Genomic DNA, 144,179 nt, shown 5'->3' with positions numbered 1-144,179 from the left:
GGAGGCAATCTCAACTCAAGCCCTTAGAGTCCAGTCCTCTCACTCCCAAAACAGAAGCAGCAAGCAGCAGGCCAACAGAAGCAAGGAAAGCAGCAAAGTGACAGTCCCTCCTGGCAGCACAACAGCTCTTCTTCTTGGTATAATGTCCGCAGTCGAGAGTGGGTGTGAGTCAACGGTGTCAGAGGTCCATTACTTATACTGATTTTAGCCTTTGAAGTCTGCAGACTTCAAAGAAAGGTCTTTTTAGTGCACAAGATCCTGCCTTTCCTGCTTCTGGCTCTAGACACATTACAGGGTGGTAGGCAGCTCTCTGTGAGGGGACAGGCACAGCCCTATTCAGGTGCAAGTATCAGCTCCTCCCACCACTCTGGCTCAGGAAAACCCAACAGCCTGATGATGGGTCATTAGGGTATGCAGGGCACACCTCAGCTCCCTTTGCATGTGACTGTCTAGAGTGAATTCAAAAAAGTCCAGCCGTCATCCAACCCAGACATGTATTCTATAGAAAGGCAAAGACACAAAGGGGCTGATTAGGATGTCAGTCTGAGTTTCCTCTGACCGATATCCCTGCAGGTTTGAGACTGACCGACCTCAGGTCAGAAACTGCCATTACGATGCAACTGCACATGTCTCCAATTCCCCTTTGGGAGCTTGTGCAGTAGTCGAAAACTGGCTGCAGCACAAGCTCCCATAGAGAAATGGGAGTCACTGTAAATCCCTACACCATATAGTAGGCACCGCAGACCTGCAACTTAAAAACCAACTTCACTAATAGATGTGTTTTTAAATTGTAAGTCCAGAGACACCAAACTTCAATTTTCCATCTGTTCCCAATTGGACGATACACTTACAAGGCAGCTCCAATGCTAACCTATGGAAGAGATAGGCCTTGCAGTAGTGAAAAACGAAATTAGCAGTTTTTCACTAACAGGACATGTGAAACTTAAAACCACATGTCCTACCTTTTAAATACACTGCACCCTGTCCATGGGGCTACCTAGGGCCTACCTTAGGGGTGCATTACATGCAATAAAAAGGAAGGTTTGGGCCTGGCAAGTGGGTGTACTTGCCAGGTCTACTTGGCAGTTTAAAGCTGCACACACAGGCTCTGGAGTAGAAGACAGGTTTGAAGGGCCACTCATGTGGGTGCACAATCTGTGCTGCAGGCCCACTAGTAGCATTTGATTTACAGACCCTGGGCACACACAGTACATGGTAGTAGGGAGTTATTAGTAAATCAAGTATGCCAATCATGGAGAAATCAAATGACGTTACATTTTAGACACAGATCAGATTTGCTTTAGCACTGGTCAGCAGTGGTAAAGTGTTGAGAGTCTTAAAACCAGCAACAGTGAAGTTCAGCACAAAGTCAAAAACAGGGTCCCAGAAGTAAAAAGACAGGGAAAACCACATCAGAAAATGCCATGTCTAACAGTCCCTGTAGCCTAGTTTTTTCAGTGAATTTCTAAGGTTTTTTAAATGCTATTTCCTAACTATAACGTTCCTGTAGCCTTTGTGTTATAGTGAATTTATATATATATATATATATATATATATATATATATATATATATATATATATATATATATATATATATATATATATATTCACTTAAAAACCATAGGTTTCCCACACGTTATAGTTAGGAATTATCATTTAAAAAACCTTGCAAATTCACTTAAAAAACCATAGGTTTCACACATGTTATAGTTAGCTGGACATTTCACTCGTAAAAAACCATTGAAATTCCCCTGTTATAGTTAGTTCAGATAACTATAACTCGCACGCCCGCATTCCACTGCTCATGACGTCACATATTACATCACTCATGACATGGTCAGTGGCATCACTCATGACATCACTGATGACATCATCCTTGTGATAGAGTGGCGGTCACGCGAGTTATAGTTATCTGAACTAACTATAATGGGGGAATTTCAATGGTTTTTTACGAGTGAAATGTCCAGCTAACTATAACATGTGTGAAACCTATGGTTTTTTAAGTGAATTTGCAAGGTTTTTTAAATGCTAATTCCTAACTATAACATGTGTGAAACCTATGGTTTTTTATGTGAACTTGTACGGTTTTTTAAATTCTAAGTTATGTATGTTTTATTATATTTTTTATATATTTATTTTACAATAAGCTACCTATGTATATAGTTATAGATTGACTGTATCCTGTAATATGGAATGGCTCGTTTAAAATGTTTTTTTTTTTAAGGTTTTTCACCGTGCGCGCGATTATTTGAAAAAAAAATAAAACGTTTTTTTCACCCTTCGGGGTCCTTCATGGACCCCCTGACAAAGGCTAGGGAGTCAGGAACTCTCTACCCTGCCCCCTTTTCACGTTCTCCACCTTTCTTTTTCACTGTCACACACAAAACACACAAAATGGTGGCCGACACTTCCTGATTTCGACCGATTCGAACGTTGACTGACATGAAACCACCAATCAGAATAACGCTCGCGCACGGCACGGTGCGCGCACGGTGCGCGCCTATAGATATTTATGTACTTTTAACTGCAATTTTCTCATGAACTACTGAACAGATTGACTCCATATATGCAAAAGGCACATCCCTGACCTGTGGACTGCCTCTTTGCCAAATTTCAAGTAATTCTGTTCAGCCGTTCGGGCTGTACCTTCGACTAAAGATCCTATGGGAAAATGCATGGGGAAAACGCGTTTTGGGACCCCCTTTTTTCTCAGCCCCCGCTTGACGAATCACCCCGAGACTTTCAGGGTAGGAGCTGAGCGGAGCGCCCCATTAGTTTTGAAAATGTTGCGAGGATTCGTCAACCGGCGCCAAAGTTATTCAAAATAGAATTTTCAGATTTCCTATGAAAACACGGTCCTAACTATAACTATCTACTGGCGACCGCCAGTAGATAATATATATATATATATATATATATATATATATATATATATATATATATATATATATATATATATATATATTCACAGAAAAAACCATAGGTTTCAGGCACGTTATAGTTAGGAATTAGCATTTAAAAAACCTCAGAAATTCACTGAAAAAACCATAGGTTTCAGGGGTGTTATAGTTAGCTGGACTTTTCACTTGTACAAAACCATTGAAATTCCCCCGTTATAGTTAGTTCAGCTAACTATAACTCGCGCGCCCGCAATGCACTGCTGATGACGTCACATATTACATCACTCATGACATGGTCAGTGACATCACTCATGACATCACTGATGACATCTCAAATGACATCACTGATGACATCACTGATGACATCATCCAGTGAATGTGTGTGTTTCTGAAAATTAAATATGTTTTATATATGTATATCTCAAGGTCGATGGAAGAATAAATGGGTATATAAGTGTCTAAATGGATGATTTGTTTTTGAAAAATTGATTGTGTAACTGACTGATTAAGTGTTTCATAGTGAATACATGGCTTAGTGAGTAATGTTTAAATATGTAAATATCTGTATCAGTCTCTCACTTTGTGTATAAGTGGCTGCATGGGTTGGTGAGTAGCTACATGGGTGTTTATATAGGTTATTAGTTGGTTTTATGAGTATCAGTCTGAGTGTCTGCATGGTTCGGTGGGGGTATTACGTAGTGCATAGGTGCATGAATGAATGACTCACTCTTTGTATGTGTTGAAGACAGCATGTGTGCAGGACTCTATGGGTGGATGAGTGAGTGTATGGGTGTGTTAGTGAGTGAATGACTGTCTCAATAGTGTCTTTATGAGTAACTACATATGTTTTAAACTAGTATATGTGACTATTGGTGTATATAAGTGAGTATATGTGACAGTGAGAGATTGAAAGAGTTCCTATATGAATAAGTATGTGTTTCTATAAGTGATTGTTTAAAAGACTAAGTATGTGTAAGTTTCTGTAGAAGTAAGTGTGGTGGTGTGTGTATAACTGTATATGCAAGTAAATGTATGTTTGATTCTTTATTAGCATGAGTGACTATGTGTGTGAGTACCTCTATGGATGAGTGGCATTGTGTAACAGGATGTATAGGTGTATGAGTACATATGATGAGTGAGTACATGTATGAGTGACTGTATAGGACTGTTGGTGAATGAGTGGATGTGTATGTGGATCTTAGAATTACTGTATAGGTTGTTGTAACTGGTATTGGTATGTCCATTGTTTTTAAAATTTTAATTTCTATTTTTGAATGTGTGTATCAAAGGTTATATTAGGGGAAGAGGAGGTCTGCCACTCTATCACAAGGATGATGTCATCAGTGATGTCATCAGTGATGTCATTTGAGATGTCATCAGTGATGTCATGAGTGATGTCACTGACCATGTCATGAGTGATGTAATATGTGACGTCATCAGCAGTGCATTGCGGGCGCGCGAGTTATAGTTAGCTGAACTAACTATAACGGGGGAATTTCAATGGTTTTGTACAAGTGAAAAGTCCAGCTAACTATAACACCCCTGAAACCTATGGTTTTTTCAGTGAATTTCTGAGGTTTTTTAAATGCTAATTCCTAACTATAACGTGCCTGAAACCTATGGTTTTTTCTGTGAATTTCAAAGGTTTTTTAAATGCTAATTTCTAACTATGCCTACAGAGATAGGACATGTGAAGAAAGAAGAAAAAATGCACAGAAAGAAACAAAAGAAGTGCAGAAAGAAGCAACAGAAGTCCTCAAATACGAAGATAAGTGCAGGAAGAAGGATAACGTGCAGAAAGAACAAAAAGAAGAGCAGAAAGAAGCCTTGTTGCAAAATCATCCTGTACCCTCAACTTTTTCAGACGGATACTGGTGGTAACTGAGTCTGACTAACCAGTCCTAGAGCCAGTGCTATGTTAAAAGACACTTAGAATACAGTGAAAACACCTACATACACTAGGGAACATTATGCGTTGGGGTCCCCCTGTGATTAGCATGACCTCCTCTGTAAGCCCCTAGTGTATAATAGGGCATGGGGATTAAAACTACCTCTTAAAACAGGCCACAGGGCGTTTTTGCACACGTTAACTCAGGCCTCGTCCCCTCCCTTCACCACTGTGTAAACACGCCCTGTGTCCATTTTTAGTTGGGAGATTAAGTTCATTTGAATCCTGAGGGTCCCTAGGGTCCAACTAGCCCACTAGGTACCTCCAGTAAGTGCCACAGAGCTGCGTTGCAGAGAGGTGTAAAAAGTGGCACGGCCTGGACCACCTCTCTGCAATGCAGCTCAGTGGCGCTTACTGGAAGCACTTGGTGGGCTAGTTAGCCCCCAGGGGCCCTCAGTATTGAAGGGAAATTATATCCCCAATTTAAAACGTGCCATGGTGCGTGTTTGCACACGTCACCTCAGGCCCCGTCCCCTCCCTTCACCACTGTGTAAACGCGCCCTGTGGCTGTTCTAAGTTGAGAGATTAAGTCCCCCTGAATCCTAAGGGTCCCTAGGGTCAAACTAGACCACTAGGTACCTCCAGTAAGCGCCACAGAGCTGCGTTGCAGAGAGGTGTAAAAAGGGGCTTGGCCTCAGAACACCTGGCTGCAGCGCAGCTCCCTGGCGCATACTGGAGATGCCTGTTGGGGGCGCGTTTGCAGAGTGCTGCACGGAGGGGGCATGGCCTCCGGCACGATGCCAGTCTTTTATTTATTTTAGTTTTTTAAGAAGGGGGGCTGTTTGGTTCCCCTTCTTATTCTAATTTATTGGCCCTGATGACCCCATCCCCCAGGGCCAGTCTCCTAATTATATTTTTTTGACCCCAATCCCCAGGGCCGGCCACTGTTTTTTATTATTTTAAAAAAATATATATTTATAGACACACCTAGGACATGCTGGACAAACCGTACGTACCTATCACCATGACGATTTGCGTGATATTCATTAAAAGGCGACTATGCATGCAATGAATCCACGTGGAATGTATTTACACCACTAGTGAAGCTCTGACATGTCTGATGCCCTACCGTGCCTAATCCTGGTAGACACCCTTGTCGTTTATTTATACAAACATGGGTAGCTATTGACGGGCACATTTAATACACATGCACACCAAGCCATTCAAAGGGGATTCGACAAAAATTCGACCAAAACTATGCAAGAAACCCCCCTCACGGTTAATAAAACACACATCCACTGCCGGATGTGTAATACTTTTTATTTTACTCTCTGGAAAGGGGACGAACATCACTTGAGAGTCACAGCGTGCTCCTGACAGAGCCCAATGCTGTGTTACACCCACCATTGCCTGCCGAGTGCAACACACCTCTGTGTTGTATTCCACTAGCTAGTGCATATGCTATGACACTCTCTAGCCCATGTGCACTGTAACACCACCCCGTGAATATGTCATGCCACACTTGTCTTCGCACGGGTTATATTGCCCCATCTAACGTGCCTTTCTCGATGCCTATGTTATAACGCACAGTGCTATGCCATACATATTACAATCTGGGATCCATATCTTTGTCACAGTGCATATGCAACGTTACACTCCCCAGCACATATTTTATATTACAACTTTAGAGACTAGTTAGGTTACACAACACTGCCCTGTGCATATTACACTCCAAGGCGCATATCGCATAGCACGCGCTAGTGCCTGTGCTATCTCGCGCTCTCCCATGAATCTGTCATTGCGCACAATGTATTGCATATTATATTTCACGCCCGGTTCATCTTATATCACACTTTTTGGTGCATAGTTTATACCATACACTATATCTAGTTTTCATTTTCAATCGTGCTCTCAGGACTATGTTCTATATAACACTGTGTTCACCTACCCTTTTCACGGGCATTACATTTTGCGATAGGGGGTGGAGGGTCAGGGGGTGTTTCTGCCAAGTGAGCCCGGAGTCACAGTCACAAACGTCCTCTTCTTCCTGAATAAAAGTGAGATTATGCTGCATACTTGTTCATATTTTAAGTAGTTCGCACAGACACAATGTTTTAAAAACAATAAAGTTCCTAATACCCGCCTTCTCTGAACAGTTAGCTTGCTGCCCCATCCCCTTCCTCCCTATCCTCTGTTGTGTGAATCCATGGACTAGCCTCCTCCCTCCTGCCATGCATGGTCTGATGTGCTGCCACTGCCCTCAATTTAGTATGATGTACCAGTCCACTCCTCCTGCCCTCCATTGCCCAATTCTATGCCCCATCATTGACCTCCTGCTTAAACTCTGTGCTTAGCTTGCTGCCCCTATTCTCCTTCCCCCTGCCCTCCGATGTCTTTGTGCATGCCCCTGCTCCATCCTTTTTGCCCACCATGTCCCATGGACCTGCCACTCCTATCTACTCTGAGTGTTCTGTTGAGCTGCCACTCCCCTCCCACCTGCCTAGCATTGTCAGATGACTGTAACCTGTCCCTGCCACCTCCACCCTGCCTGTCCACATGCCATGCCCCTATCCTCTTCCTCCTGTCCTACATGGTCCATTGTACTGCCACACCCTTCTGCCCTCCCTGGTCTGTTGTGCTGCAACTGCTCCTCCTGCCTGCCCCGTGTGGTCTGTTGTGAGGTCCCTTCCCCTGAACTTTCTTGTCTGTGCACAGGTCCTGACCCTCCCTTCTATCCTCCATTGTCCTTTGTGCATGCCCCTCCACCCTCCTTCTTGCCCATCATAGCCATTGTGCTGCCACTAACCCTCCCACTTGCCATGCATGGTCTTCTGTGCTGCCATGGCCCCTCCCACCTTCCCTGTGTGGTCAGTTAGCTGCCCCTGACCCCCTCCCACCTTCCCTCCATGGTCTGTGTGTATGCCATCACAGTCTCACTGTTGCTCTTCATGGTGTGTCTTGCTTCTAGTGCCCATCCTGCCTGACCTCCATGGCTATCTTGCTGCTCCTGCCCTGCCCCCTTGCCCCCAGCCCTACTCCCTCCCTCCTGGCTTGTCTGTTCCATTGTAATGCCCCTGATCCGTCCCTCCTGCCCTTTATGGTCTGTTATGCTGCAGCTTTCTCTCCTGTCTGTCCATTATGGTCAGCTAGCTACCATTGCCTCTTGCCCCTCTGTTCTCTGTTGTCCATGTGCATGGTCCTGTCCCCTCCCTCTTGCTTTCTATGGATTGTTGTGCTGCACTCCCGTCCTGCATGCCCTGTGTGGTGTATTGTGCTGCTGCAAACCCTGATGCCTGCCCTGCAGGGTCAGTTTGGTGCACCTCTCCATGTCCCTCCTGTCCTCTGTTATCCAAGTCCATGTCCCTATCCCATTTCCTTCCATGATCCAATGTACCATACTTGCGAACATTTTGAACTTGGTAAGAGGGAGATTTTGAAAAAAAACTGGGGTATTGATTTTCCCCTTTGAGTTACATTGAAAAAGAGGATATTGTAGACAGGAGACAGATCAAAAAGCCCATTTGAGCTTAAAAACATTGGACGTTTCCTGGCTGAATCGGGTCTGTTGGCATGTATGGTTGTACTACCATTGCCTCTTCCTTCTGCCCACAATGGTCTATTACATTGCCACAGCCTTGAAGGAGGGTAGATTTTGTATCACAGGGGGCCCCTGGCCCGTTCTGTCCACACCTGAAGTATGAGACCCTTGTCCTTGCCCTGCCAGCTGCATTTGTAGGCCGTATTAAATTGACCAGCGGGTCCTGTATTGCTATATAATTATCCTGAGTCATCCTTACCACTCAGCCAGCATAAAACCCCTGTGTAGGCCCTTCTGTTCAATATGTAGGCCTCTTTGTTAAATTGACCATAGCTCTGCAATTTTAGTGTATAGCAGTCTGAAGGCAGGTCTGCGAGGCCTTCTGATCCAAACTAGTAGCCCCCACCCTACCCGAGTGCTCCGTGCTCGGTATCAAAGTTCAACATCCCCCTGAAGCTGTCGACATACAGTAGGCTGCATCCTGGACTGGTACTTGCTTCCTGGGCAGGTTTCCCGCTTTTAAGGAAGTGGCAACCGCAGAGCGTCAAGTTAGGAGAACTGAGGAGATTTTATACATGAATATATTGAATTCCCGTACAATACCCATTATTTTCTGCTTGCTCTATGGAACTTACGATAAGCGATTGGCCTGAGAGACTGACCTTTTCACCCAGTCCATTGTCAGCATTAAGTGGGTAAATGACGAAATGTCTGGTAAAATCTGCAGTCGAAGCTTTTGGGTAGCATACGTAGGTAGATGTAGCGTGCAAAGGAGCCCACAAAATGATATAAAAAGGGAGCACCCACAGATATCGACGGACTACCTCGCCGTCTGTATGTAGGTTAACAGGCAGTGCAGGTTTTCCCCAAGAGCTGGGAGCTCTTGTCTTCCTTTGCTTAAAATGTCTTGCTCTGCTTTGCTTGAAGTATCTTATTCTATTTTACCTATATGAAATGTCATGTTATGTTTAACCATTGTTCTCTTTACTTTTGCATTTAAAAGATTTTGTATTGTAATTGCAGGAATGCTTGCTCTAAGAGTAAACGTGAGTGTTCCTAGGTAACATTTTCCTTGGTGTAACTTGTTTCTCATGATGCATTTATAGATGTGTTTTCTCTCTCTCTCTGTCAGTACATTAATTGAGATACAGAGAATATTATGACAGCTGTATGATTATCTGGATTCTGTTTTTTGTACTATGTCTCTACTCTGCGGTTTCTTTGAAGTTGCATCTTCTCATTAAACTGCCATTGTATTCTGCCTCCAATTCCATGTCTCATATGTCTGTTTTCTTCATTTTTGGAGCAAGCGTTCCTAGGCACCCCGGCTCAAATTAAGGTGCCCCTTTTGTCCCTGACTCACTCTCCTGCTCAGTTCTGTGGTGGCTCCCGGGGATCTGGGGAACGCCCCTAGCTTCCTTGACCCGTAATAGATCTTCCCTCCAACAGCCTCTCTTGCAAGTCCTGTATTGTTGGTTTGTTGCCCCTGCCCCCCTTTCCACTGCCCTCCATAGTCTGTTGTGCTTCCACGGCCCTTCCTGCCTGCTCAGTGTGGTTAAATTGTTGCCTTTGCACCCTCCTACCTGCCTTCAATTTTCAGAGTCCGTGCCCCTGGCCTCTGCCTCTCAACAGTATCCTAATGAACAACTAGATTGCTAACATTCTATATTTATTACAAAAGTGTGGAACGCCTGACATCATCTTGATGTAATCAAAACTGTAATACCTAGAGCATTTCCTTTAGAAATTACATATATGAGAGGGTCTTATTGGCATCAAAATTATGGTTAGTGCTCTAAAAGACTAAAATAAGGACATATTTTCTGAGTTTTCAAATAGCGACAAAGCACTTTTAAATTATTTGTTATCTTTATGTTTTTTTATCCAGTTGACCACTTGATTAAATGTTGCACTTAGGGGAGAGGATGTGGTGTTACTTCCAGAACTGCAGACTTTGCAACTGGGGAACCAGGTTGAAGTTTCTGCTTCAGCTCGACATTCTGTGATTCTGGTCAAATCACTTAGTCTCCCCATGTCTACAACCAAAATGAATTTGTTCTTGTGTGATGTAACCAATGCTCATGTAAAGCACTCCAATACCTGACAAGTCTGCACTATATAACACTGCAAAAACACAAAATAATAAGTGTTTTGCACACTTCTGTCATTGGGCTATATTTGGGCTACATCTGGTTGATTTTGGGCTACATTTGGGCTCTTTTGTCTCCGGTGGCCATCTTGGGAGATTTATTTGTTATGAAGTTTCCTAATTTCCTCATGTACTGCAGTCTCCTCAGTAGGAAATGCTTTCAGTGTTTTACTTTGATTCCATCATGAAGGTATTCAGATATGTCACACATTTGCCATAAATTCTGAATGTTAGCACTCTAGTTGCTCATTAGATCACTGTAGTAAAACTACTCCACCATGGAAGTCTGCTCCTGGTATTAAAAGTGCATGTTTCAGTCTGCATGTCAGAATTTTTTAATGAAATAGAAGAGGATTTGAGAAGTCACTCAAAATGTGCCCTCATTTTCTTTCTTCAGTATTAATCATAATTTCTATGGCAAAATGAACCTCCTCATTGTGTTCCTTTTTAAATTAAATGTTTTAAGTGTTACCAGTTTATTCCAATCAAGATGGCTTCAGGTGTGCCATACTTTTGTCATAATGAAGACAGTAAGCGCTCTAGTTGTTTTTAAGAACATTCTGGGACATTCTGTCATTGGGCTATACTTGGGCTACATCTGGGTGATATTTGGGCTACATTTGGGCTCTTTTGTCTCTGGTGGCCATCTTGGGAGACTTATTTGTTATGAAGTTTCCTAATTTCCTCATTTACTGCAGTCTCCTCAGTAGGAAATACTTTCAGTTTTTTACTTTGATTCCATCAAGAAGGCATTCAGATGTGTCACACATTTGCCATAAATTCAGAATGTTAGCACTCTTTTTGCTCATTAGATCACTGTAGTAAAGCTACTGCTCACCAGGGAAAACTGCTGCTGGTATTGAAAGTGCATGTTTCAGTCTGCATGTCAGAATTTTTTAATGAAATAGAAGAGGATTTGAGAAGTCACTCAAAATGTGCCCTAATTTTTTTTTCTGCAGCACTAATCATACTTTTTATGGAAAAATGAACCCCCTCATTTTGTTCCTTTTTAAATTAAATGTTTTAAGAGTTACCACTTTAATCCAAGCAAGATGGCTTCAGGTGTGCCATACGTTTATCATAAGTAGGACTGTTAGCGCTCTAGTAGTTCTTTGGAACACTCTGGGAAGCTGCAGTAGAACACAAAGGAATCAACTGACAGTCTCTGCCCTTGTTGGATGTACATCTTTTACTGAGAATATCAGACTTCATTCTCACATGACTGAGAAAGATAATGTGAATTTACAGAAAATAAGCTCTCAGTTTAGCCTATAGATCACCTTCCAAACCTCTGTGGTAAAAGCATGAGAAAATATTTTTCTCTCAATCATGATATCCCAGCAGAAGGCTTTTTCACATGGTGAAATCACCTTAGAACATACCACAATTCCTAAAATGAGTATGGTACCATCAACAAATGATTTATAATGTAACTAAAGTCTTAAAACCTTCTATTAACTGCAATGCTTTTTAATGAGGTGCTATCATGTATATTTGTCCCAAGATGGCTGCCAACACTTCTTGGATGAAGTGCTGACAGCCAATCAGATCTCAGGATGAGATGTGTGGTTAGGCTCCGCCCACATATATATATGCTTTTAAATGCTATTTACTCAGGAAATACTGAACAGATTTACACCAGACCTGCAAAAGGCACTTCCTTGACCTTATGGCTACCTCTCTGCCAAATTTCTAGTAATTCTGTTCAGCCGTTCGGGCTGTAGCTCGTTCTAAAGGTCCTATGGAAAAATGCATGGGAAAAACGCGTTTTGGGACCCCCCTTTTATCTTAGCCCCCGCTTGACGAATCCCCCCGAGACTTTCAGGGTAGGAGCGGAGCGTAGCGCCCCACCTATTTTGAGAAATTTGCGAGGATTCATCGACCGGCGCCAAAGTTATTCAAAATAGAATGTTGCGGATTTCCTATGGAAAAGGGGTCCTAACTATAACTACCTACTGGCGACCGCCAGTAGGTAATATATATATATATATATATATTATCTACTGGCGGTCGCCAGTAGATAGTTATAGTTAGGACCGTGTTTCCATAGGAAATCCGCAACATTCTATTTTGAATAACTTTGGCGTCGGTCGATGAATCCTCGCGAATTTTTCAAAATGGGTGGGGCGCTACGCTCCGCTCCTACCCTGAAAGTCTCGGGGGGATTCGTCAAGCGGGGGCTGAGATAAAAGGGGGGTCCCAAAACGCGTTTTTCCCATGCATTTTTCCATAGGACCTTTAGACAGGGCTACAGCCCGAACGGCTGAACAGAATTACTAGAAATTTGGCAGAGAGGTAGTCCTCAGGTCAAGGAAGTGCCTTTTGTAGGTTTGGTGTAAATCTGTTTAGTAGATTCTGAGAAAATAGCCTTTAAATCAATATATATATCTGAGCCAGCTTATGGTGCGCTTACGGTACGCTTACCGTACGCGTACGGTGGCGTGCGCGAGCGCGATTCTGATTGGCTCTTAGATCTTAGTAAACATTCGAATCGGCCGAAACCAGGAAGCGGCGGCCGCCATTTTCTCTCTCGCACTGAGAGCGATTTTTATAATATAAAGCCCAAAAACATGTAAAGGGGCTATTTAGACAGCTCCCACACACATAGCCATGTTGAGGGAGTCCCCAAAGATCCCACAAGGCCAAAAACAGATTTTTTTTTTTTCGGTAATTTTGCCGATTACGCTTACCGTACGCGTACGGTTAAAAATTAATAAAAAAAAAATTATCCACACTCTCTCCACCCCGTGTGCAATTGGTGCCCGAAGGGCACCAATTGTTCATGGCTTATTAGAGATGAGGTAAACTAAAATATTAAAAAAAATAATAATAAAAACAAAAATTATCCACACTCTCTCCACCCCGTGTGCAAATGGTGCCCGAAGGGCACCATTTGTGCCTGGCTTATAAAATATACGAAAAATTAAAATATTACCTTTCAAAACGAAGTGCATCATATGTCCTCCATGTGCGCACGGTGCGCGAAGCGCATCGTGCGTACATGGCCCATCTAGCGTAACGTGGGTACGCGGTGCGCGTAGCGCACTGCGTGCCCACCGTGTGTGCACGGCACTAACTGCGTAAAGTGGGCGCTCACTGTGCTCACTCTGCGCGCACGGTGCGCGAAGCGCACCATGCGCGCACGGAACGAACTGCGTTAAGTGGGCGCGCACGCCACAAATGGCGTAAAGTAACTTAGCATTTAAAAAAACGTACAAATTCACTGAAAAAACCATAGGTTTCACACACGTTATAGTTAGGAATTAGCATTTAAAAAACCTTGCAAATTCACTGAAAAAACCATAGGTTTCACACATGTTATAGTTAGCTGGACATTTTACTGATAAAAAACCAATGAAATTCCCCCGTTATAGTTACTGTAGGCAACTATAACTCACGCGACCGTAATCCTCTGCTGATGACATATGTGTCTTTATGAAAAAAAAATATTTGTAATATATGTATAGCTAAAATTTAATGGAAGAAGACATGGGCAAATAAGTGTCTAAATACAGTATTAGCATCAGCAGAGGATTACGGTCGCGTGAGTTATAGTTGCCTACAGTAACTATAACGGGGGAATTTCATTGGTTTTTTATCAGTAAAATGTCCAGCTAACTATAACATGTGTGAAACCTATGGTTTTTTCAGTGAATATATATATATATGTGTGTGTATATGTATGTGTATGTATATATATATATATATATATATATTCACTGAAAAAACCATAGGTTTCACACACGTTATAGTTAGGAATTAGCATTTAAAAAACCTTGCAAATTCACTGAAAAAACCATAGGTTTCACACATGTTATAGTTAGCGGAAATTTTACTGATAAAAAACCAGTGAAATTCCCCCGTTATAGTTAGTGCAGGCAACTATAACTCACGCGACCGCAATCCTCTGCTGATGCTAATACTGTATTTAGACACTTATTTGCCCATGTCTTCTTCCATACATTTTTAGCTATACATATATTACAAATATTTTTTTTTCATAAAGACACATATGTCATCAGCAGAAGATTGCGGTCGCGTGAGTTATAGTTGCCTGCACTAACTATAACGGGGGAATTTCACTGGTTTTTTATCAGTAAAATTTCCGCTAACTATAACATGTGTGAAACCTATGGTTTTTTCAGTGAATTTGCAAGGTTTTTTAAATGCTAATTCCTAACTATAACGTGTGTGAAACCTATGGTTTTTTCAGTGAATTTGTACGGATTTTTAAATGCTAAGTTACTTTACGCGCACCGTGCGCGCACAGTAAGCACGCTGTGCGCTTTGCGCACCGCGCGCCCACTTTACGCAGTTAGTGCCGTGCACGCACGGTGGGCACGCGGTGCGCTACGCGCACCGCGTGCCCACGTTACGCTAGATGGGCCATGTACGCACGATGCGCTTCGCGCACCGTGCGCACATGGAGGACATATGATGCACTTCGTTTTGAAAGGTAATATTTTAATTTTTCGTAATTTTTATAAGCCATGCACAAATGGTGCCCTTCGGGCACCATTTGCACACGGGGCGGAGAGAGTGTGGATAATTTTTTCTTTTATTATTTTTTTTAAAAATATTATAGTTTATCACATCGCTCATAAGCCATGCACAATTGGTGGACTTCGGCCACCAATTGCACACGGGGTGGGGAGAGTGTGGATAGTTTTTTTTTTTTTATAATTTTTTACCGTACGCGTACGGTAAGCGTAATCGGCGAAATTAGCGAAAAAATAAAAATTCCATTTTTGGCCTTGGGGGATCTTTGGGGACTCCCTCAACATGGCTATGTGTGTTGGAGCTGTCTAAACAGCCCCTTTACATGTTTTTGGGCTTTATTTTAAAACCTAACTCTCAGTGCGAGAGAGAAAATGGCGGCCGCCGCTTCCTGGTTTCGGCCGATTCGAATGTTTACTAAGATCTAAGAGCCAATCAGAATCGCGCTCGCGCACGCCACCGTACGCGTACGGTAAGCGTACCGTAAGCGCACCGTAAGCTGGCTCAGATATATATATTGATTTAAAGGCTATTTTCTCAGAATCTACTAAACAGATTTACACCAAACCTACAAAAGGCACTTCCTTGACCTGAGGACTACCTCTCTGCCAAATTTCTAGTAATTCTGTTCAGCCGTTCGGGCTGTAGCCCTGTCTAAAGGTCCTATGGAAAAATGCATGGGAAAAACGCGTTTTGGGACCCCCCTTTTATCTCAGCCCCCGCTTGACGAATCCCCCCGAGACTTTCAGGGTAGGAGCGGAGCGTAGCGCCCCACCTATTTTGAAAAATTCGCGAGGATTCGTCGACCGACGCCAAAGTTATTCAAAATAGAATGTTGCGGATTTCCTATGGAAACGTGGTCCTAACTATAACTACCTACTGGCGACCGCCAGTAGGTAATATATATATATTATATATATATATATATATACACATTGCTATTAACCCCTTGCATGTGTCGGACAGTCACAGTGGGCGTGTGCGGAGGGCTGCCGGGGGGCGTCCGAACGCCACCCACTCATTATTTTGAGAGCACCCCGGCGGAATTTGCGCCGCGGACAATGGGTTAATATCAGGGCTCATGAGTTAACTATTCCTCCATAATAATTACACATGGATGGAGATCAAAAAGTAATTGAGGACCAGCTGGACCAGGCTTATGTGTGGGACCAGATACTGCTCGCTATGTTGGGTGATGGGGTCGAAGAATGTCTATATAAATTATATACCACCAGAATGCTCTATTACTTACCGGTAATCTTCATTACTCCGGGTCCCGTTGTCCTCGTCCCATTCATTACATATTGGAGATGACCATCTCCACAACAGAAAAAAGACAGAAGAATGCTGTTACACTAACCCCGCCCCTCCCACAGGGAGTATATATACCGGCCTAACCCAGCATTCTCCCTGAACCACCAAGCCCCCAACAGAAAGGCCGGCCGTCCGGGAGGGAGGGCGGGGCGTATGAATGGGACGAGGACAACGGGACCCGGAGTAATGAAGATTACCGGTAAGTAATAGAGTATTACCCCCAGGTCCCTTATGTCCTCGTCCCATTCATTACATATTGGAGAATACCAAAGCAGAAAAGCCGGCCTTCCCCTCCCAAAAAAAAAAACAGAAGCCAACCCAGGAAACCACACCAAGGCAGCCACTGAAGGAAAGCCAAAAAGGAAGAATCGCCGAAAACCCCCAGGCAGAGCACACAAATAAGAGGGAGCCCCACCACGGCAGGAGCGCACCCAACAAAACAACTGGAGACCAGCCAGACAAGGAGGCTGACAACCATAGAGGCCAAACCAGTCCACAGCAGGCCCCACAGCAAACAAGGGAAGCGGAGAGAACGGACACCACAACCCACTGAGGCAGCCAAGAACAAAAACAGCGAGGAGGCCACCCAAAGAAGAAGACCAAAGGACAACATGCCACCAAGCCAAAACCTGGCAACCGGAACCAGACCAAGGCACCGACAACCCACGCCAGCCGAAAACAGGCAGCGGAAAGGGTACCCAGGAAAAAGGCCACAGAAGCCCACCAAGGGCAGGACCAAACCAGAAGAGGAGGGAAGCAAACGACCAGGCCCAAGCAACCCCTCCCCTCCTCGCGAAGCAACCATCATGACCCGGCACCAGAGAGCCCAGAGGACAACAGCCCCCGAAACTCTACAGAAGAGCACAAGGCCCCAGGAAAAAAAGAAACGAGCACCAACCATGACAGCCGACCAGCGACCAGCCCGGAACGCGAAAGAGCCCATGGACACGCCAAGACGGAAAGCCAAGGCACCGGGGAAAGAAGGAAGAAAGGGGAACAGGAGGGAGCGCTGACCCAAAGAACACAGCCCCAGCAGAACACCCCAACAGCAAAGCCTTGGAGACAGGAGGAGGAAGCCACAGCCTGAACAAGCACACACCAACCACCCGAGAAGAGGCGCAACAGGCCCCAAACCGAACAGGTAGCCGACCAAACGATCCAGAGAACCCAAGACCAGAACAAGGGAACCACAAGGGAGCCAAATGCAGCAGCAGCGGACAAACCCAACCAAAGACCACCGAAAGAACAAGCCAGGCAGAGAGGAACCCAAACAGACCAGGCAGAAGGCAGGACCAACAACACACAGGCCAGTAAAGACCCGAGCCTAACAACCGGACTCCCCAGGGGCCCGGAAGGAACCATAGAAGTCCACACACCACAGTCGGGAAACACCAACCCCGTGGAGAAGGACTCCCAAAACCAGCCCGGCCACAGAAGCAACAGAAGCCAGGACAAAAGAAAAACAGGCAAACCAAACCCCAAGGCCCAGCACACATCAGGGGAAGGCAGAAGCAGGGGAGAAACCCCACAGCAGAAACTGCAACAAAACACAAGCAGGCGAGAAGCCAGAGCCGAAGCCAAGCAAACAGCCCGACCATAAGGACCCGAAGGCCCAAAACACACTCGTGGAAAGCCAAAGAGGGGAGGACCCCAACAGAGCACAGGCAAGCAAAGGCTGGATGGGCGCAGAGAACCCCTGCAATGAAAACAGCAGAGCGAGCACAACCACAACCAACAAGGCAACCACACAAAGACCCGGAACAGCAAGGGCCGAAAACACGGAAGACACCAGGCCCCAGCACCCCACAGGGGAACCGAAACTCGAAGAATTCACAGAAGAGAAGAACCACCAGCAGCCACAAGGACAAAACCAAAAGGCAGAGAGCAAGCAGCTCCGGGGACAGCACCACAGGTGAATCCGGAAAGGACAACCACCCAAAGGAAGCCCCCAGCACCCGCAAAACACCCGGGCAGACCCCACAACCAGGTACGAACCAGGACCAACCCGGCCGAACCACAGGGAACAGAGGAGAGAAGGCTCAGGCAAGGAAGCAACGCAACAAGCCACCAGACCCCCTCAAAACAAGCCGCAGACCGCCAGAGGACCAGGGGACCAGCAGCCAGGCACGCCAACCGACCGACACAACCAGAGGCAGCAGGCAATCAGGAAAGACAGAAGTGGGAGACAGCCCAAAACAGCAAAACAGACCCAGCTGGAACCAAGAGGCCACAACGGCAGGAACACCCCACAAACGCAAGGACCAGAACCCGACCACAGAGGAACCAGCACAAGCGAGCAGCCGGTCAACCTTGAGCAGACAGCACCAGCAGATTCAGGAGGACACCCCACCAGGATGCAACCAGGCACCCAAATTGCCAACAAGGAGCGAAGGCAACCGGAGACCACAAGGAGGCACTGCCGGAGACCAAGCAGAGGCAGCCGCAAGCCCGCAACCAGGAGCGACTGGAAAACGGCACCCAGAACAACAGGACCACGGGGAACAAAAAACGAGGCCCAACCCCGGCTGAAGAAACAGGACCAGGCAGGGAAAAGCACACGCCCCCCCCCCCCAGAGAACCAAGGAGGAGAAGAACACCGCAGGCCAGCGGAAGCACAGCCAAGGCCAACAGCACCTGGGAAACCAGCCAGGCACCAAGCATGGCCCACTCAGCCCCAAAGACACAACCACCGCAGGAAGTGCACAGAGCAGGAAGGCCACCCGAAGGGAGCAGGGGCTGAACACCAGAACCAGCCGCGAAGCAGGACACAGGCAACAGACAGTGTATCCAGCAGACAGGGAGCCGTAGCAGGAGTTGCCACAGACCGAGCAGCACCACTGACAGAACCAGGAGCCAGGAAAGGCCAGACCAGAGGCGAAGGGTGCGAGCAGGACCCACTGAACGAAACCAAAGGCAAAAGGCAAGCACAGGAGACAGAACCACAAGGGCAACTCCCGAGAATCCAGCGGAGAGCAGCAGCCTGGGAACACAAGGGCCAAGCCAAGGAAACCACAGAAGCCAGGAACAGTGCAAGGAAAGTGCCAGAGTCCAGAATAACAAAGACAGCCGAACCCAGCACGGAAGCGGCAAGCCGCTGAACAGAGCACCACCCAGCCAGGCCACACGAAGCAGCCCAAAGCCAGGGAAAAGCCACCCACGCCACACAAAGCCAGAACCAACACAAGGAAGGAAGAGAAAGGCTCCATGCACCCAGGAGACCCCATGGTCAAACCCAGCCACCCCAGGCTGTACATGACCCAAACCAGGAGCACACACAGGGGGCAGCAGGGAAAGCACGCAGCAACAGAAGCCGTGGAGTGGAACCGCACAGGACACAGGACCAGGCGCCAGGGCCCGAGCGAAGCACAATAAAACAGCCCATCGCAGGAACAGCGAGGCAAAGAAGGAACAGCCAGGAACCCCAAGAACCAGACCGGCCAAGCCAAGGCACGCCCAGCAAGCACAGCGGAAGACCCCGACAGGGAGCGCTAGCCGGCAACAAACCAGCACCAAAACAACAGGGCAGCGACACCCGAAGACCAGGACAGGTACCAACGCGCGACACCAAAACGCAGCGCAGGACCCCTATTGGAAAACGAGACCATAAGGCAGAATGGACACTACCACTCCTAACAGATCCACACAGAGAGGTTTGCCGCAAAGAGACGCAGAAGCAAAGGTGACAAAGGTGGAAGAAACACGCAGCAGCGTACCAGGGCAGAAAGCACGCAACCCAGGGAACACCAGAAGCCCAGGAAGCGGCAGCGACCCGGAGGGGCAAACAACGCCCCCAACCCCCCGCACCAAGACCATCCAAAGTGCAACAGCAGACCACATGCTGCCCAGAGTGACACATACCCATAGAAACATATATGACAGCAGCTGTAAGCATGAGGGGAAACAAGGCAATCCGTATCCACACCCCACCCCCGGCAGACAGCCAACACAGGCAGGGAAACACAAGAGAGTGAAACCCAGACCAATGAAAAAAAGAGTATATGACCACAACCACCAGGCCACAGTGACTCTGCAAGGCAGGAAGAGGACACCAAAAGTAGAAGAACCCCTGCAAACTGAAAAAAAAATAAAAAATAAAAAATCAGGCAAAAAATGGCCACGAATTCAAGCATGGCACACACAGCATCGGTAGACCCCCATGCGTATAACCAAGGAATCGTTAAAGCTTGGCACTGAACAACATATGGATTTCCGTCACCCAACGCAAGGGCACACATGCGAACAACCCCAGAAGGGTGAAAAGCTGAGAGGACCCACTTCAGGAGTCGAACCTCCGATCATGAGGAACAAACACAGGCCCATGACACGGAAGCAGCAGTCCACCCTGCCACCAGACCCAGCGTCCGAGGGAGAAATGAAAGACAAAATGGGAACATGACCCAGGCTCCCCGTGCGCCGTCGCAAGTAAGTGGTAAAATAAACCACTATGCGGTACTCACCACGGAGGTCGTCAATCACCAACACTCAAGACTGACCCACAACCACCAGCCCAGATGCGAACCAACAGCGAGCACCGAGGCAGCAGAGGAAAAACCAGGAGCAACCGGCACCCCCAGGCGTCCATGCAGCGTCCAGGGAGGAAAGCCGAATCCAACAGCAGCAACCGGCACCCAGGAACACCAGGACCCTCACCAAGACCGGCCCGAGGTGCCCCAAACAGCAACAGCAGCGCATCTTCCTGACCGGCCCAGCCACAGGAAGATGCGGCCTTCAACCCGGAACAGCCCGGGAGGAGCGACGCCCCAGCCACAAAGGACCGGCCGCCCACAACGTGGCTCCCGGCATGCCCGGCAGGCCAGGAGTTCGCAGAACAGGACGTCGAGAAGCCCAGCAGCTCGACAAGACAATGAGGAAGACTTAGGGACGCAGAGGACAGCCAAGCAGCCCGACGAGACGTCCCAGAAGCCAACAGCAGGTAAGAGCAAACTTCACATCCCTTTCTGTCGGAAGACAGAAAAAAAGAACAGGAGAATGCTGGATTAGGCCGGTATATACACTCCCTGTGGGAGGGGCGGGGTTAGTGTAACAGCATTCTTCTGTCTTTTTTCTGTTGTGGAGATGTTCATCTCCAATATGTAAAGAATGGGACGAGGACATAAGGGACCTGGGGGTAATGAGAATCTAGTATTTAAATCCCAGAAAGGGGCAAGGGACATCATGTAACTGCTTTTGTGGTTCATTGGTTCTGGACCTTGTTGCCGATTTTTGACAGTCAGATTGTAAGCACACTCCATTGCTGAGCCTCCAGACTGGGTCGTGTTGTCATCCAAAGAAATATAAATGTAAATGAAATGCAGATATGTAGATATCAAAATGTAGAAATGCACTTGTTTTCAATAACTAAAAATCAATCTCATCTCTCATAGTAGAGTCAAAAGAGGACCAGCAATTTTGCTTTAAAATCCTTGTTTACTTTCATAGCACAGTTCCATCTTCTGTAAAAACAATAATTACGATACAAATCATGTTTGACCTCCTTAGGCATTTCCAGGGCCACCTTCGAAACATCTGAATTACTGTAATGCTGCTGTTGGGGACGGGTTAACAGCTCCGTCACCATGCTTTCTGTCTTTAGCCTTAATGCAGTACTGTTGCCGTATATTGATATCAGATATAGATTCTTGAATGCAGCCTACCTTCCTTAAATATCTGGTTTGCAGCTCCTCGTATTTTTGCAATGTTTTAATCTCCTTTGCAAATGTCTATGATATTTTAAGAGTCCTCTGTTGCCACACATTTGAAGTGCAATTCGAGTAGTTGTGTTGATAGGTTTGTATTGATCGCTGTTATTTAATGGCTGTTATATGTACATTGGATTCAAATGAGACCCAACTCTGAACTTCCAAAACATGTAGCTGTGTTTTCTTTACTGCAGGACACAACAGGTTAACCAACTGCATCGGGCAGAGTAGGACCTGAGGGTTAAAGGAGGCCTGCATCATCATAGGACCTGAGGGTTAAAGGAGGCCGGCATCATCTTTGAGGCGAGCATAGTTCAGTTACAGCTGATAGCTTATCTTTACCATAAAGATAATGTTTTGCGAATAGCCTTCAGAGCCTTAGAAGATAAAACTACCCTTTTATTTCATAGTACAGAGACTATTGTTATTTGGGAATGGAAAAGTGCCATGAACTTGATAAGAGTGCAAATATGTTCTTAGAAATGTAAGGTACTTAAAAGAAAGACCAATAAAACTGTCCTTATAATTTACATGTTTCGAAAGGAAATGTGTACTTCGTCCAGATTTTATGTGAAAGAGAGTTCACCACTTCTTTGCTTGTTGCCTTTTGCAACGGCCTGCTATTCTCCTGAGATTTATGGATGCTGCACCCATTGTCGTCATATCCACATTTTGGTTTCAGGTTCCTTTTTAGTGTGATTGCAGAGGTGGGGCTCCGAATAGATTAAAAGTCAGCAATGGCGAATTTCCATTCTACTGACTGATGACCAATAGTGAGAGCGTGGTTTTGTCCAGCAGTCAGTGATGCTTGAAGGACTATGTTGCCCAATCCACAAAGGCTTGCTCAGAGGCAGATCAAGAAATACCAGACATCGATGTGCTCTACAACAGACACGTTTAATGTACTCACAGTGGTTACACTGCAGCATGTCGGGAGATTTCAGGGCCATCTTTGAGATGACAATGTGCAACTGAAGCCTAAAAAGATGTGGAGACTGATCGAGTAATTTGTGTGATAAGGATATGGGAATATTTAATTACAAAACCCTGAAATGCTGCTAAAAATGAATCTTTTAACATCAGTACAACACCTGGCCTTAACAGAACTGGAAAAATATGTAAGTACCACAGAAAAATGCAATGCATGAGCATACATTTACTGACAATGCCCTGTAACAAAGTATACTGGAAAGTAGGGATGAGTTTGACCTCACAGAATTCCGTGGAGTTACATAAAAACTCTGTGAGATTCAGCAGAGGTCCGGGAGTCGGCAGAATTCAGCACTTGCGCTGCTCAGGCTGATTTTTGGCACGAGAGCTTGTTCTGCACTGTAAAATCAGCACAAATGGCACCACATGCTTCTTTCTACCACTCGAGTAGACTTTCTACTCGAGCGGCAGTTTTCTCAATGTGCATCCTGCTGCAACTGCCCACGATTTGAAAATCTCACTGGGGAATGCAAATTCTGGTTTGCACTCATTGGCGAGTTGTGGGCATGTCAGAATTTTTCGGGAACTCCACGGAACAAGCTTAACAGGGAGTGGGCAAAACTCTGCGAACTCTGCCGGCAGAGCGGATTTTATCTCCCCCCGCCCCTCACTGGAAAGCAACATACATAACATTACCTTGTCTCAGTCACTAAAATCACAAGAAAAACCCTTAGAGCAGACTTGAATGCAGGGCAGTGATTATAATCAGTGGTTAATTTGACGGTGGTTGCTGGTGGGGCCCAGTTTTTGGGGACCGACACTTACATTTCCTCACATCATATATTTAATCATGATCAAGTGAGGTAAAACACACCTATGGGAAAGGAGGAAGAGAAAGACTGGAAAACGGGCACAAAGGGAAAAAGCAGGGTCCGGCAAGAGAGAGACTACAGGGCAGTAGTGTCTCGTAGTGGATTAAAGAGGCATGAGGTGAATTCAATACTGCACAGTGTGGCATTCTAAGATTGTACCACCTGTTGCTAAGGGCATCAGAATGTCCAGCATGAGAATCTTCAGTTGATGTTAGGGTGACTTCATGAAAGGTTTGTTCCTGTGGATGGGATCCTCTTTACTTATGAATAAATCTTCCTACTATCAAATATACAGTGTGACTTCAATCTTACATTTGGCGACAGAGGGTGATGGGATTTCTTCGAATTTTCAAGAAGAAAAAAGAATAAGGATCTCAACAATGAACATTAAGCTGAAGCTGGTATATTACCTTTCTGAAAGCTCTCTTTTTACTGCCTTACGAAAGGAGTAGCAAGGTACTGTGTTTTATCTTTCTTAAATAAAAGGGGATTAGAGACTCAGCGTTAATCTTATTGATTCCCCACTTGAAAGTAAATTTAATTCAGCCAAAAACAAATCTGAAACTAAGAGCGGTGACTTGAAGTTTTTTTTGTTTAACGTTGGTGTCTTTGCTGCAGAAACTGTGAACTTTTCATTGTGTTACACTTCGTGTGAAGTTACCGGAAAATCCGAGTTAAATCTTTGTTGAATTGCCTACCTTCAAACTGCCGGTTTCGCGGGTGTTGTCATTCAAATCCTGCCCGTGCGGTGAAGGAGAACACACTTGTGAGATGGAATCTTCTTACTTTTACGACTGACGACATCCTGGCTGCTCTTCCAACGTGAGACGTCACTCGGCGGCCATCTTCGACGTAGTGATTTACATCACACGCACGTTTTGTGTGGCGGCCATTTTGGATTGGGATATTTTGAATCATTCAAGTTCAACTTTGAATGCAAACTGGATCATTTCATGTTAATAGTAGGCACAGTGTTCTGTGATGCGCACACAATAAAGTTTTTGTCAAGAGGTGCGTTACCCCTGTGATGTGCACACAATTTTTAATTAACATTATTTACTTACTTATTTGTTAGTTTCAAGGTCCGTTAATTAGCAGACTCTCACACGAGTGTCATCTCCGTGATACACACACGTATGGAAACAGTGTAATACGCGTGGTGTTCGGCGCGCTCTTGGGAAAACATGAAGATGCTAGAACTGAGTTAAGCTCTTCAACTTCCTACGCATGCTGTGACAGTGAGTTATGTGTGTCTGAATTTTTTTTAACGCGGGCACACGCAGCAGGACGTCTAAAAAAAACACAAAAAAAAAATTGCAAATAGGTTTCAATTGGTTATTAACAAAGATGTGACTTTTTGGTTGGTAGTGGAAGCAGTCATTTTTATGCACTGCTCTTATGTATGATTCCTTCGTTTATATATGAAATGTTTTGGGTATTTTGACATAGTGCGAATTGACTTCACTTATCGCCATTTTTGTCATACTTGTGAATTAGAGTTAACCTTTTTACATTCTATACCATGCAAAACGTAACTGCTCCTCCATTTTTTCTTTCTAACCCTGGTGATCCACCTATTAAATGGCAGAAATGGCATAAAGTATTCGAAAGATATGCAAGGGTTTGCGGTTCTTCTCTAAGTGCTGAAAGGAAGACTGCCTTGTTGTTACATTGTCTAGGTTCAGAGGGACAAGAAGTATTCGACCATCTCCCTGATATTCATGAACCTGATTTTAATGAATATGAGATTTGCATTGCTAAAGTAGACAGACATTATTTGCCTAAATTTAGTACCATCCTGGAGAGATATCACTCTGGTCGCAGGTGTCAACATGAAGATGAACCCATTGAAAATTACATAACTGCTTTACGGAAACTGGCTTCAACATGCAAATTTGACGCATCAGTAGATGAAAGGATTAGAGACCAGTTTATGTTGGGGGGTAACATTGAACGAATTAGAGAAGAGTTATGGCAAAAAGATGAGCCATCTCTTGAAGATGTTTTAATTATAGCTAAAAGGATCGAACACTCACTTAAGTGTGTTGAAGTTATATAGAAAAATAGTGAAAAAACAGAAATGGATTCAGTCCAAACTGTTAAACATTCTCAAAAAACAACTAAACAAGTTGAAATAAAAAGGGTTGATTCAGACAAAGATAAGAAATTTAGTTCTTTCCAACCTAAATGTTTTCGCTGTAGTAAACTGGGACATTTGGCCAATGATAAGTCATGCCCTGGGTGGAAAGCAACTTGTTCAAATTGTAAAAAGAAAGGATATGTTACAAGTGTATGTAGAATAAAATCCTATAAGGGTAAAGGTAATTAAATTTATGATTGCAGAGATGAATGTGAGGATGATCCTGAACTTGATTGTGGTCAGATTCTCTTACAAGTGTCAAATAGTAAAAGTAAAAATGGGCCTATTGATGAAGTTCTAGTTCAAGGGAAGAGTACTTTCCTTTTGTTTGACTCGAGTGCAAAAATCACCATTGTCTCAAAGGAGTTTTACTCTAAGAAATTGCAACAGGATATAAAGGTTTGCTTACCCGACATAACGCCACGTGCATATGGAGGTGAACCAATTAAACTTTTGGGTTATTTTTGTGGTACTTTACAATACAAGGATAGGATACATCATGCTAAGATTTATATTTCCCAAAAAGGCGACAGCATACTTAGCTGGTTTCACCAAAGAGATCTGGGAATAATGTTGGATCCTAATTCAACTCCTCTGAAGCTTTCTTACAAATGGTCAAACACATGTTTCCGCAGGTTTTTTTGTGAAAAGTTAGGCTGTTTGAGAGATTATGTTGACCACATACGTTTAGTTGAGAATGCCAGACCTGTTTGCAGTAAGGTGCGTGATATTCCTGTTGCTGTACGTGAACAAGTGGCATCAGAATTGGAGCGCCTAAAAAAGGAAGGCATTATTGAAGAAGTTAAGGCAACTCCGTGGGCTGCTCCGGTAGTCGCAGCCAAGACAGCTGATGGATCTTTGCGTCTCTGTGTTGACTTGAGGGAGCTAAACAAACATGTTGTAGTAGATCGCTATCCGTTGCCCAAGATTGCAGATTTATTGATGTTGCTTCAAGGTGCTGAATTTTTCAGTACTATAGACCTAAAATCTGCATACCACCAGATTATGCTGAGTGAAGAATCTAAAGATCTTACGGCGTTTATAACGCCTTTCGGAACTTTTCGTTTTGTTAGACTACCTTTTGGACTTGTTTCAGCTGCCTCGGTGCTTCTGAGGGCCCTGGAAAAAGTTGTAAAGGGTCTGTATGGTGTGCGAGTATATCAGGATGACATATTGATATATGGTCAAGACAATAACGAACATGATGAACGTGTCTTACAAGTTCTGGATAGACTGAGTGATTTCAACCTCACGGTGAAGATTGAGAAGTGTAAATTCAGGAAAAGAGCTATTGATTATTTGGGCCACACTATTTCTGATGGAGGTGTTATGCCCAAGGCTGATTTAGTTAACACGATCCAAAAATTAAACTACCCCACTAATAAGGAAGAGTTGAAGAGTTTTCTTCAGATGGCGGAATATTACAATATATTTATACAAGGTTTTGCGTCCCTTTGTGTCAAAATGAGATCTCTTCTACGGAAAGGTTGTGAATTTAAATGGGATCAAGAGTGTGAAAGAGAATTTTGTCTTCTGAAAGAAAGACTGAACTCGGCTCCGAAGTTGAGTTGTTTTGATCCAAAAAAAAAATCATTTTTAGTGACAGATGCTAGCATGAAAGGGATTGGTGCTGTTCTGTTCCAAAGGAATAGTGGTAGAGACGACGTCATTCTATTTTTGTCACGAAGCCTAAGAGGAGCTGAATTAAGATATTCAGTCATTGAGAGAGAAGCTCTCGCTGTTTTCTGGTCTGTCAAAAAACTAAAAAATGTATTATGGGGTAACATGTTTGAAGTTAGTTCTGACCAAAAACCCTTATGTGAGATTTTTTTAAAAAAGGGTATAGATGCTGTGTCGAGCCGGATCACCAAGTGGGTTGTGGGTCTACAGGACTATGAGTTTCAGATTGTGTACATACCGGGTGTTGATAACAAGGTTGCTGATGCTCTGTCAAGACTTGTCAATCTTGATGATGAAAATTCTCAGGTGACAGAAGATTCACTTCAGTTTGAGGATGATGATGACTTGGTATGTAAAATAGATGGAGGATGTGTATCTCGAGAAAAGTGGCTGTAGCTAGTGAAGATGTGATGCGCAAAGTATTAGAATGTGTTAAGACTGGTTGGAGAACAAGAGTCAAAAATGATTTAGAGTTGGAGAAATTTTGGCATGTAAGAAATGAACTTTCTGATCAAGCTGGTGTATTGGCAAGGGGATTGAGATTGATTCCTCCATTGGTCCTCAGAAAAGATCTTCTTCATTTGGCTCATGATGGACATCAGGGTATGACCAAAACGAAAGAAAGATTGAGGCTCTCATATTGGTGGCCAGGCATGGACTTACAGGTGGAGCGCACTATTAGAGATTGTGTACAATGTGCTCTGAGTGAGAGAGTTGCTAAACCCAAGGTTCAACCTATGGTAATACGGGAACGTCCAGAAGGTCCATGGGAAGAAGTAGGTTTAGATATTGTTGGTCCTGTTTGTTCTAATGGCACCAAGTGGTATGTGATTGTGTTGATTGATCTCTTTTCGAGATGGCCTGAGATTTATATCACACGTGGCATAGAAACCAAGCATGTCATTAGATTTTTACAGAGCCTCATAGCTAGGAAAGGCATTCCTGGTTGCATTTTAACTGACAATGGGGTTCAGTTTATATCAAGAGAAATGCAAGAATTTTTGAGTCAGAATGGTTTTAAACACAAGAAGAGTGCTTTATATCATCCGGAAACTAATGGGATGGTTGAGCGTTTCAATCGTGTCCTAAAGGAGACGATTGAGATGGCTAGGTCTGCTGGGTTAAATTGGAGGGATGAAATTCAAAATAAAGTTGAGTTCTACAGAATTTCTCCACATGCGACGACTAAAAAAACTCCTTTTGAATTGTTTAGGAAGAGATGTTTAAACACTTTAGTAGCACCTCCATGGGTCAATGAATTTAAAAATTCTCAAGGTGTGCATGATGATGAGCATGATTGGAAGCTCTCAGAAGCTAAGAAGGTAATAGCTCGCAAAGAATTATATGACCGGAGGAAGTGTGCGAAGGAAACAGCTGTAAAAGTGGGCGACTGGGTGTTGGTTAAGAATCCTTGCAAAAGAACAAATTCTTCTGCTTTTCTCAAACCATTGCAAGTTATCAAGATTTTTAATAATGCAGTCAAAACTTCTGATCATCGCATATGGAATCTTAATAGGGTGGTGGTTGTAAGGGAAGATTTTGTGCCTTTCCACCCTTTATCTGAGGGTTCGGATAGCAGAGTGTATAGAGACGGTAGTACAAAAGAAAGTTCTTCAGGTCTTTCAAAAAGTTTAGAACTTTCTGGTAAAAACTGTAACCTTCTCCAGTCTCAAAGGATTGTGTCAAAACCTCTGATACTCTACGAAGGTCAACAAGAGTTAGTTTCACTCCAAAACATTTAAAAGACTATGTATAGTAATTTATAATGTAGAAAAGATTGAAGTTTATTTCATTTGTAAATATCTCATGGGTTGCATTTTATGTTCTGTATTCAGTATTTTATATTGTGAAGAAGGGAGATGTGTGGCATTCTGTGTGGCATCCTGTTGCTAAGGGCATCATAATGTCCAGCATGAGAATCTTCAGTTGATGTTAAGCTGACTTCATGAAAGGTTTGTTCCTGTGGATGGGATCCTCTTTACTTATGAATAAATCTTCCTACTATCAAATATACAGTGTGACTTCAATCTTACACACAGCCTTACTATTTGGCATGCCTACATTTAAAAACACCGCCCCTGGGTTTCTGAGCAGAACTTTGAGCATCAGCATTCTTTTTTTTGTAAAGTAAGCACTGATTATAATCATAAAGACACACACCTGATGTGGAGGGAGCGACAACGATCACATAAACACATATTAAATATAAAATGTGAAATCTAAAAACAAAATCATGCAAAGCATGATGTCTCTGTGCAGAGCAGTAATGTGTGTGGCAGAACTATAATTAAATGGTTATGTGATATTACATACAGTACAGCCCTTGATGAATGTAAAGATGACAATTGTTTGTGACTACAAAGGTTTGAGGTACATGGCAAAGGTTTAGGCACAAAAGTCAAACTGGTTCAACATTAATATGAGTCTTGCAGCTGTTAAATTATGCGTACTTATCACATATTTTCTATTGCTTATGTTAATGACCCAGAGAAGGATTTTTCCGCTCTCTGTAGTTGATTGCTTTAGTTGCAGCTGTGGAACTGTTCTGCGACCATAAAACTGCTTTGCACAGTTCTGTGTCAGAGAAAAGCTTTATTTACCTTTCAGTACAACAGAAACACGCATTGAGTATTAGAGAACATATCACTCCCCTGACTATTATGTAAGAAAAACCTATGAAAGATTCTGTAGGGGTGGGCAACGCAGATGAGACTGATTGCTAGAGGGAATCCCCAACATTAGGCCTTATAGTGTAAAGGTAAATGGAGCTGTACCTGACTCAGCATATACATTCTAAAATAAACTATGCTGTAAACCGGCTAGATATGTATTATAATTGGATTGGGTGTATTTAGGGTTCATCCTTTTATTGATTTTGTTTGTTACATTTCTAATAATCATGGTAATAATGTATACACTATTTGTGGTAGAATACTACATAATCGATATTAATTTGTTCTTTAACATAATATTCTGGAACACTCCAACATAAGAAAATCGCAAACAAAGAAAATTAAACAAAATGTTGCACATTTATTGTGAAGTGACTAATGCCATTTACATTTTGTAGTTGCAAACACACAACTTGACATAGAATATAGTGAACAACAATGATGTTGCAGAAACAGTTCAAAAAAGAAAACATCGGTCAGTTTTACTTAAGATGGTTCAGACAAATGATGGGCAATACATAGATAAGAAATTAATCCTTTCTCATGTGATGTCTGATCCCAACGTATACCCAACACATGTTTCATCTAATGGACTTCCTCAGGGCTGTAAATGCAATAAGACCAATATGTAAATATCCATTGCATCGCTATCTATTTCAATAAAAGGAGAATACAGAAGAATCCAAACCAAAACAATTTGAAGAAAAATGGATAGTACATCGCCATCACCAATGTCACCCTAACACAGTGTTGAGTCAAGAAAAACAAATTCTGTGCTAAACATACCCCATACCAAACAGCTAGCATAACAGATGATTTATTCTGAAAATACAATACATAAAGCCTGGAAAGTGCATGTGAAGAGAGCATAAAGACGTCATAATTAAGGTAAATTATAGAATCACCTTGTTTCAATGTACACAAATAAATCATACTGTGACTGGCGTTGAAGCAATCCAAGTGTGGCGATAATGTAGGACTGAAAAAAAGAAGAACCATAAGTCATATTGTGGTGATGTGTTCTGGTCAGTGGAATGGTAATATTCTATGATGTCATTTAGAATGTTATGCTTAGCTTGCTTTGAATCTGTCGACAGTTGCCATCTGTGCCTTGGTAGTATTAGGGACGGATCTCTGTATATCCCAATAAACCTCTTACAGGGTGTTTCAGGGCGTTATTAAAGAAAGGATCAATATTTGTATGGTCTGAAGAATGCCAGAAAGGATTTCAATCCATCAAGAATCATATAGTGCAAGCTCCTGCTTTACAAGCTTTTGTTGAACAAACGATTGCCACTGTAGATGCTTCTGAGTATGGTTTGGGGGCTGTTCTTTCACAACGCTCCAACAGAAAAGAAGATACAGTTGGATTCGCATCCAGGACACTCCGTCCTGTTGAAGGGAAATATTCTGTAATTGAAAAAGAACTTCTAGCCTGTGTATGGAGCATTGAAAAATTCATATAATATGTGTGGGGTAGATCTTTCACCCTTAGAACGGATCATCGCCCCTTGGTTGACATTCTTTCAGGGAAGAAAATCAAACGTACCACGGCTCGCCTAGCACTTCTCTCTATAAAATTATTGGAATATAGCTTCACTGTGGAATATATTCCTGGAGGAAAGAACTGCAGAGCAGATTGTCTATCAAGACTTCCCATTCCGGACATAGATGAGCAGGAATGGGACACTGAAGTAGAAGAATGTTTTGTTGCTGTTATCAATCAGGATAATTTATCCTTTGCAGAAGTTGACTGGGTCCCACAGATCGATAAAGATTCTATTCTCAAGGAAGTTATTTCTTTGATCAAGAAAGGTTGGCCAAGGGAGAAATGTCTTCCACATGATCTCCAGATGTAATGGAAAGTTAACAATGAACTCTCAGTAGAGGATGGAAAAGTTGTCAGAGGCGACAAACTCATTCCCCCTTCTTTCTATCGAGAGAAGATCATTCTTGCTGCGCATTCAGGTCATCTTGGTGCAACCATTACAAAGAGGAAAGTCAGGAATGACTTTTGGTGGTCCAGAATGGACACACAAATTGATGAGTTAGTGAACCTATGTTCACGATGTAACATCAGTGATAAAGTTCTAGTACTTGAGGGTATAGTTGATTCCCCTGTACCTTCTCCTAGCAGAGCCTGGCAAAAACTTGGCATGGACTTTCTTGGGCCTTTTCATATTCTTCCCTCAAGCTCAAAATACTTTTTAGTTCTTATTGACCACTTATCAAGATGGATAGAGGTTGAACCCATTTCAATACCTGATTCTAAGAGTGTCATCAATTGTTTAGATGCTATTTTTCGGAGGGAAGGTTATCCAGAGGAAATCCTCACCGATAACGGCGTTCAATTTGTCTCTCATGAAATGACTTCATTTTTACATTCTTGCAACATCAAACACAAAAGGACTCCTCTCTACCATCCACAAAGTAATGGAAAGACCGAAAGGTTCAACAGAGTAGTTGTGGGATGTGTGCAAGCAGCCTTTAGATCCAGGTCCTGTGTTTTTCAAGCTGTAAAGGTTCTGGTGTGGTCATATCGTACTTCACCTCATGTAGCTACCAACATTTCACCTTTTGAAATGATGAGAGGTAGAAAAGCTTCCTCTCAAGTTTACCCATTTTGGATGGTCAAATCATTTCATCTTGGTTGCGATATGAGGTGTATGTGGGAATCTGCTAGGAAAACCTCAAATGAAGTTTCTTTGAAATCTCACAAATTCCCCACCACGAAAAGCACACATAAACTCTGTGTAGGAGATTGGGTTAGGATCAAAAATCCAGTCTCAGTGAGAAAAGGTTTTTCTAAATTTTTTGATGCGCTACAGATTGTTGATATGCGAAAGAATGCAGTTAAATTGTCTAATGGAAACTGGTGGAGCACTTCGCGTGTCGCAAAAGATCCTTCTATTCCTCATGAAGTCATCAAAATCAAACCAAAAATTCAGAGAGAAGATGGTGTTAGGAAAAGTACTAGGATTTGTGCTAGACCACGAAAGTTGCAAGATTATGTTTGAGCTTATTCAACTTGTGTTTATATTAAACTTTTTCTCTTATGCTCTCTCTTTTTTTCCACTCTCCTTTCTCTCTCCATTGCTCTCCTTTTTGCTTCTTTCACCTTTTTCTTCTTTTCTTTATTTGACTTCATCTTATCTTGTAAAAGGGGGGAGGTGTGGTGATGTGTTCTGGTCAGTGGAATGGTAATATTCTATGATGTCATTTAGAATGTTATGCTTAGCTTGACAGTGGCAGACAGTTCCATAGACGGGAGTCCTGCACTTGGAAGGAGCGGCCACTTATGTGGGCGTGGGAGAACTTGGGGATGGACACCTGCTGCTGCGATGAGGACCTCAGAGTTATTAGCGATATGTAACGCTGAACTCCTTTCCTCATATAAAAGGCGCTAGTGTCGTGTAAACTTTAAAGGCCAGAACCAGAGCTTTGAACCGAATCCTCTTACGGACCGGCACCCAGTGCAGGGCTTTCAAATGGGAGGACATCCGCGTTCTAGGTCCTAACATGAGATTTGCCCTAGCAAGCAGCATTCTGGACCACTTGAAGACGTGTCAATAAATATTCCAGGAGGCCCAGGGACAGGATGTTCATGTAGTCCAGCCTTGAAACAATCAGAGCTGGACCCCAGTCTTCCTGTGGGTGACCGGAAGTAGGGGCAGAAAGTGCTTTAGCATTTTTAACAAGCCGAAACAGGAACCAGCTACTGTTTGGATCTGATCTTTGACAGATAAATTATCATGCAACTAGACGCCTAAGTTCTTGACTGTCCTTACTGAGGTTGCAGGGGAGACATGTTCAAAGGCCACCATTGGTGCCACACCTCACAGGGAGAGGGATCAAAGAAAATGATCTCTAATTTCTCTGAATTACACTTTAATTGCTTCAGTTGTAGCCTGGAGAACACCCCAGACAGGCAGATGTTGATCACATCCCCTTGTCACAGGTAAACAGCAGTTGAGTATCATCTGTGTATGATACTATTGTCGCACCATGCGCCTCCGCTAGATGCACGAGGGGGACATTATATAAATTGAAGAGTGTCAAGCTCAGAATTGAGCCCTGAGGAACCCCTACCTTCATGGGGGGATGGGGGCAGCTATGCTACCTGAATGAAGGAGCATCAGAAAAGCATAAAGCAAGTTATTTGGTGAAAACAAGAGACATACTACCTCGTCTTTGTAGTGGCACAAAATTATATTGACATTGTATGAAAGTAGTATCTGCTTTCATGGTTACCCCCACTTTTTGCTGGTGTTATTCTGTTTTCTGACTAGTCTGACTGGGATCCTGCTAATCAGGATCCCACACACTGTGCTCTCTCACTAAATTTCACTATGGTAAGTACTTTGGCATCTTCCCAATTGGCTACTAGTATACCCTTCTAAGTCCCTAGTATATGGTACTAAGGTACCCAGGGCATAGGTACACCAGGGGTCTCACATTGGGCTGCAGCATGTATTATGCCACACATGGGAGACCACTCAGAATGTGACTACAGGTCTGCCGTTGCAGCCTGTGGGAACTGGTGCTAACACCACTCACAACAGATATAAGTTTCCTTATATCTGAGGTAACTGCACTTAAAACCTAAGTCACCCCTAAGGCAGGCCTTTCAATCCTAAAGGCAGGTTGCTAGGTTATAAGTGTGAAGGTGCCCTGCATGAGCAGGACACCACCTACAAACCACAGAGTCAATTCTCCAGGCATTGGAAGTGTGGTAAACTATTTAATACATACCGTAGACCTAAGTCAATTATGAATATATACCTGTGCATCGCATGTGTTACATCGCATGCTTTTACAACGTCGTCGTTACAACGACTGCGTTGTTACAACGCGAGCCATTACATCGCAAGTTGTTTCAATGACTTTCTGTTGGGGGCGTGCTGGACTTAGGAATAGTATAATTTACTATTCCTACTCCAGTTTGTGCAACAGCAGGGAAGGTGTTGGACTGTGAATCCAACACCAGTGCACTCCCTACAGCAAGTCGTTAAAAAACAACTTGCGATGTAATGGCTCGCATTGTAACAATGCGGTCTCTGTAACGACTGTGCTGTAAAAGCATGCGATGTAACTCATGCAATGTTATGGCTGTTTCCCGTCAATTATGAGATGTCTAAGCTATATATTGGCTAATCCGGAACCGGTCATGTTTGGTATCAAACATGTTGGAATCCTACCCCAACACAAATTCCAGTGTTGAATGTAGGATCCAATGTACTGGGGGGCTCCCCTAGGAAGCCCCCCTGTATTGCCGTTACCAGCCTTTTAGAGTCTAACAGCAAGGAAGTGCTGCTGCCGACCACAGACACAATTCTTCCCTCCTGCTTCTGAGCTGAGCTTGAGCAGGGAAATGTAGACCACATCCCAGACAGGACTTAGTGTATTGGGCTGGGGTGTGGGTGCTTGCCAGCGCTACCAGACTGCTTTTAAGGGCACATTTAGTTCCCTCCTTACATACTACAGTAGGAACCTGTTCAGGAAGCTCTGGCGTGAAACTGGACAAATGACATGGAAGTATCCTCACCTCTGTCCAGCCCCTTCCCTGGAAGGGATCCCAAATTGTCCCGACCCTTTCCCTAGGGTACTTATGTGCTGACCTGTGGTTGGCTCTTCAGATTCATCGCGGGACAAGATTCAGATTCAAAATCACTTCAAATTCAACCGTCTGGGCACCTTGGACTTCGTTGGACTTTGCCTGGAACCGAGACTGCATCAAGGAAGACTTCTACTGCTCCTGGTCTCGTTGTCCTGCTAGTCTTTTGCATCATCTGTGCTTCATCCAAGTTCTTCTCCAGGCATGTGGGCATCAAAGACACCCGAAGTAATCTCCCTTGGTGTGAAGGAGTCACTCCCCTGTATCCACAGGCCCAGCAATTAGGCTCCCTGTCCTGCTGCTCCTAAGGCCCCACAAACTCCAAAAGGCTCAGCAACACAGGTGGTGGTTCTGAAATTCCCTAAAGGCCTGCACTGTCTTGTCGGCAAGTTTAAGGCCAGTATCCCTTATTGGAACCGCTGGAACAGAACCCCTGTGAATTGCATTAACTTGCCATTGCCAAGGCTTGTTGACCGTGTTCTCCAGAGATCTTTGGGCTACAAGAAGCACCAGCCTCCAGCATCTCTTCCTCTTCATCCTCACCACATCCTCTGCACCCTGGGCCTGCATATTTGGTGAGATGCTCCAGGTCCGCTTGCGACTCCTGTGCCTTTGGCTTGTGGATCCTCTTGAGGGCCTTCTTTGGTTTCAGTGGGCTCATCTTCTTGCTCGGGACCTGGTCTGACTCTCCTGCATTTGGTCCCGACACTGCGCCTTCTTCATTTACCACATCTGTTGCTGCTTCCAAGGTTTGTTGGCGCTCTTGCCGGACATCGACCCTCTGTTTCTCGACTTCCGATGTGGCACAGCTCGGGATCAGCTCCTGGTCTTCCACAACATTTCCTGGTCCTCACAGCTGCAGCATCAAGGTCACCGTCAACTCTCCTGCATCTTCCGTTATCGGTGGTCATTGATCTTTTGTGGTTCCTAGTCACTCCAGAGTGGCATAGACTCTGTCCCCTCTGCTTGCAGGTACTCCTCTTCAAGAATCTATCCTTGGATTCCACCGGATTCTTTCACCTTCTTCGCCAGAGATATCTTCACTGAAGTCCTCTATTGTGGTCTACAGCGGTTTCCAACATCACTTCGCACCTATGCACCTGGCTTCCCACATGTTGGTATCCTGGTTTCTGGGGTATCCAAGGACGAGGTGACTCTCCAATTTTCAATCTCCAAAGGGGTTTCTTCAGGGTCCACTGGGAAGGGTCCTTCTTCTTAAAAACTGCAACCCATTGACTTGCATTGAGTACGCAGCTGTGTTTCCACCCTGCACACAGCCTCTGTGGGGTTACTGGGTACTTACCTTGGGTAGTTCCTTGGGTCCCCAGCTATTCTGATTCTTCTGGTCCAAGTCTCGACTACGGACGCAGTTTGCATTCCAATTCTCTAGTATATGGTTTGGTCTCCCCCTGGAGACCACTTTGTATTCGTGCTTACTTACCTCTTTCCATTTGAAATATTGTGTATATTGTGTTTATTTCTCAGGGTAGGAAATATACCAATGTGTTAGTGAATGTGTATAATAAATATGATAATTTTTATAACTACACTGTGTGGTTCTCTTTCATTTAACCTACACTATATGATTTGTTCTGGTAAAACAAGCTGCTTAACACTCCTTCTGGACTAAGCGGGAAGGCTGCTCTCCACAGCTACCACTTAGAGAGCTTTCTATGGTGTCTAAGGCCACTAAAATCTCCATAAAGGTTGTCTGGATTAGAGTAAGGTGCTTCACTTAAATAAGTGTGCACCATATACTAAGCCAGCCTCCTACATACATGCACTATTTAAATTTTGGTCTTAAGACAAAATCCTAACTTAAAGTTTAACTTAAATTAGGATTTTGTCTTAAGACCAAAACTTAAGACAAATTCCTAACTTTACTACTCCTAAATGCCTTTTGTAAATGCCGAAGGTCCTAAAGTTAGGATTTTGACTCAGATTACTTTTGTGAATCAGGCCCTATATCTCCTGCTTGGTTGTTTCTCTGTTTTCACACAGAGTAACATTCTCGGCACACACACTCCTTTCGGCTTTGTAGAAATATTGCTCCTAATTTCTGTAGAAGGACTTGGTGATAATTCCTCTTCCTACCTATAAATCTGAGGCCAATATATTTTATATGTTGTGCTGTTATATAATATCACATAAGATAACATATTGTGTATGTGTAAATATGCACCTGTTGGGCATATTTTTTCCTTGTACGAGAACCTGTTCCAAAACTCCTGGAAAGAGGCAGGATTGCAAAGTGCAATATTGTGCTTCTTTGAAAATGTTTGCTGTGGCAGGTTCCCAGTCTGACCCTGGTTACCTGTGTAATGACTAAGGGTGGGCGAAGTTGGTGGAGTGCCACTTCACAGAATTCCACAGGGTTGCCTAAAAACTCTGTGGAATTCCGCTCCACACCACCCCCTGCTGCCACCAACCCCTAGGCTGCCGCAGACTTACCTGGTCACGCTGGTGCTTCCATGCCCTGCCCGGGCTGTCCTCGTGGCTGTCTCCTCTCTCCACTCCAGGCTCGTCCCACTTCCCAGGCAAAACGAAACACCTATGCTTAACGTCACTCTTGGGAGGACTGCGCATGCGCACGCATGCGCAGTCCTCTCAAGAATGACAAAGAGCGTCTGGGGAGTTGGACGAGCCTGGAGTGGAGAGGACTGGGGACAGCCAGGAGGAGGAAGACAGCCCAGGCAGGGCACACAAGCACCGGCGTGACCAGGTAAGCCAGAAAGTGGGGTGGGTGGCAGGGCAAACTCCGCTATGCCGCAGAGTCTGACTTTTTTGCTAAACTCTGCGTTCCCAGCGGAGCCCGGAGTTTGGCAAAACTCCACATACTTTGCTGGTGTAGCAGAGTATTGTGCCCGGGGTTAGTAATGACCACTAATCTGAAATGGGGATTTTCTCTTTATGATTGATGCAATGCCTAACCTTAGGCAAATTTCTCTGTTCTTGATTTCTAGGCCTGTGCATCTTTTAGCATTTCTGGTTTTAGAACAGATGGGTTTGAATTTTCATTTGCTTGATTGATTAAATGAATCACCTACAAACGTGGACAGGGTCATGCCAATGTGGCATCAATCAGTGAATATTGATGTCCCCATACTGTGTAATCACCTCGTCACTGCATGTTTGCTTGTCGTGGTCTTCACATATATATGACAATGAAGCTAGCTGTTGGATAATTTAGTACCGTCTTTAGCTTTCTCAGAGAGCTCATGCATTCTACACCGGGGATCCTGGTGTAATTGTGGGAAATTTCAGCTTAGCCATTGGTTGACTGTGTAATTTATCATATCTGTCAGAATTGCTTATGTAACCAACGTTAATAACAGATTTTTCTGTAGTAACAGTTTTTCAATTGTTCAGTTACTGTAATGAATGTTGGCATTTCATTGGTGCAAGAGCATCGAGATGAGTCCAGATAGAAAGGGGCGTCCTCTTTGCTCTTAATTTAGTCACTGATGCTGTTTTGTTTTCTGAGTTTGGAATACATTTTCAGGGATCTACTATGATTTTATTTTTTGATCAAGCAGCATATAAAAATGTGCTGTTCTTTTGGAAACAAACACAAGGGCACACAGCTAATTTCAGAATTGCTAAAGATACTTACATTATGGGGTACATGTATGCAAATTATTTGCATTCGCAAATGGTGCCATTCGGTGAAATTGGCCATTTACAAATGCAAAATAGCCTTTCATGATGTATGAATGGCTTTGTAGTCGCAATTTTAGGTAATCACAAAAGTTGTGAATACCTAGAATTGCGACCACAAATTGGTAATTGCAAATTGTGATTCCCTTAGCACATGCATGAAGCATTTTCCAAATGCAACCTGTGCATTTAGCAAAATGCAATTACCATCGATTTCAAGTCAATGGTAACCATGTGCAAACTATGAAAAATGCACAAAACTGCATTTTCCAAAGTGCCATGTAGTACACACACGCCCCTAGGGCTTGTGTGTGCTTTACATGTGCACATTTATTTTTTGGAAGGGTGTTTCAGGGGTGCAGTAGGTCCCCGGGCACACTTGGATTTGTATTACCAAATTAGGTCATCACAAATTAGCTAATGCAAAGCCATTTGCCACCTATGGGCCTTTCAGCTCATAGGAACGAATGGAGTAGTATTACCTTTTAGCGATTCACTATTTACCAAATCGCTATCAGGTGATATTAAGGAATCACAAAATCTTTGGCGATTCCTTACATACATAGCATTTTACAATTACCAAATAGCGATTCTGTAGAAATCGGTTTTGGTCATCGCAAAATGCTTATTTGATGCATGTGGTCCATTGTATTTATTGTTCGGTACTCAAGTACTCCAAGATCTAATAAGATCTCAGGACACAAGTAATGGTAAATAGAAGACTGGCCTGTGCTTAATTTCCAGAAAGCCTGTAATGTGTCAGGAATTGGAAGCTATAAAAGAGGCATGAAGTACACACTCAAATCAGCACCCTATTTTGGATAGGAAAATGCTTTTGCATACAGGAGATACTCATGAGTGAAGAAACTGTTCAGAGAAAGGCAGGACACCTTCCTAGACAGAAGCCTACTAAGTAGAAGAATTCAAGGTTTGGCAGCTTGGAAGACAGGATGGTGGCATTTGGGAAGAAGCTAGTGCACAATTGACAGGGATTCTTTCTGGGTCTGTTGCCCTTTTAGAAACAGATGTCACACTGTAGTTCTGGTTTATGCTAGGCAGTGTCAGAATAAAGAATCAGAAAACGATCACAGCGCTGTCTGGCAACTTCACGTTTTGATGTTGCACCTGCCAATACTCATTCAGTTCTTTCACCTGGCCTTACAATCCCTTGCCTTTTTTATTTTCATCCTTCTCCTAATCCTTGTTTTCCTAGTTCTTTCCCTTATTCTGTCAGCTGCATTGTGGACTTGTTCTGTTGTGTATATCTCCTACTTTACAGGTAGTCTCTGTTGGACTTCGCCCTTTTTGGCTAAAGTTCCTAAAACTTTTTGCCTTCCTCCTAGACCTTTTTCTGACATAATGTTGCAGACTTAGATGCTTTGGGCACTTTGCCACTGCTAATCAGTGTCAAAGTGCAGGTGCTCCCTGTATGAAGTGTTATGTAATTGGTTGTCCATAATTGGAATGTTTGCCTTACTAGTGAAGTTCTTAGTAAAGTGCACTATATGTGCCAGAGCTGGAAATGCAAATGCTACTAGTGGGCCCGCAGCACTAATTGTGCCACCCACACAAGTAGCCCTAAGAGGAGATCTCAGGCCTGCCACTGCAGTGCCTGCGGACAGTTGGTTAACTGCCTTGTTGACCTGACAAGTGCACCCACTTGTCAGGCCTTACCTTCCCTTTTTATGCACATCAGACACCCCTATAGTTGGCCCAAGGTACCCCCCTGGGCAGGGTGCAGTGTATGTGAAAGGTAGGACATGTACTGAGGTGTGTACCATGTCCTGACAGGGAAATACTGCCAAATTCGTTTTTCACTGTTGCAAGGCCATCTTGCCCATAGGACAGAATGGAGAATGCTGTGTCCCATGTTTCCAGCATATCTTCCCATAGGCATACGATGGAGAGATGGAGTTTAGTGTGCCTGAACTCAGAATTTAATAACAAATTTTTTTGTGAAGATGGACTTTGAATTGTGTGTTTAGAAACAACGCTTTTAGAAGTGGCTGTTTTCTTGTCTTCAACCATCCTGTGTGCCTCTGCCTAGTTGTATAGTGCCTGCCTGGGTTTAGATGTGACAGGGTCTGGGAAGCGTCCTGACCCCAGGGAGGAGAAGGTGAGACAGCAACAGACTGGCCTGCATTTGATGTGGGGGGAGGAGTAGCCCCCTGGATGTGAAGAGGGTTGTGTTGCTGCCCCAAAAGGATGGCTCCACCTCCTACTGAGCATCTGGGCCCCAGGCCCTGACTATCAAACGAGGAGGGTGTGCACTGGCAGGAAGACACCCAGGTCTGGTTTGGACCGAGGTCAGAGGCCCCTGAACACAAATACTTGAAAGGCATTTAGGGGTATAAATGTAAGAGCTGAAACCCCTGAACTCAAGACTGAAATCCAGATTGAAAAAGGATTGAACCTACTTGGTGATCAAGAGGAACATCTGCCAAAGAAGAACAGCTCAAGAGACTGAAGAGAAGTACTGCCCTTGCTGTGTGTTCTGGGGCTGCATTGCAGTTTGCTAATTTGACTAATGAGAGGACAAGGGACTTTGCTGTGTACTGTGTCCCCCTGCTTGTGAGGACTTTGCTGTGTGCTGTGTCCTGAAGTAGCGTGTCTCCAAGGGCCCGAGGAACATAAAAGTTTCCAATCGTCTCTCAGCAACGCTGTGTGCGTGGTGCTTTTGCACGCCTCAGACTGCCGTGTGGTACTGTTTATGAGGTGCCCCGTGATCGCATTGGCCTCGCAGCGTGAAACATCATCCACGTTGCTGTATTGCTGTTTGTGGCTCGAGCCGTCATCGGAACTGAGGCTGTGAGTAAAGGTCACCGCCGCCGGCCCAAGCTGCAACGTGCCAAAGGATTGGTTGAAACTAAGGACTGTGTCTCAGCGACGCTGTGTGCGTGGTGCTTTTGCACACCTGAGACTGCCGTGTGGTCCGTGGTACTGTTTACGAGGTGCCCCATGATCGCATTGCCCCCGCAGAGTGAAACAACATCCACGCTGCTATATTGCTGTTTGTGACCCGATCCGTCATCGTAACTGAGGCTGTGAGTGAGGATTAATGCCGCCGGCCCGAGCCACAACGTGCTAAAGGATTTCTTGAAGCTAAGGAAGCTACAAGGTGAAAGGAATCGTGATTGTTGTTTGTCACGAGGAATCTGCCCAAGATCATCAACGAAAGAGAAGGCAGCTCTGTAACCCGTCCGTCTACAGCGTCGCCTAGCAACAGAGCTGCAACGTGATCAGGATCGCCCAGCAGGACTTCTGACGAGCGGGCAGAGAGAGAGAGAGAGGCAGCGCACCCCCCAAGGTAAGGCTTGGACTTCGGTCGGGAGCCGCAAGCGTGTGTGGCCTGGGAAGGCATGCAGGAGGAGTACAGGAGTGCTACAAGCTCTCTCCCGCTGCACTGCGTTAGAAGTGCTGAGTCCCCGAGTGGCCTGGACCTGCCCAGCATGACCGGGGCCGCCCCTTTAAGCCTATGACCATTGTCTCTGTTGTTGGGAGCTAGTGGTGCCTGAGTTGACCACGCAGATTGCATTACGAACCGCATTATTATTGCATTATGAACTGCCTGATTTTTGCATTATGAACCACATTATTATTGCATTACGAACTGCCTGATTCTTGCATTACGAATCTGATTATTATTGCCTTACAAACTGCCTGATTCTTGCATTACGAATCACATTATTCTAGCATTACAAACTACCTGATTCTTGAATTAAAGACTGTCTTATCACTACATTACGAACTGCATTACGAACTGCATAGCATTGCATTAGGACTACATTAGAGATTGTGAATTGCTCATTAATACCGCAAGAACCTACAAGTGATTGCTGGCCTGATAACCGGCCAAGTGAATTATTACGAATACGCATATGTTGTTTTTCTATCGTTTGGTCTCATCGTATTCCTTTTTATAAAGATATTGCTATTTTTATGAAACCAGTGTGGTGTCCATTTGTGGTGTTATCACTGTGTTACTGGGAGTATGGCTGCAAATACTTTACACATTGCCCTGGGGATAAGCCTGGCTGCTCGTGCCAAGCTAACAGGGAGTGAGCAGGGGTTATCTAAGGGTGTGTCCCACATTACCATGACTAGAAGCAAGGGTCCCTATTTGGAATGAGGTACCTACCTCAGGCAACTAGAGACCCCCAGTTCTAACAGTCTCCATCTGTTTTTGGGCTCTAGGAAGTGTCCTGGGGGTTTGTTACTGCAATATTCTAGTGCATTCTTGTAAGTGAAATAGTGTCTACCAACTAGTCTGGCTACTTTATTGATATTTGTGTTTAGTACTAATGCATAGTTCTTTTCGTTGTGACTGAAACCTGGTATTATAGCCATCCATCTCAGGTTCCATGACTAGCTGACGTTACTCTGTGAAGGGATGAGTCGGGCCGATATGTCATCAGAATAAACCAGTCGCTTGAAAGGTGTCTCCCCTCATTCACTTTTTTTCTTGCCTTACTTTTCAGGCACTCCACAGTGTGCCTTGCGGAGCTCAAGAGGCACAAATTGTTGAAACAGAGGGGTTTGTGTCACAATATCTGGCCGCAGTACATTGTTAACAGATCTTGATACAGCCCCCTACAAATTTGATAGGCATGAGCATGTATTGCTCTGATAAGCCTAAAGAGCTGGGGCAGAGTAATCACATTATGAAAGCTACCTGAGACCCACATATAAAGTGCAACTGAGCAGGGATGTTGCTAATTTAGCCACATGTCAAGCGCTCATAAAACAGCCTGGTGTTGCTGGATTAATATTAGTGAAATGCCAGGTACACCTCTGAAAGGTCACTAGGCCTGGGATAGAATCAGTTGCATACCAGAAACATTCTTGAAAAGCATAAATGGTTGAAACACAGTCAGACGCATTTCAAATTCACCTGTGGCAGAATCAGTGGCATGTCAAACAACATCTCTGGAAACACATGTAATTACACCACTATATTACCTGGAAACAAACCACCATATTATCGCTCCTGAAAAAAGCTTCATCACGCTGTAGGCTGGTGAGCTACTGACTGATCTCCTTGCTTTCCTACCCAGCTGAAGTCCTGGAAAAATCATCAACAAACAACTGCTCGAACACCACAACAACCACATTCTTCACCCCTCTCATTCCGGCTTTAGCCCAACCATAGAACTAGACCACCCTCATCACTGCCACCAACAACATCCACATGATCATAGACAAAGGAGGCACTGAGGCAGCCATTCAGTTTGAACTCTCTCATTCTACACCGTCTCCAACTCCATCCTTAATCCAACGCCTCTATGAAGCTGAGATACACTGACCCTCTCATCAATGGATGAGCTCCTTTCTCAGCAGATGCATCCAATGGGTCTGCCTACCGATTACACCTCTGCTGTCACCAACCTGGTCTGCGGAGTCCCACAAGGATCTTTACTCATCCCTGCATTATTCAAGGCCTACATGGCACCACTCACCAACATTGTCCAAATCCATGGAATCAGCATCATCGTGCACACCAATTACACCCAGCTCATCCTCTTTAATGACACTCACAACACTTGGACCAAGCTCATCTCCGACCAAAGTCAAATGTCGCCAGCTGGATGAAGACCAACTGTTTAAAGCTCAACTCAGACAAGATGGAGATAGGTAATACTATTCAGAAAAGACACCTCATTGTGAACCTCAGCCATAGGGCCAGCCAAACTCAGTTCAGCACCCATTCTGGCCAAACAAGCTAGGAATATAGGGAGAGTGGTGGACAGCCAACACTCGACAACCAAACAAATCAACACAGTCACCTCGTCCTGCTTCTACACCCTCAAGATCCTCTGGAAAATCTTCAAATGGCTCCTTCTTAACACCCGTAGAAATGTCACTCAACACTCTCATCACAAGCTAACTGAACTACACCCTCACTGCAGAGCTAACCAAGAGGCTCCAGATCATCCAAAAAGCAGCTGCAAGACTCACTCTGAAAATGTCACCCCACATACACATCCCCAAACACCTCAAAGAACTGGCTACCTGTCCACAAATGTGCACTCTTCAAACGGTGCACACACAGACACACACACACGCACACACCCCATACAGCCCCCCCACACACAAAACCCTAAACAATATCACACACACTCACAAACAGAGCGCAAAACAATTTCCCACCCCTCCAAGTAAGATGTGTACTACACACATAATAATAACATAACAACATCCTTGAAAGGCTACTATGGATGAAACAAAGTTAGCAACAAGTGAAAGATCAGTAATGGTTGGGCAGAGTGATGCATGTGCCAGGTGCGCCTCTCACACACAGGTAAAGCTAGCGAAACACCAAACTAATGTCAGGCAAGATCTGGCAGGCAGGAAAAGCTCCAACTTATCCTGTCACAGTTCAGGTGAGTTGTGCATATATCAAAGACAAATAGGGCTGTCGTTGAGGACTGCCTATTCCACTCCAACCATTGACAAAATTAATGTCGTTGGTTTTTGTATAGTATGCTCACACAGAGGGACACCTGCCCACCTAAATATAGACAACACAAGACAGGTACAATTGTCCACACAAGGATCAACATAACTACAGGCATAAAGGCACATAAACAACCCAAATACTGTCACACCTTTGTGTATGAGATGGAAGCTTGCAATGATGATGTCTATGTGCAACCTGTTGAGTGTGTGGGATGTGTGTACTGCACCCTGTGTGTTTGAAGGAAGCCTGCATCCCTCGTGCTTCTGTGGCTACTATTCTGCTCCATAGGACATCTTTGTAAATCAGGCTTCCGCTGTGTCAAGCTGGCTGGTTTATTACTCTACAGTGATGGACACACGTTCATTTCCTGAAAACTAACAAGAACGTTTATGTAGGAAAAGATAGCAGTAAAACCTGGAGCTGCTGTAACCGTCAGTATATTTTGGTTCATTTAAATTATTTTGTACATTACTCATAAAGCGAATCTTTTAAATGTGCATATAGACACTGAATATTTTATCTATTGATATAAATAAAACATCATAAATGTGTATATCATTTAAACAGTAAATATACAATTTTGGTCATACCACTGATATGTAAATTCGTGTAATAATTTAAAATGGGAAAAGTCTTCACTCCTTAAACTTGCTCTACATATCACCTTTTTATTATTTGTAGTCTTACTTACTCTTGTGTTTATTGCATCATCTTGCTTACATGTTATTGTGTGTGTTCTCCACCTCACCCTCAGCCGTGTATCATGTCCATTCTCTCGTATGTGTACCTTTCCCTGTTTTTCAAGTTTGTCAGACCGTGTTCTTTTGAAACATACAGATGGTCTGTAGAGCGAAGTTGCTAGATGTGTTTGGGTGGGATTAAAATGAAACCGTATCTCTTGTTTATCAACATGTTGCTCCTTTAAAGTCTGGCAATGATTGGTCAACAACATACATCCCATCATTGACGCACTCCCACTGCGTTACTTGTTTACCCAGTGGGCCAATCTGAAAGAGCGGCCGTGTCTACATCGTGTGGTCCTCTCTGGTGGCACACTGCTACACAAAGGATGGGAATGTTGAGCATTAGCTGATTGTTCTACCATGCTGAGTTCCCAGCTCCTTTTCGACGTTGGAAAAGGATCTAAGGGTGTTAAATTACATTTGTGAACTGACATATTCCAAGGAATTGATTCTAAGTGTTTTTAAGCCTCAACACTGTACAATCTTTTCTTATTAGTCTTCCTTTAATTGGAACATTAAGCAGAGATACAGTAAAATCTCTTTTTCTAGAAACGTCAGGAGTACCAAGCATGAAATGGGTGCCTTGGTTTAATTTATTCTATAATTTCTTAATTGAAATAGATGGAAACTGATTCGGTGTGAAAAGGAAACAGATCTGTTCTTAAATTTACTGGGCTGTGAGGTAGAGATAGTTCCAAGTATCTCCACTGCAGCAGGGGACTGTGATGATGATATTGAACCAATGGAGTGCCTCAAACTGCATTTCCAGCAAGGTCCTCACACTGTAATGAAAGGCACACATTCTATACCTATTTCTAAGGTCACAGTAAACCTACCGAATCCTATGTGGGAGCCCTGTGGGTGCTCGTTGTGCAGTGAAGATCTGGTGGAAGCTTTGATTTGTACATCCGAGAATAAATAGTTGTGCGTTGTTTCAACAAAAAGATTCAAGAACATTTTTGAGACCCAGAAACCCATCTCTCAGAAACACCATTGCCTTCATGTGTGTAGGTTTTTATACAATCTATGTTGGTTCTGTATGAATGAATTTGCCTATTGATAAAAAATTAAGAAAAAAAAACAGGAATAAAAACAAAACTCAAGAACTTTGCGGTCCATCCTAATTGTTTCATTTGTCTAAAAAGATTCCTGTTACTGGCAAAAAATGTTTTAATACTTTTTACTAATGAGTTGAACAACTCTGATACAGTTAGCACCAGAAAGTTCACTATGGTTCTGTAAGAAGCATGCAAATGTGATGCAAGAATTAATATGTTTCTTAGTGCAGGACATTAAATACAGGATTGTGTGTAATTAGGCAGATATCACACGGCATTGACAGTGGTGCCATCAATGTTACATCACTGAAATCATAAGGATTATGAAAAATCCAAGCATCACTCAAAGAACAAGTGTAGCAAACTAGCCACGAACATTCAGCAAGAGAGTAGTATGAGTGGGGGATGTAGCCGGTGCATTTTGGAGCACACTGTCACATATCTGTTACTAAAACACGATGTGGAAGCACAATGTTAATTACAAATATCTAATTTTTCATTGAATGGTGGCAACATTCACACTGACATGAAGTTTTACTGATAAAACTATATAGCACAACATTGATAGGTAGAAATCGGGTTTCAGTAACTATTTATCATTTGCACATCATCAAGTAAAGTGTCTTGATTTCTTTTGATTCTATTATAATCTTTGTTTCCATCACACTTCAGAATTACAAAAAAGTGTTTTATTTGTGCTTTCCTAACTGCTGATACATTTTTGAAATATTTGTTCAGTTTATATAGAGGCATTAAAAATGCTGTTGTGTGTTAGAGAAAACTGGCATCATAAGCCTTTAGTTTTTCACTCCTTGTACCATAGCAAGTTTGTAAGATGGTTCACTTTACAAAATCCTCTCACCTTAAATCCTCTACCTTTGCACTCAGAAAAAGAAAGTAAATGCCAGTCTCATTGTTAAAAGAATAAGCACCATTTTAACAGAAGACTGAGGGTGAGATTTCCTAACATTTTATTTCTGTGTTTGCATTAATCAGCGCAAACTTTTTTCACGTTTTACTTTCCATTGCTTAACTTGTTTAGGGCTGGAAATAATGTGAAAGTTATTCAAAGCAGCGCATAGCTCTGCTTTCCATTACTTAGCGCCAAGGGGGCGTACCATGGGCATTCCCATGCAACCACCCAAGGTTTCTGACGCTAAACCCAATTTATTAACCCCTTGCATGCTTCTGACGGAACTACTCCGTCATGAGCCACGGGCGCCGTGTGCTCATGACGGAGTGGTTCCGTCATGCTGCGGCCTTTGGCGGCCGCTCCGCCCATGCGGCGCTGTTTCCCCGCCTGTGCAGGCGATCAGCGCAAGTGGGTGGAGTCATGACGGAACCACGCCGTCATGAGCACAGCTCGCCCGTGACTCATGACGGCGTGGTTCCGTCATGAGCATGGCGGCGCCGCGCTCACCCCAAACCCCCCCAGCGCTGCGGCGGAATTTGCGCCGCAGCGAAGGGGTTAAACAAAGTAGACTTGGTTTCTCATCAGAAAACTGTGCCCTTTTAAAGTAGGCACAAGGAAAAAGAAATGCTTTCCTTTCTCCTTCCTTTTACAACTTTTCATGTGTGCTGCACTCTACAGCCACATATAAAGAAGGAAAAGGTCTGAAGTGAGCCTCAGCATAGTATTTTGAAATGCTAGACTCACAGAGACACCCTTGCACCCTGGTGCAAAGGTGTCCCAGTGGCGCACGGCAGTTGATTTCAGCACCGGCACTAGGGAGAAGGCAGGAAAGTGCTTAATTTTAGTAAATTTGGCACTCTCCTCTTCCCGCTTCTTCTCATGCAGTGCAGCATTTACAGCTGCTGCACTGCACAGTGTGAAAAAGTAGTAAATCTCCCCCACAGTATCATAATTGACCTCTGTCTTTGAACTTACAGTGAATTTGATAAGATAAAAGAAATTAAAGGCATCTTTGTTTTTCAGCCACCTTCCGAACTCCTGCTTGGTTGGGGGTTCTGCAGCACCCTCTGCACCACTACTTCCTGCACCTATAGGCATTGATGAAGAACCTATTGTTTCCCCTTGGTGTGATATTGATGATGCTAGCACAAATGTCTTTGTTAATTTGGGCTCTGTATTTACCATTATTCTTCAAGGTCAACCAGTGTAACAAATCTCTAGAGGAGCCTGATGGCAGGATGTTCTCATACAGTGGTAACACCATTAATATGGTAGAATATTTTATTTCTTCAAGTCAATTCAGTGATAGGAAAATTATAGGCAAAATCTATGTGGCTAAGAAAGCACATCATTTATTACAGTTGAATCATAAGGGTAATCTGTGAAAGTCTAGAATTGCTGTCCCGAAATACTTCATTGCGATTTCATCACTGTAATAAACTATTGTACAGTTTCTGGAATGCTTCAAAAGCATATTTAGAGTAGAACTTAGAATTGTCAAAGTCTTCATCCATCAAATCAAGCTAAAAGAGGGGGCCAGTCGTGTAACACATTATCTTACGGATGTTCCTTTGAGTATTATGAAAGAATTGTCTGTTATGATGCTAGAAATATGCAGGGAAAGAATTATGAAGACAATTGAGTCCTCAGAATGGGTGTCCACAATTGTATTAGCTAGTATGAAAACATCGTTGGAGGTCATTTGCACACTTAAGATTTGTGTATAAGCAAAATGTGGTGGATTGCCATCTCCTTCCTGGAACTATTGACTGAAATGGGTGAAGAGTTATTTTTGTCTAAACTATACTTAAAAGCTGAATAACATCAGATACAACACCAGATGGGACATTTTGTTAACCATGTATGCTATTTGTTTTGGCCTCTGTCTCATCTCTTCCATGTTCCAGAGATGAATGGACTAGTCCACTGGGATGTAATATTGCCTCTTAAAATGGCCATTGCAAGGAAGACTAATCTCATTTCCGATCTGGCCCATCCCACCATGTCTTGAGACTGATCTATCCCCAGGATCACTAAGCCAGGAGTTATTGAGATAGTCTTACCTAGGGTCTGGCCCAAGAAAGACTCGATGTCCTGCAAATATTTAGCAAGCTTAGGGCACCCAAAAAACATATGAATCGTGTCCGCGGCCAGTGTCTCGAACCTGCTGCATGAGTTCCCCCGTGACCCAGACCACTTAGCAATTTTACACGGAGTGTAATATAAATCGAAGACAGACATGTAATGTTGCGCACTCAAACTACCAGTTATTAAGATCTGATTTGCCAATTCCAGGGAAGCCTCCAGCTCCGTGCCCTCCTGTGCGAGTTTCCTGTCCCAAATATCATTCTGAATGGCTAGATCTTCAGGAAGAGTAGACAGCAGGGTTTGATAAATCATCCCTCTCCTGGACCTAGCTGCTATGATGCCCATCAATGCTATCTTGCCGAAGTTTGACCCTCCCCAGTGCAATTGTTTTAACCAAAACGCTCCTAATCTGTAAGAACTTAAAAAAATGTCTTGTAGGGAGGCCGTATTTTACTTGCAGTTCAGAAAACGACATAATTTGACCCTCACAAAAAAAAATCTCCCAAAACATTGATTCCAAGAGCCCCCCAATTCGTGGTTATCTGATCCTGAAAGATTGACAGTAGTATCCCAAATGAAAACAGAGGGTATAAGCATTTATAATCGAAATCCCAAGCCGACGCTGCATTTTTTCCAAATAGAGAACTCATATTGAATAACTTTAAACTTTATTTTCTTATAATAACTAGGTTCGATTACTCTAGTTAAGCAATGTTGCGCGTCCTCCCCTAATAGAGCTTCATAAATAGTAGGCCTAACCTGTTCAGGGACTAGCGCCTTGCTCTCGACCAGCAATGTCCCCATTTGCTGTAATAATGTTACCCAGTGGTACAACCTTAAGGAAGGTAGTCCCCAGCCCCCCCTTGATCTCGGAAGGATTAACCAATTTGCTGCCCTTCTGTCTTTATGGTAGCCCCATAAAAATCTAGTACAAACTCCTTCTGCTCTTGAAATACAAGAAGCTGGAAATTCTAGGGGAATTGTCCTGAACAGATATAAAGATTTTGGGAAAATAAGCATTTTAATAACGTTACAACGTCCATGCAATGAGAAATGAAAATGATCTAATCTTCCGAGTGTCTGATCCACACTTTTTATAATCGGCTGTATATTCATCTCGGGTATATACCCAAATAAGTTGCTGCTGATACAGTCGAGATCTCCTACGGTCTGAGTGTATGACCGGGGTTTTATCAGGATTTAATTTGTAACCGGAAACGGAGCCAAATTGTTTCACAAGGTCATTCACTGCCGGAAGTGCAGAACTTATGTTAATTGTAAAGATGGCGACGTCATCAGCATAGGCTAATGTTTTGTACGAAACCCCAATAACCGTCGCCGCCACGATCCGTGGATTGACATCTAGCTTACAAAGTAAAGGATCAATATAAATTGAAAATATTAACGGCGAGCAAGGACACCCTTGTCGGGTTCATATACTAATAGACAATTAACTGGATTCTTGCCCAGAAATCCGAACACTAGCCTCTGGTGAGATGTACAGAGCCTGTATAGCTGTAATGAAATCCTGCGGAAACCCTTTGGTCTTCAGCATCAGCCAGAGAAACCCCCAGGAGACCCTGTCGAATGCTTTCTCTGCATCCAACAGGATCATCCCGAGGGGCAACTTGGAGGCCTGAGCCATGGTCAGATGTATCCCGACCCGGGATGAAACCGTGTTGACGGATAGACACTAGGGTAGCAATAACCTTTCCAAGCCTCATTGCAACTATTTTTGAATAAATCTTGCTGTCTGCGCAGATTAAAGAGATAGGACGATAAAATGAAGGACTGAGTTCTGGCTTATCATTTTTTTTTAAGACTACAATAATTGTTTTATGCCATGATTCAGGAGTCTGGCCCTTCTGCGCTCTTAAAAATAAAGATTCAAGTTCGCAGTACAGAGTCTGTCTGAATGTGCGAAAAAATTCCAGGGGCATTGCATCAGGGCCTGCAGCCTTGCCTGCCACCAGGGAAGTGATGGCCAATTCGATTTCCTCTTGTGAGATCGGGGCAGACAGCATATGTTTTAATGTAATCTGCGAAGTTACATAGTTACAGAGGAAGCCTTTTTTTGGCTATTTGGGGTAGGGTGCGCTTAGGCCCCTGTAACTTTTTGACCACATAAGGTATCCACACCAAATTTGCGTCCTTTTCTTCCAACATCATGGGGATTCTGAAGGTACCCAGGGTTTGTGGATTCCCCTGGAGGGGACCCAGAAATTAGCAAAAATACAGCTCAATTTTGTTTTTTGGGGAAAAACGGGCTGCAAATGAAAGCGTCTGGGTTTTTCCCTGCAAATGTTATCAAAAAAGGGGTTGTGAGGCTGAAATCACCATTTTACCAGCTTTTAGGGAATGACAGACTTTTGTCAGAAAACCAACATTTTTTAAACAGTTTTGGCATTTTTCTGGGCCATAGCCTATTTTTGCTATTTTTTGTGCTTTCAAGCTCCTTCCAGTTAATGGTAGAAATGGGTGTGAAAGTAATAATGGATCCTGGAAACCTATACATTTTAGAAATGTAGACAAAATTCTGAATTCAGCAAGGGGTCATTTGTGTAGATCCATCAAGGTTTCTTTATAGAAACTAACAGTTAAATTTAGGACAAATTGAAAATTAGTTGAAAAAAACAGCCTTTTGTGTCAACGTTTTCACCTGTAACTTCTTCTAATTATGACAGCTCTTTGAAAGCAATATACCGTTACATTCGCTGGATCTTCCTGGTTGTGGGCTATTAATAGGACTTGTAGGTTCACCAAGAACCCGACGAACCCAGAGTCAAAAACTGAGCAGCAATTTGCAATCGTTTTTTATTATGTTCCGGGTATATAGCAATTATTGTGGGAAAACGTATACATGGAAAAATAGGTATGAAACACACCTATGTATTTCTGAAATGGGAACAAACTGTAGAGTTTAGAAACAGTACATATTTGCACATTTTCGAAATTGGGACTACTCATACTAGCATGAGAATTATCTGTCATTTTTCAAAATGACTTCTTTTTTACACAATGTCTTTCATTTGTAAGGCAGAAATGCATCACAAATCAATAGGTAATAACAGTTGATTTACAAATATGAATTACCCTAAATCTCCCGATAAAAATGGTACCTCACTTCTGTGGGTAGGCATAGTGCCCACGACAGGAAATGGCTCAAAACCCAACGTGAACACACCACATTTTCACAATGAAAATATACCCTTTTTTTGCGAAGAGTCTAGCTGTAGTTTTTGAACACTAGCTCTGCCGGCACCAAGGGAAATCTAGCAAACCTATACATTTTTTAAAACTAGACACTCAGGGGAATTCAGGATGGGGTGACTTGACTACCTCCCACCAGGTTCTGTTACCCAGAATCCCTTGCAAACCTAAAGAATTGTCAAAAAACCACATTTTCCCCATATTTCTGTGGTGGAAAGTTCTGCAATCTGCGTGGATCCACACATTTCCACCCACCTCACGTTTCCCAACGTCTTCTAAGAAAAATGGTACCTCACTTGTGTGGGTCGGCATAGTGCCTGTGACAGGAAACGGCACAAAGCGCGACGTGGACACACCTCAATTTCGCAGTGAAAAATGACCCTTTTTTGGCAAAGTGCTTAGCTGTCGTTTTTTAACCCTAGCACTGCCGGCACCTAGGGAAACCTAGCAAACCTATACATTTTTGAAAACTAGACACCCAGGGGAATAAAGGACGGGGTGACTTGACTGCCTCCCACCAGGTTCTGTTACCCAGAATCCCTTGCAAACCTAATTTTTTTTTTTAAACACATTTTCCCCACATTTCTGTGGTGGAAAGTTCTGGAATCTGCGTGGATCCACAAATTTCTACCCACTCCGCGTTACCCAAAGTCTTAAAAAAAAATGGTACCTCACTTGTGTGGGTCGGCCTAGTGCCCGCCACAGGAAAAGGCACAAAACGCAACGTGGTCACACCTCAATTTCGCAGTGAAAAATGACCCTTTTTTGGCAAAGTGCCTAGCTGTCGTTTTTTAACCATAGGTCTGCCGGCCCCCAAGGAAACCTAGCAAACCTATACATTTTTGAAAATTAAACACCCAGGGGAATCCAGGATGGGGAGACTTGACTGCCTCCCACCAGGTTCTGTTACCCAGAATCCCTTGAACCCCTAAGAAATTGTCAAAAAAAAAAAAATTCCCCACATTTCTGTGGTGGAATGTTCTGGAATCTGCGTGGATCCACAATTTTCTACCCACCCCGCGTTCCCCAAAGTCTTACGAGAAAGATGGTACCTCACTTGTGTGGGTCGGCCTAGTGCCCGCGACAGTAAACGGCACAAAACGCAACGTGGTCACACCTCAATATTGCACTGAAAAATGAGCCTTTTTTTTCAAAGTGCCTAGCTGTAGTTTATGAACCCTAGCTCTAACGACACCTAGAGAAACCTAGCAATCCTATACATTTGTAAAAACTAGACACGCAGGGGAATCCAGGATGGGGTGACTTGACTGCCTCCCACCAGGTTCTGTTACCCAGAATCCCTTGCAAACCTAAAAAATTGTCAAAAAAAACCACATTTTCCCCACATTCCTATGGTGGAATGTTCTGGAATCTTCGTGGATCCACAAATTTCCACCCACTCCGCGTTCCCCAAAGTCTTTTGAGAAAAATGGTACCTCACTTGTGTGGCTCGGCCTAGTGCCCGCCACAGGAAATGGCACAAAATGCAACGTGGTCACACCTCAATTTCGCAGTGAAAAATGACCCTTTTTTGGCAAAGTGCCTAGCTGTCGTTTTTGAACCATAGCTCTGCCGGCACCTAGGGAAACCTAGCAAACCTATACCTTTTTGAATACTAAACACCCAGGGGAATCCAGGATGGGTAGACTTGACTGCCTCCTCTCCAGGTTCTGTTACCCAGAATCCCTTGAAAACCTAAGAAATTGTCAAAAAAAAACAAATTTTCCCCACATTTCTGTGGTGGAAAGTTCTGGAATCTGCGTGGATCCACAAATTTCCACCCACCCCGTGTTCCCCAAAATCTTTTGAGAAAAATGGTACCTCACTTGTGTGGGCTGGCCTAGTTCCTGCGACAGGAAACGGCGCAAAACGCAACGTGGTCACACCTCAATTTCGCAATGAAAAATGACCCTTTTTGGCAAAGTGCCTAGCTGTAGTTTTTTCACCCTAGCTCTGCCGGCACCTAGGGAAACCTAGCAATCCTATACATTTTTGTAAACTAGACACTCAGGGAAATCCATATGGGGTGACTTGACTGCCTCCCACCAGGGTCTGTTACCCAGAATCCCTTGCAAACCTAAACAATTGTAAAAAAAAAAACATTTTCCCCACATTTCTGTGGTGGAAAGTTCTGGAATCTGCATAGATCCACAAATTTACACCCTCCCCGCATTACCCAAAGTCTTACAAGAAAAATGGTACCTCACTTGTGTGGGTCGGCCTAGTGCCCGCCACAGGAAACGGCGCAAAATGCAACGTGGTCACACCTCAATTTCGCAGTGAAAAATGACCATTTTTTGGCAAAGTGCCTAGCGGTAGTTTTTGAACCCTATTTCTGCCAGCACCTAGGGAAACCTAGCAAACCTATACAATTTTGAAAACTAGACACCGTGGGGAATCCAGGAAGGGATGACTTGACTGCCTCCCACCAGGGTCTGTTACCCAGAATCCCTTGCAAACTTAAAAAATTGTTTAAAAAACCAAATTTTCCCCATATTTCTGTGGTGGAAAGTTCTGGAATCTGTGTGGATAGACAAATTTCCCCCCACCCCGCGTTCCCCAAAGTCTTTCAAGAAAAATTGTACCTCACTTGTGTGAGTCGACCTAGTGCCCGCGACAGGAAACGGCGCAAAATGCAACGTGGTCACACCTCAATTTCACAGTGAAAAATGACCCTTTTTTGGCAAAGTGCCTAGCTGTAGTTTTTGAACCCTAGCTCTGCCGGCACCTAGGGAAACCTAGCAATCCTATACATTTTTGAAAACTAGACACTCAGGGAAATCCAGGATGGGGTGACTTGACTGCCTCCCACCATGGTCTGTTACCCAGAATCCCTTGCAAACCTAAACAATTACTAAACAAAACCACATTTTCCCCATATTTCTGTGGTGGAAAGTTCTGGAATCTGTGTGGATCCACAAATTTCCCCCCCCCCGCGTTCCCCAAAGTCTTTCAAGAAAAATGGTACCTCACTTGTGTGAGTCGACCTAGTGCCCGCGACAGGAAACGGCGCAAAACGCAACGTGGTCACACAACAATTTCGCAGTGAAAAATGACCCTTTTTTGGCAAAGTGCATAGCGGTAGTTTTTGAACCCTATTTCTGCCAGCACCTAGGGAAACCTAGCAAACCTATACAATTTTGAAAAGTAGACACCGTGGGGAATCCAGGATGGGATGACTTGACTGCCTCCCACCAGGGTCTGTTACCCAGAATCCCTTGCAAACCTAAAAAATTGTCTAAAAAAACACATTTTCCACACATTTCTGTGGTGGAAATTTTTGGAATCTGCGTGGATCCACACATTTCCACCCACCCCACGTTCCCCAAAGTCTTTCAAGAAAAATGGTACCTCACTTGTGTGAGTCGACCTAGTGCCCGCGACAGGAAACGGCGCAAAATGCAACGTGGTCACACCTCAATTTCACAGTGAAAAATGACCCTTTTTTGGCAAAGTGCCTAGCTGTAGTTTTTTAACCCTAGCTCTGCCGGCACCTAGGGAAACCTAGCAATCCTATACATTTTTGAAAACTAGACACTCAGGGAAATCCAGGATGGGGTGACTTGACTGCCTCCCACCATGGTCTGTTACCCAGAATCACTTGCAAACCTAAACAATTGCAAAACAAAACCACATTTTCCCCACATTTCTGTGCTGGAAAGTTCTGGAATCTGCGTGGATCCACAAATTTCCACCCACCCCGCGTTCCCCAAAGTTTTACGAGAAAAATGGTACCTCACTTGTGTGGGTCGGCATAGTGCCCGCGACAGGAAACGGCGCAAAATGCAACATAGTCACACCTCAATTTCGCATTGAAAAATTACCCTTTTTTGTCAAAGTGCCTAGCTGTAGTTTTTTAACCCCAGCTATGCCGGCACCTAGGGAAACCTAGCAAACCTATACATTTTTCAAAACTAGACACCCAGGGAAATCCAGGATGGGGTGACTTGGTTGCCTCCCACCAGGGTCTGTTACCCAGAATCCCTTGCAAACCTAAAAAGTTGTCAAAAAAAACACATTTTCCACACATTTCTGTGGTGGAAAGTTTTGGAATCTGCGTGGATCCACACATTTCCACCCACCCCGTGTTCCCCAAAGTCTTCTGAGAAAAATGGTACCTCACTTGTGTGGGTCGGCCTAGTTCCCGCGAAAGGAAACGGCGCAAGACGCAATGTGGTCACACCTCAATTTCGCAGTGAAAAATGACCCTTTTTTGGCAAAGTGCCTAGCTGTAGTTTTTTAACCCTAGCTCTGCCGGCACCTAGGGAAACCTAGCAAACCTATACATTTTTGAAAACTAGACATGCAGGGGAATCCAGTATGGGGTGACTTAGCTGCCTACCACCAGGTTCTGTTACCCAGAATCCCTTGCAAACCTAAATATTTTAAAAAGAAACACATATTCGCCACATTTCTGTGGTGGAAAGTTCTGGGATCTGCGTGGATCCACAAATTTCCACCCACCCCGCGTTCCCCAAAGTCTTACGAGAAAAATGGTACCTCACTTGTGTGGGTTGGCCTAGTGCCCGCGACAGGAAACGGTGCAAAACGCAACGTGGTCACACCTCAATTTCGCAGTGAAAAATAACCCTTTTTTGCCAAAGTGCCTAGCTCTAGTTTGTGAACCCTAGCTCTGCCGGCCATCTAGGGAAACCTACCAAACCCACACATTTCTGAAAACTAGACACCCGGGGGCTTCCAGGGAGGTATGGCTTGCATGGATCCCTCAATGTTTCCTTACCCAGAATCCTCTGCAAACCTCAATTTTAGCTGAAAAAAATCACTATTTTTACACATTTTTGTGTGGGAAAGTTGTGGCATCACTGGGCTCACACAAATATCCCACCACCCAGCGTTCTCCCAGGTCTCCCGATAACAATGGTGCCTCACTTGTGTGGGAGGCTCAAGTACCCGCGACAGGCAAGGGCCCAAAACGTAGTGCGGCAACATCAAAATTGCCTATCTCAAAACCACCTGGTTTTGCAAGGGGGGTCACCTGGATTTTTGGCCCTTGCTCGGCGGTCATCTAGGGAAACCTACCAAACCCACACATTTCTGAAAACTAGACACCCGGGGGCTTCCAGGGAGGTATGGCTTGCGTGGATCCCCCAACGTTTCCTTACCCAGAATCCCCTGCAAACCTCTATTTTAGCTGAAAAAAATCACTTTTTTTCACACATTTTTGTGTGGGAAAGTGTGGCATCACCGGGCACACACAAATATCCTGGCACCCAGCGTTCCCCTAGGTCTCCCGATAAAATTGGTGCCTCACTTGTGTGGGAGGGGCGGGTGGGGGTAGGGGCAAATACATGCCCGTTTTGGGCAGCCCCCACCCTAGTTAAAATTTGCCCAAAAAAATCCCTGGCATCTAGTGGGCTTTTTGCCCCCGTGGGGGCAGATTGGGGGCTACTGCCCCATCTGTCCCCGGGGGGGCAAGATGGCTGTAATTTTTGCGGGGAGGGAGTGGGGCATGGGCATGCCTCTTTTGGGCAACCTCCACCCTAATTCAAATTTGCCACAAAAAATCCCTGGTGTCTAGTGGGCTTTTTGCCCCCCCAGCGGGGCAGATTGGGGGCTAATGCCCCCATATGCAAGTCCAATAGACGCCAAGCATATTTTGGGCAAATTTTAATTAGGGTGGGGGCTGACCAAAACGGGCATGCCAATGCCCCCACCCTAATTCAAATTTGCAAAAGAGTCCCTGAGTCTAGGGGGCTTTTTGCCCCCCTGGGGGGCAGATTGGGGGCTACTGACCCATCTGCCCCCAGGGGGGGCAGGAAGGCTGTTATTTTTGCGAGGGTGGGGGCATGGGCATGCCAATTTTGGGAGCCCCCATCCTAATTAAAACTTGCCCCAAAAAAAATCCCTGGTGTCTTGTTGGCTTTTTGCCCCCCCGGTGGGGCAAATTGGGGGCTAATGCCCCCATCTGCCCGCCAGGGGGGGCAGAAAGTCCACAAGATGCGAGGGAGTTTTTTGGGCAAATTTTAATTAGGGTGGGGGCTGCCCAAAACGGGCATGCCAATGCCCCCACCCTAATTAAAATTTGCATAAAAAATCCCTAGCATCTACTGTGCTTTTTGCTCCCCTGGGGGGGGCAGATTTGGGGCTTCCAGGGAGGTATGGCTTGCATGGATCCCTCAATGTTTCCTTACCCAGAATCCCCTGCAAACCTCAATTTTAGCTGAAAAAAATCACTCTTTTTAAACATTTTTGTGTGGGAAAGTTGTGGCATCACTGGGCTCACACAAATATCCCACCACCCAGCGTTCCCCCAGGTCTCCCGATAAGAATGGTGCCTCACTTGTGTGGGAGGTCCAAGTACCCGCGACAGGCAAGGGCCCAAAACGTAGTGCGGCGGCATCAAAATTGCTCATCTCAAAACCACCTGGTTTTGCAAGGGGGGACACCTGGATTTTTGACCCCGTGCTAGGCGGTCATCTAGGGAAACCTACCAAACCCACACATTTCTGAAAATTAGACACCCGGGGGCTTCCAGGGAGGTATGGCTTGCGTGGATCCTCCAACGTTTCCTTACCCAGAATCCCCTCCAAACCTGTATTTTAGCTGAAAAAAAATCACTTTTTTTCACACATTTTTGTGTGGGAAAGTGTGGCATCACCGGGCACACACAAATATCCTGGCACCCAGCGTTCCCCCAGGACTCCCAATAAAAATGGTGCCTCACTTGTGTGGGAGGGGCGGGGAGGGTGGGGGCAAATACATGCCCATTTTGGGCAGCCCACACCCTAGTTAAAATTTGCCCAAAAAAATCCCTGGCGTCTAGTGGGCTTTTTGCCCCCGTGGGGAAAGATTGGGGGCTACTGCCCCATCTGTCCCCCAGGGGGGCAGGATGGCTGTAATTTTTGCGGGGAGGGGGTGGGGCATGGGCATGCATCTTTTGGGCAACCTCCACCCTAATTCAAATTTGCCCCCCAAAAAATCCCTGGTGTCTTGTTGGCTTTTTGCCCCCCCGGTGGGGCAAATTGGGGGCTAATGCCCCCATCTGCCCGCCAGAGGGGGCAGAAAGTCCACAAGATGCCAGGGAGTTTTTTGGGCAAATTTTAATTAGGGTGGGGGCTGCCCAAAACGGGAATGCCAATGCCCCCACCCTAATTAAAATTTGCATTAAAAATCCCTGGCATCTACTGGGCTTTTTGCTCCCCCGGGGGGGCAGATTTCGGGCTAATGCCCCCATCTGCCCCCCAGGGGGGGCAGAAAGGCTGTCATTTTTGCGGGGGGTGGGTGTGGGCATGGGCATGTCCATATTGGGCAGCCCCCACCACAAATTATAATTTAAAAGAAAATCCCTGGCGTATAGTGGGCTTTCTGCTCCCCTGGGGGCAGATTAGGGGCTACTGCCCCCAACTGTCCCTGGGGGCCAGAAAGGCTGTAACTTTTGCGGGGTCGGGGCATGGACATGCCCTTTATGGGCAGCCCCCACCCTAATAAATTATGCGGCCAAAATGTAATATCCCTGGTGTCTAGTGGGCTTTTTGCCCCCATCTGCCCCCCAGAGGGGGCAAAAGGACTAAACCAAAACATTTGGGAGCAAAAGCCCTTGCCCAAGTGGCCGCTCCCCCCTCCCTGGTGTCTAGTGGGTGGATCCCTGCTTGGCGATGGCCCTCCTGGGGCGATCCCCAAGCAGGGATCCATTGGTGAGGGGTACCATTCTCCCCTTTCCAATGACACCTCTCCTGTCTTTCTACGTGCCCGAGGGGCTGAGATAGCCCCCTGAGTACATAGAAAGTGAAACTGAAATGAGCCTAAAGGCTCATTTCAGTTTCGGTTTCTGTGCAATGAGGACATTGCGACGTGCGCCCTGATTGTCATTGCACAGAAACTAGGGTGGGGACCTTGGGAGCTGGGGAAGCTCTTCCCCAGCTCCCAAGGTCACAGGGGAATAATAGAAATCCCTCTGCTGTCTGCAGCAGAGGGATTTCGTGCCCCTGGCCTCATGGCGGAATGGTTCCGTCATGAGCACAGGGGCACCGATGCTCATGACGGAACCATTCCGTCATGAGCATCGAAGGGGTTAATCTTCTCTTTTATCTTCCTCTGTTGAAATAAGGAAAAACTGAGGGTCTCCCCCTCACTGCAGCCTTAAAGGTGTCCCAAACTATTAACTCGGATGCAGTGACCTTATTCCTCCCAAAAATCTCCACAATCCAATTCGCCATATATGTACAGTATTCTGGGTCGAGTAATAACTTCCTATCAAATGACCAAGTTGCCACTGTTTGAGGCGAGTTTCCAGTTGGGAGTTGGATTACTAGCGGATTGTGATACGATATTTGTCTAGGGACGAGCTCGCGCTTGATCGTTCCTGTTATTAAATTGGACAAGAAAAAATAATCTAAGCATACACATTTTTTGTGGGGGGCAGAGAAGTACATATATCCTAACCCAGCTTGACTCGGATTTTGCCAGATGTCAACCAGCCCATGTTCCTGACACAACCCCTGTAAGGCCTTGAAGGACTTAACCTTCCTACCAGAGTAAGGAGTATTACTGTGGAGATTGAAGTTGGAGACTAAGTGAATATTAAAATCCCCGCAGAAAACAATCAAGGGAGGCCAAAGAGCAAGTTCAATATTTAAAAGGTCAAAACTCGTAGTATCATCGAAATTAGACCCATAGAGAGAACATTCAGTGTACGATGTCCCCCTTATCACTGCTTCTTAAATTACCCATCTACCTAATTTATCTTCCTTAAGCCGATTGCACGTTAAAATACCATGCCTTGCCATTATAGCTACGCCTCGGGTATTAGTAGCTTGCCGGGTACAAGCCAAGAAATCGAGACCCAGATCTTTTAACCACCTTCGATTATTCCAGCAGATGTGAGTTCCCTGAAGGCATAATACATCCGATCCGCATATATCTAATAAGTTTCGCAAGTATCCCCCTCTTTTTCCTGTCATTCAGGTCACAACAATTTAGTGAACAGACTCTAGTAGATTTGTTCCTATCCGCCATACCTACAAGCTCCTACTGACACCCAGAAATAACATAAGGGTTTTACCATCAGCTTTACTGAAAGAATAGTAGGAAGAAAAAACTTAACTAACAGTTGATTATTGTCAGAATTGCTATGTTTGTCATAACTATAGAAATGAATGAATACTTGTGTGCCACCACCCTCACCCCCCCAGTCCCCCCACCCTGGATCCCCCCACCGAAGGAGCCCTCCCCTCCAACCCCACCCCCTCACCCCCCACCGCAAAAGGCTTGGGGACCAACTGTCCCTGGTAAGGCTGAGTTAGCACACCCACCCCTCCGTGATGCTAGACCCTTAACAATAATCTGTATCATCTGCATGAATACAAAAAAAAAGCAATTGTGAACAGCTTGTATATGGGTCTTTAGAGCATTTCATAACAAACCTATGGGAGATGCATTTCAATAGTAGACCTGATGAGTACAGGCCCCAGCTAGGCCCGCAGGACACAAGGGTTCGCTCTCCTGTAAAGAAGCCTATAAGGAAGTTGGCATGGAAACTGCAAAGTATAAAGACACGGTTTATTAACCCTTAAGGGTGGTCCTACAATCCATACAATACCCTTCAGTATTGCATAGAGTAGCACAAAGAACTTGCATACATGGTCCCTTTTTATACACAACAGAGGGGCTCATAAGTGGGAGGATACGACATGAGACGAGGAATGTTACCTTTTATGGACATTTGCAATACAAGATCGATATGTGGGCGGAGCTGACATACTCCTTAAGCCCGCGAAAACATGGTCAAGCAAGGACTAACTGATAACAGATGTGGTCAAGTCTGGGCATGCGCCAGACGGACAAAGAAACTATTTATAGACTGTTACTAGGCAGATTACAAGAGCAACTAACACAAAGATAAGACTCTTCTCGTGCTGAGCACGTGGAGACATGACAATACAAAATGGAGTCCAGACTTCAGTCAACATAACAAAAGGAACATGTGTAAGGGAGGAGAATTCATGTCTTTAGTAAATGCTTAATCACATCGAAGTTGCAAGTTACAACAGACGACCCTTTCAGCATTTACTGAAGACATCCGGCTTGTTAGAATAATCATCATATATATCGATTATCATCATTTCTTCTACTTCCTTAGCTAAACGTTTCTGATAAGTGACATTGGCAATAGCTTTCTTATCGGGGATACAAAATGATACACATACGGAACAGAGCAAGGGACCACATTGAACACAGATACAGCAAGAAAACAGAACTGCTATAATTATGCAGAGGCCAGTCAAAACCTTCCAACCCCAAGCAGTGATCAATGCCCAAAACCATCCAGAAAGGGACCAAGTGCCGTTTTCTGTATGGATTTCAGCTGCAATTTTATGCAGCCTATTGATTGCATTATAGACTGAAGGTGTGTGATCAGGAATAAACACACAGCAACTACTTCCGATAATTTTACAAGCTCCACCTCGATCAGCTAACATAACATCTAACACCATACGATTCTGCAATGCAACAATTCTGGTAATCTGTAATTCTTCCGTAAGATTCCCAAGAGCAGCAGCGGTTTGGTTTGTCACAGCCTCTACCACTCGTGTTAATCTTCGAACTTTCCTACTATTTAGGGCAGCTCCAACGAAGAAGAACAATCCTAGATTGAAGTCGATATACTGCTGTAAACTGGTGTCAGTCTGATCCACATCATCAATTGATAAAGTACGTTTATACCTATTTACAGTCACATTATTTAATAACTTCAAATCCTTATGATAGGATGCAGGTGCCAGAAATACAGGAGGTAACAAAAATGATACATAGCATACTCCAGACCAACCGGCTGGCAAACGGTAATAACCTTTAGTTCCACACACAAAATACGTATTATGGGATGCTAAGAAAGTACTGTTATTCAAGCCATCGATGTTTAATATGGTAATACAATCGCTAACACCAACAGGAATATAACCCACACTTTGGACACACAGATCCGCTTGAGCTTGTGCCACTTGAATCACAAATCTGTCTTTTCCCACAGTGTCTCTGGTGTTCGTGAAAACATATGGAATCGATTCATTGTCTGGTCGATACTCTTCCCATTCCCAAATTGTCCCATTCGCTTGCGGATATCCATCTTTATCCTGATGACATTCTTTATTGAGTCTGAAGAGTAATCGTCCCACTGTGGGTTTCCGAGTGGCAAAAAGCAAAGTGTACCATGCTCTACAAGAGCCATTATGAGAGAAAGGTAGAGGTATGAATGGCGTTCCTCCCTTCTTCTGATGAGCTGGCATCATACCACATATCCAACAGTTCGTAGCATTGGTGGCAACATTGGTATGATGTAACATCTGGATGAAAGTGTTATTCAAATAGGACTGACGATGCTTCAATTCTTGATACGGAAGGGTATAGAAATAGTGCTCCGCAGGCACTGGAGTGGTCAACACAAGCAACTCTCGGGCAGGAGTCACATTCTCCACAAACCATGTGGTTATCCCAACAATAGCTACTGTGAGCATAAAACCTATTGCACAAAGGATCTTCTTTTTCTCCATGTCAAAATAGAAAATCAATATCTTCCTGAAACTAAAGGTTTGTCAGAACTCTTCCCCTTGGGCAGCGGTCGATTTCTTCACCAACGGGCCAAGACGGGTGTCACTACACTAATGCAGGGCTGATCCCCCCCCCCTTGCCTCACTGGCTCTCCGTTTCACTAACCCAAGGGCCGTTCTGACAACATGTCCCGATACTGAAGGATTCACTTTCTTGGCCTCAGATGATATCGCCTTCCTCCAGGAGTCGCGTGGTCCGGAAAGAGCTCCTCAGCGTCGTTCGATTCCACAGCACGGCCTTTCTCTGTGGTCAGAATCTCTCGTTGATCGGTCAGTACAGCGGGCTCCACCAATCCGGGCGGTACTTTGCGGCAGTGCAGGGAATGGATCCAATTCTTTCTGTTGGAAACTCTCACAGCCGTCCTTGTTGCCAGTAAGACTTGCTCAGGGCCAACCCATCTCGGCTCCAGGCTGTTCGTCCTGTCGAAGATTTTCAACATGACATAGTCTCCAGGCCGGAGACTATGTCCTTCGCCGGTGGACCGATCAGGGAGCGCCTCCCGGACCTGTTGATGAATGGAAACCAAGTTATCCGTTAACTGTGCCAGATAATCATTCATCATTACACAAGGTACATCATACACAGTCTTAGGTTTTGGTGGACCCCAAATATTCATTGGACGTCCAAAGACAATCTCATACGGTGTAAGACCGATTCGAGAGTGCGGTACCGATCTAATTGACAACAATGCCAGCGGTAAAGCATCTGGCCAAGTCAAAGACGTTGAAGCTTGAATTTTAGCGATCTTGAGCTTCAGTGTACCATTATACTTCTCGACTAGTCCTGCAGATTGAGGGTGGAATACTGCATGGAACTTCTGGGTGATGCCTAGACCCTTCAGAACATACTTTATAACATCCGCTATAAAGTGGGGCCCGTTATCACTCCACAGAAGTCTACAAACGCCATATCGAGGGAAGAACTCCTTCAACAGCATCTTAGCGGTAGTCATTGCAGTATTGTCTTTCGTAGGGTAGGCCTCAACCCATTTGCTAAAGGCACACACCACTACTAGAACATACTTCAAATTGTTACAACGCTCGAGCTGAATGTAATCCATCTGTAAAACCTCAAAGGGTGCAGTAGGCGTTACGAACCCTCCTGCTGGGGTCCGAGTCCCCTTTCCTGGGTTGTACCTCAGGCAGATCATACAGGTCTGCACCACTCTCTTTGCCGTGCTAGCAATCTCTGGATGCTCCCAGACTTGGGTAAGCAATTTTACAATTGCGGAAGCTCCAACATGTGCTATCCCATGTGCCATCTGAACCATAGGTTGTACAAAAGCTGTGGGTAATTTCCATCGATCCATCTGCTTATTTCTCCAGCAACCCTCATCATCCAATTCTCCCTCACTGGACCATTGCCCCCGTTCTTTATCAGAAGCGGTCCTCTGTATTTCTCGCACTTCTTCCTTCGCATCATGCCATCTTTCTACTTGTGACTTCACTACATACATGGGAGTAGCACCGGGCTGCATCGCAGTCTCCCGCGCCACCCGGTCTGCTAACGCATTCCCTTCTCCAACTTTATCGAATACTTTCCTATGGGCGCTACATTTAATGATGGCAATTCTCTTCGGATATGTCAATGCAGTTAAAAGATTATGAACTAACTCCCCATGCATTATTTGTACTCCATGCGACGTTAAGAACCCTCTTTCCTTCCAGAGCAGGCCGAAATCGTGCGCTACTCCGAAGGCATAGCGGCTATCTGTATAAACATTCACACACAATCCTGTACTGAGCTCACATGCTCGTGTTAATGCTATCAGTTCCGCTGCTTGAGCTGATTTCTGTGGTATGCGTGCTGTCTCCACTATTGTTTGCAATGTGGTAATCGCATACGCTGCCGAAGTCGTACCATCTGGTAGCTTCAGGCATGACCCATCCACCCACAGTTCTCCATCTACATCTGAAAAGGGCGTATCCTGGAGATCAATACGACCCTTTGTTTGTTCCTCGGTCATAAGGATACAATCATGTGCTTCTCGTGCCTCAGACCGAGTCTCGGGGTATGGCAACAATGTGGCAGGATTTAACGTCACGCACCTCTTCAACGTGATATGAGGAGCCAAAAGCGTCAGCTCATATCCCGTTAAACGAGCACTGGTCAAATGCTGCGTCTTTGTCTGATTAAGCAGGGCATCAACAGCATGGGGGACTAATACCAACAGCTTATGAGATAACACAATTCCCTCGCTCTGGCGTATTGACACAGCTGTCGCCGCAACCGAGCGAAAACAACCAGGCAATGCTCGAGCAACAGGATCAAGTACAGCCGAAAAATATGCACAAGGGCGCTGCTTGTCGCCGTGCATCTGCACTAAAACTGATAATGCACATCCATCTTTCTCATGCACATACAGCGAAAAAGGCTTGGTATAATCGGGAGTCCCTAACACTGGTGCTGAACAGAGGGCCTGTCGCAGTTTCTGAAAGGCAGTGTCACACTCATTCGTCGAGGGGAGCGGGATAGGTGTATCTTTTGTCAAAAGGGCTAACAATGGCTTGGCTATGTACGAAAACCCTAATATCCACTGCCTGCAAAAAAAGACAAGACCCAAAAATGCGCGCACGTCCTTCTGCGTGGACGGCGTCGGTGTATCCAGAATCACTTGAACACGGTCTGGTGTGAGTGCACGTCCCTCCTTAGACAAAAGGTGACCTAGATAAGTCACCTTTGGTCTACAGAATTGCAACTTTTTCCTAGAGACCTTGTGATTGTGGAATGCCAAAAAGGAAAGCAAAGACAACGTACTCGTTTCACACAACTCCGGGGTGTCAGCCGCCAGCAAGATGTCATCGACATATTGAATGAGGGCGACACCCTCGGGCAGAACAAAGGAGTCCAATTGTCTTTTCAAAGCTTGACTGTAGATGCTAGGGCTTTCCGTATAGCCCTGAGGAATTCTACAAAATCGGTAAGACCTATTAGTTAAAGTGAAACCAAAAAGGTATCGACTATCGGGATGAATGGGAATCGAAAAGAAGGCATTTTTCAAATCAATAACTGAAAACGTGGTCGCCGTAGGCGGGACCAAAGTAAGCAACGTCGTGATATCCGAAACCACTGGGTACTGAGGTATCACGATCTTGTTTACTTCTCTCAAATCAATGATAAACCGATAGACTTTGGCGTCCGTATCCTTTTTCAGAATGGGTAGAATCGGGCTATTACAAACATTATAGGGAACTTCTTCCACCACTCCCACCTTAATCAGATCCTGCACAATCTGTATAAGAGCCTCTTCCCCCTCCTGCGAAATACGATACTGGGGAAGGCGTGGTAACACCGCCCCCTCCTGGACAGTAATGTGAACAGGCGGAATCACCATCTGTCCCACATCAGTATCCGAGGTGGCCCACAGAGCACGGGGGAGGGCAGCTAACACAGCATCTTCTGTAACCACACACATCCGTTCAGACAGGGGGTAATTGTCATTCAATATCACCCGCACTCCAGCAGGGCAACACCGGATCGTAGCTCTGAAGTGCTTCAGCATATCAAGGCCCATAATATTATCCGGCGTGTTCGGAGCTAACAAAAACGGACAGGGTGCAGAAAAGTAATTAACCTGAAATGTGAGGGGCTGCGAAAGAGGGCTTCGGGAGAGTGTTCCATCGAACCCTACCGATGTAACCATTAAGCCAGATGGGGGAGCCCTCGGAACCAATTGTTTAGACAGCGCACTACGAGTCGCTCCTGTGTCCACTAGAAACTGATCAGTGGAGCCCAAAACCTCAGCTGATACGTAAGGACCCCTCTGATCAACGGGCACCTCGACTGATTCCAACCCCCATCCAACGCATTCCTATGCATGCTGAGAATCATGGTACCCAGAACGGTCAATCCCCGACACTTGATACTGATTTTGTCGATCAAAAACATTTGACCTATCTCGTTGCTGCCCAGCAAGGTCAAAACGAGCGTGATCATTAGAATTCCCTCTAAAATTCGAGAAACCCCCTCTACCTCTCGGGCCGCCCTGAGTGTGTCCCTGACTGTGTCCCTGCCGTGAAGCATGCAACGCTGGGCATTCTCTGGCCCAGTGCCCCGATTGCTTACAATACGCACATTGATTCCTATTCAGATCAGATCGGCCCGAGGGAGGAGCATAAAATCCCCCCCTACCTCTATTTACACCCCGTCGGGGCGGACCATATACCTGTGCTAACATCACCTTTGTTTTTAAATCCTTCGATTTCTTTTCCTCCTGCCCCTTCGCTTCTAGCTCCTGGCGCTCATAGTACTGGGCTATAGTCAGGAGGGCTGTCGGGGTCGTAGTGGACCAAGAACTTTCACTCGCTTTGAGGCGAGCTGCAATTGCCGGTAATAGATTTGCCACATATTTGTCAGCAAAAAGGTGCCGACCCGTATTATCCGTAAGAGACTGGCCACTAAAATCATGGAACGTCTCCTCAAAGCGCGTAAAGAAATCTGCAACTGATTCATCGGCTTTCTGCTTACACGAGGCTAGCATATTCCAGTCAATCTTTTTAGGAGGGATGATGGTCTTCAACTTAGTCAGAATAGCAGCGGGGAGGTCTAAGATAATCTGAGGTGGTTTCTGCGCGGGCTTTCTCTCCCTATCCTCATCCTCAAGTTCAGACCATCGAGCCTTAAAAGTGGCAACATCATCCACCTTCCGCACGGATCGCCACATATCTGGTGGTAGAATAAGCCCAAAGAACAAATCTATATCTGCTAAGGTCATAATACAAGAATTCAAGGCCCCCTCAACTTCTTCGTAAAAGGCCGCTGGATTATTGCGGGGATCAGGCAACGCATTCTTTAATGCCATGACGTCAGCCCTGTGCCAGGGAGTATAAACCCAATTATACACAAAATATCCCTTAGCATCGGCGGAGGTAATATCCGAGCTAGTCCCCGCTCCTTTAGGAGGGACATACAAAGGCGCCGCCTCGCGCATTGGTTTAGCATGCACTGGATCGCTCTTATCTGATTGAGAGGTGGATGAATGGCCGCCTCCGGTACGCGAATCCGACCGCTTTTCCTCCTCAAGGTGGTGGCGCGCTTTCTCTTTAAGGTCTGCTGCCGCATCCCGCAACGCAAACAGTCGCCGAACCGCCTCAGGCGCCTTAGAGGGAGAGAAAACACCATTACGCAATGCTTTAGAATCTAATACCACATCAGCAGGTTCAAAGACACTGGAATATTTCTGAAAGGCGGCAATCACTTCATCAGAAAAGTGTCCCAAGAAATACACCCTTTCTCTATCCTGCCACGACTCCCAAGAAACCAACAGTTCATCAAGGGATAACTTGCCCTTACATGCACGATAGGAAAACTGTCGAAGCTCACCCATTCGCTCGGCCGATAACATGGACCGCGTGTCTACCTTACTTGAACCCGATCCAGAATCTTGTGGCCTCGGGGCAGACGCGCCAACATAAGGAGGCGGAGAACGATCTAATAAATAAAAATCATCGTCATGATTATTAAGGACAGGATAAAGTGGCTGACGAACAGCATATTGACCCGAGACTTGTAACCTATGTTCTTTCTCTTGTTTCTCCGTCTGTTCTCTTTCCTCCCGACGCTTTGCTTCCTGCGCTCTCACATGATCATTCTTTCGTTGCTCTTTGTCAAACAGCGCTTTCTCGCGTTTCTCTCGCTCACGCACTTCCTTCACCCATAGTCGCACACATTCAAACATGTCTTGACGCGCACGCCGTTTACACATACACTGTTCCACATACTCAATCTTACGTATATCAAACGACCCATACAACGGCCACCGTAACTCAGGATCCTTCTTGGTATATTTCCTCCATACTGTGCTGTACATTATGGAGGAAAGACCATGCTTCACATACATATCCCTATTAGGAGTCCCCTCTGGGGGAGCTGGAGCAGATTCCTCGAGGTTTAACCGGTTTCCAAAGCAGCAGCACCACTTACGGAGTGCGCTAAAAGCAGGCATGCTCAAAAATAATGCAGAATATGCAGTATTATCAAAAAAAATGGCACTTAAACGTTGTGCTGTTCAAAGTTACACAGTTCCGGAGAAATATCTCCACATTACCTGCCTATATGCGTTGCAACGCATATATTCTCACAATAATCAATACAAGATATGACCGGTCATCACAAATCAAACTCAAATAGCCAACCCAGGCTTCAAAAACTCGGAGCAAGTACCGTACAATGGTTCTTACCAATCAAGAGTCCAGATTCCAACTGCCAAGCTCCAAACGGCTGTCACGGCAGAACCGACAGAAGAGGTCTCAGTCGAGGACCGGCGCCACCCAGATGGTCAGCTCGGAAGGGAAGGAAGAAAAACCTCGGGATGCCAGGACTAAAATGCCTCTGGCAGTGATCACATCCCCGGCCAAATTCCTCACCTTCGTCGCGACCAATCCTTCGAGCATCCGAGTCGCCGATGAGCCCCACGTGACGGGCGCCAATTGATGAGTACAGGCCCCAGCTAGGCCCGCAGGACACAAGGGTTCGCTCTCCTGTAAAGAAGCCTATAAGGAAGTTGGCACGGAAACTGCAAAGTATAAAGACACGGTGTATTAACCCTTAAGGGTGGTCCTACAATCCATACAATACCCTTCAGTATTGCATAGAGTAGCACAAAGAACTTGCATACATGGTCCCTTTTTATACACAACAGAGGGGCTCATAAGTGGGAGGATACGACATGAGACGAGGAATGTTACCTTTTATGGACATTTGCAATACAAGATCGATATGTGGGCGGAGCTGACATACTCCTTAAGCCCGCGAAAACATGGTCAAGCAAGGACTAACTGATAACAGATGTGGTCAAGTCTGGGCATGCGCCAGACGGACAAAGAAACTATTTATAGACTGTTACTAGGCAGATTACAAGAGCAACTAACACAAAGATAAGACTCTTCTCGTGCTGAGCACGTGGAGACATGACAATACAAAATGGAGTCCAGACTTCAGTCAACATAACAAAAGGAACATGTGTAAGGGAGGAGAATTCATGTCTTTAGTAAATGCTTAATCACATCGAAGTTGCAAGTTACAACAGACCGATCACAAAATTATAATTCTTCTGTCATACGGGAACACAACAGGGAGGGCTACCTCCAGGTTTGTAAGGATCTTGTCCAAAACTGCTTGAGTTCAATTTCAGTGTGGACCTTATTTCTGGGAAGCTACATTTCAGAGCAGATTCCCTATCCAGATTTCTTACTAGTGCTGAAAAGAGTACGCTGTCTTTGTGTGAGGAATAATGTGTAGTTACTTTTGTTTTTGATGCCAATAGTAGTTTATGGACGCTATTACTAAAATTGGCTGGTTAGATGCCATGAATACGGACACAACCATCAAAGAAGTTAGAAAATGTATCATGAACAAGTAACACATATCTACAAAGTTAAAGATGAGCTTACATGTGAAGGTAATGTTTTGTTGAGATCAGACAAGGTTATTCCCCCAGAATGCCTACAATTGGATATTTTAGAAATGACTACAAGGATCGTTTAAGGGAGACAGCCATGATACATTAAACTGACCACCTTATTCGTAGCAATATATGGATTGAGTTATCAGTAATTATGATAAACGGTGCAGCGAATTTCATGCTGCTGTCAAGTTTTTTAAGGTGCAAAGAACCCCGCTGTTATGCTCTGCATTTCCTTAGGGTCCCTGAAAAAATGTAGCCATGGATATTTTGGGACTGTTTCACATCCTTGTGGCAAAATTATAAGAATCTGATTTCATTAATTAATTAATATTCAAAATAGAAGAGTTAAGTACATCAAGGAGCCGGGATATGTTTGAATTTCTAAAGTAATGTTTTTTAGGAGAGGTTTCCCCTTCACGGTCATCACAGACAATGGTGTATTATTAATTTCTCTGAAAATGTTGGAGTGATTGAAACATGGTGGAGTGGTTCATAAATGCACTTCTTTGTATTCACCCAATATAATTTATTTGGATAAAAGAATAAGGGGCAGATTTACAAGCCCCCTGCGCCTCTTTGCGCCGCCATTTGACGCAACAGCGGCGCAACCAATGCTCCCTATTTACAATGTGACGCATCTAGGGAGATGCGTCACGTTGTAAAGCCCTGCGTCACATTATACCTGCGTCAGGTATAATGTATGCAGGGGGCGATCCCATGCAGGAAAACCTCGTAAAAGTGACACAGTGAAATCTACAAGATTTCACTGCGTCACTTTTAGGACGCCACTGCGTCAAAACCTTACGCCTGCTTGAGGCAGGCGTAAGGCATGACACAGTGTAGTGGGAATAGGCGACAAAATGCATTGCTGGAGTTGCGTTGTGCTTGCGACACGACTCCAGCAATGCGTGACTTTTGCCCCTACAGATGCGTCAGAATTTCTGACGCATCCGTCAATCCTTCTGCCATGGTGCACCGTATTGTAAATACGGCGCATCCATGGTGGCGCAAGCATTTTTTTGGGTGGCGCAAGGAAAGTGACGCATCTCTGTAGATGCGTCACTTTCTTGTAAATCTGCCCCTTGGTTGGGAACTAGCTGGGGCTATCAGTGTACAATTCAATCATTTACACATTCTGGTACAGGATTTTCACCTTTTGGAATGTTAAAGAATCATATTCCTCATTCTGAACTTTGCTCTCTATGGCTGTCACAGAGTGTAGCACATACAATTGATTCCAATTTGTAGAGGAAGGTGAGAGCTAATGGGTTGCTCAGAAAAACAGAAAAGAAAACCGTAGTTTGATTCGAAAATATCTGTGAAAGATGTCTCCATTGTTAAAAGTGAATGGGTTAAAAATAAAAAACCTAGACATGTCTTTAAAAGGCGTTTGAAATTCTCGATATGCTGGTAGGTGGTATACCTAGATAAGTCTTTGTTAGGCTTTGTGATGGCAACATGAATACCAATATGGTAGAGAAAGTCCATGCTCAAAGCAAGTAAGGTTGCAGTCCACTTAATAACTTATGATTTCACTTGAGAAGGTGCATTCCAAGAATATCAAGTTGTGGAGTCTGTGACTGTCAGTGAGACCAATGCTAAAATTGAAGGGCCCGATTCACAGAACTAACTTAAGACAAAATCCTACACTTACTACCATTTTGGTATTCACAGAAGGCACTTACTCATTTTGCTATTCACAGAAGGCACTTACTCATCCGAACGTAGTGGGATGCACTGACTCACCTATATTTCACAGTTTTTCATATGTCTTGGGCTGAATGGGGTGCCCTCTGTGCAGCCACGGACGCTGCAGGTAAGAGTCGTGGGGCAGAGTGGCAGGCTGGGGGGAATTTCGAGAGAGGACCATGAGGGAAAATTAATTATTAATTTAATTTTCCCTTGTGGTTGTCTCTCGAAATCGCCCCCAGGAGGCCCCACAGCTCTTACCTGCAGTGGCCGCGGCTGCCTCCGCGTTTTTGCTGTCCACTACGCAACATGGTCTGAAGGGATCTGCTTTATGCCCCTGATTAACAATGCTTAGTAAAAGCAGGGCGGGGATATATAAAACAAAAACATTATTAGTCTTGTTTGATAATCCGTGTTTGGGACATGTGTATAGAAGAAAATATTAATGAGGTTGCATAATTTTTGTTGATTTCTTTGCCTACCACTTTTCATATCACTCTGCATTTTTATCATTGAGATATTTTGCAAACGCATAATAGTTATGAACTTCCAATAAAGAATCTGGCTTCTTATGGAACCACCGCAAGAGGGAGGACAGGATTTTATATTACTGTCAATATGGGCTATTTTTGAAAGCAGGGGTGGCAATTGCCAGAATGGCTGTGCTACATTAATAGGCTTTGAGACTGCTCACTGCTGGGTTTAGGCTGTTTCACTAGATGTCCTCATTCCTAATTAGCATCACAAAAGACAAAAATTGGCTCTACAGCTGTGTCTAGCTGGACACCTTCAGTGTTGCAGCTCCTCCCTTTCATTTACATTGAATAGAAATGCTGCCCCCTCGCAGATACTACCTGGTACTGCACCATGGTAACCCTAGGGTTTAGCCCCCTCCCTGAAAACGCTACATCTGCATCCGCACTTCTCACACCCTTCCAAGAGTTACATTTTACAATAATTTTGAGAAACAAACCAGGGCAAGCTGCCTCTGAAATGCTCTGAGGAAAAATGTTTTCTCATTCTGAATAAGAGGCTGATGATAGTAGACGTGAATCAGATGTTTATCAACCACATGCTAGCTTGTGTGCCATTTTCATTTAGCCTTCCTTTTTAGGTCTGATCAAGATGTTTTTGTTTTTAAAATTATAGAGTGAGTGGTATTTGGGGCTAGATTGTCTCTTATACACTAGGGAAGAGCTAAGTGGTGCTCTCTGAGGGTGAGTAGACAGCGTCGGTTGTTCTGTGATTGAAAAGCACAATAGCTGGTAATGCAGTCTTCAAAACCTAAAGCAGTCATATAGTTAAGGTCAAGACGTTAATAAGCAGTGAGTACGAAAATGGGAAGGCATTAGTTGCGCTGCTTAGAATCTAATCTGCATTTGTTTGGCATCTTCAACCTTTAGCGAAGCACTAGAGTACTTTCTTAATCTGGACGTCCTTTTAAGTACAATAGAGTCAGAGTGTGTTTTTGAGTGTGCTTTTGTGTGTGTATGACGATATAAAGAGTAATTGTGCAATATGCTCCAATATTGCTGTAGATGGGTTTTGGTAACGTCATAAACCATGAGGCCAAAGGTTGCATGGTGCGGTTTGTAAATGTCACAAGAATCCTGAGATGAAAATGTAAGACCATCTCACACATGTTATTCACTACATGTTAATTTTGGGCAGTTCACGTAAAAAAATGTTTTTTCCCAAATTGCAGCTTACATGCACACATATTGGATTTAGAATGTTTTGGTTTTATTTACCATTTATAAATACATTTTTGATTTAACAATGGAGAGTGGCGAGGACCAGTTGATTTATACATTTCTGTGGCTGCATGGGTTACTCCACAATCATGGATTTGCCGTATTCGGCAATCAACTTTCATAATGTACAGACTTCTCAAAAAATCTATTTTAAATTGATGACACTAATACTGTTGCAAAATGTGTCACATGCTTCATATTTAGTGCTGCATAATTTAGAAAACCTTGCCACATAATTTGGTCCTCTTTTCTGTCTGATCCTAGTAGCCTCACAATGGAAAAACTCTGCAGAGTAGTTTGGGGACTGTAATTATCCAAACTTGAAAGTTGTATTTTTATATACATATACAGTTATAGTTAGCTTAGGCTTTCAATAGGAGAGACATTTTTAATTTTCCTAATAACATTGGTGCTGCTTGATTAGTCTACACAAAATTTTCCTTCCTAAAAAAGTTCATTCATTTTGGATACTAATGCTGCCCCCAGTGGGCGGGAAATATATTTTGATCTGTTTCTGTAGGCAGGGAAAAAGATCAAAAGTCTGCTTCCAGCAGGCGGGAACATTTTTAGTAATCCCACCTGTTTGGATCAGAATTTGTGTTTGCTCCCGAGTGGCATGAGATTGAAAAATGGCTCCTGCGAAGCGGGAGCAAACACAGGTCTCACTGCCCATGTCAGTGTGGGCAGAAAAACCGTTATGTTCTGGATTTCAGCTCCCTGGGACATACCAAGTGAGCCAGTTCAGGTATAGGGCCCCCGTGGCCATAAATGTCTCAAGGAGGGTGGCTAAGTGGCCCCCCTCTCTTAAGTAATAAGCCCCACGGGTGGGCTCCCTGGTGCCTTTAATGACTAAGGGAGGGGGGCTGTGTGGCCCCTTCCCCATTTTAAGTCATGTTGGGTGGGCTCCCCGGGGTCTTGACAGGCTCAGAAAGGGGGGTCACATGGCCCCCTCCCCATTTTGTAAAGTTTCGGCCTGGAGGTGGGCTCTCTGGGGCCTTTCTAGGCTCGGGGAGGAGGATATAAAATTATGTTGGCCCAATGGTGAGCTCTCGGGGTCTCTGGAGGCTCTGTGAGAGGGCTGCGTCGGCCCCTCCCAATATAAATCAATTTTAACCTAGGGGTGGGCTCCCCTGGGCTTCCTGAGGCTCAGGGAGGGGGGCCACATGGCACCCCTCCACATATCAAATAAATTTGGCCCTGGGGTGAGCTTTCTAGGGCCTTTAATGGCTCAGGAGGGAGGAACTCTGTCACCTTCCCTTTATGAATACAGCTCAGGGGGTGGGCTCACCGGGGCATAAACTTAATAAATGTGGCACAGTTGCCGTTATTTTTTTCTGAGCTCATTGGACTCCTTCGGGATCGCTGTATTTTATCGGATTTTATGTTTGTTTTTTATCTCAGGGAGGTCCCTCTAGATGCCCTCCATGTGGCCTACGGTGTCGGGTTATCTCTACCCTGCTCCTTATACTATTTTTCTTTTACTTGAGAAAAGGGGACTAAGGCCCTGAGTCCTGCAATGACTGCCAGCAACATTTTAATTAGTTATTTCTACCCTGATGTTCCCATGCGCCTTGCTAGGGGTGCCTCGGGAGCAACAGTGAAACCCGGGGAGCCGTGGTCCCTTTTGCACCATATTTGCTCTGCCTCTGGCAGGGCCGCATGAAATGTTGTCAAGGTAACTCTTGCAGTGGAGACCCTCTGTTTGTTGCCTGATCAGGAATTAAGCTCATTCTTGTGTGCATTTTGGAAAGGTGGACAGACTGAGGGTGCAGAATCCTGCCAATTTGGTGCTAGGATTTCAGGGTCTCAAGCTATTAGTTGAGTATAATATTATGTTAATTTGGGTGAGAGAATGAGTGATGGGCAGCTAGGTGCACTGGAGTGCAGCATGTTTCTAGGGGATGAAGGATGCTAGGCACAGACCCCTAGCATGTGGAACATATTGTGTTATGTTGAGCGAGAGAGCGTTTAAATCAATATTTGCAAATCTAGTAAAAAACTACATAAACCCCACTTTCTGGTATTTATCTCCTCTGCTTCTGTAGTGTAGATAATTCCAAATTATCAGAGAGGTATACAAACATGTTGGATAATCTGATTCTATGTGACACTTCTATTTACCTTTGGTTCTCTTGGCACTTTGAGGTAAAACACAATAATTACTAATTTTATTCTGGGAATGGCAATTGTTAGAAATGGAGTCTCTAGTTGGCAGTGGTCTGCACCCTGTCCACGTAGGAGTCCTCACTCGAGTCAGGGTAAGGGAGTCTCCTAGCTAAGATGACCTCTCATCACCCCTTTGGTAGCTTGGCACGAGCAGGCAAGCTTATCTCAGAGGCAATGTGTAAAATATTTGTACAATCACACACAGTAAGGCAGTGAAAATACTACAAAGGAAAAGGAGTCCTCACCAGCTTAGATAAATAGCCAATATTTATCTGAATAAAAAAAGACCAAAATGACAAAAATCCAACATACATAAGTCAAAATATTACTTTTAAAAGATTAAGCAAGTCTAATCTTGAGAAATCAATGGATGTGTTCATTTTAGCACAAGGTATCTAAGATGCATCAAAAGTTAAAGACGGTGCAAGGCACAGGGGAGGTTAGGAACCTGAAAGGCAAAGCGATAAGTCAGTTCTTTACTCCACAGGGGAGGTGATGCGTTGGTCCCTTACTGGCAGGGGGGGTCATATGTCGGTTCCTTACTGCTAGGCAGGGGAGGTGATGCATTGGTTCCTTACTGGCAGGGGAGGTGATGCATTGGTTTCCAGACATGGGACTTCAGTTTCTTACTGCGGTGCAGTGACGATGAAGAACCAGTGCCCAGTACTAATGTGTGTTGAAAATCCTGAAGTGCTGTGTCGATGTGACACTGGCAATGCAGGCGATGCGTTGCTTTCGCATCTGCGAAGCAGTCACTGTGTCGATTCCTCAGCCATGAAGCAGATGCTGCGTCAGAGTTGGAGCAGGTGCCATGGACGTAGTTGGCACGGTGCTTGGGACTCACGTTGCAGCAACTTTTCTGATGCACTGTGATAGCACACTGGGGCCTGTGGTGAAAGGTGTGATCGGTGCATCGAGCAGGAACCATGGTTTGGGGAAGACAACGGTGATGCATCGATATTTTACAGCGGTGCAACGAGAAAACAGGATTTGGGAGTCAATGCGTGGATTTTCTCCTTAACATCATCTGGTTACACTTCCAAGGGCACATGGATTGGATTTGGCACCACTTGACAAGTCAGGCCTCTCAGCAAAAGAGCCCAGGCACTGGTAGGTGAAGTTTTTGGTGAAAGCTGTTATTGGTGCATCGAGTGGGAACCATGCTTTGGGACAGATAGAGGTGATACGTCGATATTTTAAAGCGGTGTAATGAGAAAACAGGATTTGGGAGTCAAAGCGGATTTTATCCTTAAGATCACATGGTTACACTTTCAAGGGCACAGGGACTGGATTTGGCACCACTTTACAAGCCAAGACTCTCAGCAAAAGAGCCCAGGCACTGGTAGGTGAGGTTTTTGATGGCCCTGAGACTTCTTAACTAGAGGCAGGCACACATAAGCCCTTGGAGAACCTTGGAAGCAGGATAAAGAAAGCAAAGTCCAGTCGTTTCGCTACCAGTACAGAAGCTGCAAAGTAGCAGGCCAACACAGCAAAGCAAACAGGAAAGTGGCAGTCCTTCCTGACAGCTTCTCCAGCTTTTCTTCCTGGCAGAATGTCCTCAGTCCAGAAGTGTTCTGATATTGGGTATCTGGGATCTAATACTTATACCCCTTTCTGCCTTCGAAGTAAGCAAACTTCAAAGGAAAGTCTTTGTAGTGCATAAGACTCTGCCTTTCCCTGACCTGGCTCCAGACACTTTACGGAGGGGGGTGGAGACAACTTTGTGTGAGGACAGCACAGCCCTATTCAATGACAACTCCCTCACCACTCTAGCTTAGGAAGGCCTGTTCGCCTAGGCATGAGCCATCAGGATATGCAAGGCATACCTCAGCTCCCTTTGTGTGACTGTCTAAGGTGAATGCACAAGAGCCAAACTATCAGCCAACTCAAACATGTTTTCTACAGACAGGCAGAGGCATAGAATGGTTAAGCAGAAAAATGCCCACTTTCCGGCAGCTCAAGACATGGCGTGAATGACCGGAGGATTTTATATGACTTTGTCAATCAGCATTTGCCAAAATCAAGCATTGTTCAGACAACAACAATTGCAGCAAAGAATTTAATTAAAAAAAAACATTGCTACTAAAATTTCCAAGACCATTAAAGTGAATTGGAAGTGAAAGCTCACTGCTTGGCAATACAAAGCAAAATAAAAAAGAAGATTATTTGATCAGGATGAAATCATGCAACTAAAGCTTATTGTCTGAATTCTGGGTCCTGGGGAGAACCTGCTAGGTTCAATACACGTCAGCAGCATAATTGCACCAGGGAGTGTGCCAATAAAATGGAAGCATAGGCCTGCAGTGAATCATTGAGTTCAAATACATCTATTGGTTAGATCCCTTATCCAGGCCGAAAATTAAATGAAAGTATCAGCTTGCGCTCTTATGTTGAAAACCAAAAAATCAGGGGCGTCTGTGGGCTTTTTGCTTAGTGCCCCTTGGGCTAGTTCGAAGTTCAGAACTGGGACATCTATGGTTACAAGATTTGTATTGTGTTTTTTGCTGTATTTATAATTTATTTTTGGGGCTATGTAATAATGATCTTTATTTGATGTAGGACATGAATGTGAATTGATCCATTACATGACAATGTTTGTCGTACCTCTGTTGCTGACAGTTTTATGCTAAATGTAAAGCTTTCAAAGTTTTTTCACAAATAATGATGAAAATAAATGATGTTCACTGTAATTAAGTTTTGTGACCATGAATGGGAATCATTGTGTTTGTTAAGTAGAGTCAGTATTGGCATTTGTACTTTTTTAATATATTTATACACTTTCTAAAAATTGCATTTTTGAAACACGCAGTTTAAAAACCAACTTCATCAAAAGATGTATTTTTAAATTGTGAGTTCAGAGACCCCAAACTCTAAACCTCCATCTGCTCCCAATGGGAAATAACACTTTAAACATATTTCAAGGCAATCCTATATTACCCTAGGGGAGAGATAGCTCTTGCAATAGTGTAAAATGAAATTAGCAGTATTTCAATATGAGGACATGTAAAACACACCAGCATATGTTCTACCTTTTAATCACACTGCCCATGGGGCTGCCTTGGGCCTACCTAATGGGTGAGGGACATGTAGTAAAAGAAATGGTTTGGGCCTGGCAAGTGGGTACCTTGCCAGGTCGAAATAGCAGTTTAAAACTGCACACACAGACAGTGAAGTGAAAAGTCTGAAACATTTTTGCAGGGCTTCTCATGTGGGTGACACAATTCAGTGCGGCTGTCCCATTTGATTTACAGGTCCTGGGCACACCTACAGCACTTTACTAGGGACTTACTAGTATACCAAAAATACCAATAATGGATATACCAATCACCAATACATTTTAGACAGAGAGCATATGCACTTTAGCACTGGTTAGCAGTGGTAAAGTGCCTTGAGTCCTAAAACCAACAACTAAAGGTCAGACAAAATAGGAGGAAGAAGTCAAAAAGTTTGGGGATAACCCTGCAAAACAGGCCATGTCCAAAAACAGCGTTTTCAATTGTGTTCTGAATTTATTGGAATATCGAGTACTTCTCTAGCAAAGAAGCTGGAGCCAAGAGCGATAGTCCTAAGAGAGCTCTTCTGGTACATGCATGCATTTGATGACTCTTCAAGAGTGAACTTCAGAATGGCCTTGATTTTCAATTTGCCTCAGATCACTGCATTTATAAATGCATGATGCATCAAACATCGGATCGTGAGTCCAATATGTCCACTGCTGTGACTAAATGAAGGATCCCCAATATAGGTGAGACAAGATATATCTAATGTATACCAGACATAGGCCTTGCTGCCTCATTTGTCAGTATTTTTAAGCTTTTCATTTGGTACTATGGCGGCTTAGACAGACTTTATTTGCAGGATCCATTTTGGAAAGGTTCGCGATGAGTACAGGTTCTACAGACGTGAAGGACATGACACTGAGAAAGTCTTTTACGGCCCCTTTTTGATTGCATGAGCAAGGGAACCCTCTCCCACTACCCATGGTATCATGGTGTACAGAATAATATATGTTAAAGGTGTGGAATGTTAAGGTACCATTGAGGAGGAAAAAAACATTTAGCAATTATATGGTTCTTGATTAAAGGTGAAGATTAGAAGACACCAAAATCCTCCTGAAAATCAGGAAGGAGAAAAGAGGCAGACAGGAAATCCAAGCAAAGTGCTCCAATAGAAGATCAAGTTGCTGAAACTAAAAATCTGGTACAAAAAGAGTTGCAAGGGAAAGAAGTATGCCACAAAACACAAGAGAATAAATGTATCAATGTGCTCTTTCCTCTCATTACTATGTCCCTTACATACTATTAAACAGGAACTGATCTCATAAGGAAAGATAAAACTCCTTAGATTGGGAATCTCAAAAAACGTTGTATGGTCTAGCTAGTATCTTAGGGAAGGCTGGTTATAGGGTTCTATACCCCTTTTCAGAAAGGCATGAGATTCATTTGATGATTGAATAAGAAGCCTAAGTTCAACATCCTTTGTTCCACAATGGATTTCAGACATTCACCACTGATGTCTTTCATGCCTAGTGCTCCAGGCTACTTGCCAAAACCCCTACAGTTGACCGCAAATGCAGAGGTGCCAGAGCGGCCTGGGCAGTGCCAGTTCTCAGTATTCACTGAGTGTGATGTCCCTAGAGCATGCAGGCCTACAATGTGAGTGGAGCTCCATCATTTCTTGAACATGTACATCCTTTGGTAAGATCTTAACATGACTCCTGGCACAGATGTAACAACAGATACAGTTCCTGCAGACACTAGCACTTCTAAAGTGACAGGGCATACTGGGTATTTTAATTACAGTGAAACAAGAACCATATATCATCAACCATGTTTTGAAAAAGCACCTCTAAAATTACAGATTTCATTTTTTAAATATACTGAAGGATGCTCTGGTAATTTTATTGGTTCTGTGGATAAAGCATGATATTCTGTGGGCACATTTCTCATCATTCATAATAGGTAGTGTAAGAGTAATTGTACACAAATTGTTCCTAATGCCTGCACTACTCAAATAATACTGCATCTAGTTCACTTCAGGGTTTGGTCATTCATTGCTGTACATTCTCCTGTTCAGTCACACTCTGCCTTAGATATCAACATGTCTCTCCTGAGCAGCTGCACATGTCTGGCCTCACCATTGAAACTGTATTTATGCATCAGCCTGTGAAGAGGGTGCAGATCCTAAATTCATCACCCTTCATGGTGAGCCTCAGTCTCCCTGCTGGGGTGTAGGGAGTTCTTACTTTAGTGTAGAACAGTGGCCTAAGCCTCATCTCTATTTGTGTGACAATTAATAAGTCCTCCTTTATGCAGTTCCATTCCGAATTGTAATGGTACACATACAGTCAATTAGCAGCTTCTGGATACTATCAAAATCGATCACTCTCGAAGCATGAGTTGTAATGTAGTCTTTTCTGATACAGAATGTGTAAGAAGTTGTGGGCCTTCTAAAATTTGGTTGGAGCCTACCACTCGAATGGCTTTGATGAACAATAGTGATCTTTACCAAAGGAAAGTAGTCCTTGGTCTTACATTTGATACAAATGGATGCACTGGTAGTTTTTTAGTAGTCCCTAATTTTCTGCTAATACATGCACACACAGACATGTACAAATGTATACTTATGCATGCCTGTGTTTCCATGTAGTGCCCCTACTCCTGTAGTCGCAACACACCTCTGGAACACCAAAGGACTTAGGGAGGAAGAGAGATTCCCATTGCTAAAGGTTGGGATTCAACAGTCCATTAGCATATGAACAGAGAAAAAAAAGAAAGCAAGTACTGATTCACAGGGTGATCTTCGTTATAATTATGCAAAGGAAAAAGTCAACTTGAAATGGCAATTGCTTGCAAAATTAGTAGGAGCATTTGAAGGTGCGTGGAATGGAATTTGTACTGTTAGTGTTTTTAAAGGGTGCCCTCACACTAAGTGCACCTGGACACTGTAGAAATTACTGCAAAGGAGAAAGGGTCTGGCAATCTATTGGATTACGAAAAACCAGGCTCTCAGTGCCTTTCTTAGTCCAGCAGATTGTTTTCCAGAATCCAATATTGGATGCAATAACAAGCTGTAGCCAATGAAAACACTCTACTACCTCTCTTATGTTTCTTGAATTTAGGATTTCGTAAGAGACCATGAGTATGTCATCTAAGCACACGAGTGGGCCGACTCAAGCGAAAGCGAGAAGAGGGGTACTTGACTTGATATAGTTAGCATACAAAGTCTTCTGATCGAGGCTCATCGAAGAAAAGGCAACTCTCTTTAACAGGAGCCAGTGGGGACTTTTTAAGGCTGATGCGATGGAGACGTAGAATCATGCTTGCGACTGTGTTCTTGATAAGTTGGAGTTTAAAGTTGCAGTAGATGGGAAATACAGATGCACAACATTGTAGTAGTCGATTCGAGCTTAAATAATTTAATTCATAATCATTAATTTATGGGAAAAGGTAAATAATTGGAATGTCCTTTTCAGTAGCAGGCACTGACCACTGCATTGATCAAATTATTCTGTTTTCTAGAAACAAAAAAGGATTTGTCTACTCTACTTTTATATCCACTACCTTTCGTAAAATATGCCTATTTTCATGTATTCATGAAAGATTAACGGTGGGTGGCAGACTCTGCTCCGCCCCGCCAGCGGAGTTTGCCGAGTTTTTCCAAATCCACGCTCCACTGGAAATGAGATGTTGAGCAAAAACGGAGGAGGCGGAGTTTCCCCCTGCCTCGCACCCTGATTGAGGCTGCCACAGCTTACCTGGTGCGCTCTTCGCTGTGACTGGACTGTCCTCCTTCTCCGGGAGAAGGAGGACAGCCCAGCATGGCACAGGATGCAGCAGCCAAACAGGTGGCAGTCTGGGACCAGGTCTGCTGCCTGCACCATGCTGCATAGCAGGGGGCAGAGCGGAGCGGAATTCCACTGAGTTTTCAGACAATTCCATGGAATTCCACGGAGTGCCACTCGGCCAACTCTGCCCAGGGTTAGAAATAATAAGGATATGAGCACTCTTCCAGAGGTAGGCTTGTGTGAGTGACTCCAATAAATATTGTCAACTACATACATAATAATAATTCAGTAATGGTTGGCATATCAATGAAAAAAGCCTTGTTGTGCAAAACAGAGGACCTAAAAGTCCTCCTGTCTCTTAATGGTCCAGTCTAAGTTTAAATTCTTGGTTGCCACAGTGACCATCATGTGTATTTCAGTATCCTTGAAACAGCCACTCATGATGTATAATTCTAGTCACGCACTTTACTCCTGCAATCAATGTCCACCATCCAAGAAATATTGGAAAACATTATCTCTAGTCCCTGATAAGCCACATCAACAGCCTGTAATCTTGTACTCCTCTGAGTTGATCCAAAGTCTACACTGTATATTGTAAAGAACTGATAACATTTGGTCTTTGTTGGACATACCACCTTTTCTATGGTATTTCCCCAAATTTTTGCCTTCTGTAGCTGAACTTCATTTGCTGAAAATGGCCATCTTTGGTGTGGCATTTCCCCAGACTTTGCCTTCTGTAGCTGAACCTGTGTTGTTGGCATTAGGGACTCTGCACAATTTGCTCCTAAAAACCAGTGGAAAAGTGCTTGTGCTCTCCCTTCCAAACATTGTAAAATTAATATACACATGGTTGATACATTAAATCTACTTATAAGCCACCAGCATATCGGTTTCTACATGTGCCCAGGGCCTGTAAATTAAATGATGCTACAGGGCTGCACATTCACTCACTAAAGAATCACTGTAAAATCTTGGGCCTAAAAATTGCAGCATATGTGTGGTGTTTTAAGAGTGCCATTTGGATCTAGCAAAATAAACTTTTTTCCAGGCCTTAACCTTCCTTTTTTAATACTTGTAGGTCACTCCTACGGTAGACCCTAAATGTTCATAGGGTAGGGTGCATGATGTTTAGAATATAGGACATGCATAATTGAAGTTTTACATGTCCTGGCAGTGCAACATAGCCAAAGCATGTTTTCACTGTGGCAAGCCTGGTCTCTCTAAGACTAACTACCTTATTGCATTTAATAAGTGCCAAATTTAGTTTGGGAAATACTTCTTCCACTTTTTTTAAGTCTAATTTTAATTCCTCTTTCATGATGAAGTCTGATTTTAAAGCACTATTTTGAAAATGCCACTTTTAGAAAGTTGGTATTTTCATGCCTTAGCCAAATGTGCCTTTCTGTCAGTATGCAGGGTCACATGGCTGTTAATGGTTTCCTGTGGTGAGATGTGTATTCCTTCCAACCAGAAGACAAAGGGCCTGGGTGTGGAGAGGTGAGGGTCTTCCTGATAGGATGACTGAGGAGGAGCTGTGCCCCTGCCTTGAAAGGATAGCCTGGGGTCTGTACAAAGCCCTTTCTGACTTCAGAAGAAGCCTACCCAGTCACTGGCAGATACAGCTCACTTCTGAGCCTTTCCTTTGATTCACCAGCCAGGCTGGAGCCAAAACAGGGGAAAGGGGAGAACTGACCAGAACCAGTTTTACAATTAGACGATTGGGTGCCCCCATCCACAGACTGGCACTGAGCATGAAGGTTGCATATCCAGAACCTGAATTCAGAACACTCTGCACCTGTGAAGACTCAAAAGGAGGACTACCCTGCTGTCTGAAACTTGAATAAAGACTGATCCTGTTTGCCTTGATTCCAGGTCCCAAGAAGTGACTCCTGTGTGAACTACAGGGATAAAACAAGTTCCAGAGGCCCTTACTGCTTTCCAGCTGACCAGACCCAACTGAACCAGTCCTGTCCCTCTTTGCTGTCCTCCCTCTGTGGGAGTGTGTCCTCACCCCCAAGTGCTGTCCTCAAGAAAAAACTTGTCTGGAGTCATAGTGTAGTGTGCAGCGCAACATAGAGTCCCACAGAGTGATGCAGCTCCTAACCACGAGCTTCGCCAGGCCCAACGGCGAGCGACGCAGAGCCCCACAAAGCCACACTGCATAGCTCCCAGCTGAACGCCCCACTGGAACCAGCATGACAGAGACCTTCCTCAGGGTCTCACTACACAGCTCCCCACCGGATCCAGTGCTGGATGATGCAGCTCCCTGCAGAGCCGCGCAGCTCTTAACTGAAAGCCTCAACGGATCCAAGACTGCAGGAAACAAGACAATGTGAGTCACACCACTCCTACGTAACACATCCAGTGAGATGGACTTAGTCCTGTATCAGACCGAGCTCCATTGCAATCTGCCTGAACTTGAGACTTTGTACTTCTTCGGCCTGACCAGACACCCGCAGTTGATGCTTCCTCCTCTTTGGCACTATTTTTATCTTACACTTTAAAAACTCAGAACTTTGGTTCTACTGATTTTTTTATTATTCTGATGTCATTTTATTTATTAAAATATCCTCTATTTTTCTAAATTGGGTTGGGATTCTTCTTGTGTTGTATTTCACTTAATTACTGTTTGCGTGATGCATACATATGTTACACATTGCCTCTAAGTTAGGCCTGATTGCTTGTATGCTTGAGTCTTAAGCACAAGTTAATTTACTGATGTTTGTGGTTTACCCTGACAAGGATTGTGAATATTAATTGAAGTGGGATCTTCACCTCCTATAATCAAATTTCTTAGTCTTACGGACAGCTGTCGAGACAAACTTCAAAAGGATTTCATTATGCATAGAAAACATTTATAACACAAAGAACTGAGTAAGCTGGACTGAACCACTGCTTTGCTCCCTGACGCTTGCCTATGCTGACTTTTCTGCCGACCGGGCTGCTGCCGACAGTGCCGCTGCTGTTGCTGTGCTCATTGCTGAGTGCATGCACCTGTTCGTTTTGCATTTTCCTCCATCCTCTGCCCTTGCTCAGTGACTGATGGGGGAGGGGTGAAGGCACTGTGGAGGTGTTGGAGTCTTGGAGCACCGAACTTGTGGGAGGAACATGGAGGCTTCCCTCATGGAGAGCACTGTTCTGAGCCTGTGTGCTCCCCTTGAGTCAGTAAAAGGCGGTTGCACCTGGGTGTGCGACTGTGTTGTCCCCTTGCAGGTAGTCATGGCGAACTTAGTGCATGGCAGGGAACGCCTTGAAGCCGCAAAACTGCCAAAATTGAGTAAACTTAAAGCATGCACAAATTCTACAGTGTTTGGGATTTGGACCTACAAACGTGAAACCAATTACGAATTGATTGTCTATAATGGAGGCGGGAACCGGCAAAGCAGCACAGTGTCAGGCTTCAGCGGGTGAGCAAAGATAAGTTCCAGGAGTGTGTGTCATGGAAAATATATTGGTCAAAAGGGAAAGCATTTTTTTAGACTATTTTTAAGATAAATTGAGATTAAGTGACCAGGAAAGAGACTTGGGTAAAAGCGGTGGATAAAAATAGGCAAAAAAACTTAGCAGATACGTAGCAAGAGTGCTGCGAACAAAAAGGAGAAAAGGATTGGCACCAGGGAGAGCAAAATTACGCAAAGGACAGAATTGCTGCATAAAGCCGGACATTATTATAGAGGGAAGAGAGGAAAGAGTAGAAAACTGAAAAGGGAAGGAAAGAAACAAAGGCACTCTGGAGATATAACCTTCGGAAACAGATGTGTAAACCAAAAAAAGTCGCCCTCTAATAAAACCAACCAGCAAAGTGAGACAGGGGAGGGTTGAAGGAGGAACATCAGTCTCAAAGTCAATCACAGACTTTGGGCCTGATTACGATGGTGCAAGTGGCGGGTTCTCCGCCATCGTAAGGCCTTTTTCTGCCCACCAAATCAGGATGGCGGTGGTGTGCCTGGGGATGGAAAGCCCATCTGCCGTAGGTCTGACAGTGGCAATAGTTACCATTGCCTGTCGGACCCTCCCGCATCCCTAGAATGGTGGCGGTGCGTAGCAGGCACCATCCACCACATCAGGATGCTGCATCCCGCCAGCCTTTCCATGGCAGTTCCTCCACCATGGAAAGGTTGGCAGGGATTGACTTTGGGGGCCTGTTGTGGGCCCCCCTTGTGCAGGGGCTTATTGTTTGTGAACTTTGGGGGCACATATGGTGCCCCCTACATTTCCCTGCACCATGTGGCAGGCACCGCATCGTGCCTGCCATGTAGTGCAGGGAAATGCATTCTCAACATTGCGGTGGGTGCTGCAGCCAGCAGCACCCACTGCAATGTTAAACATGCCATATGCCATATGCCGCCATGGTGGTGGCCGCATTGTAATTCCACTTGCGGGACTATCGCCTTATACGTGGCCAGTCCCAATCCCCGGGACGATCGTAATGACTCCCTTTGTGTGCAAACACTTTAGAAGGAACCAACCTCAATCTGAGGAGTCACAGCTGTGCAGGGGAAAGAAAATACCATCTTCCAGTCTGGCATCCCAGGATTTAGATGTGTACTCTCCAAGTCACTAGATATATCAAATACATGTGAACTACTCTTGGATCCAAGATAATGCTCATCACCCTGGCTCTTCTCCCCCTTCGAAAAATGAGGACCAGAAGAGTGGGGGGAGAGGGATGTAGACAGCGAAAACTGCAGCATGGGCCCCAGTAATCATGTAGGAGAAAAACTGGATGTGAATTAAAAAAGGGAAGTGCCCCCTGTTATAGTAAATGACTCTTTGGAACGATCCATATCTAATCTCAAGGTCACAGCAACACAAAGTCCCTCAATGTTGGAAACAATGCTGATTTTGAAAAAAGACCCTACAAGGACTGTTGGAGGTTTCAGAGATGAATGATGACATTCTAAGAGCCCAAAAAGCTAATCTCAAATCATGGTGGGGGAACTAAAACCATATGCTTTCTATAGTCAGGCCGATTGGTGGAGAAAAATAACCAATGGATTGTCCACTCCAGCAGGTGGGGGAAGATGAAGGTACCCTCTTGCAGGCTGAAAAGCAAAGTGTATTTGTATCTCAATGTCCTATGCTTGTAAAGAAACAGGGAGAGATGATGAGATACAAATCAATGTACACCCTGTATGAGGAGACTGAGAAGAGGTTGTAGGAAGAGGGTAAATATAAAACAGCAGAAAAAGGTGGAGGTAGCCAAAGAAATAGGGTATGAGAGCGCAGTAAAGGTGGTGGTAAAAGGTGAGAAAAAAAACACCACTGCAATGGTTAGCAGATACTAAGAACTCTAAGAAGGTGGGAAGAAGGAAAGAGAGCATAGTGAACCTCAAGGTAGAAAAAGGAATACTAGAATATACCCTATGAGTAAGAATGAGTTAGATGATGGTAAGAGCAGCAAGGTGCATGGGCAAAGAGATAAAAGCGATCCTAAAGATCAATTAGTGAGAGGGAAGGAAATGGAACCTACAGGGGGTAGAATGAGGGGTGAGGTTAGGGGGAGTTCCCAATAAATAGAAAGTAGAAAAGGGAATGACCTATGGCTATATTTTGCACCATTACAGAAAGGGAAAGGTGGGAAGAAAGTAAGAAAGTAACACCCACTAAATCAATCACAACTTCTTTTTTCCTTTTCTAAATGCGGAAGCCTGAGAGATATAGGGACCAAAAATCTTAGACAAGTGGGTTTTACTGAAAATAGAATAGGGAATGAAGTAACAAATGTTCTGTTGTATACGTGGTTAGTTAAGTCAGCACTCGTAAATCCAGAGCAGGAGCTACTTATGGAAGAAATCAATTGGTTCAAGGGACTGATTTGACAGAACGGAATAATTACATTAAACCATTTCTCAAGAACTATGCGTGGCTGGGACCAAGGCAAGTCAGGCTGATTGACCAGGGATATGATGACAAGAAAGATCCGGAAATCACTATAAGATGCCATGAAATTGATGGATATGAGGAAGGACTAAATCTTTCAAATAGATACAAGGCTCTTGCTTCTCTGGGAAATAGAGAAAATGAATAGTTAAGCGAGATTGAGGTAGGGTCGTAGCACAGTCTGGGTATACTTACTTGGAAAATGAATGGTTATAACAGAATGTTAAACCTGGAATGTTTTAAAGGGTTATTGGGCCGCAATGAGATTATGTGCCTACAGGAAATCTGTCTGCACGACGAAACCCCAACGATTGAAAGGTATGTCCAGCTCAATTGTTCAGCAAAGAGAAGACAATTTGGAGAAGCTCCTGATGGCCAAATAACCCTGATATCCACAAAAACCACTAAGAAGGTGGTCCCCCTGAAAGTAAAATGTAAGTAGGGGGTGGCCTGCAGAGTGTTTCTGTTGGATCTCGACCCTCAGCAACATGGAATAGTCATAGTAAATATCTATATGCAGGGGGTAGAGATAAGGGGAATATAAGCTACAATTGGAAAGGTTCAAAGAAGATATACAGGCTTTGACTGACTTATATCAGAAAGATTTGCTCATTGTGATGGGTGGTTTTAATCACGAACTAGTCCATGGTGTAAAGAGCTATTGCAGTCATTTAAGATAAATACTGCCAGCTTCCCTAAGGTTGAATTGGCAGCACGAGATATGGCTCAAGGAACATTTTTTGGCTCGATGTGTTTAGTCTGCATTAGTGGGAGGATGAAGGCAGATCGGCCAGCCAATTGTACATTTCCAGATAGGCCATCAACTATGTCCTAATGTCTATATTTTTCTGCACGCATGGAACTTTGAATTAGTCAGAGGCTTCGAGGAAGTAAGAGCCAAGGAAAGTCATCATTTTCCCTTAAAACAGAAAATAGCAGGAAGAAATAAAAAACAAAGAGATAAAGTCATCCCTGTACAAGTGAACTACCCTAGGCGTCTTACCACCTGCATGTCAGAGGAACATATGAAACAATTGGCTGCCTTCCAGCAGAATCAAATATTAGAAAGTATCCCCAATATTAATAGTATAGGATAGTTTGAAAATAGAATCAGCCAACTGGTCCAATGCCTCAAAATAAAAAAACTGGTTTGTAGAACGTATTAAGTAGAGGAAACAGACAAAGATAAGGACTGGTTCAATTAGGAATGCCGTAAATTAAAAGCAAGTATAAGAAAAGGGGAAATAGGATTGTGGTTAAAGTACGATCTATAGGCATTCAATTGCCTTCAGAAGTTAAGGAATAAATATAAAATGGTTATTTGGAAACAAAATAGAATGCATAAAGAGAGCTGCCGGGAAACCTTTTGGCAGAAATAGAATAAAAAAAATATCAAAAGGTTCTGGAAGCTTGTCCAAGAAGACTCCGGTAAGATACAGAGGTCCTTGAACTGTGTGGTAACTGAAGACCCGTGGGAAGGGTGTCTATATATGGGGACGGGGTAGAACCAGTGAACCAGAAAATTACATGTTGGCCAGGCATTGAGGAGGATATTAAGTCCCTCTTTAGGACAAGTAATGTCAAACGAACTATCTCAAAATTAACTCTGACCCAAGTAGCAAGGCCATATAACCTCCTGGCAGTGATTATAAAGACCCAGCCCTATTGGTGAGCAGAATTATTCTCCCAAATGGTTGGTGGTATACTCGACTCAGGGCACATACCAGAAACATGGAGAGGGGTAATTATCAGAACTATCCACAAACAGGGAGTCCTAAAGGCCCTGAAGAATTATAGGTCAATTAACTTACTGGATGTGGGAGAAAAAGTATTTGCAAAACTAGTTCTGTTGAGACTTTAGGAATAGACAAGAGTAAATCAGATTGTGCCTTCTGAACAGGGAGGTTTTATGGGGGGCCACTCTACGGTTGATAATTGTTTCTCACTTTAGTCCACTGCACAAAAGTCGGTGGATTAGGGGAGCAGTTTGTTATGTTGCCTTGTCGACTTCTGGGCGGCATTTGATCTGGTGGACTGAAATAATCGACTGTGGGAGATATTGACTAGGTAGGATATCCCTAAAGGTCTCCTGGCCATAATCCAAGAGCTATATAGCTATAATTGGGTCCAGGTTATTCTGATACAGAGGGGACCTCGTCGCAGAAGATCTTAATGGGAAACGGTCTAAGACAAGTGTGCGTCCTGGCCCCTCTACTTTTCTCCCTATTACTTTCTGATTTATGGTCTGCCTTGGGTGCCGCTCGGAGTGCCAGCCCTAAGCTAGATGGTAAGGAAACATATTGCATGCTTACTTTACACATATGATCTTGTTATTGTGGATCAAACAGAGCATGGTCTGCAAAGAAAGCTGAATGTGTTTAGAGAACATTGTAGCTACAACAAACTTGTAGTAAATATGGAAAAACTAAAGGTTCTGAGCTTTAGCAAAAAGAAGAAAAAATGTAGCTAGTTCTTGGGCTCTACAAAGTTAGATGTGGTAAATGAATACACATATTTAGGGATGTGGTTTGAGAAATCCCTAAAATGGCATACTCATCTGGACGCATTGAGTGTACGGGCCCTTGCTGAAAACATTTAAAAAGATTACGGAAAAATGACAGATAGACTTGTTCTGAAAGCTTACATGGCCATGATACCACTGTAGTTCCAATAAAGAGTAGAATTGTTATATATAAGTAGTAAAAATGGGTGGGACGTTGAAGAAGGGAAATGTATTGTCACCACATATGGCCTTGATGATTCAGGCAGTAAGTATGAAGACTGGAATGATTTCATAGGATATGATAGCACAAATGGCGCTAATAAGATTCTGGCAGCGATTTAATTGTGGAGGGGAGCAGGAAATATCGCAATGGGGCAATGAATTAAAATGGGCAGAGGGGGTTAGGGAAACTATAACAAAGGTCTGCAGGTACATGAGAGTCAAGTCATGCCCAAACACTTTACAAATTGAGGTTACTTAGAGAGAATTTAGGGCATTAGGGAACAAAATATCTTGAGATCACGATCAACAGTATCTTGAGATGAAGCAATCTGTGTGTTTTATGATTAATTTGTGGCAAAATGAACAACAGTTTCCGTATTTAGATGTTCTACACAATTGTTGGCTCAGAAAATTAATTTTAAGGTTAAGGATTGGAATCAATACTTGCTATGCCAACGACTGCATAAAAGGGGGCATGATTGACACAAAAGGAAAGTACACATGCAGTTTATATACACAATGCAATATTTTGCATATATTATTAGACAGTGTGAAAGGTCTTGCCACACGGAAAATGTTTTTACATCCAATCTTCCTAAAATATAGTATTGGAAATCATGGGATCCCTGTGTGTGCACAATTGCACTTAGGCTCAGCTTGGCCTTTCTAAACTACTGGCCAATCCTGAGGGGACCTTTCTCTACCCTTGGGGTAAGTCTTAAGGGGTGAAGAAAGTGATAGGTGAAAGGCATGGCAGTACACATGTGTGTTCCCTTCCAAGGAAGTGAAGAATGCCCATGTATGTTTTTACTACCTATGAGGTCTGCTCTTCCCAAGCTCTTAACTTGGGAGGATGGTTATGTTGGAAAACGAGGCAGCATCTGTGAGGCCTGCACAAATAACATGACTACATTTGTCCTTCACTGGGAACCAAACACCCAATTGTAGCACCTGACTCTCATAGGGTAGCGTTGCAGAGCAGTCTGAGGCGTACTCAAGGGAGGTGGTGTGGGCTAGTAAACGCTATTTGCAGGTGCACAAAAATAACACTCAATAATTGATTGTCCAGTCTGTACTTTGCTTTATAAAAGTAAGAGTACATTTATTAAACACACACACCACTCAATACTATGCACCAATTTACAAATATACATAAGCTGTTGGAATTACTTTGTGACATTGCATAACATCTCCACCCCTCCCGCAGGGGGGATGGGGTCTAGTACCACCACTCTCATGTATGCACATCAACTTGCCCCCAATGCAGTTAGTTGAACATAACCTGGAGCAAGGAACCTGCGCACTGGCACAATCCCAGTGGCGACCCACCCCATTACCTCAACAAGCATTAAAAAGGGGTAAACCTGCCTTGGTGACACATGACCCTGACTGAGCATCTCCTACTGACCATAAAGTATGCACCTCTATATCTTGAGGGCTAGCAGTCTGGGGTCTTCACATAAGCGCAGCAGCAAGAATCCATGTTTACGCACACTTTAGAATGACAGTTCTCATCACCTTGGTTGATCATTTGAATGCATTGCAATTACAGCCCCTAAGGGCATCACAGATGAAATCACAGGATTGCGCATATACAGCCAGACACCCTAGCAGGACTGTCTGACAACATAGCCCCACTTGGCTTATGATATCTCCTTACACATGTGACTTACAGTCCCTTCAAAAGAAGTACTCCTGGCAACTACACTTCTCCTGCAGTGCGCCTTTTCACTTTAAAAGGAATCACAGGTAAAAGTATAGGATTACGTAAATACAGCCAGACCCCCTAGCAGGAAGGTCCAGCAACATAACTCCATTTAGTTTAACATCACCTTACACATGTGACTTACAGTCCCTTCAAAAGAAGTACTCCTGGCAACTACACTTCTCCTGCAGTGCGCCTCTTCACTTTAAAAGGAGTCACAGGTAAAAGCATGGGATTACGTAAATACAGCCAGAACCCCTAGCTGGAAGGTCCAGCAACATAACTCCATTTCGCTTAACATCACCTTACACAGGTACTTCCCTTTACACATGTGACTTTCAGTCCACCTAAAAATAAATAACCAATAGTAAATGCATTTCGGTGCAATTACACCACTTCACCTCCAGGGGATGCCCTTCTCCAGACATCCCCAACTCAGCCCTTCACTCCATGATGCACTTCATATTACACCCTCAGCTGTAGAAAATAAGTTCCAGCCTAGAAGGTGTTAAAGGCTGGCTGAGCCCTTGAGGGGTTATTATTTCAGATGCCCCGTGAAACTTAGGGGTGGACTGTTCTTCATTATGCTGGGGGAGACTGCGGTGCTCCTGCAGCCCCCCTGCACCCCTTTTCACACATGAGGGTGACCCTCCTCCTCTGGGGGCCACAAAGCACCAAAACGGCAGATTTCCAAATGCCTGGCGAGGCATTATGGGGTGCTTCATGCTCCTCTTTACCAGCACCAGCCACTGGGAACACTCTCCTCTGCCCTCTGGGTCTCTGAGAGGGTAGATTAAGCAGTGTGCTGTGTTCACTGGCTCCCTGCGCCAGCCTTTTGTTAGGCTCTCCTTCTGGGCCTCTCTCTCTGCGCAGAGGCCCCTGCTTCTGTGCACCAGTCCTGGGCTCTTCTTCTGGTGCTGATAGGGTCCTGGGGGCAGTCAGGGGGTCTCTCCTTCCAACTGCCCATTGCTCCAGGCTCCAGCACCTTCACCCTCAGCAGACCACACCCCAGAGAGGCCTTCTCTTCCTGTGCAAGCACTTTTTAAAAGTTGAGTAGGGGGCTGGCAGGAAGTCTCTGTTGGTCCTATCAAACAGCGACACATCACGTCCCTGCCCCTGCTCCCTCCTTCTTGTCCAGCCTCTGAGCTTGTTCAAAATGGCATCGTCCAGGGTTTCTGACACATGTCTCGGAAGCACCTTCCCCCCAAGCTGCCTTCCCTCCTTGGTGCAGCCTGGTGCCTGGCACCCAGCGACAGCGGTTGATGGATTGGCCTGTAGCCCCACCCATCTTCTCTTCGTGGTGAGGAGAGGAGGCCCTCGCTTGTGGAAGAAAGGTTATCAATCCATCCAGCTGAGGTCAGCCCTTAGCCTGGGTCTGGTCATGGCTGGCTCAGAGAAATATGACAGTTCTGGATGACCCAAAAGCAGTACAAATATGACTTTGGACTCTGCAGAATACTTATTTTCACATTCGCTACATTGGACTTAAGTGCGTGTCTGGAATCTGCAGGCCTAACGGAAGTTAATCTAGCCATGGGCCCCACATTGCCTTAGGGGAATAATGAAGTGTAAGCACAGTAAAAAACACTGACTTTCCCTGGCATGTTTCTTTCCAGCCTATAAAGCCTATTCCATGTACACACGTGTCTGCATGTAACCAGCCCGGTGTCCCTTACTCCAGCTGCTGCGCAGTGGCCTGGTCAAGCCAGGGGAACACCAGTAAAATCCCCATGCAGTCTCTTACATCCTGAGTTCACTGTGGGTGAGTCCCAACTTATGAGGCTCCCCCACAGTAAAAGCTCAACAATTAGGTGCTCAAAAAGCGAAAAATCCGGGCGGCCCATAGTGTCAGAACCACCTTCTAACAGGTTGAAATTACTTCAAGCTGAAATAGTGGCTTACAGTGGAGCAGCCTCATGTTTCCAATCATAGGATTCACAATGGCATACCCTCTCCTGTGGTAATGAGGAATTTATCATTAATAGCTTAGAAATGCCACTTGTAGAAAGTAGGCATTTTTCTGCTCTAAAACTCTTGGTGTGCCTTTTAGTTTGACTCCAGTCCACACTGGAGGCTGGGGTAAGCACATTCCCAGAGACACATTCAGCATGCAACTGTAACGAAAGACCTCTGCCATTTGAGGGGCTGGCAGGATAGATTGGATGGAGAGGTTTTGACACTTGGCCTCTGGGAAGTCAGATCATGGCCCCACTAAAGATGAAGATATGCATTCCACAATCCCATGGCAGACTGGACTGACATTTAGGGGAGACATCTGTGGTTCAAAGGGAAACCCTCTGAACCTCCCTCAACTTCAAAGGCACACTACAGTATAACTACTGATGTCGTACATCAGCAAGGCAAAAATACACTTGTGGGTACTTGGGACCGGAGATCCTGGAATTGCATGGAATTGCATGGTGCACACTGCCAGAGAATCTGTTGTTCACAAAGAGAATTACTGCCATTGGAAGGGACCGTGCAGCCTTCCTGAATAGTGGCTGGCCTGGGCTGGCTACCTGCTGCTGTGTGCAACCTGATGTGTGCTCTCCAAGGTCTTGGTGGCTTGCCTCTGTTCTCTTGTGGAGGTCTTGTGGTGTAGTTCCTATATACCCTATAAAGGATGTGCGCGTTCAGATAACATAAACTGCGGGATTGGTGGCAGACTGGTTCTGTGCACCCCCATCGGATATGTTAGCCTGCTTGCATTAGCTAGTTCACAGTGCCACTAGAATCTTCTCTTATCATATCAGGGAGAGAATAGTTTCTGGCAACCTCGGAACATGACAACCCTGATCCCTCAGGATTGTGGAAACAATATACCACTTTTCACTCAGTCACTTGTGCTCACTCAGTTTGTTTCAGACATACACAGAATAACCATACTGGGGGTTTGTCAATAAAGGTTTATTGAACAGTTGTTATTCTAGTGTAGAATAGATGAGCTGCAACAACCATTAGACAGTGGCAGAGATATTTGATTGGCAATACAACAAAAGTAAAGGGATGGTATAGTTCTACCATCTTGCAGTAATCATTAATATTTACAAGTACATGAAGCACATGATAAAAGTGGGTACTCCTACCATGCCTCCCTAACCAGATGTGCGTAAATTTACCTAGTATCCATGTAGGTGTTAAGCCAAGAATCCCTCTACGATCTAGTCAACCCCCTTACCTGAGAATGAGAGAATGTGGGACCCCGTCCTAGTCTCGAGATGGACACCCCGGGAAGGATGTTAGACCGCTGCTTGCTGGAGTGTCTGCATGCAGGAACCTCAGCGTCTCTGGTCAGTGTCAGCGGTGAAGTTACGGTCTCCTCTGTTTCGCTAAGCAAGACATGATGTAGATATACCCATAGGTCTCCCCAGGGGTCCTACCTTGCTGTGTTACTGTGTCAGCCTAAAGGTCGACGTTGGCCCTGAACTTTATACAGAGATATTATACAGGAGATATCAGTCCTGCTGTTAATCCTGCTGTGCTTCCAAGAAGCCTCATGCATAATGTATGAGATTCGAACTAGAGAAAAACCTGTGTTCTGAATGCAGTGTCATACCTAGGTAATAGGTCAGTGCCTAAGAACCGTTATGTATGTAATGTAGAGAAAGGTGAAAGGGACATGAAAGACCTCCTGCGAGGGACCCACACAGTCTACTTGTGACACCTGTAGTGCGGTGCCCTCTTAAGTGCCGATATCATCTGCTGGATCCCAACTGGTGGTGAGGCGTGAGCATGAAACTGAGTATTGTTCATGGTGACCGGATTGCCTTGTGCAGAGCCCCAAAAGTACTGGCCGAATCCAAGGAGTGTGGCCCCTGCATTGTGGGGCCTCAACAAGTATAAGCATCTTGACGCTGGTGAGTGGATTCACTGGTTGCTCATTGCGTGTGGGGTTTGATTCACAGGTGGTGAACTTCAGAGGTGAGGGTGTACCCCTAGTAGTAGCTCATTCTGACTTGTATCGAATTGCTGAACTTGCACCTCTGTGTTTGACCGGAATTGTCTAGTGCGACCCATATCAACGCACACCAGACCTTGTGCCTCATTTCCAGGTAGGTATGGAATTTGCAACTCTTCATTATGTGTGACCAGAATTGTCTGGTGCGACCTGTATCAATGCGCACCAGACGTTTTGCTGCATTTCCAGGGAGAGATGGAATTTGCAACTCCTCGTTGTGTGTGTCTGGACTCTGGAACTGTCTGGTGCAACTCGGATCAACGTGCACCAAATGTTGTGCCTCATTTCCAGGGAGGTACTGAGACTGTGACTCTGTTAATCCTGCTGTGCTTCCAAGAAGCCTCATGCATAATGTATGAGATTCGAACTAAAGAAAAACCTGTGTTCTGAATGCAGTGTCATACCTAGGTAATAGGTCAGTGCCTAAGAACCGTTATGTATGTAATGTAGAGAAAGGTGAAAGGGACATGAAAGACCTCCTGCGAGGGACCCACACAGTCTACTTGTGACACCTGTAGTGCGGTGCCCTCTTAAGTGCCGATATCGTCTGCTGGATCCCAACTGGTGGTGAGGCGTGAGCATGAAACTGAGTATTGTTCATGGTGACCGGATTGCCTTGTGCAGAGCCCCAAAAGTACTGGCCAAATCTAAGGAGTGTGGCCCCTGCATTGTGGGGCCTCAACAAGCATAAGCATCTTGATTCTGGTGAGTGGATTCACTGGTTGCTCATTGCATGTGGGGTTTGATTCACAGGTGGTGAACTTCAGAGGTGAGGGTGTACCCCTAGTAGTAGCTCATTCTGACTTGAATCGAACTGCTGAACTTGCACCTCTGTGTGTGACCGGAATTGTCTAGTGCGACCCATATCAACGCACACCAGACCTTGTGCCTCATTTTCAGGTAGGTATGGAATTTGCAACTCTTCATTATGTGTGACCAGAATTATCTGGTGCGACCTGTATCAATGCGCACCAGACGTTTTGCTGCATTTCCAGGGAGGGATGGAATTTGCAACTCCTCGTTGTGTGTGTCTGGAACTGTCTGGTGCAACTCGGATCAACGTGCACCAAATGTTGTGCCTCATTTCCAGGGAGGTACTGAGACTGTGACTCTTCATTGTGTGTGACCAGAACTGTCTTGTGTGACTCGTATCAACACACACCAGACGCTGTCCCTTATTTCCAGGGCGGTGCAGACGAGCCGATTTGTGTTCAATTGTTCCCGGATTGTGTAAAATGCTACTTCAATTGGCGTGCATCTGACAGGGTGGCTCCTTCTTTTGAGAGGCTCCCATGCTTCATTCCCCATTCATCGATTGTTCCTTTTGTGCCCTCAGTGCGGCGTACCAACTGCCCTCTCCTCAAACAGGCCCAATGACTTTGTGTTGCCAGGTAGTATTACCCGGATCAGGCCTGAGTGGTGAGAATAGTTAACTGGGCTAAGGTATGCTCCCGAGAGCGATCGGAAGTGGGTCAAGAGACTGCATGACCCCTTTGTGCTTTGCAGAACTGGGCTGAAGCCGGAGGCAAAGTGTGGAATCCTTTGACTAAACGAATATTGCTCACAGACCGCTTCTGCTTAATATACCGTGGGTGAACTTCCAGAGTAGTGGCCAAACCCCCATTTGTTGACTTCTGCCTAACTAGCCCTGCTACCTACCCTAAGGTTCTTCCCTGGGACCCTGACGAAGTGTGACTCCAGCCGCAATTGGCCTAGCATCAGGCAGGAAGATTTTCTTTATCTCAAGCCCATGGATGTAGGGTATTCAGGGTTAGTTGGATAGTGGAGGAGGGCTTGGACCACGAGGTCTGCATGTGCATTATTAACTGACCTTCTGAATATCAGTTGCACCGCATTACAGTGCTTTGTGCATATGTGGGAGAGTGCGCTGCATACAGACCTGCCTGATATCAGTGAGTGTGTTAATTACACTGCACGGCGGTGTTGCTTTACATGTTGTTTCCTTGCCAAAAGAATACTACATTTGACATTTTTTTTACCTGTGCGGCCTTGGCCCATGGTGCTGCTTAATAGTGTTACAATTATATGTGTGTAAAAATTTCTGATATCGTTATGATCTCAGGTTCACCCTATAACTGTGTGGTATTGATTTATAATATTTGCTAGGGTTGGCCTAGTTCTGACAACATATTGCACCACAAAAAGTGCGCTGGGGGGGAAAAAAATAGGATCTTTCCCAAGTGTGCATATAATTGCTGTAATTTTAACACAGTTACGTCTAGTACTGCTAGTGGTATTTGCAAACGTGATTTATGCCCAGAAATACATGATGTTCATGTTGTGTTAATTAATGTGTGTTGATACAAACTTTATTTACGTACAGCACGTGTGAAGTCTCTTTTGTGAGATTCAGTGTATTTATTGTGTGAGAGTGCTGTGCCAATGTATTACACATTGCCTCTGTGATAAGCCTGACTAATCAGTGCCAAGCTACCCAAAGGTGAGCGCAGGTTATACACTGGATGTAATCACCAACCCCTGATGGCAGTTGAAGGTTCTGCCTGGCTAGGGCCTCATCTCAGCGAACCAGAATGTACCAGTTCCAACAGTGGCTGTCTAAGAGGAATACACAACGCTCAACTGTAAGCTACACGCAGTCCTGTGACCTAAGACAGGCTACAGGCACTAAATGCTAAAGCAAGAAAATAACAAACAGGCTTAAAAATAACAGTGGAACCTTCTCACTGCCACTATTGCTCCCAAATTTCTATCCCTTTTGTACTTCCAAGGGTATATGTGCACACCGAACAGCACCCACCGTCACAATGCTTGTTCCTACAGGAACTCAATAATTTCAAACAAAAGCACAGGTGCACCATACCACATCAATAAGGCCAATTGGGACAGCTATACAGTCCAAATCCAGTCAATAAGAAGGAGAGAGTTCCTTGATTTTATCTGTTTATTCCATTTTCTTGTTACGTGGAAATAGAAACACAGCAGAGCCGACGCGTTTCGTCCTGATACAGGACTTCTTCAGGGCTGTTAAAAACACATATACATACATATATAAAAACACATACAACAATTATAAAACATCAAACATAAGATGACAAGAGTAATAATTTCAAACAGAAACTATTTTTTAAAAGGCAATATCATATCATGATAATCCAAACCTTATTATTTTATACATCACATGTACAAGAACCTAAACACAGATAGACAGTTATGGTTTTTCTAGTTTCAATATATCATATGTTCCAAAAAATCTCTAACGCCATGTTTTAAGAGATTTTTTATATTTCATGAGGGCCAACAGTCCCTCGTGGGACCAAAAAAAGAGCATAGTATTTAATTTTATCATTTCAGTTTGTCACTTTGTTTATTCCACAAGTGACTACCTAATGTTCACTCTAAGTTACTTATAATGAAAGAAATTATGAAGAGTTCATGTTTGATTAAGTCACAGTAATTTCAAAAACAAGAAGTTGCAACTGCAAAAGAGATAAGAGGAAAAGTAAGAGAAGAGACCAAGGGCAATAACAGAGATACAGGAGTTAAAAATAATAAATAAAGTTCAAAGATAACTGTCCCTTAGGGGGAGCTCCCTAAGGACATGAAAAAATGCTTGAGACTTGAAAGGGCCATGCTCTGCGTTATATAGAATCCGATTCATTCTCTGTAGCCAGGCCAACATATAGGAGATATCCTAATTATATCTGGCCATGGCATGCTCCCACCATATCAAACAGAAGGCATGTCTTGATAGAAAACAAATTGGTAGAATATATACCTACCATTAGATACGAGAGTCAAAGATCCTCCATAGATAGTGAAGGGTATAAAAAAGATGATGTCCTCAAGGTCATAATCCCATCCATAAAAATCTGTGATATGAACAACAACATATATATTCAGTTCCCTTAATGGATAGTCATCGATACATAATGGCAAAGAATAGTGGTACAAGATCCCATTTGTCTACACTTACAATTGAGCAGAGATTACAAGGCCATCCAAAATAGTTTCTGTTTGAAATTATTACTCTTGTCATCTTATGTTTGATGTTTTATAATTGTTGTATGTGTTTTTATATATGTATGTATATGTGTTTTTAACAGCCCTGAAGAAGTCCTGTATCAGGACGAATCGCGTCGGCTGTGTTGTGTTTCTATTTCCACGTAACAAGAAAATGGAATAAGGAGATAATATCAAGGAACTCTCTCCTTCTTATTGACTTGATTTGGACTATATAGCTGTCCCAATTGGCCTGATTGATGTGGTATGGTGCACCGGTGCTTTTGTATGAAACTAAAGCAAGACAATACCAACTTTCTAAAAGTAGGATTTTCAGAATTCCAAGTTAAAATCCGACTGCACCATAAATTAGGATTTTAAAAATTGTGATCCCAGAGACCCCAACCATGAACTGGATATTTCTTCTCATTTGGAAATTTCACATATAAAATGTAATAAGGCAACTCCAATGTTACCCGAAGGGACAGATAGACCTTGCAGTAGTGACAAACGAATGTAAGAGTTTTTCACTACCAAGACATATACAACTTAAAGGTACATGTCCTACTTTTTAAATACATTGCACACTGCCCTCTGGGCTGTCCAAGGCCTTCCCTAGGGGTGACCTATATGTACTAAAAAGGAAGGCTTTGGCCTGGCAAAAGATTTACTTTACCAGGTCAAAATGGCAGTTTAAAACTGCAGACACAAGCAGCAATCACAAGCCTGAGACATGTTTAAAAGTACTATTTAAGTGGGTGGCAAAATCAGTGGTGCAGGCTATGCCTGGGCAAAATTTCCGTTCCGTTCGCGGAATTTGCGATAATTTGGCATTTCCGCGTTCCGCGGAGAGGTCGGAAATGTCAAAATTTCCGCATTCCGCAGCTTTGCGATAATTTGGTTCTTGCTCGCGCTGTAAAATAATACATTCTCGCGCGCGCGCGATCGCCTTACCTGAATCCCCGCGTTCGCCGGCAAGTTTTCCGGATCCGGTCGCGTTCTCCATGAGATGTTGTATTGTTTTAGCCATTTGCGCTGTCTCGCGACAGTTCGCGTCCGCAGTGACGTCATGCGTCGCGCGATCACGTCTTTTTTCTCGCGATCATGCACCGCGAGACAACTGAAAACAAGATGGCCGCGCCCGCGAGCAACCACAGGGGTAAGTTAGAGACCCGCAACCATGCTAAAATATCGCGAACGGGCGGGAAAATAACTTCCGCATCTTCGCGATATTTCCGCTTGTTTGCGGAGATTTTTAACATTTTCGCGATAATTTGCGAAAGTCGCTTTCGCATATTCCGCCCACCCCTAGTGCAGGCCCACTAGTAGCATTTAATTTGCAAGCCCTGGGCACAAAAATTGCCACTTTACTAGGGATTTACAAGTAAATTAAATATGGCAATTGGGTATAAGCCATTTCCAGCATGTTTTAAGGAGAGAACACAAGCACTTTAGCACTGGTTAGCAATACTAAGGTGCTAAGGCCAGCAAAAACGTGTTCAGCAAAATGTGGAGGATAAAGACAAAACGTTTTGGTGTGAACCTACAGAGAGGGCCAGGTCCAACATACATTATCCCACTTGCTCCTATAGGGCCCCTGTCTGGACTCTTACAGATGTCAGTCTTGAACCTCAATCTAAGGTTCTCTGCTTCATAAGTAGTGGTACAATAGACGCGTCAGGAACTCAAAAGTCTAGCATTTGTTTAATACAAAAATAGCGAGCAACACAGCAAATGATCAAGAGATGATTGTCATTTTAACAGACACAAACTCATGCACAAAATGGCTAGTTGGAGCATGTAATGCTAAAACGCTTGCCAATTTCAATCGTTTATATGCATTTCACTTTAATGCAAGTCCATGGAGAAAACAATGTCACAGAAACCTATCTAACAAGCAGATGGCAGGATCTTCTCACTGAAAAAATGTGAGAAGTCCTTGAATCTGAGCTACAATTATTAAACGCACTGTTGATCTCATTAATTTCTTAAACTCATTCTTTAGGTTGCCAATATCGAAAGCGCGGCTACTTTTTACTCTGAGATGCAGGAAATGTGGAAATGTCCTACCGTGGATGAAAAGGCTTTCCAGCCTAAAAGTATATTTAGGCTAAAGGGCTCTTTGAATTAATGAAAAATGGCATACATACTTGATTTTGAAATATATCAGTGCACTTTGTGATATAAAGATAAGAGGACATTATCTGTATGTAACAAGTTGACACCTTTAGCACCATCGCAAAGGGCCCAGGAATAGAGAGGCACCACATGAAGGATCAGGACTCACTCTAGCAGGGCCCAGATATGGGTTCAAAATAGTTGAAGCCTTTTCTGTCCCTGAGGATCTGATCAGGAGGTCAGCCAACTAGCTCTTGGAGTTACTTCTGGAAGTTCTGGAAGTCAAGCAGCAGGGCTGGGGCTCAGAACAGACTTCAGGCAGCAGGGCTGTCCTTCTTGGTGCAGCAAAGAAGTCCCTCTGAAGTATACAGCAGGCCACAGCATCAAGCATACCTCTGAAAGTCCTTCCACAGATCCAGAAGTGAATTGAAGGGTGGGTCTGAGAGTCCTCTTATTATCCATGGGGCCTTCTTTGAAGTAGGAGAAGTTTCTAGAAGTTCCCCTTTAAAGTTGCTTGGAATTTCCTGCCTCCTTGCCCTGGCTCCGGCCTGGCTATAAGCACAATGGACTAGTATTAAGTTATTAGTGTGAAAGCAGGCCATGGCCTATTGATGTGTAAGTTGGGCTCTGCCCAGCTCTGCCTCTTCCTGCTGCCTGAGATGGAACATCCAGGCACAACTAATCCCTCTATTGTGTGGCAGTCTGGGAGGAATATACAAAGGGCAACTGCCACTCACACCTGCATTATGGGTGGTCTAGGGCCTACCTTAGGGGTGACCTATATGTAATAAAAAAGGAGTTTTAGGCTTGGCAAAGACTAAGTTGGTTCTCCCTCCTTTCTGCTTCCCCCTAGTACTGGGATACTCAAGCAGCAGCTGTGTGTTTTACAAATCCCTATATTCCTTAATTCAAGGAACTCTTCAACATCATCAAGGAGTTCTCAAAACTCGCAGCCTCTAAGAACAGCAACACGCCCTCACAGAAGCTCTGTGACAACCTTGTCATCTACTTCTACAACAAGATCTCCACTATCTACAAGAACTTCAAACCCCAACCTGAGACAACGACATTCTCAAACTACACAGCCCAACCACTTGTGGCACAGAACCTTGACTAACCACCTGAAACACGGAAATGTATGTGGAGGCCTATGACTCAGGCATACTTCTCCCGTCTCTTCATGAGGCATTAATTATTACCCTATTAAAAAAGGACAAACCGCCTGTTCATTGTGACTTATACAGGCCACTATCGCTCATTAACACCGATGTTAAAATTTGAGCGAAAATATTGGCCACTCGCCTCCAACCGTTGATGCAGGATCTGGTCCTACCAAACCAATCAGGGTTTATAGCCACGCGGTCCACCTCTCATAATCTTCGCACTCTGTTTGCTCTGTTCCACACCCTGTCTCCTGACTTGCCAGCGGCAGCGGTCATGCTTGATGCTGCCAAGGCGTTTGATTCAATCGAATGGGGTTATTTGTTCTTTGTACTCCAGCGGATGCGTTTCTCTCCCGTTTTTGTTAACTGGGTTAAACTACTCTATGCACACCCTATGGCGCGGGTCCGAGTGGGGGGTCATAACTCGGACTTGTTCTCCATAACTAGAGGCACCTGGCAGGGGTGCCCCCTCTCACTGCTGTTATTCGCCCTAACACTGGAACCCCTTGTCCTGTCTCATTAGACAATGTCACAAATATGCTGCTATCAATTTGCATCACCGTCCGCTCATCATTTTGCTGTATGCGGACGACATGCTGCTTTTCATTCGGGAACCCCGCACTCATTTAGCGACTGTTCTGCCAGAATACATCTGGTTCGCACGGTTCTCCGGATTATCTATAAACTGGTCTAAATCGGTAGTGATGCCACTGACCACGTGCATACTAACGCATGAGCTGGAATTCCCACTTGTGTGGGCAACGGAGTTGGTTAAGTATTTGGGGGTCTGGATTCCCCAGGATCCTGACAGAGTACTCCGGGAGAACTATGGCACTGCTACAATGCTGTTAGAACAACAAATAGACCGGTGGATTCGTCTTCCACTCTCCCTTGCAGATCGCATCGCTCTTGTAAAGATGATGGTGTTGCCAACATTTTTATATCTTTTTAATAACGTACCAATCCCTCTCTCCCAACATTTTGCTGCTTCTTCGCCTAGTTTGGGGGGGAAGCAGGCTCGGGTGGGATGGCAAACTCTCCTCCTTTATTATAAGTACGGGGGATTCAATGCACCTGATATTTATTTGTATTATCTATGTGCGGAAGCGCAATACGCACATTTCTGGTTCGCATCTTATGCTTTCATTCCGCATGTAGTGGTGGAGCACTGGGATGCACATCCCATACCTCTGAGCTCCATCCTAACACATAACTGTCTACTTACGCTCGTGTTGCGATCAACACCATCAATTCGACGATTGCTGCCTAGCAGGCACTGTGCCGCATAGCTGGGAAACTGCCTTTATACTCTCCACTGCTACCTATCGCTTACCATGTGGACATTTCAGTGACCCACGAGGAGGGAACCATGCGCACCTTGGCTCAGGCGGGCATTGAAAAAATGCAGGATTTATTTCGTCATGGCACATTTTTTATGTCTTCTGATGTTGACTATATCCAGCATAAAACCCTCTTGTTTACATTCTCGCTTCACAGACTCAGGAGAGCATCGCAGGCCCACTTCCTGATGTTCCTTGCGGAACCCACGACTTCCTTGGCATTACACACTTTACTAACCAGCCCCACCCGACAAAAGCTTTTTACTAAATTATACCGAGCTGCCAGGGTGGACAGGGCCCTCCCTGAAGATAAGAGCTTGAGTAAATGGAATGAGTGTCTGGACCCGCAGCTCACTCGGGAAGAATGGGAACACTGCTGTGCTCTGACTGGTGCCCTCACATCTAATGAAAACTTACGTATTATACATTTCAAATACCTTCACCACATCTACCATACACCCCACCAGCTTTTTAAATATGGTCTCAGGGAATCAGACACATGAACACGATGTGGAGCCTCGGGTGCGGACTTTTGGCACCTAGCCTGGTCCTGCGGACAGGTGAGGAACTATTGGTCTGAAGTGGTCGCTAGACTGTCTAAAATTATCGGGGTTGCACTGATCTGCTCACCTCAGGTGTGTTTATTGGGACTACTCCCCTTTCTAAAAGGTGTTACAGGTAAACTAGCTAGAGTAGCACTGCTTATTGCCAAGCGGTGAGTGGCGATGGTGTGGGATATCAAATGGAGTCCTACAGTTGCACTATGGCTCAAAAATGTGACCTATTGCAGAAAGAATTTAGTGTTATATGCGGAGGAGTTGCCGGTGACCTCCCGCCCAAATGAAATCTGGGAGCCTCTGTTGTTCTATTTACGTACGATTGTTCCGCATGATACCCCTGAAATTGCGACTGTGTAATCACTGCTTAATGTTAATGTTTGAGATGTACGATACTTGCAACTGAATTGTCAAAGCTGGACTCTACCTTCTGTTTACATACCTTATACAATGCAAGTTATTACAATGACTTGCGGTGGATGGTGCTCTAACCTAAGGAATAGTATGATTTACTATTCCAACACCTTCCCTACTGTACGTAGACTGGAGTTGAAATACTAAATCTTACTATTCCTAAATCTAATTTTAGGAATCGCAATTTGCAATTCCTTAAATGCAATCGCAAAATAGAGAATCGCAAATTTGCGATTCTCTAATTTGCGATGCCCTTTTGGGATGATACATCCCAAAAGGCCTTTTCCCGTTCGCAAACGGGCCGATTCTGAGAATTGGCCCATTTGCGAACCGTAAAAGGGCTTGATACATATGCCCCCTGGCTCTTTGTGAAATAATCTCTTTGCTCCGGCTCTTTCCTTGGAGAGGTAGTCAGCGCCAGGACACCTTTTTTGGTAATCGTGCGCTTTGTAAATCACCTTAAAGAAAAATAAAAACATTATCTGCAGGGTCCCTCAGGCTCTCAGCCCAACCCTCATCAACACCTTCATGAAACCCCTGGCCAACATCATCAGATCCACGGACTCAACATAATTTTATGCACAGATGACACTCAACGTATCCTCTCCAGGGACCCCACCAGAGCCAGATTCCATAGTTGCATGATGAGCATCGCCACCTGGATGAGAGGGAACTGCCTGAAACTAAACACCCAAAAAATCAGAAATTCTGATCTTTGGCAAAACTCCACCTCCTGGAACAATTCCTGATGGCCTGCGGAACTAGGGCCAGCACCTTCCCCATCCTATCACGCCAGGAATCTCGGCATCATCCTCGACAGCAAACTGACCATGAAATCCCTGGTCAACCCAGTCTCATCAACCTGCTTCTTCACTCTGGCATGCTACCGAAGACCTTCAAGTGGATCCCCATCAACATAATCACACAAGCCTTTGTCTCAAGCAGACTCGACTATGACAGCACTCTTTTCTTTGAGACCTCTACACACCCCCTTCAAAAGACAAGCCATCCAGAACGCTGAGCCAGACTCATCCTCAACCTCCCTCACTGGACCCATCCCTCCCCCCACATAAAGGAACTCCATGGGCTCCCAGTAAAGAAGATATGCCAATTAAAACTACTAACCCATGCATACAAAGCCCTTAACAACTTGGGACCTGCCTACATCAACCCCAGCCTGAACTTACACCAACCAGCCAGACTATTCTGATCCACCTCCCTATCAATCGCCCACACTCCCCCATCTACAGAAGCACAAGCGGAGGACACTCCTTCTTCTACCTCACACCCAAAGCTTGGAACCACCTACCCCAGTAGCTCCACACCTCTCCATCTCTACCGGAGTTCCAAAAAAGCACTCAAAACCTATCTGTTCGACTGAGCCTATCACACACTGCAAGCGCCTGGATACCCTTGTGGGTGATCAGCATCACTATACAAATACACTGATTTATTGAAGAGCAAAGAGTCAGAATCAGCAAGTGGAGGGAGCGAAGAAACAAGTGAAGGGTCAGGATCAGCAAGAGGAGGGAGCAAGAAAACAAGCGAAGAAACACAGCTTTGGTGCAATGCACCGTAAACTAGACTGATGCTTTTAGATAGTAAAGGAACAGGAAATGGAAATGGCAACAAACAACACATAACAGGAAACATAATGGATTGGGAAAGTCGGGAAGAAACCATGGGAGATTAGCCATGATGGAAAGGGAAAAGAAAAGGGAACGAAAACCTTAAGCGGACTAGCTACTGTGTGGCCTTAAAAGGTAGCTGCAAACTCTCAGGCAGGTGATTGCCATTATGAAGTTGAAGAGAGAAGGATCAGCAAAGAGCCCAGGTGTATGAGTGGAAACAGTCCCAGTTGAAAGTGTCTTCCAGCCCACGACTGAGAGCTTCATATGGAGTCCTCTGAACCTCAGGAACCATGGTTCCCCGCAAACTACTTTGGTTCTTGGGTGCCAAGGAGGCCAAGAAGCCGTAGACACAACACTGTCACAAGTTTATGCGTAAATCATAGAGTTAGCAGCATACTGTACTTTGTGGTGATCTTAGCATGACCAGGCCTTTTTACCTGCATCACAAGAGTGTGAGCCTGGTGGCTGACTTGTGCAAATTTTAGCTTCTAACAATGGATCCAAAATCATACCGCAGACATTATGAGCGTATTGATGTATGCACACGGCAAGGGTGTTACACACTGCATTAGTGTGTAAGTGAAAGTTATTTTTCCAGACAGTGGAAGTGTATTGCTGAGATTCCTGAGATTGGAGGAAGGAAACCTAGACATAGAAGTGGGGACCGAGGAGGCAGCCTTCCCCTGAGAAACACAATTAGATCCTTAGATGCAGAAGTCTTACTGATGAATCTTCCTGTCATTTGGTGGGTGATCGCCTTACCTGAATCCCCGCGTTCGCCGACAAGTTTTCCCGATCCGGTCGCGTTCTCCATGAGATGTTGTATTGTTTTAGCCATTTGCGCTGTCTCGCGACAGTTCGCGTCCGCAGTGACGTCATGCGTCGCGCGATCACGTCTTTTTTCTCGCGATCATGCACCGCGAGACAACTGAAAACAAGATGGCCGCGCCCGCGAGCAACCACAGGGGTAAGTTAGAGACCCGCAACCATGCAAAAAATATCGCGAACGGGCGGGAAAATAACTTCCGCATCTTCGCGATATTTCCGCTTGTTTGCGGAGATTTTTAACATTTTCGCGATAATTTGCGAAAGTCGCTTTCGCATATTCCGCCCACCCCTAGTGCAGGCCCACTAGTAGCATTTAATTTGCAAGCCCTGGGCACAAAAATTGCCACTTTACTAGGGATTTACAAGTAAATTAAATATGGCAATTGGGTATAAGCCATTTCCAGCATGTTTTAAGGAGAGAACACAAGCACTTTAGCACTGGTTAGCAATACTAAGGTGCTAAGGCCAGCAAAAACGTGTTCAGCAAAATGTGGAGGATAAAGACAAAACGTTTTGGTGTGAACCTACAGAGAGGGCCAGGTCCAACATACATTATCCCACTTGCTCCTATAGGGCCCCTGTCTGGACTCTTACAGATGTCAGTCTTGAACCTCAATCTAAGGTTCTCTGCTTCATAAGTAGTGGTACAATAGACACGTCAGGAACTCAAAAGTCTAGCATTTGTTTAATACAAAAATAGCGAGCAACACAGCAAATGATCAAGAGATGATTGTCATTTTAACAGACACAAACTCATGCACAAAATGGCTAGTTGGAGCATGTAATGCTAAAACGCTTGCCAATTTCAATCGTTTATATGCATTTCACTTTAATGCAAGTCCATGGAGAAAACAATGTCACAGAAACCTATCTAACAAGCAGATGGCAGGATCTTCTCACTGAAAAAATGTGAGAAGTCCTTGAATCTGAGCTACATTTATTAAACGCACTGTTGATCTCATTAATTTCTTAAACTCATTCTTTAGGTTGCCAATATCGAAAGCGCGGCTACTTTTTACTCTGAGATGCAGGAAATGTGGAAATGTCCTACCGTGGATGAAAAGGCTTTCCAGCCTAAAAGTATATTTAGGCTAAAGGGCTCTTTGAATTAATGAAAAATGGCATACATACTTGATTTTGAAATATATCAGTGCACTTTGTGATATAAAGATAAGAGGACATTATCTGTATGTAACAAGTTGACACCTTTAGCACCATCGCAAAGGGCCCAGGAATAGAGAGGCACCACATGAAGGATCAGGACTCACTCTAGCAGGGCCCAGGTATGGGTTCAAAATAGTTGAAGCCTTTTCTGTCCCTGAGGATCTGATCAGGAGGTCAGCCAACTAGCTCTTGGAGTTACTTCTGGAAGTTCTGGAAGTCAAGCAGCAGGGCTGGGGCTCAGAACAGACTTCAGGCAGCAGGGCTGTCCTTCTTGGTGCAGCAAAGAAGTCCCTCTGAAGTATACAGCAGGCCACAGCATCAAGCATACCTCTGAAAGTCCTTCCACAGATCCAGAAGTGAATTGAAGGGTGGGTCTGAGAGTCCTCTTATTATCCATGGGGCCTTCTTTGAAGTAGGAGAAGTTTCTAGAAGTTCCCCTTTAAAGTTGCTTGGAATTTCCTGCCTCCTTGCCCTGGCTCCGGCCTGGCTATAAGCACAATGGACTAGTATTAAGTTATTAGTGTGAAAGCAGGCCATGGCCTATTGATGTGTAAGTTGGGCTCTGCCCAGCTCTGCCTCTTCCTGCTGCCTGAGATGGAATATCCAGGCACAACTAATCCCTCTATTGTGTGGCAGTCTGGGAGGAATATACAAAGGGCAACTGCCACTCACACCTGCATTATGGGTGGTCTAGGGCCTACCTTAGGGGTGACCTATATGTAATAAAAAAGGAGTTTTAGGCTTGGCAAAGACTAAGTTGGTTCTCCCTCCTTTCTGCTTCCCCCTAGTACTGGGATACTCAAGCAGCAGCTGTGTGTTTTACAAATCCCTATATTCCTTAATTCAAGGAACTCTTCAACATCATCAAGGAGTTCTCAAAACTCGCAGCCTCTAAGAACAGCAACACGCCCTCACAGAAGCTCTGTGACAACCTTGTCATCTACTTCTACAACAAGATCTCCACTATCTACAAGAACTTCAAACCCCAACCTGAGACAACGACATTCTCAAACTACACAGCCCAACCACTTGTGGCACAGAACCTTGACTAACCACCTGAAACACGGAAATGTATGCGGAGGCCTATGACTCAGGCATACTTCTCCCGTCTCTTCATGAGGCATTAATTATTACCCTATTAAAAAAGGACAAACCGCCTGTTCATTGTGACTTATACAGGCCACTATCGCTCATTAACACCGATGTTAAAATTTGAGCGAAAATATTGGCCACTCGCCTCCAACCGTTGATGCAGAATCTGGTCCTACCAAACCAATCAGGGTTTATAGCCACGCGGTCCACCTCTCATAATCTTCGCACTCTGTTTGCTCTGTTCCACACCCTGTCTCCTGACTTGCCAGCGGCAGCGGTCATGCTTGATGCTGCCAAGGCGTTTGATTCAATCGAATGGGGTTATTTGTTCTTTGTACTCCAGCGGATGCGTTTCTCTCCCGTTTTTGTTAACTGGGTTAAACTACTCTATGCACACCCTATGGCGCGGGTCCGAGTGGGGGGTCATAACTCGGACTTGTTCTCCATAACTAGAGGCACCTGGCAGGGGTGCCCCCTCTCACTGCTGTTATTCGCCCTAACACTGGAACCCCTTGTCCTGTCTCATTAGACAATGTCACAAATATGCTGCTATCAATTTGCATCACCGTCCGCTCATCATTTTGCTGTATGCGGACGACATGCTGCTTTTCATTCGGGAACCCCGCACTCATTTAGCGACTGTTCTGCCAGAATACATCTGGTTCGCACGGTTCTCCGGATTATCTATAAACTGGTCTAAATCGGTAGTGATGCCACTGACCACGTGCATACTAACGCATGAGCTGGAATTCCCACTTGTTTGGGCAACGGAGTTGGTTAAGTATTTGGGGGTCTGGATTCCCCAGGATCCTGACAGAGTACTCCGGGAGAACTATGGCACTGCTACAATGCTGTTAGAACAACAAATAGACCGGTGGATTCGTCTTCCACTCTCCCTTGCAGATCGCATCGCTCTTGTAAAGATTATGGTGTTGCCAACATTTTTATATCTTTTTAATAACGTACCAATCCCTCTCTCCCAACATTTTGCTGCTTCTTCGCCTAGTTTGGGGGGGAAGCAGGCTCGGGTGGGATGGCAAACTCTCCTCCTTTATTATAAGTACGGGGGATTCAATGCACCTGATATTTATTTGTATTATCTATGTGCGGAAGCGCAATACGCACATTTCTGGTTCGCATCTTATGCTTTCATTCCGCATGTAGTGGTGGAGCACTGGGATGCACATCCCATACCTCTGAGCTCCATCCTAACACATAACTGTCTACTTACGCTCGTGTTGCGATCAACACCATCAATTCGACGATTGCTGCCTAGCAGGCACTGTGCCGCATAGCTGGGAAACTGCCTTTATACTCTCCACTGCTACCTATCGCTTACCATGTGGACATTTCAGTGACCCACGAGGAGGGAACCATGCGCACCTTGGCTCAGGCGGGCATTGAAAAAATGCAGGATTTATTTCGTCATGGCACATTTTTTATGTCTTCTGATGTTGACTATATCCAGCATAAAACCCTCCTGTTTACATTCTCGCTTCACAGACTCAGGAGAGCATCGCAGGCCCACTTCCTGATGTTCCTTGCGGAACCCACGACTTCCTTGGCATTACACACTTTACTAACCAGCCCCACCCGACACAAGCTTTTTACTAAATTATACCGCGCTGCCAGGGTGGACAGGGCCCTCCCTGAAGATAAGAGCTTGAGTAAATGGAATGAGTGTCTGGACCCGCAGCTCACTCGGGAAGAATGGGAACACTGCTGTGCTCTGACTGGTGCCCTCACATCTAATGAAAACTTACGTATTATACATTTCAAATACCTTCACCACATCTACCATACACCCCACCAGCTTTTTAAATATGGTCTCAGGGAATCAGACACATGAACACGATGTGGAGCCTCGGGTGCGGACTTTTGGCACCTAGCCTGGTCCTGCAGACAGGTGAGGAACTATTGGTCTGAAGTGGTCGCTAGACTGTCTAAAATTATCGGGGTTGCACTGATCTGCTCACCTCAGGTGTGTTTATTGGGACTACTCCCCTTTCTAAAAGGTGTTACAGGTAAACTAGCTAGAGTAGCACTGCTTATTGCCAAGCGGTGAGTGGCGATGGTGTGGGATAGCAAATGGAGTCCTACAGTTGCACTATGGCTCAAAAATGTGACCTATTGCAGAAAGAATTTAGTGTTATATGCGGAGGAGTTGCCGGTGACCTCCCGCCCAAATGAAATCTGGGAGCCTCTGTTGTTCTATTTACGTACGATTGTTCCGCATGATACCCCTGAAATTGCGACTGTGTAATCACTGCTTAATGTTAATGTTTGAGATGTACGATACTTGCAACTGAATTGTCAAAGCTGGACTCTACCTTCTGTTTACATACCTTATACAATGCAAGTTATTACAATGACTTGCGGTGGATGGTGCTGTAACCTAAGGAATAGTATGATTTACTATTCCAACACCTTCCCTACTGTACGTAGACTGGAGTTGAAATACTAAATCTTACTATTCCTAAATCTTATTTTAGGAATCGCAATTTGCAATTCCTTAAATGCAATCGCAAAATAGAGAATCGCAAATTTGCGATTCTCTAATTTGCGATGCCCTTTTGGGATGATACATCCCAAAAGGCCTTTTCCCGTTCGCAAACGGGCCGATTCTGAGAATTGGCCCATTTGCGAACCGTAAAAGGGCTTGATACATATGCCCCCTGGCTCTTTGTGAAATAATCTCTTTGCTCCGGCTCTTTCCTTGGAGAGGTAGTCAGCGCCAGGACACCTTTTTTGGTAATCGTGCGCTTTGTAAATCACCTTAAAGAAAAATAAAAACATTATCTGCAGGGTCCCTCAGGCTCTCAGCCCAACCCTCATCAACACCTTCATGAAACCCATGGCCAACATCATCAGATCCACGGACTCAACATAATTTTATGCACAGATGACACTCAACGTATCCTCTCCAGGGACCCCACCAGAGCCAGATTCCATAGTTGCATGATGAGCATCGCCACCTGGATGAGAGGGAACTGCCTGAAACTAAACACCCAAAAAATCAGAAATTCTGATCTTTGCCAAAACTCCACCTCCTGGAACAATTCCTGATGGCCTGCGGAACTAGGGCCAGCACCTTCCCCATCCTATCACGCCAGGAATCTCGGCATCATCCTCGACAGCAAACTGACCATGAAATCCCTGGTCAACCCAGTCTCATCAACCTGCTTCTTCACTCTGGCATGCTACCGAAGACCTTCAAGTGGATCCCCATCAACATAATCACACAAGCCTTTGTCTCAAGCAGACTCGACTATGACAGCACTCTTTTCTTTGAGACCTCTACACACCCCCTTCAAAAGACAAGCCATCCAGAACGCTGAGCCAGACTCATCCTCCACCTCCCTCACTGGACCCATCCCTCCCCCCACATAAAGGAACTCCATGGGCTCCCAGTAAAGAAGATATGCCAATTAAAACTACTAACCCATGCATACAAAGCCCTTAACAACTTGGGACCTGCCTACATCAACCCCAGCCTGAACTTACACCAACCAGCCAGACTATTCTGATCCACCTCCCTATCAATCGCCCACACTCCCCCATCTACAGAAGCACAAGCGGAGGACACTCCTTCTTCTACCTCACACCCAAAGCTTGGAACCACCTACCCCAGTAGCTCCACACCTCTCCATCTCTACCGGAGTTCCAAAAAAGCACTCAAAACCTATCTGTTCGACTGAGCCTATCACACACTGCAAGCGCCTGGATACCCTTGTGGTTGATCAGCATCACTATACAAATACACTGATTTATTGAAGAGCAAAGAGTCAGAATCAGCAAGTGGAGGGAGCGAAGAAACAAGTGAAGGGTCAGGATCAGCAAGAGGAGGGAGCAAGAAAACAAGCGAAGAAACACAGCTTTGGTGCAATGCACCGTAAACTAGACTGATGCTTTTAGATAGTAAAGGAACAGGAAATGGAAATGGCAACAAACAACACATAACAGGAAACATAATGGATTGGGAAAGTCGGGAAGAAACCATGGGAGATTAGCCATGATGGAAAGGGAAAAGAAAAGGGAACGAAAACCTTAAGCGGACTAGCTACTGTGTGGCCTTAAAAGGTAGCTGCAAACTCTCAGGCAGGTGATTGCCATTATGAAGTTGAAGAGAGAAGGATCAGCAAAGAGCCCAGGTGCATGAGTGGAAACAGTCCCAGTTGAAAGTCTCTTCCAGCCCACACCTGAGAGCTTCATATGGAGTCCTCTGAACCTCAGGAACCATGGTTCCCCGCAAACTACTTTGGTTCTTGGGTGCCAAGGAGGCCAAGAAGCCGTAGACACAACACTGTCACAAGTTTATGCGTAAATCATAGAGTTAGCAGCATACTGTACTTTGTGATGATCTTAGCATGACCAGGCCTTTTTACCTGCATCACAAGAGTGTGAGCCTGGTGGCTGACTTGTGCAAATTTTAGCTTCTAACAATGGATCCAAAATCATACCGCAGACATTATGAGCGTATTGATGTATGCACACGGCAAGGGTGTTACACACTGCATTAGTGTGTAAGTGAAAGTTATTTTTCCAGACAGTGGAAGTGTATTGCTGAGATTCCTGAGATTGGAGGAAGGAAACCTAGACATAGAAGTGGGGACCGAGGAGGCAGCCTTCCCCTGAGAAACACAATTAGATCCTTAGATGCAGAAGTCTTACTGATGAATCTTCCTGTCATTTGGTGGGTGTTATGAATTAAGGGTATGACTTCAGTTACTATTTTCAGAGTGTGAATGGTCTTTTGAAAAAGCCAGCCTTTAGTGTTTCTTCCTGATCACTGTCAGTTGTGGCTGTGATAGTTGCAGGCTGCTCACACATTTGTGCCTCTGATGTGGTCACTCCTACGTGCAGACTACCCTGCTGTGAAGAGCATCACTCTAGACAAAGGCTGAGTTTGAAAGCCAGCCTGGAAACAGATTGAAAGCAGCTTGAAAGGAGAACTGTCCCAAGCCGGTCCTGAAAGAGCAGACTAAAAATACACATCCTCTGACCCATGTATCTGTATAGGAGTGGAAGCTTTTGACTGACTTGTTGTTCCAGTTGAAGGTTCTCTCTGACCAAGGAGGGGAGTACAAAGAGTATTACTGTGCAACCAAAGCTAATATATGACTGACTGCCAGCTTCCCAGAGATGAAGACACATCAACTGGAGACATGCCAGTGATATGTATGTGTCCGAGTGGCCTCTGCAGCAAAAGAAAAACGCTGTGAACCCACAGTGCCTGAACGAAATCCCCGTCCAGCTAGCATTAGTTATTGTCAATTGCGTGCAATGGCGACTAAGCCACCCAGAAGAATAAGCTTGTGCATAAAGGCACTTTGTCCCCGTATAGCGTTGAACTGATTGGTTGCCCTTGGCACATGAGTGGAGTGCAGCACAGAGAATGGGTGAGCGAGCGTGAGTATGACCAAAAGCAACTGAAAGCACCCTACATACTACACTATTATATGTTTAGGGAATGGAGAGGGGTAGATGAGAGAGGGCCAGCTTCCCTAGCTGTATTAGCTGCACCTCAAACATATTGGCCACCTGGTAACTTTTGTCTTTGTATAGTATTACGTTTTATCTTGTTAAAGAGACCTATTTTTTGCTGAAGAGGAGCCCTGGACTGGGCTTTCATGTTATTATTACACTACTGAGTGTTCATTAAGCTCTGAGCTGGGAACCTCCTTGAGAAGCCTGTGACTGCTTTCAAGTGCAACCACTGAGAGTCAAGTGCTGAAGGGATTGTATTGGTCCAGTTTGCAGTGCCATTGACAGACGCACCCCAAGATAGTGGAAGCAAACAAGCCCAGCCCCATACCTGTGGGCCATGCTTACCCTGTGGCCCCCAAATGGGGATGATAGTACTTGTAACCAGTGGTGATTCAGCATACTTTCTACCTGATGAAACAACTGTCCTGGATATTGTGCAGGAAGTAAATTAACCAGTCATCTATTTTATGAGAATAAAATATTAGTGCCAGTTGATGATACTACTTGTTAGAAACATATAGAACTGCATTATTTAATGTAAAGATACCATGTGAACCATTCAGGAAACCAACAGGTTGATTCACTGGAGTGAATGCGTCTTTTTGTGCATGCTGCTTCAATTTCATCTCATCCTGATCTAACTTGTACTCTTCACTGACTTTGGGCTCAAGGAAAATGATGATCTGAGCTCCCTGTTCCTCCCACAAGACTGTCATGTTCGTGTCCTGTAAGCTCAGAATGCTATCAGATAGGAATGTCTTGCTTTCTGGGTTTTGAGTTCGCAGTGTGCCTATTACAGCATCTTTAGGGTGGTGAGGTCAGCCCTTCCCTCTGCATTCAGTTGATGAGACACACACTGATGGAGGCAGACATGGTTTAGTGCTCACTGAGCGGCAGGGGTGCGCTCAGTGCTTCTTAACAGCATAGTCAACCAACATTTCTGTGGCATCCTGGGTTTTCAGAGCTTTACAAATTCCCAGCTGTGGCATTCCTTTCGGCCCTGACTGTCCACAGCTTACAACTTTGTGAATGCCCGTATCTTGCCATCAAAGTAGAGTTTTCATCAGGATTGGCAGTCAGCAGTGTAGACAGTAGTAAGCACTGTCTAAGTTAAGCAACCCCCCTATTTGGCAGATCGGCGTTGGTCAACAGAAGGGTTGAGTGATGATATGAGGTAGCCCCCGCCATATATTTTTGTATATGTGCTCTTACTTGTTTTGTCATCTGTGGTTGACACATTTTGCCCTTACATTATTGCTCACAATCAGAAGATATTGCCCTATGTAGCCAAATAGCCTCTCAGTTTTGTTGCTCCATTTGCTTCTGGCATATCTGCCCCACCTCTGCCTTCATTTCCTGTGATATCGCTGGCACACCATGTATCGGTATCACTTGTCACAGTTAGTTCAGCCATCCCTATTGCACTGAAATGACCAAAAAGCTCAATCTTAAGGTGGAGAATGCAGGTCCTGTCACATGGGGACACAAAAATAGTACACCAGTGTTTACACGAGCAGAAAACAGTCAGTTGCATCTCTCACTAAGCTCTCGAGGCAAGTCTGTAGGAAGGTTTGTGACACTGGAAGCATCCACAGATGCACCAGGGTTCACTCTGCACTGCCAAGGTGGGGGTGAAGGAAAATGGAGTAATAAAGCAGAATGTGATATTTGCTGCTGACAGAAGGGAAATGAACCATACAGGAAGGCATAGTACCCTCCTTCACTTATTGCAGCAGAGAGGTTAATAATTCACAACACGCTCAGACGGAACTATTCCTATAACCATTCACACCTCCCCCATTGATCAGCTCCAGCAATTAGATCCAAGTTGTGCTCGATCGGAACACCAGGAGAAAAAGTTGGCTAAAGGGGGGAACATCAGTAGGGAGCAAGTGATTATTTGGTGAGCCGCTGGAATATCCATCTCACAAGATGTTAAAGGAACACAACTTTATGATTTTAAAGGAACACAACTTTATGGTAGCATTGAAAAAGTCAAAAAGCGGAGAATTTCACTTCCAGGCCAGATTTGAAAGACCCAACAAGTAAAGTCTTGCACCCTATTGATTTGGCACTAACCTTCTCGCCAAGGTGCTCCAGTAGGTCATTCTCCTTCCCTCTTTAGCCTGACTGATGATGGAAGAGTACGCATCAGTCCCCTGGCCACCACTGATAACTGGACGGTAAAGGCCTTCTTGGAACCCGCTGAGTCTATGTCCATCCCTTTGCTACATCACACCATGAATGGTGCTCATTTAGCTGGCAAAAGTGCATTTGATACACTTGAAGGTCTAACAAGAGAAAGGTATTTTCTCTCAACTGGGCCTGCTTTTAACCATACTTCCTCCTGGATGTCAGAGTCATCAGAACCAACCCCACAATGAATATATTTTTTCCAGTATCTGTTTATTGATTTTCACAGAAAAACACAATGCTGTCAAACATTTCCCAAGAGTTTTTACACACAATAGACATTCATTGAAAGTCAACAAGATTACTGCAACCATTTAGAACTAGGCGATCATAACTATGAAATCAGAGACAAAGTTCTCTCTTCACAAAGAAGCCCAATTCCAGTCCATAAGATCCATATCTCCCCACGCCCAACGTAACTCTGATAGACAATGGTCCCACATCACGAGTTTAACCTGTGTGTGCGCTCCCTCCATGGCCAAACTGCAATGTGTACAGTGCATGGATCCAGCGCACCACTACATAGTTGCAACAACTAGTGCAAGTGGTCCATGTAGCTGTGTGTGTCATTCCCCAGACAAAGACTAAATTCAGTACAAGTCTCACGCTGACACCACTTCTCAGTCAGGTAATCATCCCATTTGTCCGGTGAGTCACCTTTAAGACCCTGCACACGCAAGTCATCTCAAGCATCTTGAGCAGTACCATGCCACCACATCCAAGCAGCCGCTCGCACCCTCCCTGGCCTCAGGATCTAGCAGTCACTCCATGATTGACAGTTCTCCAAATCACTGAGTGAATCACTTCACCAAAGGGTGCAAGTTATCCAACAATCCCTTCATGGCCCACTGCAGCTGAGTAGCTGCATACTTGAGCTCGTAGTTGGGTGACCCAGTACCCCTCCTTCTAACGAGTTAAACACCTTCTGCAATACTGCCTTCCTTTTACCATTGCTCCAGATCAAGTCCATCAGGACACTGTCTAGGCCCCTGAAAAAGAGCCTTGGCAGCTGCTCTGGGAGTGCCGCAAAATAATATAATAGCCTGGTTAATACCAGAATCTTGGCTATCAGTATTCCGCCCATCAGAGATAATGGGAGGGTCTTTCAGAAATGTACTGATTGCAGAGTAAAGTTTACAGCCCTGGTCAAGTTCCCCTGTATGAGGTCATGAACCGTGTGATACAGATTCACTCCCAAGTATTTCAACGTATCACATCTCCAGTCCATCCCCATGTCCACTAGCCACTCCCTCCCCATATCTGAACATGCACATATTGGTCTTATTGAGCTTCAGTCCACACATTCCTCCAATCTCTCAAGCGTGGCTAGCATACATGGCAAAGCCCAACCTACATCACTAAGATGAAGGCGTGCATCGTCCACGTGAAGGGAACTAATGTCCCAAACAGCACCAGTGGATATCCCGCACACTGGGACCTGCAGCCTAAAGAGAGCCATGAGCAGTACAAGGACTAATTCGAAAATTAAGGACAATAGTGGGCACCTGTGTCAAGTACCCTGACAAGTAGGAAAAGGCTCATATGTCTCATTACTGGTGCGTAACTTTGCTACCGGGTCTGTGTACAGGAGAGCTATCCAGCATTTACTCTCAGGCCCAAACCTCATGCATTCAAGCACCACCCCCATAAACAGCCACCTCACCGTATCACACGCTTTCTCGATGTTTAGCGTCATTCCTACCGTGCTGTCACTATCAGCCTGGGTTCACTCCATTATTCAAATCACACGCCTTATATTGAGGAGAGTGTTCCTTCCTGGGAGAAACCTGTTTGGTCTGGATGCACTAGCACTCTAATCACTTGGGTCAACATATTTGTCAGCACCTCCTCTACTAACTTACATTCAATATTGAGTAGCAATAAAGGCTAGGTTAGTTCTGTAGGTGGCGTAATACTCCACGGGAAGGTCATCGGCGCCAGAGCTCGTGTTACAAGCAAACTGGTTTATCGAGGCACACATATTCGCTGCACTGAGCTGCTCAGCAAGAACATCCCTCTGCAGATGGTCAATGCGCAAAAAAGGTATTCCATCTAGATAGGGGCCCAAGGCAATTCCACCCACTGCATCTGCAGATGCATAGAGTGCTGCATAAAAGTTAGCAACTGTTGCATAAACATTTGTCTCTGAGGTACTCAAGACACTAGCAGGTGATTTTTTATCTATTTAGTGTTTTCTATAGCGCGAACATGACCCAATCCTGGGTGTCAGAGCACTTTACAAATCAACAGCAATCAGTTTCGTTCATAGTTTACAAATGTACAATAATATACATATTAAGTCTTACTAGGTGACCACTTAGGTTATAGTAGTACATGACATGACATGCTTGCATATGAAATGTAATTACATCCCTAAAGAAAACATGGAGTCACAACTCGAAGACAGTTACAAAACCAGACCAATAATCATGTAGCTTGATAGAGGTACTTTCTTTAGCCATTGTCCCTGAATCTTGCGTATGAACATGGGTATCCCACCAGATCTGACTGAGGTCCATAGGTGAGACTTGATGAAAGCCCCTTGACTTGTGCTATCTCTAGAGTCATTACTCAGATAATAGCAGTCCAATCATCCTTATTATCTTCGCTTATTAGCACAACTGAAAATAGTAGCTTCAGGAATGACTAAAAGGTCTCAAAGGAGCCGAGAGTGGACCGTTGTTAGTTAAGGGAGGAAATTACTCATGAGAAAGGACTTAGCCTCTTTTATGAATCTCGAGACCAAGGTGATTCCTCTGATATTCGAAGGCAACGCATTCCAAATTCTTGGCACAGTTCCTAAGAATGCTCTGTTGTATGTTCTTTTCTTATGGAAAATTGCTGGTTTCAGTAGGAAATCAGCAGCCCCCCGTGAAGATTTAAGGCCTCCAGAAATCATAAGTTTCTGGACAAGGTAAAGTGGATTTTTGTAGTGTTGAGCTTTGTGTTTAATAATGCCATCTTTAGCTGAATTCTTGCCTCATATGGTAGCCATTTGAACGCTTTCAGATGTGGAGTGAAGTGGTCAGATTTTCTTGTACCCATTACGAGTCTCGCTGCAGTATTCAGGCAGGCTTTAGTGGAGCTTTTGAAATCTTAGGGAGCCCTGCAAGAGTTGTGCATCCATACTCAATCCTTGAGATAACCAAAGCTTGGACAGCCGTTTTCAGGTCAGCAGTGCCGAAGAATGGTTTCAATTTTCTGAGATAACTCAGATGGAATTGGGCATTTTTTGCCATAGTGTTGATGTGGGCTCTCATGTTTAACTCCTTATCCAGCGTGATTCCAAGTGACTTAGTAGAATCAACTAGAATCAGAGTACCATTTAGCGCTGTGATCAATTTGGTCCATTCCTTGATCATCGTGGAGGATTTGGGGGGGGGGATCAGAAGGAATTCAGTTTTCTGTGAGTTGAGGTTAAGATGATTGCTTGAAAAAGCCAGAGAACGGTCATTTGAAGTAATTGGTTAAATATGTTGATCTCTTCAAGTGAAGTGATTGTATAGCACGTATGAGGACTCTTGGAGCATCTGATTGGAGGAGCCACATGAGTGCACGACCCGCTCAATCCCCCTCACATTGTTGCTGGGCAACATAGACTATCTGCCCCAGCGGGTTCGGAAATGCCCTGAACTCTTGCCGAAGGTCAGATAAGTCATGCACCCCCCTGGCACCACACCCTGTCTAACCTCCTCTGTCCGTATTCGGTGTTTCAGTTCAGTGATCTCACCAAGTAGCATGTGCTTTACACTGTAGGATGTCTAAATACACTACCCCTGAATTGCAGCCTTAAAGGCATCCCATCTCAAACCCCTTCCAGATGCACTGCCTTCATTCTCTGAGAAGTACTGAGAGATGTGTACCCCAATGGGTTCCCTGAATGGGGTGTCCAATAAAGCATGGATAATAAAGCAAGGTTCTGTTTGTTGCTTTAAACAGCTTCTTCAGTTATGCTACATGAACTGACCTGCCTTTCACTTTGGCTGCAAGCTCTGGCAGCATGGATTGTGACGTCGGAACTCGACTGTAAAAACTCATAATAGTCAAGTTCTGACATCTTTTCTTTATAACCGGCGACTGGATGCCTCACAAATCGTCGAGTATAATGAAATTAGAAACATACATTTGTACAGGGAATACAGAATCCCATGTATAATATGAAATATATCAATAGTTAACATACCAAGAAAGCAAGGTCATTCTGACTTACTAAATGACATAGTTATGAGATAGGTCTGGTATAGCATCAAGACACATTCCAGAGTCTTCTCCTATAAAGGCCTTGTAATCCTCTAATTACTTGTGTGTATGTGCCACAGCACTAAACTACTAACAGGATAAACTCTCATTCCTTCACCCTGAACAAAGATGCCAGGAGTTATTGTTTGCAATAAAATGCTTCTTGCTTAAGTATTACTGCAAACCTTTTAAAATAAATAAATAGTGTATTTATGCTTTACTAAATTGAAGGTTATATGTTCCCAGCCAATGTTTTCTAAATCTAAAGCTACATTGTGCTTTCGGATTGGCATTGTGTTCTATAATAATAAATTCTATTGCTCATACATGGGGTATCGTTTTAATACAGTGCATTGTTTGACAGCCAGTATTGCAAGTAAACAGCTTTCATACACGCTCCCATAAGATGTTTAAAAATATAAACAGCCTCTAACGTACACTGCCTTCAATGATATTTCAAGTGTTACAAATCATGTATTTTCCATGAATGTTTGCTACTCTATGTCCAGAACAATGGTACGCGTAAAGCCTGCTTCATTCAAAACATCATAAGCATTGCACACAATGCAATATCACTGATAAAAGGTTTGCTCTGTATTGCCTAAATGGAAACAGTTAATGAAATTGCAAAGGCTGTTTTTCATTCCTTTGTGTTCTAAGGTCAATTGTGTTGAGACTCACCAAGGAGCACTCTAACCTTTAGAGGACAGTTGAATATGTGGTCAAATGTTATATTGGCGAGATGCACTCATTCATTCATTCACTCAAGAAGACCTTGCCCTTTCTAAGTAACCTCATATCCAAGCCTCTGAACATGATTATGGTCGGTTGAGACTGATCACGACTATCTTTGATATCCTAGGCATGCAAATAGACATGCCAACTACTGGCCTTTTTGACATAGTGCTCAAATAAAAAAAAAAATTACAAAAAGGGTGTGTGAATATTACCAGTAAAGGTTGAAAGCGTCTTGTCCTCTGGCTTACGGAATAAATTAAGCAAATGTTGCTTTGGAATGGCTCAGTTTCTTACCATCTTGCATGCAGAGTGAGGGACGTTTGGTGGGAATTTATAGATAGGGTACTGAGACACCAGCTTTCTGAAGCCTCGGCCCATGAGCCGGGAGTCCCCGGGGCTCAATTCTTCGGTGGAGTATTGTTGTATCTTATCTTGAATGCAATGCATCTTTCCTAGTTCATGGTCCTTGCTGCTCAGCCAGTGTGGATGTTGTAGAATGTTGGTATGAGTGGTGAGGTCATAGAGCGTTTGGATGCCTGGGGTGTGTCAGTTGAGAGTATGGGCTGAGCAGCAAGGAGGCTGCTCCTGGTGGGGCTCTCGCTTACTTGACGACTACCATCTTCAATAAAGTACCATCTTCTTCATCTACACCTCGGCTTCAATGGACTTATTTATATTACCACAAGTATATATTGATAACATCACTGATGACATCTGAAATGACATCATTGATGCAAATACTGTACATGGCAGGGTCGTGAGTTATAGTTACTTAAAATCAGTATAACATGAATTTCTGTGTTACTTGAGCTAACTATAACTGCTGAATGTCAGTGGCTTTTTGTAGTTTAAGACGTTACCTTGTCACAGACATTTTCACTTGATCATAAAGTCACTTTAACTTTAGTTTTTTTCAGTGAATTTCCAGAGTTTGTATTTTAACGTAAAGTAACTATATACGGGGTAAGCGGTGTCATATTAAGTAAGGCAGATTGACTGGTTTTATAAAAGGCTCAGAAAAGCCAAATATAAAAAGCAGGTTTTATCAAGGGGTTAGCACATCAACATATATAAATCTGACATATTGGATTTGTCAAGAAATTAACACAATAATGTATCAATAACTATAATCTACTGCAATGTTTAATAATACTCACTCACAAGGATATGATGGACGGAGAGCTGAAAGTTTTCAGACACTCATCCCCAGTCACAGATCTGGGTTGAATCCATCATTGTTCTTTAGCTCAATTCGCCACCCCAGTTCAGACACAGCTATATGCAAATCAATCTTGACCCTGTGCCTCATGGGAACAGTCCAGCCTGAACTGCCAAGCCATGTCTTTCCTGGACCGGAAACAGGCATCCTGGGACCGGTTTCGGGCTAACAGACCTCATCAGCCCGGCTAGCTTGAATCCAGTGTCAAAGTGGGCAAGGGACCCACTTCTGGTCATACCCTGCCAACTTAGGGTGAACAAAGCAAACACAAGAAGATGATAGACAGAGTGCTGGAACTTTTCAGACACTCACCCCCAGTCACTGATCTGGGTTGAATCCATCATCATTCTTTAGCTCACTTCGCCACCCCAGTTCAGACACAGCTATATGCAAATCTGTCTTGACCCTGTTCATCATGGGAACAGTCCAGCCCGAACTGCCAAACCATGTATTCCCTGTACCGTAAACAAGCATCCTGGAACAGGTTTCAGGTTAACAGCCCTCATCAGCCAGTCTAGCTTGAATCCAGTGCCAAACTAAGCAAGGGACCAATGTCTAGGCAAATCCATCATCGTTCTTTAGCTCACTTCGCCACCTCAGTTCAGACACAGCTATAAGCAAATCAGTCTTGACCCTGTGCCTCATGGGAACAGTCCAGCTCTAACTGGCAAGCCAGAGCATGTCTTCCCTTGACCAGAAACAAGCACCCTGGGGCCAGTTTCAGGCTAACAGCCCTAATCAGCCAGGCTAGCTTGAATCCAGTAGCAAAGTGAGCAAAGGACCCACATCTGGGCATATTCTGCTAACTTAGGGCAACAAAGCTAACACAAGGAAATGATGGATGGAGCGCTGAAACTTTTCAGACACTCAGGGCTGGACTGGCCATAGCGGGCACTGGGCAATCCCCCGGTGGGCCGCACGGTTGGGGGGGCCGGTTTTGGGCCCCTGGGGGCTGTTTTTATTACAGGGCAGTTTTTGCAGCATGGCTGCAAAATCGGCCCTGTAACAAAATCAACCGAAAACCGGCCCTGGCAAAGAGCTCGGTGGCACCCCCAAACGCCCGAGGGGGCCTGCCGAGAACTTTGCCAGTGCCGGTTTTGGTTTCTAGTCCGGCCCTGCAGACACTCACCCCCAGTCACAGATCTGGGTTGAATCCATCATAGTTCTTTAGCTCACTTCCCCGCCCCAGTTCAGACACAGTTATATGCAAATCATTCTTGACCCTGTGCCTCATGGGAACAGTCCAGCCCGAACTGCCAAGCCATGTCTTCCGTGGACCAGAAACAAGCAATCCTTGGACTGGTTTCGGGCTAACAGCCCTCGTCAGCCAGGCTAGCTTGAATCCAGTGGCAGATCTGTGACTGGGGGTGAGTGTCTGAAAAGTTGCAGCGCTCCGTCCATCATCTCCTTGTGTTTGCTTTAATAAGAATCATTGTCACATAAATATTTCAATGAAACACATTTTACATCAGAACTACCATAAACATGTGTTGAGCATTTCTTTAACATTCTTTAAGACACAGAATGCAGCCATAAGACTAACCACAAGGGGTTCCTGCACTCCAGCTGAAAAACATGCAGGTTCAGCTCGGAATGCTCAAACAAATATGGGAAGCCCTCCTTGGGTCATGAATGTTCTGGGGGTGGGGAACTTCTACGCACCCTGCAGCCCTTGTAACATTTACAAAAAAGCTTGTTGTTTCTCCTGCCACTTCCAGGGGCATGATGAGCATCGAAAAATATTTTTAAAAAAAGCTCTTGCAGGGCATTATAAGGTGCTCTCCAGCTGAAACAGTGAGTAAGCGCTATTTTGCTCATTTCACATTCCAGCTTTATTTTGTTTTTATTTGGGAAGGAGGCAGCACCCACCTTCCCAAGCCATATAATTGCCAAAGTAACCCTATCCCCTGGAGCCCAATCTATTTCTTAGATGGGGTGTGGGGCCCACTGTTGTCTGTGTCCTGGGGACCCTGTTAGAAGGTGTAGAGGGATCACACAGACTCAGATAGAACTGAAAAAATGGAAATTCTTTATTGAAAGTTTGCTGTTAGGATTAGATTTTACACATCTTTTTGTTCTAAGTAGTTTTTTTCTGTTCACTCTCAGGACTCTGTTCTTTTCCTCTTCGGTAGGTTCTCTTGCTTCAGGGTTTGGATGCCTTGGACACCAAAACAGAGACCACTAGTTAGTACATACTCTTTCTTTTTTCAGTATTTGACCCTTCTGTTTTCTGTGCTTTTTGGTCTTCTTTAATTTCTCTTATTTTTCCTGACTAATCTTGTATTCTTCCCCTGTTCTCCGGTTTCTTACCCACCTCTCTTCTCATTGGTATCTTCTGTCGGGGTCTCTTACTCGGCTAACTCTTGGGGTTCTCGTACTATCAGGATTCCACCTATTGTTTCATCTCTCTTCTCGAGTCTCTCTTGTTAGCCACAGAAAAACATTCTGTATTTCCTTCATTCATAAATTCATGAATGCAAAGACCCATTTTTAACTCCTTACTAAATGCAAGGAAAAAAAACTCCAGCTAACCCTTCAATTCAAACACTGAAATGAGAGTACCAGTGACCAGTATGGCCATCCCCTTATATTCCCCTTTCTCCACCCCCTGCCTCCTGTATAACTTCGCCAGCCCTGTATACATGCACTAACCTGGGCAGGCCACTCTTCCCAGTGAGCATGGCTAGGGCTGGGCACCTCTCCAGTCCCTCTGACTTCTAGCAGACATGCTATCCTCCTGATGGCTTCTTCGTTGTTCTTTTCTTGGTAGGAGTTGTACTCCTGAGGATAATGCATCGGCGTGTGTGCCTGGGCTTTCGTCATTTGCAGCATCTTTCTTTCCTCCCAGATTCGGTTGCTCCTCTGTCCACTACAGTCTTTCCTTTGTTTACTTGTGCAAAGCCCCTTCTCCTTTCCTTCTCATCTCTTATGTTCTCCTTCTCGTCCTTTTCTTCTTTTCTCTCTTCCTTCATGTCTCACTTCCATCTGCTTCTTCTCTGTCCTTCTTCCTGTCCGGTAAATGGGAGTCTGTTATTTATGTTTGCTACACTGTTTCATCTTTTTTTCTTTTAGGATGGCTCGACGTGGGTACTTCGTGGGACATTGATGGTATGATCAGTAAACAAGGCCTCTTGTCGGTCTCTGAATCACCTGCCTCCACACAAATCAACCTCTTTTGATTTTTCCACTTGGGAAAAACAGGGAATCAGTAAAGAAATCAGCATTAATATGCTCCCTTCCTTTTCTATGACAGACTTTGAAAGGAGTAAGGTTAGAGAGATAGGAACCATCCCAAGACAATGGGGTTAAGCCCCTTGTTCCTATACAGCCAGGTAAGTGTGGGTGATCGGTATAAAGGATAAAGTGGCGCCCTTCAAGATAATAGTAGAGCTTTTCAGTAGCCCATTTGATGGGCAAGCATCCTTCTCTTTGGTAGGATAGTGGTGCTCCCTAGGAAACAATTGCTGACTAATGAAAAGGATGGGACAATCCATATTTTAGTCATTTATCCAGGAGAGAATGGCCCATAGTCCTATATTAGAATCATTGATGTGTAAGATAAAGGGCTTTTCAAAATTAGGGTACTGCAGAACGGGTTATGAGAATATGAACTGTTTTAAATCGGTAAAGGCCTGTAGGCCTGCCGGGTAACGATAAGCATATGCCTGTGCTACCTTGGATTTTATAAAAGTTCAATAGAATGGGCAAAGAGGTCGGAGTAATTTGATATAAATCTTCAATAATAGCCAAGAAGAACAAGTAAGGTCCTCATGTCTCTCTTATTCCTAGGGAATGGTACCTAAGGGCATTTGGACAAAATATTGAGTTTTAAATATCGAGTTGCAGAAATATCATAGAAAAATATATTGTGATACAAAAATATAGTGATGCAGAAATATTGTTGTTAAGAATATCGATTTTATAAGTGAGTAATATCATTTTCAGGAACATCATTGCTGTTAATATGGTTTTTAATAATATAGTTGGACAAATTATTGTAATTGTCTTTATGTTCGTTAGTTTAAATATTAAATGTATGTATTATTATTGTTTATACAGTTAACAATATTTGTAATTATAGTTTCTAATTTTAAGGGATTTATCATTTTTAATTTAAATGCTAATAGTAACTTATATTGTTGTAGCGAGTTGCTAGGTTTGTAAGGGTGTAGGGTGGGAAGTTAATTTAGCATATTTAATGAACAATTATTTATTTATTTATTATTGTCTATTTATTCAATCAATCAAGTAAGTCTTGTGGAATGTGACTTGTCACTCCAGGGGGTCTCCAGGCACTGGGTTCTGCGGGCTAAGGACAAAGAGCCATGGGAAGGTGCGTAGGTGGAGAAGGAGGTCGTTTCAGGACTTGGCGGCGAGTTAGGAGAAGGAGAGATCTATACAGCGGCTTCATTAGATGTGGGGAATGTAGCCCAGGGCTAGGGAGGAGTGAGCGTAGCTCCCTGGCCGGTCAGTGGAATATCAGGTGGTGGTTGATATAGGTGGGACCTGTTTTGTCGAGGAACTTGAAGGCATGAGTGGGGAGTTTGAAGAGGCCATATTCCAGGACAGTGAGCCAGTGGAGAGTTTTGATGTGAGGGGTGATGCTGGTTCTTCTGGGGAGGTTGAGGTAGCCTTGCTGCTGTATTCTGGATGGTCTGGAGGTGGTCTTGGAGCTGGTTCGTGGTTCTGGCGTAGAGTGTGTTGCCGTAGTCAAGGTGGCTGGAGACAAGTGCTTGGGTGACTGTTTTCCTGATGCAGATGGGGATCCAATGGGAGATCTTGTAGAGCATGCAGAGGGTGTGGGAGTAGGCAGAGGAGACTGTGTTGGTCTGTTGCTTTATGTTTAGTTGGCTGTCCAGGATGATTCTCAGGTTGCGTGCGTGTTCGGTGGGGGTAGATGAGAGGGCGAGTTCAGTGGGCCAGCTGGTATTGTCCCAGGGAGAAGACTTGTTTCCGAAGATGAGTACTTCCGTTTTGTCCAAGTTGCGCTTTAGGCAGTTGGACTTCATCCAGGTGGCAATGTTGGATATAGTGTTTCAGAAGTTAGCTCTCAATCAATCAATTATATACTTGTTAAGCACGACTACTCACCTGTGAAGGTCTCAAGGTGCTGGGGAGGAGGGGAGGTGCAGGTTCCAGTCCATCAAGGAGGAGGTCTATTGAAGAGCCAAGATTTGAGGTTTCTCGTGAAGATGGGGAGTGATGTCATCTGTCTGAGGTGGAGGAAGGAGAAGGAGCAGCCTCCCGATCTGTTCTTTCTGGCATGGGGGACCACGGCGTAGGAGAGCTTGTCTGATCGCAGGGTCCTTTGGGGTGCGTGGAATTTGAGTCGGCTGTTTAGGTATGCTGGTCCGGTATTGTGGAGGGCTTTGTGTGTGTGGGTGAGAATCTTGAAGGTGATTCTAGCCTCAATGGGGAGCCAGTGGAGTGTGCGCAGGTGCTGGGAGATATGGTAGTGTCTTGGCAGGTTGAGGACCAGTCTAGCGGCAGTGTTCTGGATGTTATGTAGCTTGCGTGTGAGGTGTTTGTTTATTCCCGTTTAGAGTGCGTTGCCATAGTCAAGTCTGCTGGTGACGAGAGTGTTAGGTACCGGCTTTTCTGTGCTTGAGGAGGATCCATTTGAAGGTCTTATCTAGGAGGTGGAGGGTGTGGAAGCAGGAGGATGTGACAGAGTTGATCTGGCAGTCAATTTTGAGCTTGGAGTCCAGGATGATATCAAGGTTGCGTGGAGGTGGGTAGGTTTCCGAGGGCAGAGGGCCACCAGGTGTCGTTTCAGCCATGGGTGTGTGGGCCCATGATGAGTACTTCTGTTTTGTCAATGTTGAGTTGTAGGCAGCTACTTTTCATCCATTTGGCAACAGCTTCCATGCCTTCTTGAAAGTTGTGTTTGGCTGTGTTGGGTTCTTTGGATAGGGAGAGGATGAGTTGGGTGTCGTCTGCATATGAAACAATGTTGAGTCCGTGGGTTCTGACGATGTGGGCGAGCGGAGACATGTAGACGTTAAAGAGCTTGAGGCAGTGGGAGGAACATTGTGGGACTCCGCAGGTGGTTGGTGTAGGGTCCTAGAGGAAAGGAGGGAGTCTGACCCACTGTGTTCTTCCGGAGAGGAAAGAGTGGATCCAGTCGAGGGCCTTGTCCCGGATCCCTGTGTCCAGAAGTCTGCATGTTATAGTGCGGTGAGAGACTGTATAGAAGGCAGCTGAGAGGTCGAGGAGGATGAGGGCTACCGTTTCTCCTCTGTCTAGGAGGGAGTGGATGTTGTCTGTTGTGGCGAGGAGGGCGGTTTCTGTACTGTGTTTTTTTCTGAAGCCGGATTGTGAGGGGTTGAGGAGGTTGAGCTCTTCGATGAAGGTGGCGAGTTGGCTGTTAATAGCTTTCTCAATGACTTTCACTGGGAATGAGAGCAGGGAGATGGGTCTGTAGTTTTTGAGGTCGCTTGGTTCCGCCGAGGGCTTCTTCAGGAGGGGGTTGATCTCAGCATGTTTCCAGTCGTCGGGGAAGGAGGCGTTCGCCAGGGAGCTGTTGATGGTGTGGCAAAGCATGGGTGTGATGGTGTTGGCTGCTCTGTTGAAGATGTGGTGGGGGCAGGGGTCCGTGGGGACCCTGGAGTGGATTGACTTCATCGTCTTCAGTGTGTCTTCAGTAGTGAGGACTGTCCAGCTGTCAATCGTTGGCTTCAGGGTGTCGGGGTGGCTGGTGAGGGTTCAGTGTGTTGGCTGTCTTCGTCGAAGTTGTCGTAAATGTTCTTGATTTTGTGGTGGAAGAAGGTGCTGAGTTTGTTACAGAGGTCTTGAGAGGGAGGGATGTCAGTAGACTCACTGATGTGTTGGGCGAACTCCTTGATGATGCTGAAGAGCTCTTTGCTGTTGTGCGCGTGTGGATATTCTGTCTTTAATAGCTGTTTTTCTCGTATTTCGGCATTGGTGGCGGCTCAGAAGTTGTTGTGGGCTTCTGTAGATTTGGAGTTCCTCCAGGCCTTTTCGAGGTGGTGGCATGTGCGTCTGGACTCTCGAAGTTCGGTGGTAAACCATCTGACTTTTTTTGCATGTGTGTTGTTCTTCTTCTTGAGGGGAGCTATGGTGTTGGCGCTGTCAGAGATCCATCTGTGCAGAGTTTGGGCTGCGGTGTTCGGGTTGTTGTCTTCCATGGTGGTTGGGGTGGAGTTGCCGAGTGAGGAGATGAGCTGGTCATCAGTGATTTTGGTCCAGTTTCTTCGTGGGAGCAGGCGCTGGCGTCTGTGGATGGTAGGTGTTCTGAAGGTGAAGTGGATGCATCAATGGTCTGTCCACAGGAGTTTGGTGGTGTGGCTTAAAGTGATGGAGTTTCCTGTCGTGAAGAGGGGTCGAGGGTGTGTCCTGCTGAGTGCGTGGGTTCGGTCACGATCTGGCAGAGTCCAATGTTGTAGAGGTTGTCCAGGAGGGACGTGGTGTTGGGGTCTAGTTGGTTGTCGAGGTGGAAATTGAGGTCTAGTTGGTGGGCGCGATGGCTTGTGGGAAGATGATGTCCGTGATGGAGTTCGTGAAAGGTCCACAGGGTCCGGGGGGTTGGTAGATGAGAGTTCCTCTGAGGGTGGTGGTAGGGCTGGCCTGTATCTTGAGGTGTAGGTGTTCCATCAGGTCTGTAGGCTCGTCGGGGTGTGTGCTCTGATGGAGTGTGGATTTGTGGACGATGGCGATTCCTCCTCCAGGGTGGGTGGGGCAGTCCTTCCAGGAGATCTTGTATCCTTTGGGAATGGCGATGTCTGGAACCGTGGTGGTGTCGGTCCAGGTTTCGGTGAAGAATGCCACATTCGGGGCGGTGCTGTCAAGAAGGTCCCAGGTTTCGGTGGCATGTTTGTGGAGGGATCGGACATTGAGGAGGATGCATTGCAAGGTCTTTGGTTCGGTTGTGTTCTTGCGGGTGGGTTGTGCTGGATCCATGGTCCTGGTGGTGCTGCAGGTGTGCCAGCAGCGGTGACAGCTGAAGGGTCCGTGGGTGTCGGCTGCTGATGCTAGCTTGCAGTTGTTGTTGCAGCCTGGGTTGAGTGCGTGGAGTGCCGCTTGGTTGTAGCATTGGCGTGCGGAGGTCCAGGGTTCCTGGCGTTGGTCGCATTTGGGGAGCAGATGGCCTTGCCTTTGGCATGCGCATTCGGCCAGCGGCGTGGCCGCGCATCGGGCACCATTTAGTAGGGGGTCGGGGAGGGCTGGACAGCTGGGAGGCGGAAGCAGGAAGGGGAACTGGCTCGGGCTGGGCGCGCTGGGGGGAGGGGCCACGGGGGCAGCAGCGGCAAGAAAAATGGGGAAAAGGAAGCAAAAATGAAGAAGAAGAGTGATAGAAAGATTAAAATGGAGAAAAGATAACAGATGAAACGGAGCAGAAAGCAGGAGAAAAGCGATAGAAAGAGTAAAAGGGTGAAAAAGATAAAAGGTGAAACGGAGCAGAAAAGAGAGGATGAAGGGGGCAGAAAGCGGAGCGAGAGAAGGAGTCACAGGTTCACTGGACCACCAGGGATGAGGTGCAGGTATAACCTGTGGATGGGTGGAGGAGGGCCTCGAAAACCCACACTATTGGAGTGCAGGGGCTCAAGAGGGCCTCAATTAATGGTAGAGCTGCGAGGGTGGGAGAGCAGTTTCACTGACAATATGCTCTGGTGGTGTTGGTGTCTTCTGTGAGGAATAGGATGAGCTGTGTGTTGTCAGCGTATGATATGATGTTGGTTCTTTGGGTGCAGGCGATGTCAGCAAGTTGTGTCATGTAGGTGTTGGAGAGGGTGGGGCTAATGGAAGAGCACTGGGGGACAATGCAGATGATCTTTTTTGGTGCGGAGGAGAAGGGTGTAAAATGGATCCTGTGCCGGAGAGATAGGAGGGGACCCAGTTGAGAGCGTTGCCTAGGATGCCAATATGGTGGAATCCGGAGATGAGGGTGTGGTGGGAGACCATGTCGAAGGCCACCCAGAGGTCGAGGAGGGTAAGGCCTGCTGTTTCACTTAGGTCAAGGGGATGGCTGATGTCATCCGTTGCTGTGATAAGGGTAATCTATGTGCTGTGGTTGGACCGTAAGCCTTATTGAGAGATATCGAGTTTTCTTTGAGGTACTCTGTGAGATGGATGTTGATGGGGAGCAAAGAGCAGAGAAAGAACAAAATAAAGTATCCGCAATAAACAATCAAAATGAGAGAAGGGCAAATAAGAAAGACAGATGAGAAGCAAAGTCAGACAGTAAAGGAAGAAAAAAGAGAAAGGGGTAAAATAACAATAGAAAGAAAGGAAGACTAGCTCATTTTATTGGATTAAATAATAAAGTTTATATTGTGTGTTTTTTATTTGTTATAAATATATTGTGTTATGTTTCATATGTGTTTTGTGTTTAAAGTGAAGGACTTTCCCTACTGTTGCACAGACTGGAGTGGGAATAGTAAATGTTACCTCTCTGAAGTACAACACTTTACCTACTGTTGCATAGACTGGAGTGGGAATAGTAAATGTTACCCCTCCAAAGTATAACACTTTTCCTACTGTTGCACGTACTGGAGAGGGAATAGTAAATATTACCCCTCTAGAGTCGAATACTATACCGACTGTCGCACAGATTAAACTGGGAATAGTACATTTAACCCCTCCGAAGTCCAACCCTTTCCCTACTTTTACACAGACTGGAGGTTACTTCTCTGAAGTCCAATGCTTTCCCTACTGTTGCACTGACTGGAGTAAGAATAGTAAATATTACCGCTTCAGAGGCGAACATTTTCAACTGTTGAATAGACTGGAAAGGTAATAGTAAATGTATCCCTCCGAAGTCCTACACTTTCCCTACTGTTGCACAGACTGGAGTGGGAATTGTAAATGTTTCCCCTCTAGAGTTCATGGCTTTCCCTACTGTTGCACAGACTGGAGTGGGAATAGCAAATTGTACCACTCTAGAGTCAAAATCTTTCTCTACTGTAGCACAGACTGGAGTGGGACTAGTAAATTGTTCCCCTCTGGAGTCCAAAGCTTTCCCTACTGTTGCTGAGACTGGTGTGGGAATAGTAAATCTTACTTCTCCGAAGTCCAATGCTTTCCCACTCTTGCACAGATGGGAGTGGGAATAGTAAATGGTACCCCTGTGCAGTCCAACACTTTCCCTGCTGTTGAACAGATTGGAGTGGGAATAGTAAATTTAACCATTCCGAAGATCAACACTTCCCTACTATTGCACAGATTAGAGTTTACTTCTCTGAAGTCCAACGCTTTTCCTACTGTTGAACATACTGGTGTGGGAATAGTAAATGTTACCCCTTCAGAATAGAAAATCTCTACACTGTTGAACAGATTGGCGTGGGAATAGTAAATATAACCCCTCCGAAGTCCCAACACTTTCTCTACTGTTGCACATACTAGAGTTTACTTCTCAGACGTCCAATGCATTCTCTACAGTTGCACAGACTGGAGTAGGAATAGTAAATGTTACCCATCCAGAGTCCTTCACTTTCCCTACTGTTGCACAGACTGGAGTGGGAATAGTAAATGTTCTCCCTCTAGAGTCCATTGCTTTCCCTACTGTTGCACAGACTGTAGTGTGATTAGTATATGTTACCCTTCCGAAGGAAAAAACCCTTTCTCTACTGTTGCACAGACTATAGTGGGAATAGTACATTTTACCCTTCCAGAGTCCAATGCTTCCTCTACTGTTATACAGACTGGATTGAGAATAGTAAATGCTACCCCTCTGGAGTCCAACGCTTTCCTTACTGTTGCACAGACTGGAGTGGGAATAGTACATTTTACCCCGCTGGATTTCAACACTTTCCCTACTGTTGCACAGCCAGAACTGGGAACAGTAAATGTTACCCCTCCAAAGACCAATACTTTTCCTACTGTTGCACAGACTGGTGTGAGAATAGTAAATTTTTCTTCTCCGAAGTCCAACACTATCCCCATTGTTGCACAGACTGGAGGGGAAATAGTAAATGTTACCCTCTGGAGTCCAACGCTCTCCCTAGGGTTGTACAGACTGGAATGGTAATCATACATTTTACCCCTCTGACTCCCACACTTTTCCTTCTGTTGCACAGATTGGAGTGTGAATAGTAAATTTAACCACTCTGAAGTCCAACACTTTCCCTACTGCTGCACAAACTAAATATAGAGTAGTAAATTTAACATCCCTGAAGTCCAAAACTTTCTCTAATATTGAAGAAACTGGAGTGTGAATAGTAAATGTAATCCCTCAGAAGTCCAACAACTTTCCTTACTGTTGCACTCACTGGAGTTAGAGCAGTACATTTTACCAGATTCTTTACCTACTGTTGCACAGACAGGAATGGGAATAGGAAAAGGCACACAATTGATGGACAGAATGCAGAACAAATCAAAACGTTCACCCCCAGTCAAGAGATCTGGGTTAAATCCATCATTCTTTTGCTCACCATGCTACCCCAGTTTAGACCTGGCCATAAGCAAATCAGTCTTTACCCTGTGCCTCATGGGAATAGTCCAGCCAGATCTACCAAGCCAGGCCCTCCCTGGACCGGAAACAAGCATCCTAGGACCGATTTTGGGGTTTCACCCCTCATCAGCCAGAATAGCTTGAATCCAGTGACACAGTGAGCCCGGTACCCACGTCTGGGCATACCTGCTGCACTTATGGCAGAAACCAAAAGACACACAATTGATGGACGGAATGCAGGCCAAACAAAACATTCACCCCCAGTCTCGAGATCTGGGTTAAATCCATCATTCTTTTGCTCACAATGCCACCCAGGTTTAGACCTGGCCATAAGCAAATCAGTCTTGAACCTGTGCCTCATGGGAACAGTCCAGCCCGAACTGCCAAGCCAGGCCCTCCCTGGACTGGAAACAAGCAGGCAGTTCAGGCTGGACTGTTCCCATTGGGTGCAGGGTAAATACTGATTTGCATAGGGCTGGGTTCAAACGGGAATTGCATGGGGAGCAACACAACGATGGATTTAGGCCCAGATCTCTGTACTGGGGTTAAAGTATGACATTGTTCCGTATTCTGTCCATTAATTGTTCATTTTGTAGGTGTGGGAATAGTACCTTTTTACCCTCTGGAGTCCAGCGCTGTCCCTACTATTGCACAGTCTGGAGTGGAAATAGTCAATTTTACCCTTCTGGAGTCAAACACTTCCCCTAGTGTTGCACAAACTGGAGTGGGAATCATGCATTTTACCCCTCTGGAGTCCAACACTTTCCCGACTGTTGAATAGATTGGAGTGGGAATAGTAAATGTTACCACTCTCGAGTCCAGCTCTTTCCCTACTGTTGTACAGACTGGAGTGTGAATAGTAAATGTAACCCCTCTGAAGTAGAACACTTTCACTACTGTTGCACAGACTGGAGAGGGAGTAGTAAATGTAACATTTCTGAAGTCCAACACTTTCCCTACTAATACAGAGATTGGAGTGAGAATAGTAAATTGAATCCCTCCAAAGTCCAACTGTCAAGTACCAAACCAAACTGTAGCTTCCACAGGAGCCGATGCAAATTCCGTAATTCCCGACTTCCCTAGCTGCGAGTCTTTATGCTCACAAATCGGAGAGAGGGTTAAGGGGAGTTGGAATGAGAAAGAGAGACTGCACTGCTTCGTCTTCTTCTGACTGGATTCTACTTTTCTTCGTGTTGAATCCTGTAATAAATAATAATTGCATGTAACCTCTGAAGTCACTTTCCATCATCTAAATTCTCCACTATTGCTTCTGAGTACCGGTCTTCCCACAGTGCTTAGCTGCTCTCTTGATTGTGCTGATCGATACTTCTTGATCTAGCTCTATTCTATACTGGTCAGTTGTATGTGTCGTCTAGTAGAATTCTGTAATACAAACAATATGTAATCTTTTGTCATGAAATATTCCCTACCGCTCTATTAACCTCTTGTTACCTTTATTACACCGGAACCGTTGTCTGGTGCGTCGTCTTGTCGAAAACTTTCTTACACCTTTATCATATGTCAAGTCTTTTCTGCAGTAAGATTTAGTCTTGCTAAGCAGATGATGATAAGTATTGTTTTAATTGATCTTTCTCTTTAGTTTTTACAGCTGCTGATGTCAAGGCAGAATGGTGGTAAGTACAATTATATATATATAATTCTATCTATGTAACTTTTCCTGTTGGTACAAATAGTCTAATTCCAAGTAAATACTTTCTCCAGCGCAGTTTTGGCTACTGTTGCACAGACTGGAGTGTGGATAGTATATCTATTATTACCAGACTTCAATATTTTTTTTTTACATATTATTTAAATGTATCTAATATTATGAGTTCATTTGTTTACTTTTGTACTATTTTTTATATGTATAAAACATGTAAATATTTTTAGTAAATATCTTTTTTTGTTTTTTAAATTAATTTGGTAATTAATTTAATATTTTGCATTTTATTTGTTCATTTTTTAATGTATTTATATATAAATATATCTCCCCACTGAGACCTCCTCACCAACTGCTGAAACGTCGTTGGCACAGCACAGAAACCTCTGCAAACAACTTGGTGATGCAAGGTGATAATATGGTGATAATATTTTAATCAGTGTATACCACTGTTCATTGTCAGTGCAGACAACAATTACAAAATCAGTACAACCAACGTGTTTTGGCTACACGCCTTCAACTGGGCTATATACATATATTCTTTTTAGAGTATTACATTTTAAAATTAAATTAAATGAATCTAATTTGAAATATATTTTTTAATATTAGTGTTATATCATATATATGTATATATAAGCATAAACATGTATTTATATATATGTGTGTATGTTTCAATAAGTTTTTTTTATATATACTAAGAAATACTTCCTGAATATATTTAATTTACATTATATTAATATCATACATTAGGATATTTAAGATTTACTATTTTAAACTATATATACATATATATGTATATATCTATATTAATATATATCAAAAAAATATATTTATGTATGGTTTTTAATGATATTAGTGTGAAACATTTTGTTCCTACCATTCTATGCATAGGGAAACAATATTTTGTAATCCATTTTTTTGACACAATATATCTGTAGCATGATATTGTTGTGATCGATAGTATGTCAGTTATCCATACGAGAGAAAAAGCTTTAATTTTCTCCTTTTGAAGTTCAATAACATTATTTCCGACGAGGTAACCCAAATATTTGACATTTGACCGATGTTAAATGTTTTAGATGGTCTTGCCAGCTGGGACTAAAAATAACACTATCGTCTTAATATGCTGTAGTATACTGATGATGTGGTTCTAGCCGTCGATTCATGAGTCATTGGAAGGTAGCTGGGGCCCATGTAACCCAAACGATAATACGATAAATTGATAAAAACCCGAGGGGTAACAAAAGCGATTTTCTCTTTACCTACTTTTATCAGGGGAATTTGCCAATACCCTTTGGGAAGAGCTAAAGTAGAGAGATAGCAAGAATCACCTAATTGTTCAATCATCTCATCCACTCCTCGGAGAGGATAGTTATAAAATTTAGGTAATCCATGGACTGCTCTGAAATCGATGCAGAAGAGGGACTAAAACAATAGTGGAGAACCAAGGTTTGATTAAGTGCATGTTTAACATGTGGGCGACTTGTTTATAAATGACCTACCTTCTGAACTCTGGAATCCTGTATGGTCTTTGATTTATAATGACCTCTGTTTGGTGATTAAAGCATGAGCTATAAGAGTGGTTCTACCGGTAAAATCAGAGGAAGTAGGGTATAATGTTTGCAGATTTTGAAACAGTTTGTGTCAGACTATAAGTATATCCTACAGGTCCTCAATCATTCTTTTGAGTAGGGCATCAGTGTTGATTAAGTTTACCCCGTGGGAGAGGGGTCCCAACAATGGGCCTCATTACGATGTTGGTCGGAGTTGCCTTCTTCCAACACCATTTCGTGGAAGGAACCGAACGACCATAAGTTGGCAGTTCCGACCGCACAATTAGGATGCAACCACACATGGTGCGGTCGCAAACTTCCATTTTTCAATGGGAGCATGTGTAGATAGCTGAAACCACCTGCAGCACAAGCTCTCATTGAAAAATTGAAGTTTTTAAACATCTCTGCACTGTGTGGCACACAGTGCAGGGATGTTAGGGGGCACCATAGGTGCCATCCAGGGCCAAATGCGAAGGGCCAGAGGGTGAAGGGGCCCAGCTAGGGACCCCCAAAGTCAGTTTCCGACAGCCAATCCATGTCAAAAAAGCTAAAATGAATAGACCGTCGGAACCCAACATCATAATCCCGGCGGCGGAAACACTTTCCTTAAAGGATTATGAGGAATTTCCGACTGGTCACTGTGCTTCTTGAGCCCGTGGAAACAGCATCAAGATTCCACATCCAGTTTAAACTCCTACCGCCATCATTATATTACAGTGGTAGGACTTTAAACCTACCATGTTGCTCAGAAAGCCTCCAACCAGCAGTGGGAGGCTTTCCGTACGACACCCTGATTAGGCCCTCTTTCTTTAAAAGATTGATGTGGTAATTTTGGGTGCGGGTCTGAGAAATTTACAATTTGTATTCGAGCTTACCTAACTTCTCAATTATTTTATGGGGACCTTGTCACTCCATTTCAAGTTTATTCTCACTAAAGGGCAAGAGTACCAGAGCCCAAACGTCTACCTTCAGTTACCTCCACTTGGTACCTCTATGGAAATAATACTCTAGTCTATTTTGAGCTTGATCTAATTGAGTCATAGCCACTTCCTGTAATTTCCCTAACCAGGTCTTAATAAGTTAAAGGGGATATTCTAGAAGAGTTTTATTATCCTGGGTGGTTTCTTCCTAGGCTTTGCGGGTCATTTCCTAAAGGGGGTGTGGTTTCCTTCCATAAAGTAGCTCATGAGCTGTTCTAGACTTGGCTACAGATAATATAGAGCTAATGGTAGGAGTTGATTGTAGTTGCGATCGTCTCTGGTCATCATTTTTTTAAGGGTGAGTTTTAATGTACCATTACATCTTTCCACTAACCCATCCATTTGGGTGGTGATAAACGGATGTATGGAAGTGTTTGATACCCAGATTTTGGCTGCATTAATTTGGAGACAAATGGAGTACTTTGTTCGTTTAATATTTCCTTTAGAAAGAATACTCTCAAAAAGATTTCAATCAGTTGAGTGGCTATTATTATTATTTTAAAAGTAGTTTATTTTAGGGGGACTGCTTCCATATAAGGTGTTACATAATCGATCAATACTAAAATATATTTGTTGCCTTTCCTGGAAGTGATACGCCTTACATGCAGGAATATGCAAATTTTAACATCTTAGGATTGTTCCATGTGTACTTTTGTATGATATTACTGTGTTTTTGTTTATGACACTTGAAAAATGCAACTCATGGGCAAAATTACACATAGGGGCCGATTCCAATGTCGGACGGACCTGAGT

The sequence above is a fragment of the Triturus cristatus genome, chromosome 4_1 (genome assembly GCF_964204655.1).
Source record: "Triturus cristatus chromosome 4_1, aTriCri1.1, whole genome shotgun sequence".
NCBI lineage: Eukaryota > Metazoa > Chordata > Amphibia > Caudata > Salamandridae > Triturus > Triturus cristatus.
This window is presented reverse-complemented; position numbering follows the sequence as displayed.